Below are 116,013 nucleotides of genomic sequence, written 5' to 3' on the forward strand. Positions count from 1 at the left end.
GTTGCTTAATAATAACACTTAATAAAGCAAAACTAATTGACAACCCTAATGGCCGTGGAGATCAAACCGAAAAGATACAGAGACAAAGCCGTGATATAAATTCACAAAAATCACAAAAGAAACAAAAAGCAAATAAAAAAGCCAACATGTACGGAACTTTGTGTCCTTACTATCTAGTTCCCATGGGAGTCACCCTGGCAGTTAGCAGCTAACCTTATTGTAGTGCGCATGCGCGCTACAATACTAACATTACTAGCCAAGTGAACGATACCTACATGACTGGACGTTGAAACTTAAATTTTCATATAGTTTCTGTACCTTTGCAGTTTCAGAGTGTAGCGGCGTAGCCAACTAAATTCTGAGCCTGTCACGGCGCTCACAAACGCCCTCATTTTGTATATATAGGCACCTACATGACTATACTCCCTGGTGTGGTGTTGTCCGCCCAAAAATTAACACCAAGAACAACTGAAAGTTCTTCCTGAATACTGCAAGCACTCCACGCGCGCTTCAATACGTATTTGCAGGCAAATGCAGTTCTAGTTGTTTACTATATTTATTCCCACTTTATAGATAAAGAGCGAGTTATCTCAACAGAGGTTTCAAGTAATAAAAGATTTGGCGTGAAACTGAGTTTGTATCTTCAATACATTTTACATCTATCTCTTTGTGTTCGCCATGCTCATTAACCTGTCTGTATTCTGTGCGTATTTTTGTCCCTTCTGTTACTTTTAATTGTCATTTAGCATTTGAAGAAGATCCTGCTAGGATCGAAACGTCAGGCCAACTTACTTTTACACATTCTCCTACACAGGCTCTCTATAAGCAGTTTGCTAACAGTTTTATTCTATTTTTATTTATTTTTATTTCAATAAATATTTCTTAAAGATCGAGAACGGGAGAGAATTTCGTGAATGACCACTACACCGCCCACCTCCATATACACTTTACACCATTGCCACAAAACAACAACCAAAAAGCACTGAATTATCTGTCAAATCTGAAGTTTTATTCGTATGGCATGCCGTTTTGGTATAAATGTCAATCTTTTATCTTTTAAATGATTTCAACACGAACATTTACAATTTGCATGTATCATTCATTACTTAACGTTAACGATTACGGTATATGTTCGTAAACTTTTAAGACGATGTGGGACGTAAATGTAAAGATTAGCATAACGAATAATACTAGACTGAAGAGAGTAACCGTTGTATTCAGTTTTAATTAAGCAATAGTGGTTTTGTATAGGCCTACGCGTGAAATAACATAGAACCAATAGGGATATGTACAATACAACATACATGCAGGCACATCGGGACTTTGAAATAAATTGTAATTTAAGAAAAACACAAATTGCCCTCGATTAGCCCAAAAACCAGTAAATGATGCGATGTTATCCATCCATAAAATGCTCCAAAACCATATAAAACATTGATAAAATATATATTTACATTTTTTGGCATAATACCGTTTTTAGAGTCATGTTTGTAACGGCCCGATCTTTAACGGGCTATAACTGCCATGCCACACATTATTTAACAATTGCATGAATCGGTGAAATAACATGGTAATTACCGTTTGATTGCAATAACGCACCTTCGGCACACTAATTTGCATATAGCATATACTGTATTAGTGTTGACTGCATTTATCAAAGGGTTAAACCACTGTAACAATGCGACGTCGATTCTTAACTATTTGCACATGAACTGCTATATATTGTTCATTGTATCGAATACACTGATTATGTAATTAATATATATATGTATACAGATTTTAGCTGATTGTCTAATACCGGTATTTATAACTATATACTCAACTTTAAAATGCAGTGTATTAAATTGGTAAAAGTAGGATTAACGGAAAACCAGGTGTAGGTTATAATCACTTTTCAAAGAACTCCCAATACTGGATTTGACATCACACGTACTAATGATGATGCACATTAAATAAGCCCATCTGTAAGTTCCGTTACATATAAATGGATATAGGCTTTGAGGGTGTATCATACTACACGGTGAACCTCTTCGGTTTATTGGAGGAAGGGGACGTGGTGGGGGTCCAGGTTTATAACTTTCTTAGGGAGGGGGAAGGCAGTTCTGTATTTATTTCAGCGATTGTTGAGCATGGAGAGTATCGATTTATAACGGATATAAACGAACAGACATACACTAAGGCAGGTGGCTACCGTACAGGTAACGTATACGTTAAGGCGTTGCCACGTGGCACTTGTATGCCTATACATGCCTCGGGTTTATAAAATCTAATTGACTGCGAGAATTTATCCGTTGCCCTGACACTTTTGATATTGTGGGAATTAAACTGGCAGTAAACTATTAACCTATTGACATTTAAAGGACTATACATGATAATAATTTCCTTTAATCCACGCACCTGTGAGATAAAGCAGTGTTTGTATAATTCACGGATCAGACACAATAACCTTACAACTTGAGGTCCGTATAACTATATAGTACCATATATATATATACCCATTAATGTGTCTGTATTCTACATTGCGTTCTTCTTATTGTGTATTATACGGATTAATATGATGATTATAGTTTTACTCCCCAACTCTTTTATCCGCACGAACGCCAACTGCTTCCAAATTTGAGATATATTAAAAATAGAAAGAAGACCCTCAAAGCGAGAGAGTAACTTTCCCACGGTCGTGTTACATCATGTATGCCGGTTATGCACACGACTACGTATTCACCTGTACAATTATTATAAAAGAACGCTTGTGTCATTTAGATTATGCCAGATATAACCAGGGAGTTCCATAACAACTCCCTGATATAACACCGATAAAAGAACCTTTATAAAGTCGAATTATATTGAGGGAACGAGTGTCGTCTGCAATTAAATCGCAGTAATAGAAGCGGGAACGAAAATGGACGGTAAAAAGCGGGTGAAGTGATTGCGTAATGTAACGCACGCAGAGCCGTCATTTATTAGTGGAATTTTGTAAGAGAAAGTACCTGAGTGCGGTTGTGTGGGGAAAGAATTGCTTCAGTACATGTTAAATAATAATACATATTTATAATAATACATATATAAGGGTGAAAGGGTTGCGTAAGCCAGAATTTTAGTATCGATATGTTTAAGAAAAAAAGATAAATTTTGAAAATGTTGGTATTGGTTTTTTTTAAAAAATGTTTAATTTGTTTGTAGATATTCACATTTAAATTAGTTAATACTCTGCAACGCTCCTTTAAGGCTCCAAACAGTGACCACGTCGGTTCCTCGGTGTCGGTCTAAATGTTAAGGTTTATCCCTTGTTCATTCATACTTAGTAAAGATTCGTAAATCCTATTGGTCCATTCAGGTCAGCTGACCGTGGTTAATCCTGTGAGTAACGCACGGTAAAATTACGGGGCATCACTTTAATAAATCTTTGGTTATATGTAACCAAAAATGTTTTGTTTTATGATTTCCCCCCACACAAATGGTAGTGTATGAATGAACGGGGTTAATCAACGGTCTAGCGTGCGTTACTCACATGATTAATGCACTCCGGGTGTTAATGCTATCGCTGGATGCACTCGGGCTCCGCCCTCGTGCATCGCTTGCATTATCCCCCGATCGTGCATTAATCCTGTGAGTAACGCACGCTAGACCGTTGTTTAACCCCTTATTTATCAATTCAAATAAAATATACCCAAAATAAAATATACCCAAAATAAAATATACCCAAAATAAAATATACCCCAAACATCTTTTAGCTTCATATAACAGACTTGATTGCAGTCGACACCATTTGTCATTGGTAAATATATGTAATGCCAGTGTTTACGAGTTTGTGTGTGTGTCAGTGGTAATATGTAAGACATTTGAAGGATTTTATTTTGTTGGTAAAATGACATGTATAGGCCCTACATGACATTCACTAAGGAATATCCATAAAACCATCCCACACGCAAAAGGTTGTTAGCTCGCAAACAGAACCCGCCAAATATATCGATGTTCTAAACACAATTTATACAAAACATAAATCTTCATTCGATAAATGGAATATCCTGATTGCAGATATGGCTTCTCTAATCTTTAAAATAACGCTACGATATAACTCCCCCACCCCCTCACACCTAACCCTAGCCCCTAAGGTATGCTTAAATTAGAAACAGGCAGCAGACATAGGGAACCAATAACTTGTTCAAAACTACGCTGTATTGTGCAAATTTGTTCCTTATAGTCAGATAGGCAATATTTAAAAAAAATGGTAGTACTGCGCTGCATGACCCACATATTCGTTTCATTGTGATATTAAATTGTCTAAGTTTTGTAATTGGTAAAGATGATTAAAAATTGTCAACAGTTTTGTTTAAGGAAGTTCTGACCCTGGTTGTTCCCAAACATTGAGGGGTCTTCAATTTATCTATTAAGTGTCCCCGTGATAGAAATGTGATAATGAAATTTGATATCGTGTCATGCCAACTTTCTGACTGCCTAGCAATCTGGGGCCGTTCTGTTCACCTTTCTGGTTCTGTTTACCTTAGGAATAAGGGAATTGTATCAGTCTGCAGTATAATTGCCATCTCCTTCAACTGTATCGCTGTGTAGATCTGCCTAAGTCATATCAATAGCAGGACAACACTGGGGAGTTAGCCCCCTTTCAGTAGAGCGTGTCATGATTCACGATGATTACATAAAGGTGTGAATAACCCTATTGTCGTGATTGTGCCGACTCACAATATAGCCGTATTCGTCCCATGCATCCTGCAAACGAATTACCCCTGGATAATGCATATGTATTACAAACACACACACACATATATATATATATATATATATATATATATATATATATATATATATATATATATATATAGGTATATATATATACAGTGGCGTAGGAAGGTACTTTTGAGTGGGGGGGCTGAAGACTGATGGCCGGCCTGGGGGAGGGGTCTAAGGGGAGGGGGTGTCCCCCTCCCCTTTGGAATTTTTTGGCATTTCCAGGTGGCCTCAGATGCAATGTGGTGCAATGTAGAACACTTCAACACCCACTCCATTTGTAAAAACTTTTGCATTTTCACCTGGCCTTAGATGCAATTTGGGGCTCCAAATGAGATTTTTTTTCTCATTTGGAAATGAAAAAGGGGTTTTCTGACTTGCGGAGCGGGGGGGGGGCGGAATGATACTTCCGCCCCTCCATATTTTTCACTGGGGGGGGGGCTGGCGCCCCTCAGCCCCCCGGTTCCTACGCCCTTATATATATATATATATATATACATACATACATATATACATATATATACATATATATATATATATATATATATATATATATATATGTATATATATATATATATATATAGACATGTCTCTTGGCGTGTGTTAAAAAGTAAGATATATCCACAAGAGAAATAGGAAAAAAAAAATATGCGTTCATTTCAAACTTTATTACTTAGAACGTTAAATCAGCTACAAAATATTTCGAGCGTTATCACAGCTCTTCTTCCGTTGCAGTAATGTAACTGAAGAATATATATATATATATATATATATATATATATATATATATATATATATATATATTTAGGCCCATATATATATATTTATATTTCTGTTTACAGTTGTGTTTACAGTTGTGCATATACTGGGCAAAACCATGTATGCTGTCTGCTAGTATATACCGTATCGTAGGTAACGCGATAATGTTTTGTTTTGAACTGATTCCAAAGTCAAAAGATTTGTATTTAATGTGAAATTGATGATAATTTGAATGATTTTGTTTGGCACACGTACAACAACCCCGGCGCACTCCTCTTTTAAAGAGCTTCGGTCGGATTTGAATACAGCGGTAACCCGCAATGCAGCGTATATATATATGTGATGAATTCTTCACACTGTTTCAACCTTGGCGTATAACGTGAGGGCGGGATATTCAAAAGAAGAACGAAAGGAATGATCGAGTATTGAGTTATCTAAAATGAGGTCTCCAAACGAAAAGGGCTAGTGAAACATGGGACCCTTCTCAAGTTCTCTGACGAAACTCACGAAAGTATAACATGCTGAATGATGTGAACATGATATAGAAGGCCGGAATGAGACTGTTGTACTAAGCTTCCCTGACATAATCGCCGAATTTCGGCAGAAATTTCAAAGCAAACCCTCAACTCAATTTAAGGGTATAAAGTGGTTGCGATAGCCTATGCTGTTATGAGCATTTCCATGCCCTAACTGCAGGGTAATACTTTCATGGTTATAACTGCAAGCCTGTTGGTGCACTCGGCTCCGGAGAAGACTTGGCAAGGGGGAGATCGAAGGAACGTCATCAGCAGGAAATAGTTTTGGAGCAGTGTCAAGATACACAACAGTAATTCGTTTACAAGTCACACGAGCGACTTCCCGTTGACAAGCGCTCTACTTTTTACCAAAGAGATTTTTTTCTTTAGATTTTTTGATGTCTTTGCTCTACGCGAGTTAAAGGTTAACCGGTGGCGACGGGGCAGCACCATGCACGCTACGCGCAGTGGCAGTGGGCTGGTTTATTTGCAGCCTCCCGGCACACGCTCCTAGTTCGTAAATCACTGAATCGCATATCGGTCACTCGTCCCACCGTAGGTGAACTTCAAAGTTATGACAACTGTGTGCCTGTAAACTAAAGCAAACGTGATAGCGGGGACCTTTGAACTTTTTACTCCCCAGGGATCCGAGCACTTGTTCAAAGGAATGTGAACTATAATTTGAATTGTTTTGTATAACGGTCGATATAGGCATGAACGTATATGTACTCCCAACTATAGCGTGTTATATGCACGGCCATTACCAACTGAAATACGAGCATCGACATTTCATGATTTAAAACATGTAAGAGGTAAATTTTTACACAAGACTTCACTTGAGTTATATTATTCATCCTCGAACAGTAAGGAAGATTATAATAGACGCTTATACTTGGTAGCCGTAAGCGTGCCACCTTTAAAAACATATTTGCATATGAATGCACGTGATTTATTGAACAACAATTGTGAGTCAACAAACCTTTTGTTAACTGCACAGCGGCGGGTGGCACAGGGTGAGCTAACAACAGGGATAGGCTAGCTCCTCGTGGTCAGTACAAGAGAATGCAAGAGCAAAGAAAATAGGAAGTTTCGTTTTACTTTGTACACAAAAATCACTGTAATGGTTAACTTGGTAGGGAAACTTAAATAGTTCCAATCATATCATACGAAGCGCTTAAACAATAGAGAGCTGAAGAAAATGGATTCTTCTTAGGCACTCTTTGTTTACTCGCGCAATGATATTATCTCTGCACCCATCCGTGGTAAAGTACTTCTACGGTCTAACCAAACAACAGAATCGTTTTACAATTCAGGTATGTGTAAATCTATAGCAACACAGTCAAGTTGATTCCGAGAGTCGCTTGGTTTTCGTGCCCAGTCTCCTAGGGGGCAGGGGAAGGGGTATGGGTAAAGAGGCAATGAATCCTACGGGCATCAGAGAACTAGCGGAAGGCCCTGGACTGATGGTGGGGTGGGGGTTCAGGTTGAACCGGGTTATTGTGCCGTTAGGGTACGTAGGCGAGTAGTGTGTGATGTAGGGAAGGGGTTACATTGGATACTTTTCCAAGAAAAATTTGGATTTCCAAAAAGAAACCAAAAAGATGAATTTTGTAGATAATACATCTTGAAGTGTATGTAGGTTAACTAATAACTTCTTTATAGCCGGAAGTGAAGACATCACGCGGAAGCGATGGACCGCAGACTAAGGAAGCACGCATAGTAGCAATTGAACTCCTATAATTGCTGCAAATATGTACGTATGAATAGAGTGACCGTGTTGGATATCCGTTACGACAGGTGATTACGTTAGGTGCATAATAGAATCAGGACACACATGTGTGCTGGGTAACAGTTTACCTATTATCGCATGAAATTCGTGAAAGGCCGCACACAAGTGTCACCGGGGACGCCCTACCGGCGTCACTACGCCCCTCATCAATTTCCAACTCAAACAGGATGATGCCTGACGGTAGGAAAGGAAAGTGATTCGCTCAGGGACCAGGTCCCTAGGCATGCGGTAGTTAAGGGGAGTTTATTCCCCCTCAAAGACTTAAGTTCTTTCTTTCTTCAAATTCCCTTACATTTAATTACACGCCTAAATTATGGAAATGTGTACGGATATGTTAAGGTAAAGTGATGGATATTATAGCATAATTTCGCTGTATCTATATATAGTCCCATTACCCATTCAAATTTTCACATAAGCGAGAGACACCCATTCCCTTATACCCTCTCACCCCCAGGACGGACATCGGCCAACATATGTGGAACCCCGAACCCCTGTAGTAAACGGGCCTGCTTGGGACCTATAGTAACATCATTTTGATGGCCCTGTCAATTGCCCACGTGATGTTTCCAGCCTACCAATGAATATGAAGGAATATAGTGAAGATTGAAGAGTTAACGGGTGGAACATCGTACGGTAGCTCCTACACGCCAGGTCTGCTGTACAAATGATTCTATAACAGCAGGGAGCTGTCACTCAAGTTTGCTTTGTAGCACCGCTTGTATGTAAGCAGTGGCGTCCACAGCATTTCAAAGGTGAGGGGCGAGGCGGGGGGGGGGGCAATTCATTCAAACTTTACCCCGACTGACTAAGGTATGAGAGCCTGCAATTTTGTGGTCGAGCCAGAGGCGAATGAAGGAGTTTTATAAAGGAGGGGGACTTGGATTAGGTTCATTGAAGCCCTGACTCCTAATTAAACTAATGAACGTCAAATATTGCATTCTGAGTCATAATTAGATTATAATTTAGGCCTTATAAGTACCGTATAGATCTAAGCGCAAATTCCCTCGGCTGATTAGTGTAGGTGGCTGCTCAACTTTGTGGAATGGATAGGAGGCGAATGCAGGATTATATAACGAATTGGGATTATACTGTAGGGTCATGGAAGTCGAATTCTATGAAAGGGGGGTATTGGGGTACTCTCCCAGAGAAACATAAAAGAAACATTTAAAGGTCAAATGATGTATTCTGTGGCACATTTATATTATAATTAAGCTATATTTAGATATGAGTAGCTCTAAACGCAAGGTACTGCTAATACTGCTAATAATACTTTGTGTGTGACTGAAAGGGGATGGGGGGGGGGGGGGGTTATACCCGTAATAATGATCAAATTCTTCCCCTGCTGAATGCAAAAGCCCCCCGACTGATGGTCGGAGGTGATGGTCGGAGGTGAGGGCCAGCCCCCCCTCCCCCCCAATTGCGCGCGCCACTGATGTACAGCCAATGACATTATACAAGCAGCAATACAAAAATAATGATTTTGTATAAGTTTTAAGCTGCTCTGTAGAGTATAACACTTTTCATGCTTTCGTGTTTAACTTCTTCGACGTTTTAGCTTTCGTTTCGATTTTTTTGTCAGTTTTGAAGCATACCTTATAATATGTGTGTACACATCAAATAACTGACTTAGTCCACCAGCATACATTTATAATATGTGTGTACGCATCAAATAACTGACTTAGTCCACCAGCATACATTTATTATATGTGTGCATGCATCAAATATTTGACTTAGTCCACCAGCATACTTTATAATATGTGTGTACACATCAAATAACTGACTTAATCCACCAGCATACATTTATAATATGTGTGTACACATCAAATAACTGAATTAGTCCACCAGCATACATTTATAATATGTGTACGCATCAAACAACTTATTTAGTCCATCAGCATACATTTATAACATATGTGTACGCATCAAATAACTGACTTAGTCCACCAGCATACATTTATAATATGTGTGTACGCATCAAATAACTGAATTAGTTCACCAGCATACATTTATAATATGTGTGTACGCATCAAATAACTGACTTAGTCCACCAGCATACATTTATAATATGTGTGTACGCATCAAATAACTGACTTAGTCCACCAGCATACATTTATAATATGTGTACGCATCAAACAACTTATTTAGTCCATCAGCATACATTTATAACATATGTGTACGCATGAAATAACTGACTTAGTCAACCAGCATACATTTATTATATGTCTGCACGCATATTTGACTTAGTCCACCAGCATACATTTATAATATGTGTGTACGCATCAAATAACTGACTTAGTCCACCAGCATACATTTGTGTGTAGGCGTCAATATGTGTGTAGGCGTCAAACAACTTACTTAGTCCACCAGCATTCATTTATAATATGTGTGTACGCATTACATAACTGACTTAGTCATGGGCGTCAGCAGGTTTCAGAAAGTGAGGGGGACACTATACCATCTAAGCGGAGCGCCACCATTGGTTGGCGCGTAGCGTACCAGAAAATTTTGGGTACATAAGACCCCCTAGATCGCAGGAGACGGCCTTCCTGAGTCGTTTTTAGTTACATCAGAATTAGATCTGTGAGGAGAAATTTTGTCTCACAAAACTAAATTCCGACAGAAAGTACTGGTAGAAAGATGCCGTTCTGACACCAAGGGAGACGAATTACACAGCGTCCATCTCAAACGAAATATTGAAAAAGTGGCGCCGTCACCTCCGGGATGAGTGGAGTGGTATATATAATACATGCATGTAGGTGCGAGACGTCAGTTGTTATGTGCCCAGGTACTTTAATAATAATAATCAGAAAAAGGCACCGCGCGCATAGCGTGTGTAGCGCCTAGCCGGCACTCAACAATAAAGATCTACCATATCCGGCGAATACATGTAGCCTTAATTACTTCCCCTACACCCCTATTCGTCCGTCCAGTCCAAGGGACTGGAGGTAGTGATATGAACATAGTAACTCATCACCATCTACCTGTATGGCTTACCTAATCCCTTGGAACCCATACAAACAACATGTGTGCAAGATTCAATACACTTTCGAATGGTCTCCCCCCCCCCCCCGAACGAATTAAATGGGCAGATTTAGGATATTGGGAGAATGGGAGATAAATGACGGTGCAAGTGATAGATAGCAGGGGCCCAGGGAGTCCAGATTTCTTGACCTTAAATAGAAAATCGCGCATATGCATGTGATTTTTTTTAATAACTACTCTGAAAAGTGGGTGGGACAAATGATATGATATCCCCTCCACTTTTGAAAGTGGGGGGGACATGTCCCCCCCGTCCCCCACCTGTTGACGCCCATGGACTTAGTCTACCAGCATACATATAATATGTGTGTACGCATCAAATAATTGACTTAGTTTACCAGCATACATTTATAATATGTGTGTAGGCGTCAAATAACTGACTTAGTCCACCAGCATTCAATTATAATATGTGTGTACGCATCAAATAACTGACTTAGTCCACCAGCATACTTTATAATATGTGAGTATGCATCAAATAACTGATTTAGTTTACCAGCATTCATTTATAATATGTGTGTACGCATTACATAACTGACTTAGTCTACCAGCATACTTTATAATATGTGTGTATACGCATCAAATAATTGACTTAGTCCACCAGCATACATTTATAATTTTTGTGTACCCATCAAATAACTGACTTAGTCCACCAACATATACATTTCAATTTCTTCTGTCCTTCCTTTCGGCCAGCAAGGGCGAGGGCGGGCGGTAGCTCAGCTAACGAAACAGGTACACAGGTATACGCAAGCTGTACATGCTATTAATTGTTCGGTTTAGCAACATATATCACTCATAGCCTATATACTGTACGTACATATAGGCCTATATAGAACATTGTAACATATTAGCCTACATCTATATGATACTGATACGGTGGAAGGTATGCTGGAGTAATGCAATGGAATGCCAAAACTCCCAAAAAAGATACAAGATTATGTAGCATCCTGAAGTAATACCATTTTGATTTATTTTTGGTTTTTTATATTAAAACTAACTCGTAAAGTATCATCGTCGTGAGCGAGTACCAAGTACTTTACATCGAGTACAAGTAAAGGATCTTTAGTATTTAAGTCCGATTACAAAATCTCGAGTAGGAGTACTTCGACACCCGAGTACCATTCGACCAGTGCGAGTACAGAGAACTAGCAACAACGTACTCGAGTACCGAGTACACCCGAGTACCCTTCATCGAGCGCGAGTACCGAGTGCTGGCAAAAACGTACTCGAGTACCGAGTACTTCGACACCCGAGTACCCTTCAACCAGTGCGAATACCCAGAACTAGCAAAAACGTACTCGAGTACCGAGTACTTTAACACCCGTGTAGACCCTTCATCGAGCGCGAGTACCGAACACTAGAAAAACGTACTCGAGTACCGACTACATTTCGAGTGCTACATCACTGTCCTTCCAATGGGATACATACTGTTATATAATTAAACGTTAATTGAATGGTGTCATTTCTGCGTTTAACAAGGGCCCACAATGCTGCATGAATGTAAGGCTAGGCCAAAGGAGCCGGATGTGTTGCTGCCCCCTTCCCCAATCAAAAGAAGAAGAAAGAAAGGAATAAAGACATTTCAGAGCAATTCTTCTGAGATTCACATCTGCATGAGAACAAGCTTTATCTGAAAGTGCTGAAACATTCGTGGGCTTCGTCCCTCTTGACGGCCCCTGAACTTCCCTCGTACCTCCAAAAGTAGAGTACCCCAATCAGAAACACCTACCACACCTATGTAGTGACACTTCAAAATAAAGGACAGGGCTTTCATCGTTTCGCATGTAAATTAGTATTCCTTGCTTATTATTCTGATGCATTCTAAGTTCAATCTGTGAGAAGTATTGAACATTTGTAACTATGATATTTTCACATTTCCAAAGTCGTTGCTGTTAAATTACTACTCCATGGACATACGAGGGATGAACCCAAAATGGATAAGATTATGTTTGAAGTAAATATATTGAACCAGACACTGTATTGCACACACAAAAAAACTAACTTTCTTAGTCAATTCGACAGAAAATGTTGCTAGCAGTTACATTTTGTAATGGTTAAGCACACGTTTGTTGATAACGTTTCTTTCTACTATACCTGACTTATCTAATCCTGTTAGTGATTGTGGGACGTATTTTAGCTTCCAGGACAGGTGGTGAATCCTGTTCTTATCTATTACTGGCGGAGGAATACACTGATGTCGTGCGCCTTTGTAAGGATGCCACACGACCCAACCGCTTCACTATATGTAACTACCAAAGGTGTGTAGTACGCATGACCGTACTATACTGCGTACATACCTACGTAGTAATCTTCAACACAAAAGACCTACAGACATCGGATTTCAACGAACTGCTCGACAAGCCGCCTACAATTTCACCAAAATAAAGTCTTCTCTTTTCAGGAATTTGGCAGATCAAGATGATCGATCATCGATGTAATGACTAAGGAATATCAGGATTTAGTTGGATGGTATTTATAAGTTTATGGAGTTCAATATGAGACGTAATTTTGCTGGATACTTGTTGATCTTCTGCGCCTGTTTCGTACCCCTTTCACAAGGTGAGGACCTATATTACCCTTCTGTACTAGTATTATTATAGACTACATGCACCGTGTATACTGTGATAGAAAATAACACTGCTAATGTTATGGTCAAATCGTGGTTAAGAGTGAGGACACTTTACACGCTCTTTTCTTGTGCATTAATTGAAAAAGTATGCTGCACTTCTTTTCAACTATTTGGTCCTCATGTAAACCCGTATGAAGGACTTCTTAATGATAAGTTTTGGAAAGTTTTTCAAGTGTTTAAAGTTGCGTTCAGCGACTCGATCATCATGATAGCATTGATACACGGTGCATGCTGTGGTAATGGAGTAAGCAGTGGCTTGAAGTGTACAGTTACTAAGTGTGTAGGCAGTACAGGATGTTGAAATAGAATTGCAAGTGTGACTAACGGTTAAATTAAAAAACCCATAGTTGCTGTGATGTTCAGCTGTAACACTGCTCTTAAGTGATGGAACCCTGAACAATTTAATGCTAATATGCACTAGCTCAACTCAGTGAGGCCTTATTACTTAAACTTTTTAGAAAGATGCCAAATTCAAGTAGCTGACCTAGGCCTATGGTTTGATCACCATTACCAAACAGTAACTTTGATTGTTAAGCTCAAAGTTAGGCCTAGGCTAGGTGGAACCACCAAATTTGATATTGAATGGTGAAACTAGAGCCATCGTGGATACTTGCCCAGCCATTTGCAGGTAGTTTGACGAATGTACAGAGGAATAAATATTACTTGAACTTGGAACAGAAAAGATTCTGAATCATGTTTTCTTTTGGTATTTAATATCTTAATTGTTTGTTGGTTATTGCATAGTATGTGAGGGTCCACAACAATATTTATGTTGTAAAGGAGTTTCAATGGGTTGGTGGCCCTTTGTAGCTTCTTTTAACTCAGATCAATTTATTTGTGACAAGGAGGCAGAGCCAACCATTACATTAGCAACAATATTCCAGTAGCTATGTAATGATAAATTTATAAATTTAATGTGGGGGGGGTGTGAAATATTTGATGGATCATGGCCAAATGTCGAAAATTTATACAATTGCGAACTGCTGGCCCAGTAGGCGGAAGTATGGTCAGAATTGTTTGGCCATTTATGTAGAAATTGTACTTGTTTGTAGCCATTGATTTATTAATAACTAACATTTATTTATGGCACGGTAAGTTGTACTGTTGGAGATAGGAACTTGGCTGACCAATTAAAAAGTTTATGTGATTATAAACTTACTACACAATATCACCAAAAGAGAAGTGGTTTTAGGGGTAGGTTTGGTTTTTGGGTTGTGTTTCCAATGAAATGGGTAATGAGGCATTTTGAGCAATACTTTGGTTGCATTTAGATACCACTGAATTCAAATTTTATACTCATATCATCATTATTACAATATTTAGTTGATTGTGTCTAGTAGTAGCTCAAATCGTCCAGTATAATGTTAAACAAAATATTCTGTTTAAATGTATTTTATTACTTTGACAAAGTTTAATTAGTTTATGAGAAGATTCAATTTAATTTAATACTAACAAGATCTTCTTAACAGATAATTCTGGGCAGATGTTGATTAAAAATCTGGCCAAATGTTTTGGTAATCTGGTGTGCAGAAGCAGAAGCCAATAACTTTTCATTATATTCTGGTTTTATCTCTAGATGAATCAGATAACAAGTAAAGCCCTACAACTTAAAATCTGTTGTTCTGATCTTTGAAATTGATGAATTGAATATATTGATCCAAATTGTCATTGCTGCAAGGATCACCTTGTGATTCTTAATCTTGAGCAGTTAATTGAGAAGGTAGCATCTATAGATTTTTTGTTAGAACTTTTAAGATTTGTGAATTTACTTCTAAACTCACTCCCCTGTCTGTACAAGCTCAATATGTTGGGATAATTTTGCTGACAATAAACGGTAGCAATATTGAGGTTGTCATCGTCAGGAATTACTATCCATACGTACGGTATGGAGATTAACACGATTGCAGTACACTGAGCCCTCTCCTTCAATTTAGTGTTTAACTCCAATATAACAAGCCTGTGCATTGGGTAGTACAGTAGTAGTAGCTAGTAGTAGTATTTAGATCACTTGCAGGTGTTTTATCACCAGACATGCTCAGTTATTTGATCGGATTCCTACTGAGTTTTAGGTATCCTGGCTAGTATTATGACATTCAAACCTTGCCTGAGTCAAGTTCATTCTCAATGTGTGAAACACATGATAGTAGACCATCTGATAACAGCTGGAACCCTGAAGTGTCCAACTCTTGCACAAAAAAATAAAGGGTTTGCTCTGGCTGACACTGGAGGGGTTTTGGCAGTTATAGTAACCAGGTTCTTCTCAGTACTGAAGCATCATCTGGAAGTAGTTGTGACGTTCCATTAGAGCTAGGAATCACGACTCCACCTCCCAGCATGACCACTACCCCTCACACACCAGTATCTTAACATGTATACAAATCATTTAACTTATTCTGCATTGAAATAAAACTTGTGAAAATCTGAAAAGTCTTGGAAATTGTCTCCAGATTTGGCTAGCTCTGTTCACTTTTTGGACCATTATAATAAGGACTTCCAAAAAGTGTAATATTGGAGTTGAATTTTAAGAAATCTTGAAGAAATGTGTTGAATTTGGTAGTCAGGTTACAATAAATTGATAAAACTAAAACAACCTGTTGCCATGTGTTCAGATCCTCAACTTTGTATTATTTTGAAATTACTTGACTCGTCACAGTGACAAAGTCCTATCCATGTGTTGTCAGTAGTTTTGAATGTCAACAAAAGATTGATCTAAGCCAACCTAAAGTATTCCTCATTGTCTATATATAGTATCCGTGGACTGTTCAGATTATTCAGCTCGAGGTTAATCAAATTTACTGGTGTTTGTTTGAAGTTTGCAAGTCGTGAGACATTCAATGAGCACTATCAGTTTGACCGCTTTAGTTTGATCTCATGTAGAACTGTAGCTTGGAAGTAACCACAAAGCCATTTTTTGAATTGTTTAACTGCCTAGCTTTGAAATTGAATTGTAAACTTAAATTCTTCTTGTTTAGTGTAAATCTAGGTACCACTGAATGTGATTGATGTTAATAGTCTTCATCAATTCCTACTGTACATATGCTATTCTACTAGATGGATATTACAAGATCTTCATTTTAAATTTACTCGTTATGACAAAAATGTTAGGATTCTTAATTAGGCTGATGAAAAAATGTGCTCCTTCTCTATTGTTTGGACTCAAGCAGGGGTTAATTAAAGAAAAATGGTTAATTAACTCCCAATAATAGGCTTGCACACATATAGTGGTCTGCCACAGATATCTTGCAGACTATGTACAGTACTTAGTCATATTGTGGGGTATTAAATGTATACGATTTAATGTACACATTAAACACTTAAAACAGTCTGCGACTGCAAAGTTGATACGGGGTCCTCTAGAGGCCAAAGACCCCATAGTACTGATTACTAAGTCTACTTATAAGTCCTAACTGTTCCTAAATTTGTAAGGTCATCCCATTGGAAATGTAATATTCTCAACAACTCTCTCTGCCCAGAATGGGTCAGTCATGGTCACTCCCATAGGTTTGACCTTTGGTATTGTTCCATGTGTATAGACCACTCACAACAGTACAAATAAACTTCCAAGGCCAGGAACTCATATTGACACCTTGCCTCTTTCTCCAGGGATTATATATGTGTGTGTGTTTGTGTGTGATGTCAGCACCATGATCAATATAAACTGTTCTCTGGGTATTGTTATTCAAGTGTGAGAACCTCCTGTGTCCTCCATTGCATACCTGTACAGTTGTGTCTATGTATAGTGTGGAATAGATACAGTAGCATTGCTGTAACCTGGGGTCAGTCTGGAGGTGACTGGAGTTAACATACAGTACTCTCCACTTAGTACACCATCAATCAGACAATCAGCCCACAGTGCCAAGTCACTGCTGCCCCTATCAATTTTTACCGAATGTTGTAGACTTTTTATAGCAAACCCAACATTTTTTTTGGCCCTTATTTCCCGTACACATTTGTTTTTTGTTCATATTTGCTGAACTAGATACTGTGAGTAGATAGGTGCACTTGTTGTGTAGAAGCAGGTAAATGCTGCCATTTTGTAAATTACCCAAATCACGTTGCACAACTTACACTCCCAAACATGGTTAATTTTCTAGAAATTGTGAAATTTTTACCAAAATCGTTACAATTGTTACAATATACTAGTGTTAAATCTAGTAGAATTGGAAAGGAGGAAAGAAATTGATGGCTAGAATTCTCCTCTCTCACCCCCCTCTAATCCAGAGGTATCTACCCCCCCTCTAATCCATGGGTCACTGACTCCCATCCTAGCCGTAAATGTTTTGCTCTTTTCCATTGTCATAAAGTGTCTAGTCAGTTTTCTGTTATTCATGTACATACATATATAATCAATTGGAATTAGAAGTATTGTACACAACCCTAATTGATTGCTTAAATGAATTAAGACTCTCATTTTTTGACATGATCTGTAATTTGTTTTAATTTAGTAACTTTTTAAAATGTTAGGTATTATTACTGTACTGTAAGTACTGTATCATTTTCAGTTAATGCTCTTGATGTTAAGTCCAGTTTTGTCCCCATAGACCCAATAATACTAAATTAGTGTCAAAGGTCTAAGAGGAACCAATAGCTCACCAACTTATCTCATTGTAGGTGCAAAAAGCCGTGAGAATTGTTAAGACCCACTTCCCCTCCTACCTTATTATGGGTACAGTAGGTTACAAACGGCTACTATAGAGAGAGCTGTGAACTGCCATGTGCATTTTGAATCGGCAAGTGTTCAAGTAAAGAGCTTGTCTGCAGAAGCTCTGAGGATGTTGACTGTGACCTCACAGGCAACATACCAAGTTACAGCTGCTACTGCTTGGGTTCAATTGGAAAACCACCTGTGAATTTAACTAAGATTATTATAATTATGTAGAAAGTGTAGCTCCCATGTTGGAATTATGTGCTCATTTGGAATTCTTGTTGGTAATGACACTAATAACCCTGGGGAAAAATGACAGAGCGCCTTAGAGTTGGAGAGGGTTTGAAACTCTTAAATAGTTTCTGGTACACTGGTGTACTGTGACGTTGTGGGTGGTAAACTGAATGAGGCTTATCAGTGTACAGTAGCTTATATAAAGAGTTGAAGAACAACAGTTTGAGCTGGAAGTCCTATATATAGCCACAGTTAGCTGGAACAGTAACATTTATAATGTCAGGAAACTGACTGGGCAATTTTATATTTTGCAAAAACAGTAAATTTTTACTAAGAAGCTCAACTTGACTTTGAATGTGTTTATCTGATTGTGTTTATTCTTTAGGAATCAGGACTGGTTTTTTTTTAACTGCATCTGACTCTAACCAACTTGGCTATAATCTGTTGGTACCTTATTCAGGTATATATCTGGAAAGATTCCAGAATAACTCAAATGAAAAATCTGTTTCTTTCCATTATCATATTCTCAGAAACAATATGATCAAAGTGCAATAAGTTTAAGTGCCTAGTCAAGTGAATGGTTGAAGTCTATAGTGCCCTAACTAACATTAACCCTGATTTAGCAGTTATTTTTAGGCTACTGCATCAATTAAATTCACTTAATGTGAAACCTGCCCTTGTGTTTTTAAGTGAAATGTTTTTTTTTTTTTTATATAACTGTAAATTCTTTCATATTTGAAATCCAAGTAATCTTTTCATTCATCTAAAGACTCCTTTGTTTTTTGTGAAAACACACACACCTAGGAATAGTTGATGCCTCTTAAAAGTGAACAAATGATTCTGATGTGGGATTTTATTTTCCTTCCAATATCTGTCGAGGGTTTTGTTAGTTGCATTGTAACCCCTCTAGGCCTTTACAGAAATATCAAAAGGAAAACCTCTTACTAGCAAGTGCCAGAATCTTTTACTCAGATAGATGAATTCATTTTTTTTTAATGTCCGTTGTGATATTCTTGAGGGTTTTCCTTTGAAGATTTTCTTTCATTTTTCTGTAGCTTTGTTTAAGCTGCAATTACTGCATTGTGTTCAATTGTGAGTTAACAGAGGAGAAACATTTTGTAGAAAAAGTAAAAGGACAATATGCTGAATCCAATATGAAAGTGAAATCCCCTTTCTTCTGTTTTAGGGAGTCTTTGTGTAATTATCTATGGAAATATCATGTAGAGAATAATTACTTAGCGAGAAATAAAAACCTCAGCATTGAATTACCCGGCCAGCTTAATTTAAGTGCTGCGATTCTATGCGGTTTTATCATAATATATTATAGTTCTTTTCAAATAGAACTGTTAAGGTTACAATAGATACCAATTATTATGGCACTCTACTCTTGGAGACTTTTCATTTCTTTGGTTGAACCACTCAAAAGTAAAGCAGCAAATTATAGGTTCTAAAGAGTTTTGTTTTATAAGTTTAATTCAGTTTCCTGTTTAGGTAGATTTTGACTAATGTTGAAACTTTAAACTCACCTGGGCAGTATCTGCCTCCTCCCCCCGCCCTCCCCTCCCCCTCCCCTCCCTCCCCTCCCCTCTGACTCTCATGCCTGCAGGACTCAATCAGGGTCTACTGGGTACACAGCTGTTGTACTGTACATAATTTAGTTCCCCTGATAGTGCTTACCACCAATTCAGTGGGCATAATAAACAGCACATGTGTTAGTTCATTAGGATGGGTTTTCCCTCGGTGGTGTCTGCCTATATTAACACAGGTTTGTGAAGTTGCCATTGCTGCTTTAAATCCTAACTTTTATACAGTAATTAATTATAAACAAGTAACAGCAATTAGTCACAGCTAATTTACAGCGAGGCTTGGACCAACTATTGAGAAAGTTAAGCTCCTATAATGGAAAGACTATATACTGTACACTGACAGCTCGATAAAAATAGAGGCTACGTACATATTTGTTAATTTAAATACAGTGAAATGTAGGAATGTATGATGACTTGCTAAATCTGAATCAAATAATAACTTTGCAGGTTTTTGTTACGTTTTCATACACAGAGTTTGCAAAGATGTCTGACGTACTTGTGATGCTACTCAGATGTGGCACAAGTGTTTTGAAGTCTTGATAGATTGTGCACATGTACTGTATGTATTTGATTGTGTTGAGTGCAGCAAAAGCAGTTAATTTTGGCCTTTCCATTCTTTCAGCTGACTTTAACTTAATTGCAGAGTGAAATATGTTGTTTTGCTATTAATTAAATTGATTTAATTAGTCTGACATTTAAAATACCAGCTGAAAACCTTGTAAGGCCAACTGCACTATTTGTTACTTTTACTAGTATTTTAATCGATTTTTAAGGGGTGTCAGCCACAAGTGACTAAAGGCTATGGTGACAAACAGATGGCTTGGCTAAACTTGTCACCTAATTTCAAACTTGTTAGTTTGTATACTATTGTGTTGGTGGTGACTTACCCAAACATGCCGTGTTAGGGTTTTTGCTTTGAAAAACATTTGTTGTGAAGTTTCTTAGTATCAAATCTATGAAGAGAAGGTGGGCAAGTGGGGCAATTAGTGTCCTAATTCCATTTTAAACAATACTCTGCTATTAATGGATAACAGGTCATTTCCTTTGTACTATCAGAATTCAACAAAATTAAAGCAACTTTCTCTTTTTATTACCCGCGTTTAAGAAAATTTGTTGATTACCTTAAGAAAAAAAAAACTTTTTCTAAGGGCTGATCTAAATAAGATTCCTGTCGCCACTGCTGTTAGATGGCTTCAAAGTAACAGTTACGTTGTTTCCTTAAATGGTAGACTATATATACTGTATATATACTGTACTAACCTTGTAGTGTTACCTTCAAATGGTATCTAACTATATACTAACTTATGATGGAATAATTAAGTGGTCATATTTTGTTCAGCAGTTTTGAAGCTTCTGATTTTTGTCTCTTATAAAGCACCATAGTTCCTTGTATACAAAACAAATATACATCTTTGCACCTGTATAGCAATCTACCCATTTTACATAGCAATCTACCCATTTTACTTAGCAATTTACCCATTTTACATAGCATTTTACCCATTTTACATAGCAATTTACCCATTTTACATATCATTTTGACCATTTTACATATCATTTTGACCATTTTGCAGTATACTGGAATATATTAGTCACTGTCAATGCAAAATGCATCTTTGAAGTTGACATATACTTTTTAATCTGTTTCTGTGATTGTTTTGCATAAACTTTGCTAATTGTGTTAACCATTTTCTATTCAGCTTAAGTGTACCAAGTCTAGTATTGGATGATGGTGACAACCATAATCCTTCTTGTCACTATGCATTTCCTGTTGTACACTTCCTGTGGTTTGCAGCCTTGCTGTATAGGTATTAAGGCCTAAGCTTTCCCACCCTAATTAAACACAACTGAAATCCACATGTTTATCTCAAATAGCCTCAAGGCTCTGTGCTTTACTCAAAAGGCAAAAATTTAGTATATAAACAAAGTTAAAAGACAAAGTTTACAGGCTTTTTCAGATTTTTTTATGATCATTCCTTGGTGGCAGGTACATCTAGATATTCAAGTGTAAATGTGTTGCAAGTTGGACTTTGTTGGAATCTCCTCTGTAGTACTCCATCTGTAGTACTCACTCTGTAGTACCCCCTATGTAATACCTCCTCTGTAATACCTCCTCTGTAGTACCCCCTCTGTAGTACCCCCTCTGTAGTACTCACTCTGTAGTACTCACTCTGTAGTACTCACTCTGTAGTACTCACTCGGTAGTACCCCCTCTGTAGTCCCCCCTCTGTAGTCCCCCCTCTGTAGTACTCACTCTGTAGTACTCACTCTGTAGTACTCACTCTGTAGTACTTACCCCTGTAGCCAATGAAATGTCCTTTTCTTATCAGTGTAATGTGACTGCTAGCCACAAGGTCTGCATCATGTTATTGACTATTCACCAGGGTAACTGTGGAGGGGATGGGGGGGGTGGGGAGGGCAGCTATTGTATCATCAGAACATATGAGGTACAGTATGATAATACTGAATAATGTAAGAAGAGTTCTTTAGAAGCAGAATAAGATGTTGCTCATTTTTGTGTCCTTTGTTCCCCGCAATGGGAAGCCCCTGTACAGCTGTGTATTTAGTAGAATTATTTGACTGTTGAATCATATGACAGTTCTATGTATAGGGCCATTGGATTTTACCAGCTTTATTATGCTGTGTACTGAATAGGATTTGACCATCAGACCTTTAAAGTAGCTTAAACCAGGGATTGGGCATATGCATTGTAGTTCTATGAAAGAGTCTAAGAGATCGCAAAGAGTTACAAAGGACTTGTTGGTGTACTGTTAAAGTGGTAGGAAACAGTTACAAACAGTCTGTTGGTAGCTGAACAGGCATTATCAGCACACAGTTCAGTACCTTTTTCAGCTTTTCAATTGTTTGTCTACAGGTAGAAATAGTTTGGAATGAAGACTACACCTGTACATTTTTGAATGACTCAAAACTCACCGATTAGTTGTGCATGAGTCTCAGGAACAAGCTAGCAGTGTGTAACAGAGAACTGTAAAATTATAGGAAAATGGGGGGGGGGGGACATTTCATGCATTTAATAATGTAATTAATTAATAAAATAGAAAAGTTGAACGATCAAAGATGTTTTTTGTCCAGAGCAAGATTTAGTAAGTACTACTATGTATAGTATTCACATCACTGGATAAAGATTCCCATTGGAGGTAAGGAGGGGTGGGGGTTGTTATCATCTATGTATATATAGTTTATCTGCAAACTTGTAAATGAGGTGTATGTAACTATACAGTGCAAATATATTACATGGCGTGGTGAATAAATCCACACCAACCATTGCAGCTGTGATGATTCCCAAGTGTGAGAATTATTGAGGCCTACACAGACACCTTCTCTGTCTTCAGATTTCTGCTTAGTTTATACCAGGATGCACATTATTGAGAGTATTCTGTTAGCGGTCATATCCTTGTCAATTTGTCAATCTTTGCTTGTAAGTTGTAACATCTATGCAAAGTGATGGTTGACTTTCTGCTATCTGAGTGCCTCCTGTATGGTGTGCTAGTTTGAGATCAGAAGCCACCGACAGTAGCCACCTGGGAGGAAGCTATCCCTGGGGACTTGACTGATTGCAAAAAATTAACACTGAAAGATTCTAGACTGTGACAGTGAGATGTTTGCTATGTCACAGATCTATGCAATGAATGGTATTTGCATGTTTGATATGATGGGAAGCTTTTAGTGCTATGCTAACAAAGGTCTCATTTGACCAAAGGTCAACTGTTACAGTATTTAATTTTTGTGCCACAAATATTTTCTTCTCGTATGTGAGAAAATGGAAACTCCTGAATTTTGAATTAACTAATCTTCTAAAGGTCCTTTTCCATGATCTCTTTAGATTTGATTCCTGGTTGAAGTTGTTGGCAGTTAACTTCAAATAAAGTCTAAATTTACTTCGTTCCCCACTTACCTGTCTCCCCACAACCTATGCACCGCATTCTACCGTGTCTAGAATGCCCTGGTAATCTTTTAACACTGTACACCCTCACTGGCCCAAATGGCCTTCCTTCATTTTTCTACCCACAAAGTGTCTCAATGTGTTTTTCGGAGTTAGAAAAATTTTCGCGAAATTCGCCCGGATTACCTTGGATTTATACTCTAGAAGTTTCCTATCAGGACTTCTGCACTTCCAAGGATCTTTTCCAGCCTGATAAGTATCCTTTTCTTGTAGGGAAGGGTGTTTTTGGGGGCTGTTTTTAGTGTACACTCTCGCCCATGCGTTCGTTTTTTCTTACGTAACGTTTTTAGGGTAACAGGTAGTAGCTCTGCGAGACTACTTCGTTCGTTGCCTATACCGCCTTGTTTACGCGGATAGGCATATATTTTCGTATGTACATGTTTCAGCTTTTCTTACTTTAAAAGATAATATGTTTTGCTTGTTTCATGTACCTTCGTTACTTCTTACGCCTTTGTGTGGGTTTTCCCCTTGTAGCGTAATTTGTAGCGTTGCCTATACCGCCTTGTTTACGCGGATAGGCATGTTTTTCCGTATGTACATGTGTTTCAGCTTTTCTTACTTAGCATAAGATGTTTTGCTTTCATGTACTTCGTTAATTTTTACGCTTTCAGTGTGGGTTTTCACTTTTGTAGCGTAGTTGTAGCCACGTTCCGATATCTCCTAACTACTCGAGATAGTCGGCTCGTTTCGTTGTTTTTCATGTTAAGACGGGAGTATCCTTGATTTCATATATTGTTGTATATTTTCATGTTTCCTCCAGTTGTTGCTACGTGCGCGCCCTGAGTCTCATGACTTGGGGTGTACCTCGTAGCCTTGTTCCCCCCTCCGCTGGTTCGCGGTTAGGGGGTTCTCTCCCTTATATACATGTCTCGTCCTTTTACAAGTTTTCGATGCATATATGTTTAGTTACGTTGCTTCCATATGTCGGAAGTGTTTCTCCTTGTAACGTATCTTGTAAGCCGCGAACTCCTATCCAATACTAGGCGGTTCGATTACGTTGTTGTTGTTCTTGTTTGAACCTTCATATATTTGTACATATTTTCATGTTCTCCATGGGTTTCGCTACTCGTGCACCTCCTAAGTGTCGGGAGTTTTCACTTGGGGCGTATCTCGTAGCCTTGTTCCTCCCTTCCCGCTCTGTACGCGGATAGAGGGGTTCTCTCCCTTGTTTACATGCTTCGTCCTTTTCCTTCATGTTTTCTGGTTACGTGTTCGCTTCTAAGTGTGGGAAGTTTTTCACTATTGTAGCGTACCTTGTAAGCCGCGAGCCTCTAGCGGGGCGCGTTGTTTTTGTCACGTAACTTTACTCTCTGTTAGCATACTCCCACCCTACTTCCTCCTTATAGTCGTTCCGTTTGATACGTTAGACTATTCGCCGTTAGTCTCTCCTTAACGTGGGTTTCTCAGACATGTCTCGAAGCCACCTTAAATGTGTGAACTGTTCCGAGACCTCTGTCTAGTCTGTTTTGTTTTCACACCAGACAGTGGCAGCACATCGACACCTGGCTAGCAGGCCGGGACAGGTTAGATCTATCACCGAACCCACAGTTCCCCTGGAGGGAATCGGAGGAGAGACAGGAGATGAAGAGGAAGTGAGAGAGTTGGTGGGAGTTGAGATGGAGAGAGGCCAGGAGAGGGCCGGAGAAGAGAGAGAGAGATGGAGATTTGCCACCCAAGGTGCCGGCGCTGTCCGGATGTACCACCAAGGGCTAGGGCAAGGGCAAGGCTCAAGGCCAACCAAAAGCCCATGTGAGAGAGAGAGAGATGCAGATTTTGCCACCCAAGGTGCCGGCGCTGTCCGGATGTACCACCAAGGGCTAGGGCAAGGGCAAGGCTCAAGGCCAACCAAAAGCCCATGACAAAGACGGCCAGAGCGGACAGTCCGTCCGGGTCGCAGAGAGCGGCACCCGTTGTGGTGCGCGCAAAGAGAGGGGCTCCGGAGAGCCAGGGTCCGGCGAGACCTCAGAAGGAGCCCGGAACAGACGTTCCCCTCCGACCCAAGGAAGGCTAGGCTCAAGGCCAATAAAAAGCCCTTTAGAAGTTCCGACCGGAACGGACGGAATGTCCGGGTCGAGGAGAGTGGTACCCGGCGTGGTACGCACACAGAGATAGGCTCCGGGAGCCCGAGTCCGGCGAGAGAGGCCGGAGGAGAGAGAGAGAGAGAGGAGAAAGAGATATTGCCCCCCAAGGTCCCGGCACCGTCCGGATTCTATGACCAAGGGGGAAGGCAAGGGCAAGGCTCAAGGCCAATAAATAGCCCATTTGAAATTCCGACCGGAATGGACAGAATGTCCGGGTCGAGAGGAGTGGTACCCGGCTAGGTACGCACACAGAGATGGGCTCCGAGAGACCACGGGTCCAGCGAGACCTCACAGGGAGTGCGGAACCGAGGTTCCACTCCGGATCCCAGGAGTCGGTCCCGGAGCAGGGAACCGATGAGATCAACAACTGCTGGGCCCCCAGAACGGGGTAGTAAGGGCAAACGCCCAATCCGAAAGGAAAGCCGGCTGGAGCGAGGTTCCCACGGCAAACGGAGATATACTTATCCCCAGCCTCAAAGTTAATCCCGCCTCCAAGAGGGGGAAGAGTCTCTTTCATCAGGGGAGTGTTGCCCCCCGGAACTAGCAGCTTGAGCTGCGACGACAGGTTCGAATCAATTGCGGAAAGACACTGCAATCGCTACACCATTTATCATTACACATCCCGAATGTGTGTTTAATAAGTACCAGCAGAAACCAGGACATGACATAGATTTCCTGTGCATTCATGGGTCATATTCTCCTCGCTAATTATATTTCTCTCTCGTTATAATTCATCGCCATATGTCTAGGTTTGAAACCTTGCTTATGTTTTGTTGTTTAAAACGCTGGTGGAACCCCCTCCAGAGCATGTTAAAAGGCGCAAACTGAAGCGATTCTAGTACAGTCTCGTTACTTAGTACCTTGGCAACCTGCCAAGAAGAGAACGTTCTCGAAGCTTGGCAAAGTGCCAGGAAAACGAAGCCTTCCAAGAGTCTTGGCAAACTGCCAAGACAATATTCCCGCGCTGTGTATTTGTTATGAGAGGAGGGGGGCCAAGCAGTCACCTGGATTGACACGTGTAAGCTCAACGTTTGCTGCAACGAGCTGTCGACTACGTGAGCGATCCCATGGAATAAACCTCTCTCTCTATTTTTTGGGTGAATTTCCAAGACAAACGCGTTAGTAGTAAGTTGGAAAAGGGGTAGGATAAAACCCCAACAAAGGTACAAGCGCTAACGCGCTCCGAGCATACAGTATGCGCTTCGTGAATAATGTTCGATGTTCCCGACATTTTAAGCACAGTTGCATTTCGTAGCACCTGATAGCCTAGTCGTGGCTATGCGTTAGGTGGTTTCAATAGGAAGTTGGATACTTCTACTGTACTACACTACGAAATTGACACGTCTCGACATGGAGAGATTTGAGGAGTAACGGGTACGTTATCATAACATTTATTACGTGTTTATTACGTTAAATGTGGTGTGGTAAAAACGTCGACATAACGTTTCTATGAGATATTAATGTTGTATTAATGTTATATTATTGTCTTAACGTAAATCGTTTTGAAATATGAGCCTGAAAACGTTTTCGGTGACATACCTCTTACACCACTCGTAACGTTGTCATAACAAAACACTACATGCTTAGTAACGCTTTTGTGTTTGCTGAGTAACTCCCCGGGCTCCGTTAAGCAGCCAGGGATTTATGAGGTGGATTTTCTACAAACCCACCCTCTCACCATCTTCACAGCCCCTGTTGGGAGTTTGTTTCTGATGAGTAGGTCTATAGCTCAGTTAGCTCAGGGTTAAAGCCTTTCACTCATAAGGTCCCCGATTCAGGCCACCCCAAGATTAATGTATGTTGTCCAGCTACAGAGTTGTTGACTTTTCATAATCATGGACGTTAAATTTGTATGTAAGAGACTGACTTCAGTCAGCTTGCAGCTTGGTTAAGCCAGTGAGGCTTCTTCTCATGTTCCTACTTGCAGGATGATCCTAAATACGTTCTTAAATACATACATATAATTGTAGGAGTCACATAAACAGTAGCATTGTAGCTTTGTTTAAGATTCTGAAGAAGCAAACTATCCATTCAGTACTCAGTCTCATTTTTTGTAGCAGGGCAGCATTGTTTAAGATTCCGTACTCACTCAGCAGAGTGAGATTCTGTACCTTCAGTACTCATTTTTAGAGAGTACTGTGGTCAAGTGGTGAAGGCAGTGGACTGGTGATCTAAGGCTTGCAGGTTTGAGTCCTGGCCGGATCATTCAGTTGTTTCCTTGGGCAAGGCACTTTTTTGTCAGTGCAGCTTCCCATCCAGAAGATACTTGTCTCTATGCTTGACAGGTTTTCGTTGACCGGAGTAATATTGTTAGGCGCCTCAGGCATCATTATCTTTCAATAGGTCTACGCCTTTTCTTTCCCCAATATTATGATTAATATTTTTTAGCATGGAAAGAACCTCCATTAAACCTCCCTACAGGGTACAGCTTAGCATCATCAGGACATTCCTTTTCTTCAGAGTTTTCTGATTGCAACGGGTTGATAACTGAAGGAGTCATCAACGGTACTGTGGTATTGAATCAGTACTGCGAGTGCGGCTGTCCTGCAAGCACTAACAAGGTCACCAAGCAGGCCGCTGTCCTTGACTTCTTTAGCAGCAGATACACAGGGTTGGGCTCTCTGGAGCCCTCCGGCGCCCAGGTACAGGGCTTTTGACTACCATCCTCTCAGACAACACGACGGTGGTAACATACTGTAGCTACGTCAACAGACATGGTGGCACCAGGTCAGAGAGATATTGCCGTCTGGCAAGGGAGACCCTCACCACAGCTACAGAATCTAGCATGGCCCTACAAGTCTCTCAGATAGCCAGAAAGGAGAATGTGATGGCCGATGCTCTGCCCAGGGGACAGCTCCACCCTGACGAGTGGACCCTTTTGCAACGAACATGAAGTAGGTTTTTCCACATGTTCAGCAGACCTCTGATAGACCTGATTGCGACACAGGGCAACAATGGGCTGCTCATCTTTGTTCAGGCGGCCCACCCGCAGGCCTTCCACATAACGCCAGGTCCCTGTCGCGAAACGGACCGGAAGCTTACATCTTCCCCCTCTTGGCATGGTCAGCCATCATAGTGGCCCCGCTGACCCCGGTTCGGGCAAAAGTTATCCAGCTCCTAGCGGACGAGCCAGCGATCCTGCCGGACAAACCACAGTCGGTTGTCCCATAGACGGGGCGCTGGCTCACCCGGACAGCAAGGGCCTACAATTAGGTGCCTGGAAATTGTCTGGTGTTTCCTTAGACAGAAAGGACTTTGGCCGCCAGAGTGAGAACAACCTTGGTACTTACGTTTTCTGCCTACGGAGATTCGGAGTATGCCGAACGAGACAGACTCTGCCTACCATGGCCTTTCTAACCTTGATCGCCGACTCCTTACCCACTGTTCCAAGAAGGGAGGCAGGGTTTAGACGATCAAAAACTTTCGTTCGGCTGTTGCCGCCTTCCATCAGGGGCTTCCCCTACGGCTCCACGCCAGGCAGCAACGGCTCGCCTTGACTAAGGTGCCTTCAGTCCTACGGTTTGTGGGGTGCTGATAGTTCTCGACCCCTCCTTCTTCGCTAGAACCAGGTTTGGGCTCTCCTACCGGGAGACATCATCATCCCAGAGATCAAGACCTTCTCTTTGATCCCCGAGGACAGACTACAGTATGGTTTCCCATTAGGGCACTGAAGTGGTACCTCAACAGAACACAAGATCTCTTGGGTACTTCGACATCTCTGTTCTTCCTCCTTCGAGTGCCCCACTCAGCAGCCTGGGAGGATACCTTGTCCCGCTGTTTGGTGGAAGCCGTCCGCCCTCTGGCTACAGGTCCAGGCAGATCCACGGCTCACAACAGCAGGGGTTTCACTGCTTCTACAGCCCTGTTCGCAGGTTTTCCAATAGTGGACATCTGCAAGACGACGGCGTGGAAGACTCCAATCGCTTTGTCGCCTGCTACTTATCGGACATATCACAGGCCGATTTGGCTTTGGTCGCTCGATGATACGAGCTCCGGGGGTCCCACCCCTCGGGCCTCCCACCATCGGACAGTGCCACTCGGTGCATAGGTTGTGGGGAGACAGGTAAGTGGGGAACGAAGTAAATATTATAAAACTTACTGGTTTATATATTTACGAGTGACCCACTTACCTGTCTCCATTTCCCGCCACCCTCCCCCGAGGGAGGTGGGACGCAGCCGGACGGGGGAGCGGTCGTTCGACCTGACTCATGACTCCTCGCGTTTCGTCGATAGACATCGCCACCCCCTGGGTCGCCTGCGGCTACTTGTCTATCGGTGGGTGTTGTTTCCTTAGTTCGGTTTACCAGGTTACTCTTTACCATCTAAGGTAGTATGGGCCTCGTCCCCTTGTTCAATTAGGCCTCTGTTAGTGTAGGGGGAGGCACGCCTACGGGGTGACGGAGGGCGGACCCCCACCCCGACTGTTCAGGGTGGGCTCCACCCTCCGCCTGGAGGCGTCAGCAGTCTTTGTTAGCGTTAGATTTTTCCTTCTCGGCGAGCTCGGCGGGTGGCAGGGTTTACCCGCCACCCTCCCCGAGGTCGCGTCAGGGGCCACTTTGTGGGAAAGTGGTCTCAAAATGAAGGAAGGCCATTTGGGCCAGTGAGGGTGTACAGTGTTAAAAGATTACCAGGGCATTCTAGACACGGTAGAATGCGGTGCATAGGTTGTGGGGAGACAGGTAAGTGGGTCACTCGTAAATATATAAACCAGTAAGTTTTATAATTTTTATACAAATTAATCAGGGCTGATAGATTGGCTAGGTGTTGAATTATTGTTTGTTGAAACTACTAACTTTAAATCTCATTGCACATATGTATGCTATGATTGTTCTAACACATTAAGTTTGTACCATTTAGATACCATTTTGCAAAATGGCAAACTACTCCCAAACATTGTTGCTAGCATTTCTGCAATATTTCATAACATTTAGTTAGGTGATACCAGATCAGTTATTGGCCTGGGGAGAGATCTTTTCAAGGTACATGGCAAACACATTCAAGAATCATTAATGTTAGTAACGTTGCAGCAGTTGGGAACTTTTAACTTTGTAATTTTGATATTGTTCTGATCACACCACATGATATTCAGGCATAACTGGATACATTACATGATATATGGCAATATGAATGTTTTAAGGTGATTTTTGCTTTCCTTTCATCACGGATTGAACTTTAATGTCAAATGTAAAACGCATTTTCAGCATAGTACAGTATGCGTGCTGATTGGCTATATACAGCATAGTACAGTATGCGTGCTGATTGGCTATATACAGCATAGTTCAGTATGCGTGCTGATTGGCTATAGCATCATAGTACAGTATGCGTGCTGATTGGCTTATACAGCATAGTACAGTATGCGTGCTGATTGGCTATATACTGTACAGCATAGTACAGTATGCGTGCTGATTGGCTATAAACAGCATAGTTCAGTATGCGTGCTGATTGGCTATAGCATCATAGTACAGTATGCGTGCTGATTGGCTTATACAGCATAGTACAGTATGCGTGCTGATTGGCTATATACTGTACAGCATAGTACAGTATGCGTGCTGATTGGCTATATACAGCATAGTACAGTATGCGTGCTGATTGGCTATATACTGTACAGCATAGTAAAGTATGCTTGCTGATTGGCTATATACAGCATAGTACAGTATGCGTGCTGATTGGCTATATACAGCATAGTACAGTATGCATGCTGATTGGCTATACACAGCATAGTACAGTATGCGTGCTGATTGGCTATATACAGCATAGTACAGTATGCGTGCTGATTGGCTATATACAGCATAGTACAGTATGCGTGCTGATTGGCTATATGCAGCATAGTACAGTATGCGTGCTGATTGGCTATATAGTACAGTATGCGTGCTGATTGGCTATATACAGCATAGTACAGTATGCGTGCTGATTGGCTATTTTCAGCATTGTACAGTATGCGTGCTGATTGGCTATACACAGCATAGTACAGTATGCGTGCTGATTGGCTATACACAGCATAGTACAGTATGCGTGCTGATTGGCTATATACAGCATAGTACAGTATGCGTGCTGATTGGCTATATGCAGCATAGTACAGTATGCGTGCTGATTGGCTATATAGTACAGTATGCGTGCTGATTGGCTATATACAGCATAGTACAGTATGCGTGCTGATTGGCTATTTTCAGCATTGTACAGTATGCGTGCTGATTGGCTATACACAGCATAGTACAGTATGCGTGCTGATTGGCTATACACAGCATAGTACAGTATGCGTGCTGATTGGCTATATACAGCATAGTACAGTATGCGTGCTGATTGGCTATTTTCAGCATTGTACAGTATGCGTGCTGATTGGCTATATAGTACAGTATGCGTGCTGATTGGCTATGTACAGCATAGTACAGTATGCGTGCTGATTGGCTATTTTCAGAATTGTACAGTATGCGTGCTGATTGGCTATACACAGCATAGTACAGTATGCGTGCTGATTGGCTATACACAGCATAGTACAGTATGCGTGCTGATTGGCTATATACAGCATAGTACAGTATGCGTGCTGATTGGCTATTTTTAGCATTGTACAGTATGCGTGCTGATTGGCTATATAGTACAGTATGCGTGCTGATTGGCTATATGCAGCATAGTACAGTATGCGTGCTGATTGGCTATAGCATCATAGTACAGTATGCGTGCTGATTGGCTATATGCAGCATAGTACAGTATGCGTGCTGATTGGCTATATACAGCATAGTACAGTATGCGTGCTGATTGGCTATACACAGCATAGTACAGTATGCGTGCTGATTGGCTATACACAGCATAGTACAGTATGCGTGCTGATTGGCTATATACAGCATAGTACAGTATGCGTGCTGATTGGCTATATACAGCATAGTACAGTATGCGTGCTGATTGGCTATTTTCAGCATTGTACAGTATGCGTGCTGATTGGCTATATAGTACAGTATGCGTGCTGATTGGCTATATGCAGCATAGTACAGTATGGGTGCTGATTGGCTATATAGTACAGTATGCGTGCTGATTGGCTATATGCAGCATAGTACAGTATGCGTGCTGATTGGCTATACACAGCATCGTACAGTATGCATGCTGATTGGCTATATACAGCATAGTACAGTATGCGTGCTGATTGGCTATATAGTACAGTATGCGTGCTGATTGGCTATATGCAGCATAGTACAGTATGCGTGCTGATTGGCTATATAGTACAGTATGCGTGCTGATTGGCTATATGCAGCATAGTACAGTATGCGTGCTGATTGGCTATATAGTACAGTATGCGTGCTGATTGGCTATATGCAGCATAGTAAAGTATGTGTGCTGATTGGCTATATACAGCATCGTACAGTATGCATGCTGATTGGCTATATACTGTACAGCATAGTAAAGTATGCGTGCTGATTGGCTATATACAGCATAGTACAGTATGTGTGCTGATTGGCTATATACAGCATCGTACAGTATGCATGCTGATTGGCTATATACTGTACAGCATAGTAAAGTATGCGTGCTGATTGGCTATATACAGCATAGTACAGTATGTGTGCTGATTGGCTATATACAGCATCGTACAGTATGCATGCTGATTGGCTATATACAGCATAGTACAGTATGCGTGCTGATTGGCTTTGTCTTCTAGCTAGCATAAAGTTGCGACACATTTAGTTGCGTGTTGAATCAGCATATATTACATGTAGCAACCATAGATAAAAGCAAGATGATTTGTGTGTTGATGTAGTTATGCTTATTGCTTGTCAGGAAGGTATTATTGCTGTGAAGGAAGTGGATAAATGTAGAATGCACATGTCTGTCTTAAAACCCATCCTGTTTGAATGAAATTTACAGGTACGGCTTGACCTTAGGTTACTCCGACTGGGATACAAAGAAGCGTGCCGTGATGATTTTTTCATGATCGCTATCGCAACAATATCAAACTTTACCTGAACTTTGTTTTCTTGTTGTTACTTAAACCCAAAGTGTGTGCAGACAAGGCGATTACATCTTGTAACATCTTAGGCTAGATCTTTACTTGTGTACAATTGTCCACACAAATGTCTGGCAATAAATGTTCTGCAAATGTTACGATCTAGCGTTTTGCTTATATATTGGTGTTTCAAGGGACTTAAGAAAGAATGTATATAAACTATATACAGCTTGATGTTACTGAAATCCAGTGAAGACTCCCTTGCTAATATTTGTCACCAGGAAAACTTATGAACACAGAAACATCATCAGGCGGTTATGAAAAATCAATGCAATATTTATATTCCTCGATTGTTTTCAAAGGGCCTAACAGTATATTGGAAGTGTTTGGAACTTTGTTACCATTTTATCATACAATCAAAACTTTTTAAACCCTGGGATGAATTTGATATGAGGTGGTAGCTCACTAGTCTAAGTACAAGCAGAGGGGCTACTTTACATCTTGGTCTTGCTGCAACTATTGTTTTGCGGGCAGAGAAAGTAAATTGTTGTCGTCATAGAGTCTAGGAATGTTAAAAGCAGAGATGATATTAATACACTGTTGTGAAACACGGAATCAATAGGCCAAGAATTCTCTCAGTAATGTTGAAATAGTTTGCAGTGCAGTAGAAATCATCGAAATACAGAGTCTGTATATATGAAAGTAAATCTGTCTAGGTATTCAAGGATGGTTTCCGTTATGTCACATTGAGTCATTTGTGAATTCATATTATATATTGGTAGCATACTACTACTAGAAGTCCTACTGTTCTACTACAAATTTGACATATTTGAGTGATTTAGTCAAGTCTGTGTGCTTGGAAGGAACTATATATCTGTACTACCACTACTACTTCTGGTAGAACTGTTTTAACATGATTGGGTTAGTTTACTTTGACCCGGTGGGAAGGGGAGCTCAAGGACCTCCTTTTCATCCCATGTCAGGGTTCAACACCTCCGGGATAAGTAAGCAATCTTCCACAGTGCTGCTGTTTTCATAATGACAATTGCCCTTTGTGTGGTCTAAACAATGTAAAAATTCTTTCTGTTTAGTCATGGCAGGCTTCAAGACAAATATTTTACAAAGTATGCCAATCCACAGGAGAACTCAAGTGGATTGGAAAAGCAAAAAGAACCTGGTGCAAGTAGAAAGATGGTAGCTAAGCTGATAGGCCACTTGCTTTGTTGTTCAATTGAACAGACACAGGTGTGTGCTGTATGACTGTCATACAGTTATAATACAGCAGTGACAGGAACTGCCAGTCACTGTTACACACGTACAGTACTGTATAGTACTGTACTGTACAGTAATGTACAGTTAAGTACTATACTGTACTGTACAGTACTGTATAGTACAGTAGAAGAACAGTACTGTATAGTTAAGTACTATACTGTAATATACTGTACAGTAATGTATAGTTAAGTACTATACTGTTATGTACTGTACAGTATAGAACTATACAGTACAGTACTGTATAGTACAGTACAATAAAAGAACAGTACTATATACTGTACAGTAATGTACAGTTAAGTACTATACTGTACTGTACAGTACTGTATAGTACAATACAGTAGAAGAACAGTACTGTATAGTTAAGTACTATACTGTAATGTACCACAGTATAGTACTATACAGTACAGTACAGTACTGTATAGTACAGTACAATAAAAGAACAGTACTATATACTGTACAGTAATGTACAGTTAAGTACTATACTGTACTGTACAGTACTGTATAGTACAATACAGTAGAAGAACAGTACTGTATAGTTAAGTACTATACTGTAATGTACAGTACAGTATAGTATAGTATAGTAACGTACTATACTGTACAGTACAGTATAGAACTGTACTGTACAGTAATGTACATTTAAGTACTATACTGTACTGTACAGTACAGTATAGTACTACACAGTACAGTTCAGAGCACTGGGTTCAGCTTCATTGGTAAAATCACAAAATCAAGAAACTTGACTGTCTGTTTATATAGATATATACGTACAGTACTAAGGAGTACCCTTGATCTGTTAACCACTTGGAGTGTTCTATGCATTGTAGGCAGTCAATGGTTACCACACTAACAAAACACTATTTACAATATGTTTGCTCTTCAAGACCATATTTAACCATGCCCAGGTTCAAACTAATGTTCAAGAGGTTTAATAAGGTTTCCATGATTTCTCCATAAATTGATTTTCCGGCCAAAAGTCTATGCAATGATGATGGGATGCGTGTAGAACTGTAGATATTGTTTTTATTTTTGTCTTGGTGATGCCTTAGCTCGTGACTGATAAAGTTACATGGTGGTTTAACTTATTACTCGGATCTGTATCTTAAGTACATTCCAAACCCTGAGTTGAGATGAGTATAGGAACCATTATGGTTGATGACGGTCAAAGGTCATTTTGGATCACCAGAGGTTGGAGTCTGAGAACTTTATGAACATGATAATCTGCCTAGTTAACAAAACCTGATTTGTTGAAAGCCTGAAAACCTTTTAACTTGCACAGAAGTTGTAAATTGTTGAATGGAGAGAGTTAAGTATCGTTGCTTGTAAATCAAACCAAACCAGCAAGCTTGGGGGAACATTTACTTGTGAATTAGAGGATGGGTGTACTTCACACTTAGTATGTATATCCATCCAAATGAGTGCAAGTGTCCAATTGGTTTTTGTTCAAGATAAAGGTCATCAAGGTCAGTACAAGTACTGCCAATGCTATCATGTATATGTGTAAATCACAAAGCTTGGAATAAATCCACACTGTACATATAATATATGTTCACCACATGGCGGTGCATTTTAAGACCTCTATTCCTGGCTGGAGGTCAAAGGTGAGTTGAGGTTATCAGAGGTCAAGTCTGAAAACCTTGTGCGTGCAACTTAAAATGCAAACCGTGAGTGTAAGCATATATATCTTAACTTCAGTTGAGGTCACCTGAGGTCAACAGATCCAAACTTGAAAGTCATGTTGCAATGTTGCATTAGATGTTCTCATATAAAACGTGACAGGAGTCTTGGGCCCCGTCAGTTTTCTGGCTACACAAAATGCACAAAAAATGCTGGGTTGATACAAACCTCCATTACATATGTTTTTGTTCTTTCTTTCCAGGTCAATGTGTTGACCTCCAAACCTGTGACAATGGAGGGACATGTATAGATCATGGAGATGGCGAAGTCAGTTGTATGTAAGTATTATTAAAGCTAGATCTAAACACTGCACGGAGTCTACAGCTGGTGTGGTGCTAAGAGGCATCATTTACCCTGCCTCCTCACCAGCCTGGCTCTGGCAATGTCTAGAGTGACCTGTTAGCATTTTCTATAGATGCTGTGTGCTGGTCAACCACTTCCTTTTGTACCATACTCCTTCTCAGGCTGAGAAGTTGTGTTGAGTTTGTCAGAAGAATTGCGGTTTCAGTAAATTATGCACTATTGTCATACAAAACTGTTCTAAATGTCTGGACAATAAGACCCAACAGATTTTTTTAATGAATTTCATGAGAAATTAGGACTGCACAGAGGTCAGTGTTACTACAACCATGAATCCTTAGAGAGTTATAATCCACTTCTTGGATAACACTGAGTTACAGTACAAGAAAGAAATATCAGAGAAAGAGAGAAACGCAGATGTATTTGTATTTCTTAGTCCATCACCGAAAAATGAATGTCAGTGGTACATTAACCAGATTAGTGTTGGAAGGACATATACAGTTGTAGTTTGGTTCAGATTAACACACCCTGCATGCCCCTGGAAGTGCACTGTTGGGGATCCCAAGGGTGTAAGCTCTGAGGTCAATTACTGAATAGCCATGCACCATAGATTTGAACAGGTTGATATTATCACATTGAGTGTGTTCATTGGCTGGTCCTAATTCAGGCCACATGTGGGGGAGACCAGCACTCACTTGTAACACACTCATACAGGTAGTAGTGGACAGAGTGATGTTATCCACCAGTTTGCCATTTGTGGAGTGTAGGAAGTGAAGGCAACTTTTACTAATCTCTTCAACCATTGGCCAAATCAGAGGCCAATAGGAGTTTGCTTAAGTGTGACATTTTTGCCATCTATTTGATCTTGAATCTGTTTCTGGCATTGTTGCAATAATGCTGCTACTTAGTTTTTAATGAACAATAAGTGCCCCTCCCACTCCCCTCCCCCTCTCCTCCCACTCACCAACTTTCCTTTTTTCTTCCTTTTTGTGGATGGATCGCATTTATTTGCTTTCTAAGCCGGTCCTCCCTACCATAATTGTCTGCTGGTATGTAACTGTTGCAGTAGGTATGTTATAGGATACCTGGTATATGACCCAGCAGCAGCATTACAGCAGTGCTCAGTCTGTTGTCATAAAGAATGGGCTATTAAAATACAAAATTCCATTTTTCCATTCCATGGAGGAGTCTATTTCGAAGGGCGCTGAAAGACTGGCCTCGTGACTGCCAGACGGGGTCGCGACCTCTTGGAGTTCTTTAAAGTTTCCTGTTTCTACCTCTGTACAATTTATTCACAGGAGGTTGAAATGTCTGGAGTACACAACTAAATATTCTGTTGTCAAATTTACATGTACTAGGCATACCGCAGTTTCCATTGCTTTAGTATATAGTTAAAATGTCTTCATTCTGTTGTGACCACTTCATAATATCAGACACAATGCTCAAATTTTTATCTCTGGACTTACAGTACTGTATGTTACATTTTAAAAACTTTTTCCTGATGTTGCCAATATTTGGAAAATCGTTGATTACTTTATGAATCGCTCTTTCTATCTCTCTCTCTCAGATGAAATTCCATGTTGGTGAACTTTGTTCCTTGTTAATCAGTTAAATCTCTGGAATGTTTACAATACTTTTCCCCCCCATCCTATCTAGCCGACACGCACCACACAACTTGTCAGAGCCACGCGAGCTGAAGGGCTTAAAGGAACTTTCACAGTTTTCAAACGTAGGAAAGAATCAGGCTGGCAACTCAGTTGATTGTAGTAGTTTTAACACTTATAGTAGAGAGTAGAGCTTCCTGAGTCAGTTATGATAGTTTATATTAGGATCGGAGTTTATATTAGGATAAAGTATTTGTTGATAAGAACTCAGGAAGTACTTTTCCTTGTAATCACCATTAGAAACTATATACAACAGGGGGTGCCATGTGCTGTGTATATTTATAGCAGTTACAATGTCACTGCTCGGTCACCTGTGCGAAGGAAAAACGTTTCAATTTTGACTTACACTAGGCGTGCAGTATTGCTCAAGCCTGTAGGAATCTCTTTTTTAATCACACATGGAATTAGTTTTACAATATCGTAATGCCCATACACTGCAATCGTATCAGCACAGACTTTAAAACCAAATCAAATGTGAAGAGCAAACATTGGGGACATTTTCAGTTGTTTGTCTCTAGTCGTATTTAATTTGGAAATAATTCTTGACTAATTTACTCCGTTCCTCGCTTATCTGTCTCCTCACAACCTTAGCACCCATTCTAATGTGACCATAATGTCCATGGTAGCCCAAAACCAGTGAGTTTTGGACTTTCTAGCCAGTTAACTGCATTTCTAATTTACCTCAGGATTTTTAATAAATATTGAGAATGTTAGTCCTTGAACTATATCAAAAAAAAAAACAAATTATCAAAAATTCACCACAGGCAGCAAAATTTAAAGGTCTGACACCTGTACCCGATCAATGATTTGATGAAAAGTTTGGTCCTGGTCTTGACATTCCTTTTGAAAAAAATTTGTTTTAAACTTGCTCTTTACTTTCATTGTTGTTGAGCTGTCCGGCTTTGAAAGAACGTTCAGCTTCACAGTCATCGTAACTGGGGAATTTCTGATGTAAAGCTGGTAAATTAATGTATTTCTAGTTTTGTCAAGTTTTGAAAATTCCAGACAGAGTGGGAAATGAACCAAAGTGTGATTCCCAAAACACCAGTTATTCAGAAGCCAGTTGGAAAAGGTGGGAATACCAAAATATTTTATTTGTGCAATTAAACAATATTTACTCAGGAATAACCAACAAACCTGGGCCCATGATTTTCAAATATTTGGATAATTCTAAACAGAATGACCTAGATTCATTTTACCTATTGAAATAATGCCTCTAGTATCCTGGCATGTTTGAAACAGTTGCTGAACTTGAAAGTCAAAACATTACAAGTGAAAGGAACCTATTTGCATATTTTGGTCTTGGGGAAAAAATATGTGTGGAAAAATCTTGTTGAAAAATCCATGGAAAAATTAGACAGAATTGATCAGTTTTGGAACATTAAGTAGTGTGATATAGTGATGAGAACAGGTACCTGGGGGACCAACCAAATAAAGTTACTACCCGGTTCAAACCAGGTTTAAACCGTTCCTGCCCGGTCTGGACATTGACTAACATCTTTTTTCCATTTTTGGTTGCATTCATATTTGAAGTAATGAATGGGAGGAAAAAACTTCATGGGTTGATTAACATTGTTTCTACAGACGTACCAACTCGATCAATATATAGGCCTAGTTGGGTTTTAGGTTGAATGTGTAATGAACAGGTTCCTGGGGGGACCAACTGGAATAAGCAGAGGGGTGGGTACTTAGGTGCAAATTTCTGGATCGTTCCCATCACTAGTATCATGTGTCAAAGGTCAGCCAAAACCCTCTTAAATGTACAAACATTACGTGCCAAGTTCTTTGTCTATGCACTGTAATTGATTTAGCATGCAGTTTGTGGTTTGAATGTTTGCCAGGGGCTCATGGCTTGGAGGAAATAATTATTGAGTTAGCCGATAACCTCATGAGCGTTGTACTCCCACTATTTCCTTAAGTCTTGTTAGGGTTGGTGTACAAGTGAGGATTGAAGGATGTAGTGATGTAGGAATGTCACCAAGTTTAAATGGGTTGTACGGTAACCAGATGTACTGTACAAAGTGAGCATATATACTGTATGTTTCAGGGAGATTGTCTTTAGTTGGGATAGCTGCATGGAGATGGCCACCAGTGTGTCTAACTTTAGGGAAGTAGTTGGTACATGAAGGTGGCTTTTAGTATGTAAAAGAACTAATAGTTGGTACACTAGTACACTGTATACAGTAGGAAAAGTGCCATTAGTTAGTGCACTAGTACACTGTAGGTGGCCAATAGTAGTTAAAGTTCCATTAGTTAGTGCACTAGTACACTGTACACTGTACACTGTAGGTGGCCACTAGTAGGTAAAATATTATCTGGGCTGGTGCATAAGCAGCCATGAAGTGTTTTTTAGTGAAGTAGGTGGTTTCTATGAAGTAAGGTTTAGAATGGAAGTCTATACATATGTGTATGTGGGTTTGCTGATGTTGTGTTGATAATTTGTGGACACTGACTTTCTTTGCTTGTTGCTTCATGAGTATTGATTGTAAGACATGGCTTTATTTGAATAGGGAAAAGAGGTGATGTAAAGAGGCAACATTTCTGTCTTTTAGAAACCACTCATAGTTCAGAATAGTTCAGTGTTTCAAAACTTTTAGACAGACGGTTAGCAGATTTGGTTTTGATGTTGGCGTTTTGAGTTTTTAGGCTTGATATTCCAAATACTGTATATCCTTGGTATCGGTTGTTTGACTGATTGCAGCATACTACAGTTGATAGCATGAGTAAAAAGTACTGATGAATAATGTATGCAGTAGAAGGTGAGATGCTATGTATGTACAGTACTGTATAAGTACCATGTGTAGAAGTACCATGTGTAGCACATTAAAATATTGCTGGTAATGTGATATAGCAGATTTAAAATCCTTTTTTTTCCCCATGGTACTGCTAATGTAACAAATGGATCATACAGGCTGGCTTGTTCTAAGTTCTTTAACTAATTCTGGTAGTTTCCGGGGTGGGGGGGGGGTGGGCGGGGGTGAAGGATGAAGCGATGAGAGGGCAAAGGTGTGGTGAGATGTAGTTGAGGATACACTGAAGTTTTCATCCTTTCAAGTGTTGTACATTTGTTACTGGGTAGTAGTAGTTAGGTTGTGCCTTCACATATACTCAAGGAATTACACAGTCACAAGTTAGAATATAAATAAACGTCTGTATTAATTATACTGCATGTCTCCATATGCTCATCATCCTTCTGGACTTAATTAGCTAGTTATCCTTAATACTACAATTTCAATCAGCTCTGGCATTTCATGTTAAAATGAACAAACCTTGTATTATAATGCAAATGGGCAAATCCACAAGCCACATCAATGCATTGACATATTTGAAAATATATATTTTTTTTAAGTAGTAAGAATTTTTTTGCTGCTTATTTACAGTATCAGTGTGGTTTGGCATTGTGTTATATCATTAATATTATGATTTGGCTATGACTTACAGTATTATATCTCTTTAGCTTTAGCTTCCTTCCCTATTGACATCAATCTTTGTTTTCTTTGCGTGGAAGAAGACGGAGTCATGCTCTCCCACTCAAAACAGAATATCAGAGTTATTTCCTACCAAAGGTTGAAACAAACTGTTTCATAGCTACTCGGCGGTTACACTCACCGTTAACGAAAGCAAAGGGATAGAAGGTTTATAACATCTCCTTGTGAATCAAAATTAAACTGAAGTCTTTAGTTGTACAAAAAAAAAAGTCTTAAAAGATCTGTTTACATTTGAGGAGATACTATTCTGACAAGCCCAGTGGTCTATCTAAATGTTCACCACTAGAATGTGAGGTGCTTCTTTCTTGGAGTCCAATTATTTATTTTTTTTTTGGCCATATTTGGCATTCGGTACTGAGCAGTAGAGTGCGATTGGGTTGCTGTTACCGTATCAAGTTACACATTGTCAACTTGAAGGAGTTATCACCTGTGATAAAATATTTGTACAGAGAGTGAGAGGATGGATTGTGAAAGAGAGGCAAGGAACAGAGAGGCCAAATTTTTCGCAAGTTTGCAACCAAAACAATTACTGTGGTATGAATGCTCATTTTACATGATCAGCATCTCTTAATGCGTGGAGAGAACATACATTCTGTGAGAGGAAAATACATTCAAGTATCAGAGATGTTATCTTTCCATAAAATTAAATAATTGTCTCAACTCATAACATTTTGTGATCAAAACAATGTTTCAAATGTTACCTGATAGTTTCAGAAACAATTCAACAGTAACTTTGAACTTCGAACCATGAGGGCTCAGTCGCTTAGGGCTTGTTGTCGAAAGTTGTGGTACTAAGAAGGCCAAATGTTATCATATTTGAGTGCACACAGCCTATAGCACAAACTTCGTTATATACAGTAGCTCTACATGAGGGAAAGTAACCTTACAATCAGACGCATACTAATGTGTTCAATGAGTACTAAAGATCACAGAAGTCTGTGCTTACAGATGGCAAGAATGTTAACAGACAATTGGTTAGGGACTATTAGCCAATCAAATCACAGGAAATTTGGAAAGCATCATTGACTATGTTAAGCATGAAAATCTTGTACCCGGTTGATTGTTATGATAAATTTGTTGTGAAACATTTGTAATGAACATCTATTGTTGTGAATGTGTGATTGAAAAATACCCATGATGCACTCTTTTGTAAAGCGGTAACAATGTTGATACAAATAACAATCAGAGGTTTATGTAGTAATATATATTCAATATTAAAGGCAATGTAAGAATGAATGAAAATATACATGAATGCATTGTTGAAATAAATGTAAAGCTGATCGTTATTAAAGTAAGATATTTACGTTGTACATGATATGAGTACTTGGAATCAACAACACTAGGCCACCAGACTCTTTTTTAATGACCGGTTTGGAAAGTCGGAGGTTCGGATGAAAATGGTTTGGATAACCCGGGTTTTAACCTTAATTACATACTGTACCATACGCGTGGTTGTTTTTAACAGTTTGGTTTTCTCGTACCTGGTTCTGTTAGTCACACTGGCAACCTTGCCATTACAACCTAGTATTGAGTCCTGGTTGGCCGACATGGACCATTGATCCTCAAACTGTTGGATAAGACCTGCACTACTTGATTTGTATCTATTGTTGGGATATAATGAGTACTTTTGTATGACTGGTTTCACAGCATGGTGTTGTGGTTGAAGCAATGGGGTATTGCTTTCCAAACATGGTCCTTGTTACCATCAAAGTCTTCTCAGAGAATAGTAACCTTCGTACTTTTTGAAGTGAGATGTGAACTTTCTCATCTAGCACAAGCAGGTAACAGTACTGTATGTACACAGACCTCAGCTACAGTATATAGACGGACTCGGCTAGAGTGTACAGACCTCAGCTAGAGTATAGACGGAACTCGGCTAGAGTGTACAGACCTCAGCTAGAGTATCGACAGAACTGGGCTAGAGTGTACAGACCTCAGCTAGAGTATCGACAGAACTCGGTTAGAGTGTACAGACCTCAGCTAGAGTATAGACAGAACTCGGTTAGAGTGTACAGACCTCAGCTAGAGTATAGACAGAACTCGGTTAGAGTGTACAGACCTCAGCTAGAGTATAGACAGAACTCGGTTAGAGTGTACAGACCTCAGCTAGAGTATAGACAGAACTGGGCTAGAGTGTACACAGACCTCAGCTAGAGTATAGACAGAACTCGGCTAGAGTGTACAGACCTCAGCTAGATTATAGAGACAGAACTCGGCTAGAGTGTACAGACCTCAGCTAGATTATAGACAGAACTCGGCTAGAGTGTACAGACCTCAGAGCTCTATAGTATCGACAGAACTCGGCTAGAGTGTACACAGACCTCAGCTAGAGTATAGACAGAACTCGGCTGGAGTGTACACAGACCTCAGCTAGATTATAGACAGAACTCGGCTAGAGTGTACACAGACCTCAGCTAGAGTATAGACAGAACTCGGCTAGAGTGTACACAGACCTCAGCTAGAGTATAGACAGAACTCGGTTAGAGTGTACACAGACCTCAGCTAGATTATAGACAGAACTCGGTTAGAGTGTACACAGACCTCAGCTAGAGTATAGACAGAACTCGGCTAGAGTGTACAGACCTCAGCTAGAGTATAGACAGAACTCGGTTAGAGTGTACACAGACCTCAGCTAGAGTATAGACAGAACTCGGCTAGAGTGTACACAGACCTCAGCTAGAGTATAGACAGAACTCGGCTAGAGTGTACAGACCTCAGCTAGAGTATAGACAGAACTCGGCTAGAGTGTACACAGACCTCAGCTAGAGTATAGACAGAACTCGGCTAGAGTGTACACAGACCTCAGCTAGAGTATAGACAGAACTCGGCTAGAGTGTACACAGACCTCAGCTAGAGTATAGACAGAACTCGGCTAGAGTGTACAGACCTCAGCTACAGTATAGACGAACTGGGCTAGAGTGTACAGACCTCAGCTAGAGTATAGACAGAACTCGGCTAGAGTGTACAGACCTCAGCTAGAGTATAGACAGAACTCGGCTAGAGTGTACACAGACCTCAGCTAGAGTATAGACAGAACTCGGCTAGAGTATACACAGACCTCAGCTAGAGTATAGACAGAACTCGGCTAGAGTATACACAGACCTCAGCTAGAGTATAGACAGAACTCGGCTAGAGTGTACACAGACCTCAGCTAGAGTATAGACAGAACTCGGCTAGAGTGTACACAGACCTCAGCTAGAGTATAGACAGAACTCGTCTAGGTTTGGGATTGTTGTCGGTATTGGTCAAATGTCATTTGGTGATTTCAGCATATAATATGGGTGAAAATCGGAAACACCTCTGTTCACTAGCTGAGATAGCAGCCTTGATGTTTTTGTAGTGTCCTTCATATGTTAACCTTCCTACTATAATGTTATATTGTATTTATATGATACAAACAAATGAGAAATGAATTATGAAATCAAAATAGTGTTTGTTCGTGTTTTTCATGAATGTATAATTTTAGCAGACCAACCTCTTCCAATGAAAGAGATTATTTGAGATCTGCCCATTTGTAAAGACAAACATTGCAGATGTATCCATCTCCCCCCTCCCCCCCCCCCCCCCCCCCCCTGTTTGTGATGTTTCAATCACAGTTGCCCATCGTTTCCTACCAAGTAAGTCATACCACCATCTTCACACCATAAAATCCATTGAGTGACTCATAAGAAGCAGAGTCAGATTTTATCAACATAATTAAGTTGTGTTTTGTATAATTAACTTAAAGTTGGGGTGACTGTGGGAGGATAATGGCTTTAAACCAAGCCGACCAAGATCACAACCCTTTTAATTTGAGGTAATCACCTAAACATTTGCTATAAACAGAGAACAAACAAATCATTTAAGGTCTTTAACTCGTTTCAAATGTAGTTAATGTCATCAAAGGGATTAAGAAGAGGAATGCAGTTTATATTTGTTGCCCAAAACAAAACCAAATAGATTAATGGATGCATGGTACATAGCTACTTGACAAGACTCTTGTCTCTGTTTGCCATCTGCTGTCAGTGTTTTCACATGTAACTGACTTGATTCTAATCTGGAATAAACTAAAACTTGATTTCGTAGTTGTCATTTATTCATCCTTGGTTTCGTAAAGGCTATCCATTGCTGAAACTGCACATCATTGTGCGCCTTGTTATATTCACACGGCTGTTGGCTGTTTCTGCAGTACTCAAGTCGAAGTCCAGTGTATGTCACCACAATGGATTTGAATGCTCCTCACTTAGGTATCAAGTCCAAGTCCAGTGTATGTAGCCACAATGGATTTGAATGCTCTTCCTAGGTACCAAGTCCAAGTCCAGTGTATGTAGCCTCAATGGATTTGAATGCTCCTCACCTAGGTATCAAGTCAAAGTCCAGTGTATGTAGCCACAATGGATTTGAATGCTCCTCACCTAGGTATCAAGTCAAAGTCCAGTGTATGTAGCCACAATGGATTTGAATGCTCCTCACCTAGGTATCAAGTCCAAGTCCAGTGTATGTAGCCTCAATGGATTTGAATGCTCCTCACCTAGGTATCAAGTCCAAGTCCAGTGTATGTAGCCACAATGGATTTGAATGCTCCTCCTAGGTATCAAGTCCAAGGCCAGTGTATGTAGCCTCAATGGATTTGAATGCTCCTCACCTCTAGGTATCAAGTCCAAGTCCACTGTTAAGGGGCCACTGGAAGTTTAATGATGTGTGTTACAAGTAAATAATGGAATATCTGTCAAAATTCAAGCCGTTTATTCCTTACTTTTGATCAGATAATTTCATATATATGCCTATATTTTCTTTCTTTATTTCCAGTGAGGATATGTTCACATTTAATTCCAGTCTGATGTGGAGTTTCATTGTTTTCTAAGGTCATGTGATTTATTGGTTTTTGAGGACACTTTTCTAGTGTTTTATACCAATAAATGACATTGCTTGTATTTACTTAGCAGATAGTTTTCTGCTTATACAGTATGCAGTCTATTTAACAATGCTGTGATCCCAAGTGAACAGGAGAGGTTGTTTTTTTTTTACGAGTATCCTTCACAATGGAACATATTTGGTGATGAGGTTTACAAGGTACTGTACACACACATAAACTATTAAAGTATTGAGTTCGTGTGTCTGCTTTGAGTGGAATCAATAGCCCTATATGCACTTAAGCTGGGTTCTAGTTTTGCCAGCAGTCTAAATGCCCATTTATTTTTGCCATAGGGAGAGGAGGACATGTGACCTGTTGTTGTTATTCTCTTGAATTTTTGTTTTGTTTTTTGTATTCACCCCTCGCCTTTTTGTTTACGGGCGAGTTTCTGCATAAAACGCTGTCACTACTCACGGCCGAGCAGCACGCAACAGGCGGCCTTGAAAGGTGGGAGGTTGTTGGTGTCATAACAATGGATACCAGGAAAGCTAGGCATTTGTGGCCAAATACTCGACGCCACCACATTAGTGCGCAGGCCGTCAGTACGGCAGGTCGATAGGTTCTAATGGAACAGAGGAATAGTTGGAATGATCGATTCTGTTAATGGGAATTCCAACACATGCTGCATTTTTTAAAGAAAACTTGATTTTTGGCAAAGAAGCAGAATCCCTGGATACATGCGAAATTGATCGCTCTCGGACAGAATAGTATCAGTTTGATTGGCTCAGCCAGCTTTAAAAAATGCAATCAATAGGAACTTGTTGTTCGAGCCAAAAAAAAGTTTGTTTGCTAGATCGCATAATTCAGGCAATCACGATCTCTTTTTTTAAATTTTTTATCTCTGTGTTTTGTGAAAGGCTCACCCACCTGTTGAAAGATGATTTGAGTAATTTTGAATTTTTTTATGGTATGGGCGGGGGGGGGGGTGGTGGTGGGGAGGGGAATTTATATATGTGTATGAAATTGAATTTCCTCCAGTTAATCAAAAGATCCTTAAAATTGATGAGTATGATTATGACAAAATGTATGTATTCACTTGTCAATTTTATGCTTAAGCCTCTGAGGCTTTATAATGAAAATTTCAATGCCAAGATAGTAGTACTTCAAGGCTAACGTTAGACACTTACCCATGCCAAGTGCTGGATAATGTATCTCAGAAAATGAACTCTGAAGTTACACTTTAATAATAGTACGTTTAGCTCCCAAAGGAAAAACGACTTAAAGACCAATTCATCAACATGGTACCTCTACCTACACTATCCAATATGTCAAAATGAACATCAGCAAAGCTTTTACAGGCTACAAAAGTAGGTCAGGATGTTAAATACCAGCCTTGACCAAATATGGCATGAGAAACACAAGGGAAACCATATGAGATGTGAGATAACCAACAAACCTTTTCAATTTGGACAATCGTATGAATGAGTATATCACACTGTATCATTCTGGAACTCATAATATACTATAAATTACAAAATTCTCATCCTCAAAACCCTTTCTCATATATTTAAAATTGACAAGGTTAAATTTGAAATTATATTTTTGTTGGAGTTTTTCAGAACAGATGAAAAATAGCTCTGTGTAATTCCTGAACAATTCCTCCCATCCCATATCCTGACACCCCCCACACATAGACCTTCACACAAACAGCACACTATACAAAGAGTGGACCTTTGCAAACAATTGAAGTTACTTCGTTTTTCGCTTACCTGTCTCCCCACAACCTTAGCACCTTCATTCTACCATCCAAAGTGCCAGCATTGTGCCTTTTGTTGTCCGGATTTCCTACAGCGATTTTCGTACAGTAGAATCAGAAGGAATGATGGTAGAATGAGAAGTAAGGAGCCGGTCATAGAGGGCGCTCAGTGTTAAAAGGTTCCCAGTTCATTCTACGCAAGGTAGAACGAAGTGTTAAGGTTGTAAGGAGACAGGTCAGCTCGTCGCTCCTGAACATCCAAAGCAGTAAGTTTTGGGATATCCCATGGAGAAGGGTTAATTAGTCATTGGCAAATCTCAGCTTAGCAACTTGAAGTTGCTCTGAATTCAATAAAGAATACTTTTGTAAAACATGTCCTTCCTCTTCTCTTCAATCTCTTCAGTCTCTCCATGCTCTAATTATTTCCTAGATTTACTTCGCTCCTCGCTTACCTGTCTCCTCACAAGCTTAACTTCTACCGTGCCTAGAATGAACTGGTAACCTTTTAACACTGTGCGCCCTCTATGACCGGACCCCTTCCCCCCCCCCCCGGTCTGTGCCCTTCATTCTCATTCTACTAGTACTTACTTCTAATTTAGTAGTACCGCAGTAAATACCATCGCCACCAACCTTTCTGCATGTTCACTTACCAATTCATGCCTTACCAACAGGAAAATGAGAATTACAAGCAGAATCAGCTACTTATTTTATAGCAGTTATAGTTATAGTTTTGTAATGTTAAAAGGCTGCTCTACATCGCAAAAGAGTCAAATCTGACATCTAATCAGTGGCTCAGAAATCTGCTTAAGCATGTATAATTTGCTGTGAACTTGTGCTATTGTTAAAATTTTTCAAATTGTTTTTATTAACCATGACTTCAGGATACATGCAAGTGTTCAGTTAACCATGGCATTTGGTACTTTGTTGGTACAAGTGGTACACTTTAATTAAGACGACAGTCTTGCGCTTATCAAGCTACTGTAATAAAGCTTATTACGATTTCATTTATTTCAAAATTCTTTCATTGTAAGTTACATTCAAAATAGTGACCAGAAACTCATTGCTAGAGAGACATTTTCTAATGATGCGTTTATCTTCTAGGCCGGTAAATGATCTGATAGACTGCGGCTTGTTCTCGAGTTCTGCACCAATTTGTCAATTTGTCTCAAATGATGTGATTCATGACTGCCAAATTTTACAGTTTGCAGAATGGCAAGCAGTGGAGTGTAATGTATTTTTGGCCTGCCTCCACCTTGCCAGCTGCCTAAGCTTCAAACAGTACATAATGAGAGTTATCATTGTATTTATTGTGTATGCATTGATTTGATAGCAAGGGCCAAAGTGTTAATTATTCAAACAAAAGCATCCAAATTCATATCTTATCACTTTCCAAATAGTTTTAATCTTGAGGAGGATGAAGATATCTGAGCACTGCTCGAAAGATCTCCCTTATCAAAATCAGTTTAAAATATCTTATCAAAATCAGTTTAAAATATTGAAGTTTTGAAAGTAATTTGAAAGCTGCCAGAGGAATGTTCTTCTGGAATCGTCAGATAGGCCTCTTTTAATGTCTGAGATTTTCGACATGAAATTAAACAGTGTAGCATCAGCACAATTTTCAGTTTATAACCATCTGGAGATTATTATAAGTATATATATATATATATATATATATATATATATATATATATAGATATATATATATATATAGATATATATTTATATATATGTTTATATTTTTATAAATATATATGTTTATATTTAAATATAAATTGGATTGTTTCCTATAAACACTTGTGAAATATTGCAACCATTTGCTAAAGAGTAGACACCATGACGTCACATCAAGAGATCTCTCGATGTAGTACTTTGTTCTATATTTGCGTAAGCATGACTCCCACCATAAAGGAACTTTAACCTACATACATACGTACAGTACTCTATGACTTCCTTGGATATGTGTGTTTGCATAATAATCACAAAAAGTTTATGAATGAATGATTTAATCACCAAGTCTGAACACTGCCTTCAGTTCTGGAGTAGTATCACATCGGGGAATAGTTCCAATAATTCAGGGTTTCCTCAACCACCACCTGTATGCAAACAGTTTGATAAGAGGTTACAAAGAAAAGAAAGAGATTATAAATGAAGAAGGAGGAGAAAAAGACGAAGAAGAAATGATGAATCCCTTCAAGCACAGTACATTCCCATTGATCTGATCAGTACACCATCAATATTCACCATCTGTCCAGTTCTGCAGTAGCCTATTGTCCTCCACCGTTCAAGGAAGAATATGACAAGGGGGTTTAATTGACCCACTTCTGATTGGGTTGAATAGGAGCAAGCTCAATTGTCATCAATGAGATTATAGCTTCTTTTCTTTAACTCCAAAGGTTTATCTTTGTTAGATCTGCATCTTGCAGCCAGCCTGAGATATGCATGCTTGCAGTTTAAAACATTTGTCGTAATTAAGTTGACTCCGTAATGGAAAAGTCGTCCAAAGTTAAAATCTTCTTTGGCTTTTCAGGCCGGCTATTATTCTTGCATCGGAATGAAACGTTGAGTCAATGCGAGCGAAAGACATCTATGAAGTTTTGGGGGAAGTCTGTACATAATAATGAAAAACGGACAGATACAATTACGGTCTACTATATATATAGCTATACTAGCACATAGATACTATAACCCCACCAGACTTGTACGGGAAAAAGGGAAAACTATATCGTAGAGACATTAAGTAACATCCCCCTCCCCACCAGACCTTTGTGGGAAAAGGGAAAACAATAGCATAAAGACATTAAGTTATATCCCCCTCCCCACCAGACATGTGTGGGGAAGGGTAAAACAATAACATAAAGACATTAAGTTATGTCCCCCTCACCCACCAGACATGTGTGGGGAAAGGTAAAACAATAACGTAAGGACATTAAGTGACACCCCCTCCCCTACCAGATCTGTATGGGGAATTTGATGCACAGAAAGCCTGAAGGCCAGGACTATATCCTTGATGTTAACTTTTAAGAAAAGAAAAAAACTTAACCAATCTTCATCAGCTCATCCTGTAAACTTCGGATAGTTTTTCAAGGTCTGGGAAATCTTTGATGGACCCACTTTTGTGTCATGACCCATAGTTTGGGAGAATGTTGCCTAACTAGCCAGTAGCGGCAGACTGTATTGCTAACCTAACCCATCTTTTCAACAATTTCAATTGTATACTACCCAATAGTAACTAATATGTACATTGCTGTATAGACAATCATATACCACTCACTAATGGTGGTGTACATTGTCATGTGTTGTCTAGCCAGAAGAGTGTAATAATAAAAATCTTTTAACCTGTATATTCTTCTCTTAAAGTGTGCTCTTTTCCTATGGGGATTGAATACCTTGGAGGTGGGAAAAATTATACCATAAAAATAATTTGCTGGTATTCTGAGGCACTATTGAAGAGGGATTTGGTATTGTCCTGCAAAAAATATGAACAGAATAAAAGGTGTAGGGGTAGCTGAGGGGTTCAAATTGAATAGGCCAAAAAATAGAGAGAAAAGAAAAGAAAAGAAGAGAAAAATGCTTTGAAAGTTATTAATGAAAATTTTAAGCAAAGCTGGTTGCATTGTGTTGCTGGAAAGGTATTTGGTAAATAAGTATTTACCTCTTTGTTCTGGACTCTTTTTTAAAAATCACCCCTTGAGGGTAAATAATTTTAAAGAAGAACAGCCATTACTATACCATACAATGAAATGAATGGCTTGGTCTGTCTGTGGAGTGCAGTCTTGCTCAGTTTGTTGAAGCGTTAAAGTAAGTGTCTATGAAAAGCAGCGAGGGAGACCGTTGATGTGTTCTACTCTTCTATGTATATTGTTATACCTGTAGTCCTGTACCTGGTAGATCATGCTTCATACTAACACATAGGTGGTGCAATAATTGTTAGGTTAGTCTTCCAATCTGTCCATTTGTATACTGTACATAATAATAATAATATATAATAATAATAATAATAATAATAATAATAATTGTATTTGAGTTTTGTGCCTTTCTTGTGTGTACTAGACAGGTTGACATAGTTCACAGATATTTTCCAGTGCTGTAAATGTGAGAACCATATATATAGTCTGCTGACCGATGGCCATGTAAGGCCTATACTGTACATTGCGTATAGTCATGATGACGAAGATGCTCATAATGCTTTCCAGCTGCAGTTTATAGTTCGTTTGAAAGAAAACTTTTCAGAATTAGAAGTTGCAGAAAATCTATTGGGTAATCATATCACTGAGCTGGACTACTGGGGGTGCTTAGTTTCAGCAGGACTGTGGCAGCGATAGGATTGTGACATAAGTTGTAAATACTTTGCAAATTATACTACCGAGAAACGATAACAGCCGAGTGCTACCAGGGAGCATGTCACATGACAAACTTAACTTCCTCATTGAGTGGTTAGAGAGGTTGACACTGCTTTAATAATCACACAAATGGCAGGATGGAACTGTAGCAACTGAGATGATGTTGTAGGCCAGGCTGATGAGTAGTAAAGTACAGTATCAACAGTATGGAGGCGGCTGAGAGAGAAGGTTATACCACATTATAAGTAATTGGAGGTAGAACCTCTTCTTGCCAACTGTATCATGAAATTATATATTATATTATAAGTTATTGGAGGTAGTACCTCTTCTTGCCAACTGTATCGTGATATTATATATCACATTATAAATAATTGGAGGTAGTACCTCTTCTTGCCAACTGTATCGTGATATTATATATTATATTATAAGTTATTGGAGGTAGTACCTCTTCTTGCCAACTGTATCGTGATATTATATATTATATTATAAGTAATTGGAGGTAGTACCTCTTCTTGCCGACTGTATCATGATGTTATATCACATTGTAAGTAATTGGAGGTAGTACCTCTAATTGCCAACTGTATCATGATATTATATATGATAAGTACTTGGAGGTAGTACCTCTTGCCAACTGTATCATGATATTATATATTATAAGTACTTGGAGGTAGTACCTCTTGCCAACTGTATCGTGATATTATATACCACATTATAAGTTATTGGAGGTAGTACCTCTTGCCAACTGTATCATGATATTATATATTACATTATAAGTAATTGGAGGTAGTAACCTCATCTTGCCAACTTTATCATGATATTCATCCATCTTAATCCTCATACTTCTTCTCATCTTATTTTATATTTTAGATGCTTCAAAGAATACATCGGGGAACGATGCCAACACATTGATCCTTGTTTCAGTACCACACCGAAGTGTTTTAATGGAGCAACTTGTCAGGCAACTCTAAGCGTAGATAATGCCCCTTCTTTCATTTGCGTGTGTGCATTAGGTCAGTTCTTAATTCTTTATGTATAATGCATTTAATTGTATGTTAAGTTTAGGTTGATGTTGCATGTACTTAGCCTGTGACAGTGAGTTCAGTATGTGTATATGTGTACTAATATGCTAGTCCTATGGAGTACCATGTAGTCCTAGTCCTGTGGAGTACCATAAGTTAAGTTGATGTTGCATGTAGTTAGCATGTGACAGTGAGTTCAGTATATACGTACTAATATGCTAGTCCTATGGAGTACCATATAGTTAAGTTGATGTTGCATGTAGTTAGCATGTGACAGTGAGTTCAGTATATACGTACTAATATGCTAGTCCTATGGAGTACCATATAGTTAAGTTGATGTTGCATGTAGTTAGCATGTGACAGTGAGTTCAGTATATACATACTAATATGCTAGTCCTATGGAGTACCATAAGTTAAGTTGATGTTGCATGTAGTTAGCATGTGACAGTGAGTTCAGTATCTACATACTAATATGCTAGTCCTATGGAGTACCATAAGTTAAGTTGATGTTGCATGTAGTTAGCATGTGACAGTGAGTTCAGTATGTGTACTAATATGCTAGTCCTATGGAGTACCATATAGTTAAGTTGATGTTGCATGTAGTTAGCATGTGACAGTGAGTTCAGTATATACGTACTAATATGCTAGTCCTATGGAGTACCATAAGTTAAGTTGATGTTGCATGTAGTTAGCATGTGACAGTGAGTTCAGTATATACGTACTAATATGCTAGTCCTATGGAGTACCATAAGTTAAGTTGATGTTGCATGTAGTTAGCATGTGACAGTGAGTTCAGTATATACGTACTAATATGCTAGTCCTATGGAGTACCATAAGTTAAGTTGATGTTGCATGTAGTTAGCGTGTGACAGTGAGTTCAGTATATACATACTAATATGCTAGTCCTATGGAGTACCATATAGTTAAGTTGATGTTGCATGTAGTTAGCGTGTGACAGTGAGTTCAGTATGTGTACTAATATGCTAGTCCTTTGGAGTACCATAAGTTAAGTTGATGTTGCATGTAGTTAACATTTTGCAACGCAATTTGCAATCCAATACCATATAAATTATCCCTAAATGACTACCATTTTGAAAGGGAATTCAAGTGTAAATCCATTGACAAACCATTTGATTTAATACTTGTGTGTCTTTATTTTCTGATCAGGTTACACATCCCTTACATGTTCAGTTGAGGTAGCAAACCATGCATGTAAGCCCGACCCTTGTGAAAACAACGGGAGATGTCACCTGACAACATCACTAGAGGAGTATCGCTGTGACTGTGCCGCTGGGTATACAGGTATGTCATTGGAGCAGAGGGAGGGGGAAGGGAGGGGGAAGGGAGGGGAAGGGAGGGGGAAGGGAGGGGGAAGGGAGGGGGAAGGGAGGGGGAAGGGAGGGGGAAGGGAGGGGGAAGAGAGGGGGAAGGGAGGGGGAATGGAAGGGGAATGGAAGGGGAATGGAGGGGGATATTGTTTGGCACAGGGAGGCATTGACCATTGTTAGGACTGAGATTATCAGTAAAACATTCAGGGCTTAGATGTCCGGTTGGTGAGTGTTTCTAAAACAAATAAATGCACTGACTATTGTGTTTCTGCAGTGGGACTGTTCAGAACGTAAACGTTCCTTGCAGGCAAGATGAGTCTCGAAACTTTCATTGTAAGATCTGAATTGGTCAATCTGTGCTTTTTCGAGGGGTGAGTAGTCCTTGGCGTTCCACATCTGGGCTGAATTTGGTTCTGCGTAGAACACCAAACTGTGCCTTGTGCGGTTTATTACATTCAGTTTGTACTCGGTTGCACAGTTCTTAGTGGACCGATTAGTTGAACCCTCCATCTTGTGCCCTAATTATGGTTCACCTCCTGCACTAAATGATTCTAAATGTCAAGCCATTGTTGTGTAGTACTAGTGATGATTTGACTTGATACACTGGACTGGTTGAATATGGTACAGCTAACCTGGTCAACCTGTCCTTGTGCATCAGATGTTGCGAAAGACTAGTTGAACGAAGTGGTTTGAGTTTGTTAAGCTGTACAAGCATTACACTGCTAACTTTGCTGTACATATTGTTGTTCATTTTGGACAATGACAAAGAGCCATTTCCAGGAATGCTAATGAGAGTACGTGGGCTACAGTTATTATCATATGAAGTGTTAGTTGTCAAGTGTGTATGGGGTCAGTAATTTGTATTTTAGAGCAGTATCATGTGTTGAAGGTCTTCCATGTTTCACCGTGTCCATTATGATGGGTAGTAGTTATATATGGGATGTTGTGGCTGATGATGGGTAGTAGTGATAAATAGGATATTGTGGCTAATGATGGGTAGTACGTGAAAAATGGGATATTGTGGCTAATGATGGGTAGTAGTGATAAATGGGATATTGTGACTGATGATGGGTAGTAGCGATAAATGGGATATTGTGGCTGATGATGGGTAGTAGTGATAAATGGGATATTGTGGCTGATGATGGGTAGTAGTGATAAGTGGGATATTGTGGCTGATGATGGGTAGTAGTGATAAATGGGATATTGTGGCTGATGATGGGTAGTAGTGATAAATGGGATATTGTGGCTGATGATGGGTACTAGTAATAAATGGGATATTGTGTCTGATGACGGGTAGTAGTGATAAACGGGATGTAGTTGCTGATGGGTAGTAGTGAGTGAAGCGAATGAACATTGTTCATCGTTTTGTACTGATGGTTGCTCCTTAAAAGTAGTCTTCAGAAGTCAGAAATATCATCCACAGGGAATGAACACATGGATGAGTGAGATAGTCTTGAAGGGCTCACTCATGGTTTGCTTGGTTTTGTTACAAGCCTCACATCTGTACTCTAAACAGTATTTTGGCGAGCTTCTCTATTCATTGCGGGGAGGGGGTGCCAGGGGGGGGGGTTGAATCTTCTTCACTGTTTCTTCATAGAAGGTACGAAGGGATGATTATGTCAAAGGCTATGAGAAATTTTTTTGTTCTGTTGTTATTTATTGTGGTTATTTTGTAAGCCCTTAATGTTTGGTAAAATTGTAGCTCGTGAATTGCAACCTTGTGCATTAACATTTCTTTCGTGGTTGTTGTCGTCATCGTCATTGCTGTAATTGGGTTGAAGGAAGCACACAAATCATTAAGGGATCCTCTCTCCTTAATTGCAACAGGAAGTTTAAGGACCTGGCTGTATGTTAAAGGTAACTTGCACTTTTCACAAATATGAGCATACTCCCACACAACTGTTGTGACGAACATTGCAAAAAAACACATGTATAAGAATCAGATTGGTACGTGTGTGTGTGCGTGTGTATCTGTGTGTGTGTGCATCAGAAGGATCTCGAAATGGATGACTAATGTTAGTATTTTTTCTCCTGCCAAACAGGATGTCAATAGTAAAATGATATTAAGCCTGCCTGTAGTAAATGCTCGCCCACATTTCCTAGATATCTTTCATTGCAAGTAGTAGTGGTAGTTTCGTGAATATATTGTTTTGGATCAGTACTATTGAGATACTGAGATTTTATTTCTCTAAAGATTGGATGTGTTTAGGTAGTAAAGTCACATGTAACATTTATAAGGTTATTCAGCATGATTTTAAATGTCAAGTCTTCATTTCCGAAGTTGTGATTATAAAGTCCAGTTTGGTTTTGCTTTTTATTTGTTTATATATACGGTTAAATGAGCTACAGTAACCATGCAAAGGGATCCTTTGCAATGAAATGTCGACAACATGGCTCCCCCCCCATTTCTACAGATTGTGCTGTCACACCGTTCCTTCAATGTGCCTATTCTCGGTATCGAAGTTACATGATCACATGTTAGCGCTCACAATCATGCGAACTCGCCATCATGCATACAGACGGGCGGTAACATTGACATGACTAGATTCCACTCATGGTTTGGTTGGACAAAAAAGAAAGAAAGAAAAGAAAATGCCTCTAGCAAACATAAGTGAGGGAGTTTAAAATAATTCTAGTTGGATTTGAAACTTAGAACAGATGGTTCAAAAGATCTCTTCTTTTATCAACAGTAATCAAACAAAATTGCACTGCTAAGCGATCACTTTACAAAACCGTTGTGACCTATATTCGAAGACTGCAGCTCGTCGAGTCTTTCGGATCTATATAGCGCCCTCTGTCGATTTTGGGCGGGGCTGGGGAGCCCCATTGAATCGACTTGATTACTCGCCGATTGAGAAGTAGTCGATGGGTTTTGGTAGAATTGCAGACCAAATGCAAAACAGTGGTTATCAATTGCGGCTGCACATTGCAATAAATGTTTGACCTCTTCTACTCACGCATTGACTTCGGCTCTGTCTCTATTCAATACTGACGTGTATGTGTGTGTGTGTACAAGTTCTGTCAATGGTTTTTTTCATTTCCTCCCTGCTGCTTTTCAAATTAGATATTCAGTTTAACCTTCCCATGATGATGATTATTGTTATTATTATTACTGACCTTAAAGAATAGTACTATTTCATATTTTCATAGACTTGAGGTCGAGTCGCAAGTTTAATATATACATATATATGGCAGTGTCAGGTCCGATTTAACAACGTGCAGAGTCAATCATGAAGACCAAGTCTGGCACTGATATCCTAAATGGATGTATCATCTGCACACAGACCAAATCAATCTTATATTGACAAGGAAAAAAACATATTCCACACTGTTAATTCTCATCTGGTCCCTAACTTAAAGATATTGTTGATTAAAGGCATTGAAGACTCGCCCCAAACCGCGTGCGGCCATCTGAAAAAGTTAACTTTCTGTTGCTTGCAAGTGACGTTTTGTTTGTGTCGCTACAGAATGCAGACAGTAATGACACGTGATACCTTTGTTATCTTTAGCTGGACCTGAGATTTCCATCGCTGTATCGTGTGTACACTGTGCTGTGGATATTGACTGCAGCTATATGTACTGACTGTACACTAGTGTCTAATTACAGAAGGTAGCAAGCATTGTGTGTATTTTCTGGGATCGATGGTGGTTTCTAACACTTCTGCTGTTACACCTCATTTGAAACTAGGTCAGATTACCAGCATTAGATGTTTCTCCTTGCGTGAGTCTTCACACCCTTTAAATGGAACCTATTTTGAGTGGCTAAACCTTTAATCTCTCCAGGGATGTGGAACACAGTGGACGGTCTGTTATGGCATCAGGGTACATGTAAGATTAAAAAAACATCTACTGAGACTACATGATCCTTTTTGTCTTGAAACCTCCTGTTACATTTTGAATGTAAGCTTAGCCACCAATGTACTGTAGCTAGAAATTCATCAAAATGTTTTGAAAATGTGGTTCTGACCTGACGAAACAGAACCATTTGAAGCCACTTTGCTTTAAAAGCAATCAACTTCAGCCACAGGAAACCAGGCGCGTAGCCAGGAATTTGCCGAGGGAGGGGCGAAAGTGTAGATTCGGCATTGCAAACTATCTAAGCGTAGCGCCACCATGGTTGGCGCGTAGCGTACCCCCAAAAATTTGGCTGAAAATGCCTCCAAGATCGCTGGAAATGTCACTTCCCAGGCCTTGTAAGTTGCATCTTAGCATTTTCTCTTTTGAAAATAGTAGTGATATCATAAAAACATTAAAGAAAAGTAAAAAAATATGCTCAAGGGGGGGGGGCGGCTGCCCCCTTCGCCCCCCCTTTGGCTACGCGCTTGCAAGAAACTGGTTTTATTGGAATCTATTAAAAGGTCACTACTGTAGTACTATATGTATCTGTGTCCACTTTTTTACTTCAGAGAATATTTTTAAGGTACAGGGGTGGGCAATTGCATTACTCCTCCCCCCCCCCCCCCCCAGTGGCTTCCAAGATGAACCCAGACCTTATATCCCACCATTCATAATTACCACTGGGGAGATCAACATTTTGTTTGATTTAAGCTTTCACTAAGTGAGTAGGATGCATCAAATGTCAGAGGGATGTAATCCTGGGATAACAGCTTTGTAAGGTATAATGGCTTTTGACTGTCACATTCCCAAAGAGAAATGGAAATGTTATTAGTATTAATTGCCAGCAACTATGGATTGGATCGTCAGAACTGATAGACCACAGGTCGCTGGTAAGATTCTAGTCCAAATGTTTCTTTGCCCTTTTCAAACATAGGTTTGTGTGCATTGAAGGCACACCCACACACTGAATATTTATTTGGCATTGACATTGTGAGAGAGTTAAATATGTGTGGTCCTCTAAAGTAGTAACCTACACCCCACCCTCCCCCCCCCCCTAGTATTTCAAACATAGGTTTGTGTGCATTTAAGGCACCCACACACTGAAGATTTATATGGCATTGACATTGTGAAAGAGATATTATGTATGGTCCATTAAAGTAGTAACCTACACCCCCACCCCCACCCCCACCCCCCCCATCCCAGTATGACTGGGATTATCCATTTCTTGATTGTTTGATATTAATTGGATAATATCTAACCCTAGTTAGCTAAATACATGTTTGCAGTCTATTCGTCTTCTGTTCATACTCATTACTACTTCATTAAGGAATGTATCCGTTTAATGACCTCACCGTATAAGACTGAAAGTTTACATAGTCTCAACGAAAACACAAGGCTCGTCAAATCTGAAAGTAGTTTGACCTTAATTGGTTTCAATGTTTGCAATTTGTATTGTATTGTATCATTGTACCAGGGAGCACAAGGTCTATTCACAGTGATGACTACTAGATAGCAATGACATTGAGCTAACGAATCTCTCAGGTACTTGGCGATTAAAAAGGTCAACCCTGGCAAACCTATTTAGAGGATATTGGTGGTTATAATGTACTACTGTATGTATAGTTTAGAAACTCCAGATTTCTCACCTGGTGGAAAGCATAATGTTCTATGTATATAGTTTAGATTTCACACCTGTGTAGCCTCTGTCTTGTAAGCTTTCCTCTCCCAGGCGCTGCAACATATTATAACCTCATGGTCCTTTGCGCCATTGTCAGCTTCGAGCCATTCCATGGCTTGTGAGGGCAGTATATATCTAGCAGGCCAAGTCAATGTGTATAACATATATATAATGCATTGATATTGAGTGCACTGCACCTCACCTGTAGGAGCCTCCAGAAGATCCACATGTACAGTAGTTGTCTTTCACATGACACAAACCTAAGGTGAAGCTCGACCTTGTCGGTCTGTGTAATATGAGGTCGGTACCCGCTGAGGAGGGCAATGCATTTACGGTTGATGTTGACAATGGTTGGATGCAATACAAGGTCCACAGAGGATTTTGTACGTAGCGTGAGGACTTGCTTATAAATGTTATTGGGTTTAACATTGGGTGCACACTTAAAGACTGCTTACAGTGTAGTAGTGCATACAGATTTTGAAGAAGGCTAAAATTTGTGACTGGTCACATGATACTAACATTTTTTCCTTTTCATATTTAATCTTTTAGGAGTTAATTGCACGGAGATTGATTACTGCAGCGGTGACCCTTGTCAAAACGATGCCACGTGCATATCATTGCAAGATGATTATACATGTAACTGCACCTCAGGTAAGAATTCATCAGCAGTCTTATAGCCTAAACACTTTTTTTTATCATGCCTGTAATTATATGGGTAAGGGAAGTGTAGGGTAAGAATTCATCAGCATTCTTATAGCCTAAACACTTCTTTTATTTTGCCTGTAATTATATGGGTAAGGGAAGTGTAGGGGTGGGGGTCTTATAGCCTAAACACTTCTTTTATTATGCCTGTAATTATATGGGAAAGGGAAGTGTAGGGGTGGGGGTCTTATAGCCTAAACACTTCTTTTATTATGCCTGTAATTATATGGGAAAGGGAAGTGTAGGGGTGGGGGTCTTATAGCCTTAACACTTCTTTCATCTTGCCTGTAATTATATGGGTAAGGGAAGTGTAGGGGTGGGGGGGGTGTGCTGAGTAGGATTATTGGTGGCCTTCCTCCATTGGTAAATTTCGTGCGGAAACTTTCAGTTGTATTGCTACAACAATAACAAATGACATCAGAGCAGAAGGCTAAATTTATGATAAATATATTTTCAATATGAAATAGCATCACAGTGTAGTGACTTGATATGTATGTCAATGTTCAATAATCCCTAAGTTACATGTTAAGGTAAGTGATACTACTCACACACTGAAAATATCTTCAAATGTTAGTCATGAAACTGGTTTGCTTCAGTTTTAATACTATTCAGAGAAGACTGTACAGTAATTAAAGTCACTAATTGTTGCAAGATACTGGGAATAAGACAAAGAACTTAAACAGCAGTACCTTGGCAGTTGCATCGTCTTTCGATTCATGGAATTTATTTGCTTTTTCTCTCTTATTTGTCAGGTTACGAAGGGACTAATTGCGAGAATGACATAGATGAGTGTACAGTAGAGGACACACCTTGCAAACACGAGGGAACCTGCGAAAATGTAGTCGGAACATTCATCTGTCATTGCCCAACGGGATATGTAGGACAACAGTGTGAAACAGTGTATGTTCCCTGCAGTTCGTCACCCTGTGAAAATGGTGGCACTTGCACAATTTTTGGCGACCTGGAAGAGAGATGTACATGTAGCTTAGGTAAGTTCAGCCCGGCAACTTTAGTCTTCACGATCCGACTGAGCATGATCAGAGGTCGATGGACTAACTGGAATATGAAAATGTTGACTCTATGTATACTCTATGAATACTCTGTGTATACTATATGAATACTTTGTGTATATACTCTATGAATTCTCTATGTATACTCTGTGTTATACTCTATATATACTCTATGTATACTCTATGAATACTATGTGTATACTCTATGAATACTCTGTGTATACTCTATGAATACTCTGTGTATACTCTATGAATACTCTGTGTTATACTCTATATATACTCTATGAATACTCTATTTATACTCTGTGTATATTCTATGAATAATCTATGTATACTCTGTATGTATGCATACTCTGTGTTATACTACTCTATGAATACTCTGTGTATACTCTGTGTATACTTTGCATACTCATGTATACTCTGTGTATACTCTGTGCATACTCTGTGTTATACTCTATATATACTCTATGAATACTCTGTGTATACTCTGCATATACTCTGCATACTCATGTATACTCTGTGTATACTCTGTGCATACTCTATATATACTCTATGAATACTCTGTGTATACTCTGTGTATACTCTGCATACTCATGTATACTCTGTGTATACTCTGTGCGTACTCTGTGTTATACTCTATATATACTCTATGTATACTCTATGAATACTATGTGTATACTCTATGAATACTCTGTGTATACTCTATGAATACTCTGTGTTATACTCTATACTCTATGAATACTCTATTTATACTCTGTGTATATTCTATGAATAATCTATGTATACTCTGTATGTATGCATACTCTGTGTTATACTACTCTATGAATACTCTGTGTATACTCTGTGTATACTTTGCATACTCATGTATACTCTGTGTATACTCTGTGCATACTCTGTGTTATACTCTATATATACTCTATGAATACTCTGTGTATACTCTGTGTATACTCTGCATACTCATGTATACTCTGTGTATACTCTGTGCATACTCTATATATACTCTATGAATACTCTGTGTATACTCTGTGTATACTCTGCATACTCATGTATACTCTGTGTATACTCTGTGTTATACTCTATATATACTCTATGAATACTCTGTGTATACTCTGTGTATACTCTGCATACTCATGTATACTCTGTGTATACTCTGTGCATACTCTGTGTTATACTCTGTATATACTCTATGAATACTCTGTGTATACTCTGTGAATACTATATGTATACTCAATGTATACTCTAAATACTCTATGAATAACATATTTAAACTCTATGAATACTCTACGACTATTAAATCTAGGACTTCTGGAAGTTTATAGGCCAGTGGCATAGTAAGTTGAAATGTAATATTTACCTGTATGACAAATGCCACACAAATCCAGACTCAGTTTACAGAATCACAATTAATTGTGATATGTAGTTACTTGTTTAAATATGTTTAAATAATGCACATCTCACCAGCTTCTCTACAAGATATTTGCCTTGATTCTCTTCACAGGTTACACAGGTCAATTCTGCAACATCAATATTGATGACTGCGTGAACAATGTGTGTCAAAACGGAGGAGTTTGTCTTGATGGCGAAAATAGCTACACTTGTGAATGCCCGAGTGAATATGCAGGTAAATAACACTCTTTTGAGCAGACACAACAGTGCCCTGAAAATCATGTGTTTTTGTTCATGTTAGGATAGTGCTCATGTAGGGTGTATTCATGTTAGGATAGTAATCATGCATGGTGTATTCATGTTAGGATAGTAATCATGCAAGGTGTATTCATGTTAGGATAGTGCTCATGTAGGGTGCATTCATGTTAGGATAGTGGTCATGCAGGGTGTATTAATGTTAGGATAGTAATCATGCATGGTGTATTCATGTTAGGATAGTAATCATGCATGGTGTATTCATGTTAGGATAGTAATCATGCATGGTGTATTCGTGTTAGGATAGTAATCATGTAGGGTACATTCTGCATCAACATTGCCACTGTCTGCTGGTACTGTACTAGTTCTGGTACTGTACTACTCAGGTATGAGCTTTTTCTCCCAAATTCGCGGATTTCTGTGACTTCTTTTCAACCTCCGAAATTTAAAACTCTCAATTTCTGTGAATTTCTAACAACAGCGTTACTGTATCATTTGATCTGTCGTTTACATGTTTTTCATTACCGATGCATATCCAACCTGCAGGGGGATAAAACCTATTATCCTAACACACTGTAGCATAAGCAAACTGTAGCCTATACTGCATTTTTTCTCGGGATTTTCATAACATTCCCAACATTATTGCAACAATTTTTTCTTAAGTTTCCTATGATTTTCAATATTTCAGTATCCTTAGAGTAGGGACAACTGAGGAGAAGTGTAGTGCTGTAACCGCTGATTATTATTGCAGATTAAAACAGACCATTGTGTACATTTTATGAACAGTGACTTTATTAGTAATGGGTCGCCATGATTGAATGAATCAAGTAGTGTGAAAACAACAGGCTAGGCATGCAATTATGTGAATAGCATCTGTAGCTTGGTAAGAATGAAACAAAGGTTTTGCAAACTATTTTGGTTACCAGTATTCCCGTGATTGGGATGTATACTACCGGGTTACCAGTATTCCTGTGATTTTGATGTATACTACCGGGTTACTAGTATTCCTGTAATTGATAACATCTGTATACTGCAGTTTGTACATGGAGTTAATCTATTCTTATACAGTCCAAGGTTACATAGGCGAGTTGCTAAAAATATGAAAGTCCCTTAATAGTATATGCAGAGCACCTCCCCCACCCCCCTCCCCCCCCATCCTCGCAAAAAATGAGGAAAGATGAATCAAGGGATATGCTTCAAAGACTTGCAACTGTATGTTATAAGAGAAAGTGACACTAGATTCGTAGGTGAGGGCAACTTAGGAAACAGTTGGTTTTACCTATTGGCATCTTGTACTGAAGTGTTCAAGCTATTTTCACAACTACAGATTTGCTGGTCTTCTGGTAAGAATGGGTGTGATCTGTTGTTGTTTTTTTTGTTTGGTTTTATGCAGGATTTTACTGTGAAGAGGACGTCGACGAGTGTCGCAATCCGCTCAACTGTCGTAACGGGGCCACGTGCGATAACACCATCGGAGGCTTTACATGTGTCTGTTCCCTGGGCTTCACGGGAGTGCACTGTGAAAACAACATCAACGATTGCGAGGAGTCCTCGTGCCAGAATGGAGGGACTTGCACCGACGCCACTGCTGCATTCGTTTGCACGTGCCCCCCATCTTACGAAGGTAAAAACATGAGATATGTCACATCTATTGACACTTTTAAGAAGCATTTGAAAACTTATCTCTTTAAGGCTTGAGTACGGGCATTAATCTTATTCCTTTTTTTTAGTCACATTACTGTGCCCATTTTTATGTATATTTATATTTGTATGTTCTTTATTGTGGTTTATAACCCTGTCTAATATCATTTTTTTACTTTTATTGCTGTTGTTATTACTTTTAGGTTTTCTTGAGCTTGGTAATTTTATATTTCCAGGTATTGGTTCTTTTGTACAGTGCTCTTGAACATGTTTTATATCATGATAACAAGCAATTTAATATTTGGTATATGGTATGGTATTAAAATGGGAGAAGATATCAAATGCATTACACCAGTCTTATTCACAGAGCCAAATAAGCTTGTAAAAATGACAATTGTAAATTGTATGTTTGAGACTAAAGAGGAAATGACTTGTTTAAAGAATGAAAGGATCAGATGTCTTTTTTGGGTGAATCCACAGTTTATGTGGAAGTAGGTCGTTAGGATAATGTGAGGGTAGGAGAGGAGAGGGGGTGTGGGTGGGGGGGGGCGGCGAGGGGAGAGTTAGTAAGAATTCTCAACTCTGAAGCTTTTGGGTTACAGAGTAGACTTACGTTGTAATGTGGCTGTGAACTACGATTGATGGTTCAACACTCTTTAAGATCGCCTAGAAATCTATTAAAAGTGCTTTGATCGAATAAATTTTGCTCAAATATATAGCTGAGATCACATGGGAAAGTAAACATTGAGGAAAGTTTAGACAATGAGGGGATTGTTTGATAGCAGACTAAAAGGAGAATGTGCATTGACTGTATCAGGCCGGCGTTACTCATAATGGTCCAGATCTGTATAAATCCCACAAATAAAGAGTATTTCCCACGCTATTTACCATCCTTAAACAATAGCTTGGTTTGGGGTTTTCAACTCTTTTGTGTTGGCGCTAATTGTTGTAGAATCCATATCGTAATGGCATTGAATGAGGAGAGTTCTGCTTGAGTGCACCGTTTGTGCCTTCAATCTCTGTCAAACAAGGTTCAGTCGTATTCCCATGGAGATGTTTACAACTACCATAGTATAGCGGTGAAGCCTGTATACACTTCCAGCTTTACCATTGTATTGCAGTGTAGCCTGTACACTCTTCCAACTACACCATTGTATTGCAGTGTAGCCTGTACACTCTTCCAACTACACCATTGTATTGCAGTGTAGCCTGTACACCCTTACAACTACACCATAGTATTGCAGTGTAGCCTGTACACCCTTACAACTACACCAGTATAGCAGTGTAGCCTGTACTCTCTTCCAACTATACCGCAGTGTAGCCTGTACACTCTTCCAACTACACCAGTATAGCAGTGTAGCCTGTACACTCTTCCAACTATACCATAGTATTGCAGTGTAGCCTGTACACTCTTCCAACTATACCATAGTATTGCAGTGTAGCCTGTACACTCTTCCAACTATACCATAGTATTGCAGTGTAGCCTGTACTCTCTTCCAACTATACCATAGTATTGCAGTGTAGCCTGTACACTCTTCCAACTATACCATAGTATTGCAGTGTAGCCTGTACACTCTTCCAACTATACCATAGTATTGCAGTGTAGCCTGTACACTCTTCCAACTATACCATAGTATAGCAGTGTAGCCTGTACTCTCTTCCAACTATACCATAGTATTGCAGTGTAGCCTGTACACTCTTCCAACTATACCATAGTATTGCAGTGTAGCCTGTACACTCTTCCAACTATACCATAGTATTGCAGTGTAGACTGTACACTCTTCCAACTACACCAGTATAGCAGTGTAGCCTGTACACTCTTCCAACTATACCATAGTATTGCAGTGTAGACTGCACACTCTTCCAACTATACCATAGTATTGCAGTGTAGCCTGTACACTCTTCCAACTATACCATAGTATTGCAGTGTAGCCTGTACACTCTTCCAACTATACCATAGTATTGCAGTGTAGCCTGTACTCTCTTCCAACTATACCATAGTATTGCAGTGTAGCCTGTACACTCTTCCAACTATACCATAGTATTGCAGTGTAGCCTGTACACTCTTCCAACTATACCATAGTATTGCAGTGTAGCCTGTACTCTCTTCCAACTATACCATAGTATTGCAGTGTAGCCTGTACACTCTTCCAACTATACCATAGTATTGCAGTGTAGCCTGTACACTCTTCCAACTATACCATAGTATTGCAGTGTAGACTGTACACTCTTCCAACTACACCAGTATAGCAGTGTAGCCTGTACACTCTTCCAACTATACCATAGTATTGCAGTGTAGACTGCACACTCTTCCAACTATACCATAGTATTGCAGTGTAGCCTGTACACTCTTCCAACTATACCATAGTATTGCAGTGTAGCCTGTACACTCTTCCAACTATACCATAGTATTGCAGTGTAGCCTGTACTCTCTTCCAACTATACCATAGTATTGCAGTGTAGCCTGTACACTCTTCCAACTATACCATAGTATTGCAGTGTAGCCTGTACACTCTTCCAACTATACCATAGTATTGCAGTGTAGCCTGTACACTCTTCCAACTATACCATTGTATTGCAGTGTAGCCTGTACACTCTTCCAACTATACCATAGTATTGCAGTGTAGCCTGTACACTCTTCCAACTATACCATAGTATTGCAGTGTAGCCTGTACACTCTTCCAACTATACCATAGTATTGCAGTGTAGCCTGTACACTCTTCCAACTATACCATAGTATTGCAGTGTAGCCTGTACACTCTTCCAACTATACCATAGTATTGCAGTGTAGCCTGTACACTCTTCCAACTATACCATAGTATAGCAGTGTAGCCTGTACACTCTTCCAACTATACCATATACTGCAGTGTAGACTGCACACTCTTCCAACTATACCATAGTATTGCAGTGTAGCCTGTACACTCTTCCAACTATACCATAGTATTGCAGTGTAGCCTGTACACTCTTCCAACTATACCATAGTATTGCAGTGTAGCCTGTACACTCTTCCAACTATACCATAGTATTGCAGTGTAGCCTGTACACTCTTCCAACTATACCATAGTATAGCAGTGTAGCCTGTACACTCTTCCAACTACACCAGTATAGCAGTGTAGCCTGTACACTCTTCCAACTATACCATAGTATTGCAGTGTAGCCTGTACACTCTTCCAACTATACCATAGTATTGCAGTGTAGCCTGTACACTCTTCCAACTATACCATAGTATTGCAGTGTAGCCTGTACTCTCTTCCAACTATACCATAGTATTGCAGTGTAGCCTGTACACTCTTCCAACTATACCATAGTATTGCAGTGTAGCCTGTACACTCTTCCAACTATACCATAGTATTGCAGTGTAGCCTGTACTCTCTTCCAACTATACCATAGTATTGCAGTGTAGCCTGTACACTCTTCCAACTATACCATAGTATTGCAGTGTAGCCTGTACACTCTTCCAACTATACCATAGTATTGCAGTGTAGCCTGTACACTCTTCCAACTATACCATAGTATTGCAGTGTAGACTGCACACTCTTCCAACTATACCATAGTATTGCAGTGTAGCCTGTACACTCTTCCAACTATACCATATTATTGTAGTGTAGCCTGTACACACTTTCAGCTTTACCATAGTATTGTAGTGTAGACTGCACACTCTTCCAAAGTAAAATTGATTCTTACTCTTATTGATCTAGCTCCACATATTCAATCTCATGATTCATATTGCTGACTGACTGTCATTTTAGTCTATGACAGTCAGCATTATTCTTTAGGTTTTCCACTCTTTACAAAACCCAAATTTTCTGGTTAGATAAGTTCTTAAGAAACCCCACAAAGGAAGTTGGGATGGGTGGGGATTGGGGGCAGGGGATTTTGAGTTTGTATTGATTAGGTGAGGCTGGGGAAAGTGTTGGTCATAGGCAAGTATCAGGACTTAATTATTCATTATTTACAGGTTATGGATTCTTGCCAGGGTCAGGTGGTGACATTGCCACCCTGTGAAATGAAATGCCAGAGTGTTGTGCCCTATCCATTATCCCTATGCATTATCCCTATCCATTATCCCTATCCATCATCCCTATCCATTATCCCTATCCATTATCCCTATCCATCATCCCTATCCATTATCCCTATCCATTATCCCTATCCATCATCCCTATCCATTATCCCTATCCATTATCCCTATCCATTATCCCTATCCATTATCCCTATCCATTATCCCTATCCATTATCCCTATCCATTATCCCTATCCATTATCCCTATCCATTATCCCTATCCATCATCCCTATCCATTATCCCTATCCGTTATCCCTATCCGTCATCCCTATCCATTATCCCTATCCATTATCCCTATCCATTATCCCAATCCATCATCCCTATCCATCATCCCTATCCATCATCCCTATCCATTATCCCTATCCACCCTGAAAGGATCCACCCTGAAAGTATCCACCCTGCAAATACCTATACAATTTGCTTTATTTAAGTACATCCAGCAGCTGCATATCAATGATACAAGGATACTTGAGCCTGAATGTGTTCATTTTGCTATTTCTGACACAGGTGATTACTGTCAACGTCTTAGTGCTTGTGAGAGTAACCCTTGCCACGAGCAGGCCACTTGTGACACAGATCCGGCCACTGGGGATGCTATTTGTAGATGTGCAAAGGGCTATACAGGTTCAGACTGCTCTCAAGACGTCGATGAATGCGAATATGGTAAGATTCAAAACCTTACATTAATAAAATCAACTTCACTGTTTGTGGGATTTTTGAGTAAGGGTGAAGCCAAATCACTTCTTCTTCTTCCTGTTTAACGAATACATTTACACGCTTGGACATGGCTAGCTTTAAGTCAACGGGCCAAGGAATGATTTTCTGGCTGTTGTGCTTGTAATGCAACATTGGCTAATGTGAGTCTCCCCATGTTATGTGTAATCGATCAACAAAGCTCCCATGATTGTTGCCCTGTTTGTAAGTGTAATACATCAACATGGCCACCCATGAGTGTCACCCTGTTGTTCTTAAAAGATGGACATTGCTACTGTACCTATTAGTCCCAGCCTGTTGTACCTGATAGATCAACATGGTCACTTGTAACACATTATGTAACATGTGTGTGTTGCACAGCTACCCATTAGTCCCAGCCTGTTGTACCTGATAGATCAACATGGTTACTTGTAACACATTATGTAACGTGTGTGTTGCACAGCTACCCATTAGTCCCAGCCTGTTGTACCTGTTAGATCAACATGGTTACTTGTAACACATTATGTAACATGTGTGTGTTGCACAGCTACCCATTAGTCCCAGCCTGTTGTACCTGATAGATCAACATGGTTACTTGTAACACATTATGTAACATGTGTGTGTTGCACAGCTACCCATTAGTCCCAGCCTGTTGTACCTGATAGATCAACATGGTTACTTGTAACACATTATGTAACATGTGTGTGTTGCACAGCTACCCATTAGTCTCATCCTGTTGTACCTGATAGATCAACATGGTTACTTGCAACACATTATGTAACATGTGTGTGTTGCACAGCTACCCATTAGTCCCAGCCTGTTGTACCTGATAGATCAACATGGTTACTTGTAACACATTATGTAACATGTGTGTGTTGCACAGCTACCCATTAGTCCCAGCCTGTTGTACCTGATAGATCAACATGGTTACTTGTAACACATTATGTAACATGTGTGTGTTGCACAGCTACCCATTAGTCTCATCCTGTTGTACCTGATAGATCAACATGGTTACTTGCAACACATTATGTAACATGTGTGTGTTGCACAGCTACCCATTAGTCCCAGCCTGTTGTACCTGATAGATCAACATGGTTACTTGTAACACATTATGTAACATGTGTGTGTTGCACAGCTACCCATTAGTCCCAGCCTGTTGTACCTGATAGATCAACATGGTTACTTGTAACACATTATGTAACATGTGTGTGTTGCACAGCTACCCATTAGTCCCAGCCTGTTGTACCTGATAGATCAACATGGTTACTTGTAACACATTATGTAACATGTGTGTGTTGCACAGCTACCCATTAGTCCCAGCCTGTTGTACCTGATAGATCAACATGGTTACTTGTAACACATTATGTAACATGTGTGTGTTGCACAGCTACCCATTAGTCCCAGCCTGTTGTACCTGATAGATCAACATGGTTACTTGTAACACATTATCAGGCATGAGACTTCCACGGAAACGCGGATTTCCGATCTTTTGTTTTTTCATTTTCGCGTTTTTTCCCGTAATTCGCGTTTTTTATTATTTTTTTTGATTTAATTTTGTTTTTTTTTGTTTTTTGTTTTTTGCCGAACATGCTGTACTGTGAAGGGAAGGAACACCGAATTTGACCAGTGGTGGAATCAAGTAGCACAAAGCAAGCAAAAAAGCCTTTTTTTGGTTCAAAAAAGCTAATGGATAAATTATACAAGCAGAAATTCCACACTTTTTTGGCGAGTTACGTGATGTGATAGATTCCATCTTGAGTCCACCATTTTGCATCTAAGCCCTCCTTACCTGACAAAAAAATTCTAAAGGGGAGGGGGACACCCCCTCCCCTTAAACCACTCCCACAGGACGGCGATCGATAAATTTCAGATTTTTTTTCCCTGGCTCAGTCTCATCCCTGCATTATGTAACATGTGTGTGTTGCACAGCTACTCATTAGTCCCAGCCTGTTGTAACTGATAGATCAACATGGTTACTTGTAACACATTATGTAACATTTGTGTGTTGCACAGCTACCTCTTAGTCTCATCCTGTTGTTGTGTGTGTGTCATCAATGATCATGACTATCCTAGTGTCGTCCGATTTGTTAAAGTCACATTAGTAAGATGGCTACCCATGGTTCTCTCTTTTCAGCACCCTGCGAATTTGGCAATTGTACCAACACAGAGGGATCATACTTTTGCGAGTGTGAACAAGGCTTCACCGGGGATTTTTGCGAGACTGACATCAACGAGTGCACCTCTAATCCCTGCCTCAACGACGGCACATGTTTAGACGATGTACAGAGGTTCAGATGTGTCTGTATAAATGGTATGTCTGTCCATCAGGACATTGTTATTGAATTTGGTATCCCATATTAGTTCAACGCTTGTTAACGTGTCTCAAGAAAACTCGCCCGCAGTTGGACTGAGAGATGTTGGTGTTTGATCAAGGCTTCACAATGTGTTTGTCATGGTTTGAATACTAAAGTCAGACTAGAAAGCTTGCATGTTAGGCTTGAACTAATCAGAAGGAAACTTAATAACAGACTTGATTTAGTTTGACTTGACTTGAATGACTTTGAAATACCATTTGAAGGTTCGGGATTCCTCTAACAGAAAAGTCCCCATTTTGGTTCTGATGCTTGGTATCCATCAGGAACCTATGCAGTCAAGTTGGCGTAGGTTTAAGGCTAAAAACACTGTCAACATGTTACCTTAAGAAGTGCAGCTTGTTTGATATGTAGATTCCCTTGGCTGATACCGGCCGGAATCCTTTGGCAATTGGTGGAGATCACCAGTCAGTCTAGGTCAATAGAAGTAACAAATCTGAAAACTTTGTCAACATGATGACTGCCAAAGAATTGCTTGGTTGAACTCCGTACTTGCGTTCCTGATCACCTGACGGCAGTGATGGCCGATGCTTGAAGATCTTGTTCTTCGTTTAATGTTCTTCTGCAGACCGTGGGGAGGAGTCACTAAGCCTGTTGGCTTTCTGGTTTCATCCATTTATTCTTTTTACCTTTTGCTGAAAGTGTTCACTCTGCCGCCGAACATGTTGACGTTTCCTGATTTCTTTCATCTCCAGGCTTCACTGGCGAAACTTGTAATGTGAACATCGAAGAGTGCTCATCACACCCCTGTCAAAACGGTGGAGTTTGTTCTGACCGCGTGAACGGTTATATGTGTACATGCCAGAATGGCTGGGCGGGACCTAACTGTGAAGTAGACATTAACGAGTGTGCAAGCAATCCCTGCAGAAACGAAGCTACCTGCCAAAACTTAGAAGATGAGTACAATTGTGTGTGTCCTGGAGGTAAGAATTGTGAACATCTCATCATTTAAGTCTAAAGGTTTTAACTGTGAGTCCTTGCGAGGAAAATCTGTGACACTACGGTGGCACCTGCCACAGAACTGTTAGAACTTAACTGGGAAATAACAAACTTTGATTTTCATTAACAGGTTTCACCGGTTTTAACTGTGAGTCAGCTATCAATCCTTGCGAGGAGAATCCGTGCCGTTACGGTGGCACCTGCCGCACCACTGATGATGGTTTCGTCTGTGAATGTGAGCCTGGATTCACTGGCATGGAATGTGAAACGAACATCAATGAATGTGACTCCAATCCATGTGAGAATGAAGGCATGTGTTTGGACTCTGACAATGGCTTTGAATGCAAATGTCCAGAAGGAACAAGTGGTAAGCCTTTTTATCATAGAAGGTTTTCTGGAAAGGAATTCCTGTACCATTTGACATGATTACTCAATAACAGTGCAGCTCATATGGCCTAGCTGCTCAAAGTTTATTTCAAATAATTTGATTGAAGATTTTGCGGTAATTTTCAAGTTTGCTTTTTTTTGGTATTGTATCAATGTCTAAAATGGATAAGAAATTTTGTGTTTCTTGTCAATAATTTTAAATTTATTTTGAGTCCTATTTGGAAGTAGAAAAAAGCGTTGGTATTGTCTCGTTGTCCATGGGTTATTAAGTGAACAATTGTTTAGTACATTTTGCACCAACTTAGATTACTCTTTGTTGTGGGAGCCAGAGGTATCCTGTGTTTCGTCAGTTTCCAATACTGAAGCTATGACGGTAGGCATTTCATTGGACCGTTGTTCATGTTATGTAAACACAGTATGCTTATGTATGGACAATAGAACGTCCAGCTTTGACTTGATTATCCAATTTGTTTGCCATACCGCCTGTGCGACGACCCTGTGGTCCCAAATGTGTAACTTACGATGTAATCCCAGATGTTTCTGTCAATTACCGATCGTCTCTGTTACAGGGAAACGCTGCCAAATCAACTCTAACGAGTGCATCAGTAATCCCTGTGCCAATGGTGCGGAATGCGTGGACGAGATTAACCGTTACAGCTGCAATTGTCTACTTGGTTATGAAGGGGTGGACTGTGAGAGAGAAATCGACGAGTGCATGAGCGACCCTTGCCAAAATGGTGGCACCTGCCAGGATTCATTGGGCTCCTTCACTTGCCGTTGCGTCCAGGGCTTCTCTGGGGAACTCTGCCTTGCTGGTGTCAATGAGTGTGAGAGCTTTCCCTGCATCAATGGTGGCAGCTGCACAGACTCGGAAAGTTCCTTTGTTTGTACCTGCCCTCTTGGGTAAGACAATTTTATACTCGTTAGCCTAGAACTTAAATTTCCTAGTAGGGCTTTGACCTCACTCTCCTATAAACTTGCCTTCCAAAATCAACAAAAAACTGTACAAGTAATGAAGAAACAAGTTGCAAATGTCACTGGCAAAAAAGGTAATTCCCCATATTGTATGTTTGGTATACAACAGAAGTTGATTCTCCATATTGTATGTATGTATTGTATGCACATTACCAGAAGTTGATTCTCCATATTGTATGTATGGTATGTACATTCAGAGCCTTATCTGTCAGTTTGGTTTTGTATTTTCAGATATTCCGGCACAAACTGTGAGGAGGATATTAATGAGTGCATATCTAATCCGTGCAAGCATGGTGCCACCTGTACACATGGTATAGACGAATACTATTGTAACTGCCAGCCTGGTTACAGTGGCACCAATTGTGAAGTCAACATTGATGACTGTGCAGGCCAGCCATGTCAGCATGGCGGTCAGTGTGTGGACGGAATGAACTCCTTCATCTGTCATTGCATACCACCATACTCTGGCATCACCTGCCAACAAGAACTCAGGCCTTGTTTGAACCATGCCTGTCAGAATGGAGCCACCTGCCAGCCCACACCGTCTTATCACAACTACACCTGTAGCTGTTTAAATGGATTCAAAGGTAAATACATATATCACCAAGATAATACATATATCACCAAGGTACAACATATATCACCTAGGTAAAATACATATTTCACCAAGGTAAAATATATATCACCAAGGCAAAACATATCACCAAGGTAAACATATATATCACCAAGATAATACATATATCACCAAGGTACAACATATATCACCTAGGTAAAATACATATTTCACCAAGGTAAAATATATATCACCAAGGTAAAACATATCACCAAGGTAAAATACATATATCACCAAGGGAAAGACATATGTCACCAAGGTAAATACATATATCATCAAGGTAAAATACATATATCACCAAGGTAAATACATATATCACCAAGGTAAAACATATATATCACTAAGGTAATACATATATCACCAAGGTAAAACATATATCATCAAGGTAAAACATATATCACCCAGGTAAAACTTATATCACCAAGGTAAATACATATATCACCAAGGTAAAATACATATATCACCAAGGTAAATACATATATCACTAAGGTAAAACATATATCACCAAGGTAAAATACATATATCACCAAGGTAAATACATATACCACCAAGATAAAACTTATATCACCAAGGTTATACATCTATCACCAAGGTAAATACATATATCACCAAGGTAAAACATATATCACCAAGGTAATAAATATTTCACCAAGGTAAAACATATATCACCAAGCTAAGTTGCTTTGTTGAAACACTTAAATTGATCATATCTACCTTACATTGCATAATATTTTGCAAAATAACTGTGCTGGTAAACAGTATTATTCTTTTTTCATTTTGTTTCAAAGGTGTCCGCTGTGAAGTTAATCGTAATGAGTGTGAGGTGTTAACTTGCAGGAATGATGGTGAATGTAAAGACACTTTTGGAGGATTTGAGTGCCATTGTACCCCAGGCTATGAAGGAGACACCTGCCAGAACAACACTAACGACTGCGACCCAGGTATCTTACATATTAACCGGCCATCGCCATAACTATAATTATGTACAGCAGCAGCAATGTCAGAGAAATGACTTGGGAATTATAGACAGGTCTCTCTCAAGTTTGTGATCGACTGTTGACTCTCCATATTCCTAAGTTGAAGTTCCATCGAGGTCCCCTTCCTGTGTGACTCAGGATTGAACCTAGGGTTTGTGGTGACACCCTGGTAACACTGTTGGCAAGTACCAGGGCTTCTCACTGACACCCACCCATAGCATTCTGTAAATAACAGAGAGGTGAATAATTGGCATCGAATAAATCAATATATATATATATGAGAGGAAAACATTGATGCATGAAATTGGTTATAATTTGGTTTTTAAAAACTCACCCAAGAGATATGCATATGGGCTACTTGACAAGATGTAGTCATGGGACAAATGTAAAACTACAGCAAAGTTAAGGGGATGTTAGGTGGATCCATACAGTTTGAGTTTGTTGGATTAGGCCAAGGTGGCTGTGTCTGTTAGCCATATACCTTTACCTTTTCCCTGAAAGTTTATTCGTTTGATATGCCACGCAGTCTGCCCAGGGTGATTATGTACGTAAAATATATTGTGTATTGTACTAAAACCAATACTTGAGTCAGAACAGAGTGCTTGCAAGACATTCAGATGAGAGGCAACCCAAACAGTTACTTCTTATACTCTTAAGTCCCTATTCTGCTATTCTCCATGTATCAAACCTAATACTTAAATATGAAACTTCCTAATACTGCCTTTTTTTGGTTTATCGTTGTGTGCAAATGTATGAAATATCTCTTCATAAAACTATCAATCCTGACTTTACCCATGTTGTATTGTTGAAATGATATGATTGTTATGTAAATTCAGTCCAGATGTGACTTAAAAGCTCCTCCTGTCTGGTTCACAGATCCGTGCCTGAATCGTGGGACTTGCATCGACCGCACGGCTGGATATGAGTGTGCTTGTTTGGCAGGCTTCACTGGCGATGACTGTGAAATTGATATTGATGAGTGTGCCAGCAACCCTTGTCAGGGGCAGGCTACCTGTCAAGATTACGTCAACAGTTTTAGTTGTCAGTGTCCTCTCGGTTACAGTGGAATATTTTGTCAATCTAATGACAATGACTGCAGTGCAAGGTGAGCGTCATACATGTCTCCCTTTCCTCTTATGGGTGGGTGGCATGTAATCCATTTGACTATGTAATCCTGTTCCCTCACATCAGTGGCATGTAATCCATCTGACTTTGTATTCCTGTCCCTTTACATCGGTGGCATTTAATCCTATTGACTATGTATTCCTGTTCCGTCACATCAGTGGCATTTAATCCTATTGACTATGTATTCCTGTTCCTTAAGAGTGGTGGCATGTAATCCTATTGACTATGTATTCCTGTTCCCTCACATTGGTGGCATTGAATCCTATTGACATTGTATTCCTGTTCCTTAAGAGTGGTGGCATTTAATCCTATTGACTATGTATTCCTGTTCCTTTACATTGATGGCATTTAATCCTATTGACATTGTATTCCTGTTCCTTTACAGTGGTGGCATTTAATCCTATTGACTATGTATTCCTGTTCCTTAACATTGATGGCATTTAATCCTATTGACTATGTATTCCTGTTCCTTTACATCGATGGCATTTAATCCTATTGACTATGTATTCCTGTCCCTTTACATCGGTGGCATTTAATCCTATTGACTATGTATTCCTGTCCCTTTACATCGGTGGCATTTAATCCTATGGACTATGTATTCCTGTTCCTTTACATCGGTGGCATTTAATCCTATGGACTATGTAGTCCTGTCCCTTTACATCGGTGGCATTTAATCCTATGGACTATGTATTCCTGTTCCTTTACATCGGTGGCATTTAATCCTATGGACTATGTATTCCTGTTCCTTTACATCGGTGGCATTTAATCCTATGGACTATGTATTCCTGTTCCTTTACATCAGTGGCACTTAATCCTATTGACTATGTATTCCTGTTCCTTTACATCGGTGGCATTTAATCCTATGGACTATGTATTCCTGTTCCTTTACATCGGTGGCATTTAATCCTATGGACTATGTAGTCCTGTCCCTTTACATCGGTAGCATTTAAGCCTTGTGCCTGCCTATGTATTCCTGACCAATCTCAATTGGAATGAAATGTTTAAAACGGTCCACTGGCATAGTTTTCTTTTCTATGTATATTCAATTCTTGTACATCGTTGGTATTTAGATGTATTCATTATGTCTATCCTGTTCCTTTGTATTGGCTGCTTCCAATACATATTTACTTTCTGTTACTAGGATTAAGGGACAAGAATGAATCCATTAATTTTGAAGAGTATACTCTTGTTTTTCTATCCACACAGTTCATGCTTGCATGGTGGTACGTGTGTGGATGGAGTGAATTCTTTCACCTGTTCCTGCGAGTCTGGTTACACCGGACCTAACTGTGAGGTGGAAGTAAACGAATGCGAGTCCAGTCCGTGCCAGAACGGAGGAACCTGCAAAGATATGGCACTAGCTTTCCAGTGTGTCTGTCCTCAAGGTTATCAAGGCCCGACTTGCAATGTAAGATTTTGCACCCTGGAATTACACTAATAAATGCCTATCTGTTGGGTTAACAAACTGCAATTCAAGGAGTACTTCAAGAGTTTAAGACTTTGTGTGGTAATGCTAGCATGGGAAATTGACCACAAACAGCAAAATGGGAGGGATTGGTAGGGGTTTTGGGGTGAGTGGAGGGGGGTGGGGCATCCTGACTTAGTATGGTGAAGGAAAGAGGTTTTGAGATTCCAGTGTCAATAACACTGTTAGGTCAGTAGGGCATCTAGGTCTGATCATAACTGTCTGCCTAAAACATCCATTTTTAGTTTGGTTCTCATATTTGTATCATATTTCTTGTTTGCCTAGTCTGTGGTCAGGTGGTGCGAGGTCGAGGGACTCAACCCATGTGAAAATGGAACTTGCCGTCAGGAGGCACATCTATTTGCCTGTGAATGCAACGAAAACTGGGCTGGAGAACTCTGCGATGTACCAAAGCAGAGCTGCCTCAGTACTGCTAGGGAGAAAGGTAGGCCATTGTATCTATCCCATCACTGAATTAGGCAAAACAGGACAATGCATCAAACCCAGTAAACACAGCAGTAGTTCTGTGTGTTTTACTGGTAGCAGCAAATTCATGAATCTATAGGAAAGTCTTGTGTAACATTTACTGTGTAATGTCTACTACAAGTAGCAGTGAACTCATGAATATTGATAGGAAAGTCTTGTGTAACATTTACTGTGTAATGTCTACTACAAGTAGCAGTGAACTCATGAATATTGATAGGCAAGTCTTGTGTAACATTTACTGTGTAATGTCTACTACAAGTAGCAGTGAACTCATGAATATTGATAGGAAAGTCTTGTGTAACATTTACTGTGTAATGTCTACTACAAGTAGCAGTGAACTCATGAATATTGATAGGAAAGTCTTGTGTAACATTTACTGTGTAATGTCTACTACAAGTAGCAGTAAACTCATGAATATTCATAGGAAAGTCTTGTGTAACATTTACTGTGTAATGTCTACTACCAGTAGCAGTGAACTCATGAATATTGATAGGACAGTCTTGTGCAACATTAACTGTGTAAAGTCTACCAGTAGCATTGAATTCATTAAACCATAGATCAACAGTGACGATTTCGCACAAGACTCCTATCAATATTTATTGAAGTTTGCACCACTACCAGTAGATATCAATGCCAGGGTTGTCACCAGACCATTTTTAGAGCCGGGTAATTTGTGACAGTGATCCGCGGGGTTAATTACAGTTAAGCTGCGTTTTGCACTGAATCGCGCTAATCTTTACCAAGTTACAGTATTAGCGGTACTGTATGCTAATTTGTGCCGGGCGGTAAGGCTGAAATTGACCTTGAGTACCGGGCGGAAATTTTGAGAGCTGGGTAGCACCGCCCGGCGCCGCCCGGCGTGGTGACAACCCTGATCACTGCCTCATATATGCAAAAAGATCAGTAACAATACCTTTATTTCTTCAGATATTGACATTTCTGAGATATGTAATGGCCATGGGACGTGCTTTGACACAGAAGATGCACACAATTGCCGATGTTCTAATGGTTACCACGGCTCTTACTGCCAGTTTGACATTGATGAATGTGCATCACAGCCTTGTCGTAATGGTGAGTTGTCTCATGGTCATCTTTATCCCATCAAAATCATTGTCCTTTTGTTTAAGTCTTTAACGTTCTGAAGTTGCAATGCAGAGTCATTTGTAGTCCAACTAAATCGCACAAGAATTGGTGGTAATATTTTGCAAATGAAATATTGAAATAGCACATTTGAAGTGTAGGTCACCTTATTCTTATCAAATACCAACTCTTTCATTTGTTTATAGCTAATATCATTACTCTTGATGTGATTTGTGTGGACTGAAAGCTTCATATAGCGTTGACTCTCCCTTAAAATGAGTTACCTTTGCGTTACTAATGTAACATAAAGCTTGAAGAACTGGATTCAAGGTTTGGAGGAGTCAAAAATTGCATTCGTTTGTTAACACAAAATATTAATATGATGATTAAAATCACTGAAAAACAGAAACACTCCTATCCTGCTAACCGCTCTAATCATATTCCCTTGTCTCATAAGACATTGATGACGGCCAGAACACCTCCTTTGGCAGACTTTATGTGCTCTGTTGCAAAATATTGAACATGTCTTGTTAACAACGACTCCTCTTTTGATGAAATATTTTGACCATATTTTTCAGGTGGCACTTGCCACGATGAAGTCGGACGTTACCTCTGTAGCTGCATAAACGGTTTCGATGGCGCCAACTGTGAGAACAACATCAATGACTGCGAGTCCAACCCATGCCAGAATGGAGGCAACTGCTTTGACCAGATCAACGGCTACCGGTGCTCCTGCCCTGTCGGTACCTATGGTAAGCCTCTCCAACTATTTGTGTAATTAAATGGAAAATCTTGGTGATTAATTCCAGCCTATGAGTAAATGCAGTTTCCTACCTCTCAAGTTGGTGATTTAATTACAAAGGTTATGTCGTTCGTCTGAGCTCGTTTCACTAATAGTTTTACAGATCGGAACCCACTTGTTTTGCTATGAAAGATACAGAGAGGCACTCCTGCCCCTGTTATGTCTCGCTCAGTAAAATGATTGATATTTTGTTATCATAATTTTACATAATTTGTGTGTTTTACTGCCTTTTTTTATCCTTCAAACTTGTTTGTGAACAATAAAGTCTTTGTTTTGTATTGCTTACTTGCATTATGTCAGTTTACCACTCAAAAGTTGATTAAGAGTTGTGTTGTATTTATTGACCAGCTTCCTAAAGGTCATCTGACCTTTTGACCCTGATCTGACCCTGATCTGACCTTTTGCTCTTGATTAATTGTGTTTGTACTCCTGTGTTATCATTACATGTTTGTTTGACTGATTGACTTGTGTTTCGTCTCTAGGTCCAAACTGCCAGCACAATGCAAACAATTGTGACAGTACTCTTTGTTTGAACGGTGGCAGCTGCATAGATATGGTTGGCTCATTCCGCTGTGAATGTCCACCGGGATTCGAAGGCAACATGTGTGAGGGCGACGTGAATGAATGCCACAACGGACCCTGCTTTGAGCCGGGGATCGTCAAGTGCCTTCAGGGGAACAATAATTATACCTGCGTGTGCCGCTCTGGTTACACTGGTAAGTGGCAGGATTGCATATACACACACACAAAGCATTGTGAAATGGTCCATCTCACATCATAAATGTGAGACATTCTGTATTCTGAGTTAACATGTAGAGTACTTATACATGAAAAGTGGGTTAACATGTAGACTACTTATACATGAAGAGTGGTTACCTCACAAGTCCTGCTATTAGAAGAGCTCACTTGACATCATTTTCCATTCCAGTGATAGAAATGTATATGAAGAATTGATAGCTCAGTGGAGGCATCACAGTATGTTATGTTGAAAGCTCAGTGGAGGCATCACAGTATGTTATGTCGAAAGCTCAGTGGAGGCATCACAGTATGTTACGTTTGAAGTTCAGTGGAGACATCACAGTTATGTTACGTTGAAAGCTCAGTGGAGGCATCACAGTATGTTACGATGAAAGCTCAGTGGAGGCATCACAGTATGTTATGTTGAAAGCTCAGTGGAGGCATCACAGTATGTTATGTCGAAAGCTCAGTGGAGGCATCACAGTTATGTTACGTTGAAAGCTCAGTGGAGGCATCACAGTATGTTACGTTGGAAGATCAGTGGAGGCATCACAGTATGTTACGTTGGAAGATCAGTGGAGGCATCACAGTATGTTACGTTGGAAGATCAGTGGAGGCATCACAATATGTTAAGTTGAAAGCTCAGTGGAGGCATCACAATATGTTAAGTTGAAAGCTCAGTGGGGCATCACAGTATGTTATGTTGAAAGCTCAGTGGAGGCATCACAGTATGTTATGTTGAAAGCTCAGTGGAGGCATCACAGTATGTTACGTTGAAAGCTCAGTGGAGGCATCACAGTTATGTTACATTGAAAGTTCAGTGTAGGCATCACAATATGTTATAGTATGTTATGTTGCTGGTAGGATAGGCTGCAATGCAAGAGCACTTTACACTCAGTAAGGCCATCAAGTTCTTTAGTGTAATTACCTTTCTTTTTATGGATCCATTTGTACTCTTTGTTCTTATTAACAGGTTTACATTGTGACCATGTTACAACTGCTGCCTGTAGTTCATCCCCTTGCCAGAATGGCGGAATTTGCCAAACAGCTGGAGACAGTTTCTCATGCAAATGTGCAGTGGTAAGATTATAAGTTCTCATGTCTAATTATTGTTCAAACTTGTAGCTGCTATAGACCATCTTGGTAATCAGAAGGCCACCGACCTTCTCATGGACTGGAATGTGTTTAGCACAAATAATCAACTTTCCTCAGCTGAAATTTGTTTAAGTTGTCAGTTGTGATGAACAGTTATACAATGAAAACCCTAACCTTTTATTCTGCATACTGCTCCTGAAATGTCTAAATAAGGATGTTAACAATGTGTAAAAGTAAGAGGGCCGGATGTTTCGATCCTAGCAGGATCTTATTCAGAGGCTGAATGATGTTAACAATGTATGTTATCAATGAGAAATTAGACTTTATACCAACCATACCATTGCAGTGTAATGTAGTGTGTGTAATGTAGTGTGTGTAATGTAGTGTGTAGTGTAATGTTGTTTAGTGTAATGCAGTGTGATGTAGTGTGTGTAATGTTGTTTAGTGTAATGCAGAGTAATGTAGTGTGTGTAATGTTGTTTAGTGTAATGCAGTGTGATGTAGTGTGTGTAATGTTGTTTAGTGTAATGCAGAGTAATGTAGTGTGTGTAGCACAGTGTGATGTAGTGTGTGTAACATAGTTAATGTAATGTAGCGTAATGTAGTATGTGTAGTGTAACATAGTTAATGTAATGCAGAGTAATGTAGTGTGTGTAGTACAGTGTGATGAAGTGTGTGTAACATAGTTTAGTGTAATGCAGAGTAATGTAGTGTGTGTAGTGTAACATAGTTAATGTAACGCAGAGTAATGTAGTGTGTGTAGTGTAACATAGTTAATGTAATGCAGAGTAATGTAGTGTGTGTAGCACAGTGTGATGTAGTGTGTGTAACATAGTTAATGTAATGTAGTGTGTGTAGTGTAACATAGTAAATGTAATGCAGAGTAATGTAGTGTGTGTAGTGTAACATAGTAAATGTAATGCAGAGTAATGTAGTGTGTGTAGTACAGTGTGTAACATAGTTAATGTAATGTAAAGTAATGTAGTGTGTGTAGTGTAACATAGTTAATGTAATGCAGAGTAATGTAGTATGTGTAGTGTAACATAGTTAATGTAATGCAGAGTAATGTAGTGTGTGTAGTGTAACATAGTAAATGTAATGCAGAGTAATGTAGTGTGTGTAGTACAGTGTGTAACATAGTTAATGTAATGTAAAGTAATGTAGTGTGTGTAGTGTAACATAGTTAATGTAATGCAGAGTAATGTAGTATGTGTAGTGTAACATAGTAAATGTAATGCAGAGTAATGTAGTGTGTGTAGCACAGTGTGATGTAGTGTGTGTAACATAGTTAATGTAGTGTGTGTAGTGTAACATAGTAAATGTAATGCAGAGTAATGTAGTGTGTGTAGTGTAACATAGTAAATGTAATGCAGAGTAATGTAGTGTGTGTAGTACAGTGTGATGAAGTGTGTGTAACATAGTTAATGTAATGCAGAGTAATGTAGTGTGTGTAGCACAGTGTGATGTAGTGTGTGTAACATAGTTAATGTAATGCAGAGTAATGTAGTGTGTAGTGTAACATAGTTAATGTAATGTAGAGTAATGTAGTGTGTAGTGTAACATAGTTAATGTAATGCAGAGTAATGTAGTATGTGTAGTGTACCATAGTGTGTGTAATGTTGTTTAGTGTAATGCAGTGTGATGTAGTGTGTGTAATGTTGTTTAGTGTAATGCAGAGTAATGTAGTGTGTGTAGCACAGTGTGATGTAGTGTGTGTAACATAGTTAATGTAATGTAGCGTAATGTAGTATGTGTAGTGTAACATAGTAAATGTAATGCAGAGTAATGTAGTGTGTGTTGCACAGTGTGATGTAGTGTGTGTAACATAGTTAATGTAGTGTGTGTAGTGTAACATAGTAAATGTAATGCAGAGTAATGTAGTGTGTGTAGTGTAACATAGTAAATGTAATGCAGAGTAATGTAGTGTGTGTAGCACAGTGTGATGTAGTGTGTGTAACATAGTAAATGTAATGCAGAGTAATGTAGTGTGTGTAGCACAGTGTGATGTAGTGTGTGTAACATAGTTAATGTAATGCAGAGTAATGTAGTGTGTAGTGTAACATAGTTAATGTAATGTAGAGTAATGTAGTGTGTAGTGTAACATAGTTAATGTAATGCAGAGTAATGTAGTATGTGTAGTGTAACATAGTTAATGTAATGCAGAGTAATGTAGTGTGTGTAGTGTAACATAGTAAATTTAATGCAGAGTAATGTAGTGTGTGTAGTACAGTGTGATGAAGTGTGTATAACATAGTTAATGTAATGCAGAGTAATGTAGTGTGTGTAGTGTAACATAGTTAATGTAATGCAGAGTAATGTAGTGTGTGTAGTGTAACATAGTAAATGTAATGCAGAGTAATGTAGTGTGTGTAGTACAGTGTGATGAAGTGTGTGTAACATAGTTTAGTGTAATGCAGAGTAATGTAGTGTGTGTAGTACAGTGTGATGAAGTGTGTGTAACATAGTTTAGTGTAATGCAGAGTAATGTAGTGTGTGTAGTGTAACATAGTTAATGTAATGCAGAGTAATGTAGTGTGTGTAGTGTAACATAGTAAATGTAATGCAGAGTAATGTAGTGTGTGTAGTACAGTGTGATGTTGTGTGTGAAACATAGTTTAGTGTAATGCAGAGTTATGTAGTGTATGTCATGTTATCCAATGACTACCCAGCAAACACAAAACGTTATCATAACATTTTTAAAAGAGCCTCTAAAATATGTTTTTATAATGTTAAATGTGGTGCTATAAAAACGTCGGCATAACGTTTTTATGAGATATTAATGTTATATTCATGTTATATTCATGTTTTAACGAAAAAATGTTTTGAAATAATAGCCTGAAAATGTTTTCGTGACATATTTATTACACCACAAATAACGTTATCAAAACAAAAGACGAAACGTTTTAAAAACGTTTTTGTGTTTGCTGGGTATCCAGTCAGCCCTATCAAAAGATTGATGCTCACACAAACTTGTTTGTTACACTTGTCATCTCAAATATGGAAATATTTAGAACAAATAAAGTAACCACAGCTGATTGTAACCTTGGTAACGCTGTTTTCTCAGGTTTCCTTGTATTCAATATTTAACATGTGAGGTGGAAAAGGTAAAAGAAAAAGTAATGAAAACTACATTGTTTCTGTTTCTATGGCAACCTTTTTAACTGTACATACTGAAACCATAGCAACCTTTTTTCTAGTCATGAAAGAAGGAAATGATGATAACAAATGATAATATGAAGATAGTGAAAATGCAATATGCATATAATGCATATAAAATTTCCTTTTGTATTTGCATGTGTTTGATTTCCCTTTGAAAAGCAATCTTGCATAATTTTGGTTTTATTTGCATTTTCTGTTTTTTTTCCAGGGATTTGAAGGTGATCGTTGTGAAAGCTGTTCATGCATGAATGGTGGTTATTGTCTGGAGAACCAGTGCCATTGCCCTGATGGGTTTACTGGACCAAGGTGTGAGACTGTGTCCACTTCTACCAAACCACCTGGTGGAGTAGTTACCCAAGTGAAAGTGACATGCAAACCAGAATGTGATAACCGGAGGAAAGGAGACCACTGCATGGTAATAGCCTCAGTTATTTATATTGCTTTTTACTTTCTTTGTTATGTGCAGCCAGAGTACTTGCTACATAGGTACAGAAATATAACAACCAGGTCTGTTACGCTCAAGTATTATTTGAAGGATGAATTGTTTACCAACAATACATCAAATATGAGTGCAACTATTGGAGACGTGCACGTTTATAATATGTTAGATATCTGGATTGTTCCTTCATTGCCAAGCTGATGTCGATATTGTGTTAGCTTTGTATAAAAGAAGTCATGTGAGTCATACATTAAGTATGACACCAGCTGCTTTATGGGGAATTCCATATATTGACTGGGATAATATTTACAAGGATAAATGTAATATATGTTGTGTTAGCTTTGTATAAAAGAAGTCATTTTGAGTCTTACATATATTAGTCGAAGAAGAAGTAGACCAGCTGCTTTAAGGAGCATACTATATTTTGACTGGATAATATACAAGGGATAATATATGCCCGCAGACAAGTGCAATGTATGTTGTGTTAGCTTTGTATAAAAGAAGTCATGTTGAGTCATACATTTATCAGCAGAAGAAGAAGTAGACTAGCTGCTTTAAGGGGATATTATATATTGACTGGATAATATACAAGGGATAATATATGAATGTAATGCAATTAATATGAGTATTCTGTTCTTCTTGTCTAGATTGGTTGTAATACTACAGAGTGTAGCTGGGACCACCACAACTGTGTATATGAGGAAAACAAAGAGGAGTTTTGTCCAGATCCATGTTCTAACCTAGAACACAGCGGTCAATGTCAAGATTGTAGTAAAGAAGCTTGTGCTGCAAACAGTCAAAGTTGCCCTGGTGACATACATTGCAAGTAAGTTTAACCTTGTGCAAAGTCACTTCAGTCCACAAGGTTTCTTTTCCAAGATTTTTCGTGATAACTGCATTTTATTTTGCCTACATTTTCATGTTTCTTAGCGTTTCGCCCTTCTTGCTGTTGCTTGTATCGCATGGCTTGAAAGAACAGTAAGAGAGAAACTGAGAGAGCAAAATTCACCTCAGTGAGAAAACGTGAGGGAGCAAACTTCACGTCAGTGAGTGAACACGAGTGGGAGCACAATTCACGTCATTGAGTGAACGCGAGAGAGCAAATTTCACATCAGTAAAAGAACATTCGAGAGAGCAAAATTTCCATTCATGATTGGATAGTCAGCTTTTTCAACAAATGTGGCTTTTTGTGGCATTTCAGGTTAGGAGTGTGCGCCCACGCGAAGACTTACTCTCCATAATATTCACCTTTTAGATTTCAAACATTCATTATCCAGTAAGGGCTTTAATATTGTTGCTTAATATTGGTTCCAACCCAACTTTATCCCACTTCCGTCTAACATTTTTGTTCTAATGTCCACTTTCTAAGTCATTTGCATTAGTTTGTGCTTGGCAGCCTTTGGTAGGCCTACTAGGTAGAGTATTGCCATGAAATTGGTTTTATTTTCTTACTTCTACTTAATTGAAGTTTTGATCTTCCTTGTATTCATTGTACAGGAATGACTCTTTCTGCATTAATCACTACAATGACGGTCTGTGTGACAGTGTCTGTAATAACGTCGCCTGTCGTAACGACGGCACAGACTGCAGCCCACCACAGTTTGTCGGTGTCATCATCATCTTTGTACTCATGCCCCCCGAGGAGCTCAAAGAGCCGGAGATCTCCAAGGAGTTCCTGCGGTTTGTTTCCGATTTGCTCCGCACCGTGGTAGTGTTTGTAAAGGAAGATGGTGTTGACAAAATCCTGACTTGGGATGGAGTGGGCGAGGCGTTATCCTTCCGAAAGAAGAGGGCATCGTCCAGCGGCGGGTAAGAACACTGTCATCATCTTATCTTACTTTGATTGGCAAGGACAGAGAATGTGGTGTAACGGGGGGGGGGGGGACCAGTGGGGGTGGATTTATGAGGTGTTATTGATTTAGTAGGATAGAAAATGGCTGTTGTAACATCAGTTGATAAAAATATATCTTCGCACTCATAATTCTTGAAATAAGATGGACATAAGTAAGAAGTCTTCAGGATTAAGGAGATCAAAGCATCTACAGTAGGAGATTTGATTTTTCTCATAGTAAATCAGTCTAACAACAATTTCTGCAAAATGGATTTAAATCCCAGTGGGGATGCCCTTTTTGTCTTAATTGAATTATGTTGAAATCTACCTAAATCACCCAATGTTCTACATTTCCTGCTCGCAAATATCCCTAGCAACATGTTCTTGTTCGTGAAGGAGATGTTCTCTTTGTTCATGGAATTCTCCTCTCTGTTAGCTGTACAGTAAATGCTAAGCCCCTCCCCCATCCCCCTTCATGCATATTCATCAGTTTTGTCACCCTATTCCACAGGTCTGCTGCATATTTGAAGATTGACAACAGCAACTGCGAAGAGTTTGGCTACTACTGCTACAATGATCCCGAGAATGCAGTAGACATTATCAATGGCTTGCAGAAAGGCGGGAACATACCTGACAACAAATTTGGCATTGAGAGTAAGTTTTCATCCTCTTTAGAGTACATGATCTCATCAAAAGAACCATAGGATTGGTTGCCAGTTCATCAGATTTACCAAGTAGTTAATGCTATCACAATTAATGCAGCTATTAATATAAATCCCTCTGGATTTGTGATCCTCACCAGCATTTATTTTGTAAATTTAAAAAAAAAAATGTGTTTTTGCTTTTAATATTTTTAACTTTTGTTTTACAGCTCTCTCCATTAATCATTTGCAAGAGTAAATTGGCAATTTCCCAAACATTTTGACTTTCTCATTGATCTTGACTATTTCAATCAATCAGATATTCGGTATTGTTGTGGGATGTTGGTTTGATGTCCCGTAGGTAATTTTGCCAAGTCGATGCTTGCAATTTATTAGAATGTTTCGTCCATCCCAAATGTAAGACTTGGTCGAATCCATACCTCTTGTCTCTCTCTCTCTGCATCAGATTCATCAACACCCGATTCCACCACGGGGCCTCCCAATCTGACGTATGTGATTGCTGCCTGTGGTGTGATAGCAATGCTGCTGTTGGGGCTCTTCATAGGTTCTAAGCGCACCATACGTACAAAGTGCACATACATCCCAGAAAACCCAAATGATCCATCGCGAACGAGTAAGAGAAATGGCCCGTATGGGATTGAAGATGCCCCACCCCTACAGTGTGACGGCCATATAGGAGGAGCAGATTGGGAGAGCCAAACCAGTCTCGATACCATTCCACCAGACCGAAAGAAGTTTAAGGTATTGACTGTCTTCATGGAAATGGTCTCTGAATTGCTTGCTTTTATGAAGATAAGAAAATGGAAGGAAATTTTTTCTTTTGCAATTATTGGTAGTTTTGATTTCATTGTTGATGGTCCCTTGCTCATATTTTGTTTTCAAGTTTGGTTTTGTTGCAGCCGATATTTGTGATACGCGGTTGATAAGCTTGATGTCGTGGTAGTATGTGGTTAAATAGCTGGCTGTCATATTTGTATGCGGTTAAATAGCTGGCTGTCGTACTAGTATGTGGTTAAATAGCTGGCTGTTGTACTAGTATGTAGTTATAATAGCTGACTGTCGTACTAGTATGTGGTTAATAGCTGGCTGTCATACTAGTATGTAGTTATAATAGCTGGCTGTCGTACTAGTATGTAGTTATAATAGCTGGCTATTGTACTATATAGCTGCCTGTCATACTTGTATATAGTTATCATAGCTTGCTGTCATACTTGATTGTGGTTATAATAGCTTGCTGTCATACTAGTATGTAGTTATAATAGCTGGCTATTGTACTATATAGCTGCCTGTCATACTTGTATATAGTTATCATAGCTTGCTGTCATACTAGATTTTGGTTAAAATAGCTGGCTGCCATACTAGTATGTAGTTATAATAGCTGGCTATTGTACTATATAGCTGCCTATCATACTTGTATATAGTTATCATAGCTTGCTGTCATACTAGATTGTGGTTATAATAGCTGGCTGCCATACTAGTATGTAGTTATAATAGCTGCCTATTGTACTATATAGCTGCCTGTCATACTTGTATATAGTTATCATAGCTTGCTGTCATACTAGATTTTGGTTAAAATAGCTGGCTGCCATACTAGTATGTAGTTATAATAGCTGGCTATTGTACTATATAGCTGCCTATCATACTTGTATATAGTTATCATAGCTTGCTGTCGTACTAGATTTTGGTTAAAATAGCTGGCTGCCATACTAGTATGTAGTTATAATAGCTTGCTGAACTTTCCAGTAACTAAGATTTGTGTTTGATTATTATCGTTTGTTTTTTTACCAAAGAACGCAAGAGGGGCAGCTGTTGCCGTTGAGGATGGTATCAGAGCCAAACCTTGGACGACCGGGTTAGGTGCCCAGCCAGGTACCCCCCTTACACCCCCCGAGACAGAACATGACCGAAGAATGTATTTGGGCATTGATGCAGATTTACATTCAGGTTGGTAATACCTGAATATGCCTCTGGGGACTTGTCTAATGTTCCATGACGTGTTGATATATGCAGGGGTAGTGGGGGGGGTCACTGCCTTGAGATATGTATTACCATATGCCTCTGGGGACTTGTCTAATGTTCCATGACGTGTTGATGGATGCAGGGGTAGGGGGGGGGTCACTGCCTTGAGATATGTATTACCATATGCCTCTGGGGACTTGTCTAATGTTCCATGACTTGTTGATGGATGCACAGGTAGCGTGGGGGGGGGGGGTTGTGTGGGTAGCGTGGTCACGGTAGTAGACCTTGTGGTTGTTTAATACTGAATCTTGAGTGAGATTCTGCTAGCTTCTTAATCTACTGTATTGAATGTATGAATAGCTGGAATAATGTGATACCTAGTTGTGGGTGTCATTTTACAGCTAACTTGTTAACAGCTAACTTGTTAACAGCTAACTTGTTAACAGCTAACTTGTTAACAGCTAACTTGTTAACAGCTAACTTGTTAACAGCTAACTTGTTAATAGCAGCTATCTTGTTCATCATCATGTTTCTTTAGTTGTACTTTTGGTGTGTGTATCGCCAGCAATTAATTCAACTTTGTGATGTTCTTTTATGTTTCTGTTGCACACAGAACCAACTTTACTGACTCCTTAGTGGGCAAATTGAGTAATTCTATAAGTGGAGGGCTACTCAGTAATCAAGCATATTCTGTGTCCAAACCAGGCCTGTGTTTTGCAATGTTACTTGAAGTTAAATAAGGCTAACAATGTTTGACTGCCTTAACAGTTGACTTTCTCAATAATGACCGCCTGTATGTGTCCCCCTGTCCTTCAGAATCGTCCTCTGACAGCGAAGGTACGGTACTCCATGAAATAGTCTGGAAGTGTAAGAAGCGGTACCTGACTCAGGAGAGCGCAGTCATGGAGATTGAGAAACACTTCAGACAGAAGGTGGATGTCAATGCCAGATGTCACTCAGGTGACACAGCCCTGCACTTAGCAGCTATGCATAACTTACCAAAGATCTGCACTAAACTGCTGGAGAAAGCAGATGTGAATGCAGAGGATGACACGGGCAGGACACCTCTCCACAAGGCCATCGAGACTGAATCACATGAAGCATTTACGGTACGAGGCCCCCTCACCCCCATTACCCCCTCCCCCCAATCAGTCAGTGGTTACCCCCCTCACAGTCTGGTTAAGCCAAATGTAATCAGTTCAAAAACTTATAAAATATTCCTCCTCTTTTCCTTGGTTCAATATGGTTATACCTTCAATATGGTTAGTATAGTTATTTTCATATAGGGAAGATGTTGTGCCACAACAGAGCGCATGAAGAAGAGGCATGAAGGCACAACAGAGGCATGTAGGCCAGATGTGAATGCCTCTTGTGCTGGCGAACATAAAAAGTTACTGTAAGAACATGTGATTTACGAATGAACATCCATCCAGCATCTCTGATAGATCCTGTTGTTACTTTAACGCAGCGGTTTTCATAGCTTCCTCTTTTGTTTGTATCTGTAGACTTTGATCCAGCAGAGACATACCTGTGTGGATAAGAAAACTCACAAGGGTATTACTCCAATGATCTGTGCTGTGAGGTTATCAGACATACCGATGCTGAGAGCCCTACTGGACGCCAAGGCAGACACCGAGAGCACAGATGCCAAAGGTACGTCCACTGAAGAAAAAAAGGAAATGAAATAAAAGGAAAAGAAATTAAAGGAAAGGAAAGGGAGTGTACTATTGGCTGAAGTCGCTTGCTTAGCAAACTTGATGAACGTCTTCTGAATTCCTTAGGCCAAGACCACATCCTGAAAGCAATTTGTATCACGACTATATGAATCTTTCAACTTCTGTGATACCTTGTCAAATTTAAAAAACTTTTGGCTACTCTTGGGCAGCTCTATGCTACTCTGTGCACTGGATGAGTAACTGAGTTTTGATCGACATTTGGTGGATACTTGATCGACTGGAATGCTTATAAATCTATCTTGTTTTCTCTCTTTCAGGGAAGACAGCTCTCCATTGGGCTGCTGCTGTCAATAACTTTGAGGCCGTCAAGATGCTCATAGAGAAAGGTGCAAATAAAGATGCCAAAGATTACAGAGTAAGTGCCTCTACCCTCCTACACTCACACACCCTCCCTCTCCCCCTTTACACACTTTCCCTCTCCCTGTACACACACCCTATCTCCCTCACCCCTACAGACAACCGCCCTCACCCCTACACAGAACCTCCCTCTCCCCTACATGCAAGCTCCCTCACCTCTACACACAACCTCCCTCACCCCTACACAGAACCTCCCTCTCCCCTACATGCAAGCTCCTTCACCCCTACACACAACCTCCCTCACCCCTTCACATAACCTCCTACCCCTACCCACACTTTCTCTCTGCCCCTAAGCACACCCTCCCTCTCCCCCTACACACCCTCCCTCACCCCTACACACAACCTCTCTCTCCCCTACATGCAAGCTCCCTCACCCCTACACACAACCTCCTTTACCTCTACACACAACCTCCCTCGCCCCTACACATAACCTCCCTCACCCCTACAGACACCCTCTCTCTTCCCAACTCTCCAGCTTTGCAGGATGTAATAGTTTGTTTGGCTTTGTGATTTTGTTTAATGTCACTTGCTGCCCTCTAAGATGTTTCATTGTCGCTTTCGTAACATGAGTTAATGGCCGGTTTGTGTGGACTGTCTGTAACAAATTGCCTTGTGCTTTTTCACATAGGATCAAACACCCTTGTTCCATGGAGCATCTGAGGGTAGCTGCGAGTCGATTCAACACCTCCTCCAACACGGAGCAAACCCGAGCATCCTCAATGACATGCAGGAGAGTCCGTTAGATGCGGCTATGCAGAGGCACTTTGAGGACATTGTGAACCTTTTCAATCAGATGGCTCAACATCCGGCAGCCAACGGTACCATGAACCACATGCACGACCCTTACCGAAAGAAACCAAAGAAAACCAAAGCTGCTAGTAAAATGGATCCTATGAACGGCCATGACATGATCAACGGCCAACACCAGAAGCAGAGGAAGAAACGTAAAAAGCGAGCTGAAGTAGCGGAGGACGCACTGAACACGCTGTCTCCTCCAAACTCACTAGATTCACCGCAGAGTGTCAATCACACACCGCCACCATTATATGCGACTCAGAGGATGGTGGGGCCAAACTTTGAACAGGGGATGTTTGTAGCCAATGCACACATGATACCGTTAGAGTACAGTGATAGGCATGCAATGGGGCCAGGCATACAGCATAGCCCATGTAGGGAAGCATTAGAGTGTGAAAGCCCCGAGGGGCATATGAACATTGGCCAAATGGGATGCTATGGGAGCAGTAGGCCACAACATATGGGGCCAGGTGAGAGGAGGGTACTTTATACAGACTCAGCCATGCCCCAGATGATGCAGCAAGCGTCAAATACTCAACCCTTAGTGCTGAGCCCTAGTAGAAGCGACTGTGAGTACAGAACTCATAGAAGCCCTAATAGAGGGCAGGCTCCACAGCCACCATCTTACCAACAGTCTCCCGCTTCTATGCAGCCAAGTACACCCCACTGTGAGGTTCCCAGAGCTCAGGCTAACTCACCAGTGGGAGGAGGCGAGATGCAGCAGATACAGAACAATCATATGTATGTGGGTAGTCCAGGGCAAACTCAACTGTTGCATTATCCCACACCTCCTTCTAACCATAGCATGGGGGCACCTATGAGCACTGGTAACAGCCCCATGCAACAGCAAACTCAGCAAGGATATCCTGAAATATTGACACCATCTCCGGAAGCAGTGGATCGCTGGTCGTCATCACCTCATAAGTCACCCATAGCAGCAGACTGGTCCGTGCCTGATGGTATCTCCAGCTCTCCTGCCAGGGGTGAGTGCCCAGCAGTAGATATGGCTAACCTACCAACCAACCATTACCATCATCAATACACACAGAAGACAGCTTACCTATGAGAAAGTTTAAAGAAGTCAACGTTTCACATGTCGATAGAGGTCGGATGGTTTCAGCAGTGTTGACAGCTGATGGTGTTCTTGACAGCTGTGTGTGTGTTTGTGTGTGCGGTGTCAATCTTATACAATAGTGTCGTCAAGTACAGTCAGATTTCACTACACTTGGCATGCCACACAACATGCCACACAGATTGCCACACAACCAGCAATTAATGCCAAGGAGTGTGGCAGTGTTAAACGAGGAAGCGATTCGGGAAATGTGAAGTGAAACAAAAGTTGTGAGATGGGTCAGTGATAGTGCTCCCCGAGTTAGAGGCTGGAAGTAGTACTTGTTAGTGGAACGGAGATAGTTACGGCGTTCCACAGACTTAACTGAGTCTGAGAGAAGTGGGGATGGAAAGTGTTGAAGTGCCTTTAAAGTGCCTTAAAAGAAGATAAAGAGAAAGGAAAGTTTACACAAATAACAGTAAATTATAGGATCTTTATGATTACAAATGAATATTCACGAACTACTGCATATGTGGCAAATGATTAAGGTCACATGACATCAGATTTCTGGAAGTGGAAACCTGGGAGCTGGGTTGGGGGGGGTGGGGGTTGTTTGATATACACTATTCTCTGTAAAATGCAGGTACAACAATAAAGTTCACAGGTCTTGCCCTGAATTTATAAGTCAGGTCTAGCTTTCAGTAATAATTGGTTTGAAGGGTTCTATCTCAAAGTGATTGACACAAGAGGATTAATATAAGTGTTGAATTGTTTCTTTGAGTAAACTTTGGTGGTTGTTTAAGGGGGTATCGGTGCTGGACCACAGAAGGGGGTATTAGTGCTGGACCAAAGAAGGGGGGTATCAGTGCTGGACCACAGGGCCAAACATTTCCAAAGCTACCTTCTTGTTGTTAGATTTGCTGAAATGTTTAGAGGAAGTATTAGGTACAACCAACATTAATGTTATAGTTTTACCAGAGTCGATAACCATTAGGCATAACCTTTAAAAGTAATATGGTACATCACATGTGTGGCTATATTGTCTTTCCTGCAGTTAACAATTACCTTGTTAGGAGGAGGCATTTTAAATATTTGAATGGCTTGACACAAATGTTTTCAGGTGTCAAATCCAGCTGAAAGTTTCAGTTTATACATTAATATTGCTGGCAATATGGATGACCACAGAGCAGAATGGCACGGTTTAATTTGGGTCGGGTAGATCCTTGTGGGTTCTACGATATGATAGGGATACTACTGTACTATGATAGGTTTATTATAACGTATATCTGCTCTTGATTGGCTGATTTTTATTCCTTTGTTTTTTTTTTAACACTGAATGTAAGTATCATGTAGATAACATTATCAATCACTGCCAAATGGTTTTAACACTTTTAGCCTTTGTTGCAAAATTTTCATGTGATTTATAGACGGTGGTTAGGGAAACGTACTTTAAAGGAAAATGTATATTTTTTTCTTTACAAATTTGAAATAAACACAGCATAAAATTAGGACCAAACTTGGTTTTTTTTCGTGGCCATACCACCAGTTTTGTTGAGTAAGGCAAAATAAAATAGAGCCAATGTTAGTATGCAGGCCATAGGATTAGATTTGTGTGTTATTGTTAGGGGTGACCAGAGGGTAGGGTAGGGGGGGCCAGTAGGAGGGAGGGTAGGGTGGGTGGTTATTCATGGATTATTTATGGCAACTCAAACAACTCTTTTATTACGAGTGCTAGCCTGCTGCATGTATAGTATTTATTTTGTCTTTTGTTCCTGGGCTTTGAAGAAACAAAAGTGTCATAAAAGTGGAAGAAGATTGTAAATAAAACAACAGGCCTCATTTATCATAAACTTTGCAGATTTCACAATGGAAGGAGATTGTAGCCATTTTAATTTTTATTATCTTTGATGATGTTATTTTCCGAAGGTGCACTTGCAGTTGGCTATTTTTTATTATTATCAGACAGTTTACTGCACGAAAAGAAAGATCGTGGGTCGTGAAGTCCTTACTTATTAAAAGTGAATATTTATCAAATATTCAATTGTCAGACAGTCTTGCTATAAAAGCTTTGCAAATTTGAACAAAGATAGCCCCAAGAACATTGTTCTCTTAAAATGATTGTTAGACATCATTATATTTTTTTCTGCTTTGTTTTAGTAGATATTTTGTTAATCATTCTTCCTAAAGACACTCTAGGATGTGGTTGTTTCAAACAGTATTGTTTTCTATTGTCAAGGTTCAGTTTTGCCTGAATCATTTTACATGCCAAGTTTGTTTGTATAGTTTCTTGTTAAGATTTTTGTTTTTACTTCTTTTTATATGCTTGTAAAAAGATACATAGGTAATGTTATTAAATATTAGACTTATCATATATTTGCCTTCTTACTTTGAGTTTTGGTTTTTGGTTTCGATGATAAACCGCTGCAGGCATTCATGCAGACAGAGAATGTGTGTATGTGTGTATGCGTGTACCTGTTAGACCTGTCAAACGGGGATAATCGTATGGATACACACCTTCCAACTGGGGATACACCCCAAAATGGGGGATATCCCCATTTGTCAAATCCCCATTTTCTATGTGCAAAACCATCCACAACATCGCAGAAGTGCCTCCTTTAATTTGCTAAATGATTAAAAAATTTCACCATTTTCATACTTCAAATCCGCATGTCTGGTGTGTTTGTTTAACAAAGATACAGTAGGTGTCTCAGCTCTGATTACTATAGCGCCCTCAGCATTATACACACGGATGACGCATGTCCCCAGTTAACAGGTTAAGAGACATACACACATTTTTCCCGGTTGACTACTACAGCAGCAAACACACTAAGATAAGCTGTGCCAGGACTAACAAGCTATATTTAGTGTACTGTAGGCTACTTTTTTTTTCTATTAGGATATAGTCTAAAGCAAGTTATTAATTCTACTTCCCCATTACACTTCACTACGGAATTACCTGAGATTATAATTGAAGATTAGCTTCAGTGTGTTTGGATTTGGAGAGAGCAGACGTATTTTGCGGCTCTCTCTCCTTTGCATGGTTTAACGTTGAGGGAGGGTTTTGTTAACAAAACCGTCGCGCTTGAACTATGTGCTTCAGAAATAACTTAGTGTTGTGCCACCTTTTGTCTTGCTGTCATCGAGCTTAATAAATCTGGAGATACTATCACACAGTAAATACGCGCGTACCATGCATGGAGGGTCATGTGATGTGTTCTAGGGTGGTACTAAATATATTACTCTCCCCATTACGCATGATGATTTTACCCAACTAGTACGTAAATGTGTTTGCGTGCATAGAGCAGCAGCAAACATTTCGAAAAGACTTTTAACGTTGAGGGTGACTTTTAACTGCAATATTCCAGATCCTAAACCAAACTTGTTTCCAGAAAAACTAAACACGCCCTTTGATGAAGATGACATTAAACAAGCAGTCTCATCCTTAAAAAATAATAAAACCCCAGGTTGTGATAAGGTCACAGCCGAACATCTCAAATATGCCCCATGCACACACAAACACATAGCAAATATCTTAAATAGTATAGCCGAATCGGGAGATTTCCCGATGGAAATTAAACAAGGAATCATAACTCCTATCCAAAAACCAGGAAAGACTAAAGGTCCACCAGAAAACTTAAGACCAGTCATTTTATTATCAACACTGAGGAAAATTCTTGCGGTTTGTGTGGCCAGGAGGATTCGTCCGTCAATTGATGAGCATATCCTCCCCATTACCCAAACTGCCTACACTTCAGGACGTTGCACAGCTGAACTTGTCTTCGCTTTTAAAGTGCTAGCAGAAAAAGCTATAGCATCCATAGGTTACACTATAAATCTATTGATGCTAGATATGAGCAAGGCGTTCGACACAATTCAAAGAGGATCTTTGCTAACTGACCTAGAACAGGTTCTTGACAACGACGAACTTCACCTGATATCACTACTAATCGATAACGTCTCCTACACCGTCAAAATAAAGGGCTAACTCGGACTTCCTTTTTAACACTAACATTGGTTCACCACAAGGAGATAGTGCAAGTGCACTATTATAACTTATCTAGCCAACTCTTTGAAATCAGATGATAATGATATCGATGCAGTTATCCTGCCATCTCAGTTAGTTGATCATGATTGCAGCACTACCACCACTCATTCTTTTTTCACAGTAGACCTCACCAACAATACGCTGATGATATCTCTTGGGCATCAACTGGTCAGCATCAGGCGCGGCGGAACGGAAAAATTATTGGGGGGGGGGAGCTAATGTGTGGATACTATCTAAGCGGAGCGCCACCATCGGTTGGCGCAGAGCGTACAAGAAAATTTTGGGTTTTTTCAAACCCCCAGATGGCCGGAAACGGCACTTCCCGAGTGTTTTATGCTGCGAATACCTAGCCCTAAAATATGGGTCTCAAGCCTGCAATTTCTCAGATTGCACGTTAAAGTCTGTAAAAACATTGTAATTTGTATATTCAATGGTGTTTTAAGAGAGTTGCTATTACTCGTAGTACTCGCAAAGGCGTTTTTGAGTGTAGTAAGGGCAGTGGCGGAGCTAGGGGTATTGGTCAGGGGGGGGGGCCAGAATGGTCTATAGGGGCGCTTTCGACACTATCTAAGCGGAGCGTCACCACAGGATGGCGCGGAGCTTACAGAAAATTTTTGAGTAAAGATACTCCCTAGATTGCAAGAAATGACCCTTTCCGGGCCTTGCTAATTTGCAGATAAACGGAGAATAAATAGGTGTCGTCGCCATTTTGTCGGAAAATTACACCAACAGAATATGACAAATGTCAATAGGTATATGAGAGCGCAATAAAATAGTCAATAATCGCGAATAAGTAAAAAGTAGTGAAAAGGTGAAAAGGGCGCCAGCAGTCCATTTGAGTCCGTCAGGGGGGGGGGGGGGGCATCCGCCCCTGACTGTATATATGGACGCTCCGCCACTAAGTAAGGGCATGTTGGAGAACTGGCTGAAATGAGGCAAGTCATTGGCCTAAGACGAAATTGTGTTACGCTTACCGGTACTCACACTCACTGCTTCCACTTTTCACGGGGCGTGAAGACGCGGTTGGGGTGACAATGTGGTCTATAGCTAGGGGACGGGCCGAGGATCCCCCAGCAATTACTAAAATTATTACACCTATATAGTATACGTGTGCATCGGACAGATCGACAAGTATGCATTGAAAAATGGGCAGATGCACGTTTCGGAGCCTTGGTAAATATTGGGGGGCTCATCATGCATTTGCCCCCTCAACTTTTTCATTGGGGGGGGGGGGGCTGAGCCCCCCCCAAGCCCCCCCCGGTTCCGCCGCCACTGGTCAGCATATACTGCAAGATATCGAAAAACGAGTTTCTGACAAACTGGCAGGAAGGAATCTGAAAATCAATTGCACAAAAACTGAGAAATTTTCAATCACAAGAAAAGGAAATGAAAGTTTGAAGAAGTGTAAATATGTTGGAAGCTTGCTGGGGACCGAAGAAGACATTAACCGAAGAATTGGTATAACCAACGGTGCTTTCAACACACTGTCAAGCATTTTCAAAAGCAAAAACATAAGCCGGAACATTAAGCTTAGGATTTTTGAGACTTTATTAAAGAGTATTTTTGTGTACAATTGCGAACTGTGGGGCACAACGAAGGATCTTGATCGCAAAATTGACACTTTTTAAAAGGAGACTACTTCGAAATATTCTCAACATTAGATGGACCAGTAGCGTAGCCAGGATTTTTTCAGTTGGGGGGGCGCTGGGGGGGCTTGACCATTTCCTGGGAGGGCGTCTTGTTACTATCTAAGCGGAGCGCCACCATGAGTTGGCGCGCATCGTACAGAATTTTTTTTAGCTAAAAGGGCCTCTTAGATCGTTGGAAATGACACTTCCCATGCCTTGAAAGCTGCTCTAAAGTTTTCTCAATATCCTTTATTTTGAGATCCCATGTCTTGATATGGTCATCAAATAGTTTAGTGAAAAAAGAAAGAAAAAACAGTCTGGTAAGTTACTTTGAAATACCATGACATATCTTTTGTGAGTTTGACACCAGCATTGACATTTTTCGACAAATCTGCAAATTGCGCGTGGAAAATAAGGAAAGATTGACTGGGCTTTCAGGCAAGTAACATACTGAAATGACCGAACTACATGTAAAACTGATATCAAAGATTGCGTCTGAAATATTATTAGGGTGATAGACTGATTGGCCGGTAGTTCTCAGCGATAGTATTGTCTTGCAATTTTTTTTTTAGCGGTTTTAAGAGTATCAGGGCACGTCCCAGAAACCCCGATTGAGAGAAACCTGTATGATGTCAGCATTTTTTTACCTTTTTAACATCTTCTTTAGCATTCCAGTACCTGGAAACCACCTTTCTATAAGGGTATATTATAGCTCACTAGCACTGGGTACATGATCCTGGTTGGCTGTTTGTATTAGTATTTATTCAGGCGCGTATAGAGAGGGATTTTCGAAGGGAGGGGCGAACCTGTATATAGGCAAATTATCAGACCCGTAGATTCGGCAGTGGAACCTATCTTAGCGTAGCGCCACCATGAGTTGGCGCGAAGCGCACCAGAAAATTTTGGTCGAAAATGTCTCCCAGATCGCTTGAAATGGCACTTCCCAGGCATTGCAAGTTGCATCTAAGCATTTTCTATTTTGAAATTACTAGCGATATCATAAAAACGAACAAACAATTATGCTCAAAGGGGGGGGGGGGGGGGAGCGTTCCCTCCCTTCGCTCCCCTGGCTACGCGCCTGTATTTATTAGAGCAGGAATTATATAATTCGACGGTCGTTAACTTGCGTTTACAGTACAGTGCGACTACTGTCGATGTTTTCTCGGCCTATGCGGTATGTCACGTCAGGTTTTTTTCAGCAACTATAGCCTGCTGCCGGTCCGCGGTCGAAAGGTCGTTCATGAGTGGTCATCATGGAGATTCGAGACCACTCAGACCAATGATATTTTTCGCACATGTAATTTTTTGTCGACACCCAAAATCCCAGTGGGGCGACTGGGGGGCAACAAGCTTTCATGGGGGGTGGGGCTGCCGCCCCCTCGCCCCCCGTAGTTACGCCACTGAGATGGACCATTAATAAATGGTTATCAATTGACGAGTTCTTCAACTAAACCAACCAAGCACCTTGGTCATCCATAGTCGCACATAGATTATTGAGATTTTTCGGTCATGTAGCAAGACTCCAGGAGGACGCTCCAGCAAAGGTTGCTTTAAGAGAAGCACTGAGACATACTGCTAAACCAGTAGGAAGGCCCGTGACTACCTTGCTTGGAAAAATAAAGTCGCAATTTAAGGACATTAATATTAACAATTTCGAGGAAGCAATAAATCTTGTGCAAGATCGTGATACGTGGCGGAGGCTTATGTTTTTGCTTTTGAAAATGGTTGACAGTTATTCTCGAACTACTACAGAGAAATATCAGTTTGGTACCACCCTGGAACACATCACATGACCCTCCATGCATGGTACTCGCGCCCAATTGAATCCTCCAGATTTATTATACTCGTTGTTACTCGTAAACAAGCTAGTGTTCAATTACGTAACAAAAATCCGCACAGCATTTAAACCAGGGATTTGTTATGGAACAATGCTGTCGGGTTATCTTCCGTTCTTCCTATTCAGTCGGTGACAATATCTTCCATTTCTTGTCATTTGCAAACGAAGCCTCTAGCACGTAAGTTGGTCTGGCTCTGGTGTTGTTGCGAGTACTTGATGGTTGCTGTAAGATACATGGCTTAATAATACTAGCCTAACCTACAAGCTAGTACAAGCTTGTTGTAGGCTTACGTTACACTTACAAAGTTACAGGCGGCACACATGTTGCATTAGCAGTATTTTGCTGGCTCTATGCTTGTTTAACTTTAAGCTTTGCAGTAGCAGTATTTTGCTGTCTATCTGCGTTCTGCTTAACTTTATATTAGACGTAGTTGCTATTTACGTTATAATTACCAAACTTGACATTTTGCTTTGGGGTATATTTGATAATTGTGATACCACAGTAGGCTAGTATTTACAACAATTCATTTAAAGCTGGTACAACTTAACTTAAGTACAATTTACCCAATTGGCATTTTGCTTTGGGTATAATTTTTAACTGTGATGGAATAAGAGTCCAGGCAGGACCTGACTTACCTTCTCCTTCGGGAGAAGGAAGTTCTGGTACACAAATCGTTCAAAGCCATGTAAAAGATATATGCTTGCTCAAATGCAGGCACAGATTAAATTGTTGTGCCAGAAAGTTATTCCTGGCAATGGAGAAAAAGCTAAACATGAGGTAGCTACCTCTGCTGAAAATAAACCTCTTTCTGAGGCTAGTTCTTTACCCCCTCACAATCAGGAGGGGATATCTTTGGACTATGATGATGAGCTTCAAGACTTATCGAACTCACCAGATGATACTGCTTCTGAGAATGATGATGTCTTCTTGAAAGTTCTTCAGAACTTGAAAAAGCAAACTGTACAAATCTCTACGGAGGAACAAACTGCTTTTAGTAATATTGTTTCTAGCCTAGATTTGGGCAATAAAGTTGGTACTGCGGTACAGGAAAAGGTTGCAAATTTGGTAAAAAATATTTGTTCCAAAAAATTGGCACCACAAAAACTGAAAGAAAAGATGGAAAAATATCAACATCCAAGCAATATGGAACTATTGCAGACATCTCAGGTCAACAAACTGATCTGGGACAATATTCAGCTGCAAGCTAGAACCAAAGATCTGAGATTACAAAAGATACAGTCAGGGAACGTTAATGCTATGATTGCTCTGACTTATCTAATTAATGATGTGTTGACTGGCAAAGCTGGTCAGGATAAGGAGAATGTCCTGTTGAAGTTGACAGATACCTTTGGCCTTCCTTGGTTCATCTAACATAGACTGGAACCATTTTCGGCAGGATCTTTTCAAGCCGGAACTTAAGGCAGAGTATAAAAATCTTTGTTCAAACTCAGTGCCTATGTCTACTCTGTTATTTGCGGATGACATATCGCAGCAAGTGCGTGACATTACCGATGCAAATAGAATGAGCAAGCGTTGCTTAACTCCCACTAGGGGGAGAGCTAGAGGTGGAGGTTTTAGAGGTAAAATTATCGTGGCCCATACAGAGGAGGCAACCGTTTTTAGGCCAGCTTAACAGGCAGTACACAAATCAACTGCCGAGAAATCCTCAGAAAAGCCTGAAGAATTAACAAGAGGTATAGGTATGTGTCAATATTGTTAGTGTACATTCTTTTGCTACTTTTTGCTCAGTATTGTACGTATATTGTTGGGTACAGTATTTGAAATGCTGAGGTCTCCAGATACCTCAGTATTGTAAGTATATTGTCGAGTACAGTTATTGAAAGGTTTAGGTCTCCGTATATTCATCATTAGTATGGACACCTGAGTGAGACAATAAAAGAAAACAGATTCGTTCTCTCGGAGAACAGGTGAGTTCATTGTGCGCATAGGTTTTCTTGTTTCTACTCGTAACCTGGCTTGGGTCTCTAGTTACCTTGGTAAAGATTCCCAGGCTAGCAACGCTACCACTGGGACCTGGCATTGCTTCTGGAGGGCAGAAGGAACTGGACTTTTGAATCACTAGTATGGACACCAGAGTGACAACAACAAAAAATAATCGGATTTGTTCTTTTGGAGAACAGGCGAGTACATTCAAAAAATACTTGTGCGCATAGGTTTTCTTGTTTCTGGAGAGCTCAGTATTGTACGTATATTGTTGGGTACAGTATTTGAAATGCTGAGGTCTCCAGATACCTCAGTATTGTAAGTATATTGTTGAGTTCAGTAGTTGAAAGGTTTAGGTCTCCGTATATATCATTAGTATGGACACCAGAGTGTGACAATGAAACAAAACAGATTTGTTCTTTCAGAGAACAGGTGAGTTCATTGAAATAATACTTGTGCGCATAGGTTTTCTTGTTTCTACTTGTAACCTGGCTTGGGTCTCTAGTTACCTTGGTAACGATTCCCAGGCTAGGAAAGCTACCACTGGGACCTGGCATTGCTACTGGAGGGCAGAAGGAACTGGACTTTTGAATCACTAGTATGGACACCAGAGTTACAACAACAAAAATAATCGGATTTGTTCTTTTGGAGAACTGGCGAGTACATTCAAAAAATACTTGTGCGCATAGGTTTTCTTGTTTCTGGAGAGCTCAGTATTGTACGTATATTGTTAGGTACAGTATTTGAAATGCTGAGGTCTCCAGATACCTCAGTATTGTAAGTATATTGTCGAGTTCAGTAGTTGAAAGGTTTAGGTCTCCGTATATATATCATTAGTATGGACACCAGAGTGTGACAATAAAACAAAACAGATTTGTTCTTTCGGAGAACAGGTGAGTTCATTGACATAATATTTGTGCGCATAGGTTTTCTTGTTTCTACTCGTAACCTGGCTTGGGTCTCTAGTTACCTTGGTAACGATTCCCAGGCTAGCAACGCTACCACTGGGACCTGGCTTTGCTTCTGGAGGGCGAAGGAACTGGACTTTTGAATCACTAGTGTGGACACCAGAGTGACAACAACAAAAAATAATCGGATTTGTTCGTTTTGAGAACAGGCGAGTACATTCAAAAAATACTTGTGCGCATAGGTTTTCTTGTTTCTGGAGAGCTCAGTATTGTACGTATATTGTTGGGTACAGTATTTGAAATGCTGAGGTCTCCAGATACCTCAGTATTGTAAGTATATTGTCGAGTACAGTTATTGAGAGGTTTAGGTCTCTGTATATATCATTAGTATGGACACCAGAGTGTGACAATAAAACAAAACAGATTTGTTCTTTCTGAGAACAGGTGAGTTCATTGAAATAATACTTGTGCGCATAGGTTTTCTTGTTTCTGGAGAGCTCAGTATTGTACGTATATTGTTAGGTACAGTATTCGAAATGCTGAGGTCTCCAGATACCTCAGTATTGTAAGTATATTGTCTAGTTCAGTAGTTGAAAGGTTTAGGTCTCCGTATATATCATTAGTATGGACACCAGAGTGTGACAATAAAACAAAACAGATTTGTTCTTTCTGAGAACAGGTGAGCTCATTGAAATAATACTTGTGCGCATAGGTTTTCTTGTTTCTGGAGAGCTCAGTATTGTACGTATATTGTTAGGTACAGTATTCGAAATGCTGAGGTCTCCAGATACCTCAGTATTGTAAGTATATTGTCGAGTTCAGTAGTTGAAAGGTTTAGGTCTCCGTATATATCATTAGTATGGACACCAGAGTGTGACAATAAAACAAAACAGATTTGTTCTTTCTGAGAACAGGTGAGTTCATTGAAATAATACTTGTGCGCATAGGTTTTCTTGTTTCTGGAGAGCTCAGTATTGTACGTATATTGTTAGGTACAGTATTCGAAATGCTGAGGTCTCCAGATACCTCAGTATTGTAAGTATATTGTCTAGTTCAGTAGTTGAAAGGTTTAGGTCTCCGTATATATCATTAGTATGGACACCAGAGTGAGACAATTAAACAAAACAGATTTGTTGTTTCGGAGAACAGGTGAGTTCATTGAAATAATACTTGTGCGCATAGGTTTTCTTGTTTCTACTCGTAACCTGGCTTGGGTCTCTAGTTACCTTGGTAACGATTCCCAGGCTAGCAACGCTACCACTGGGACCTGGCATTGCTTTGCTTCTGGAGGGCGAAGGAACTGGACTTCTGAATCACTAGTGTAGACACCAAAGTGATAAAAAAAAATAGTCGGATTTGTTCGTTTTGAGAACTGGCGAGTACATTCAAAAAATACTTGTGCGCATAGGTTTTCTTGTTTCTGGAGAGCTCAGTATTGTACGTATATTGTTGGGGACAGTATTTGAAATGTTGAGGTCTCCAGATACCTCAGTATTGTAAGTATGTTGTCGAGTACAGTTATTGAAAGGTTTAGGTCTCCGTACATTCATCATTAGTATGGACACCAGAGTGAGACAATAAAACAAAACAGATTTGTTCTTTCGGAGAACAGGTGAGTTCATTGAAATAATACTTGTGCGCATAGGTTTTCTTGTTTCTACTCGTAACCTGGCTTGGGTCTCTAGTTACCTTGGTAACGATTCCCAGGCTAGCAACGCTACCATTGGGACCTGGCATTGCTTCTGGAGGGCGAAGGAACTGGACTTTTGAATCACTAGTGTGGACACCAGAGTGACAACAACAAAAAATAATCGGATTTGTTCGTTTTGAGAACAGGCGAGTACATTCAAAAAATACTTGTGCGCATAGGTTTTCTTGTTTCTGGAGAGCTCAGTATTGTACGTATATTGTTAGGTACAGTATTTGAAATGCTGAGGTCTCCAGATACCTCAGTATTGTAAGTATATTGTCGAGTACAGTTATTGAGAGGTTTAGGTCTCTGTATATATCATTAGTATGGACACCAGAGTGAGACAATTAAACAAAACAGATTTGTTGTTTCGGAGAACAGGTGAGTTCATTGAAATAATACTTGTGCGCATAGGTTTTCTTGTTTCTACTCGTAACCTGGCTTGGGTCTCTAGTTACCTTGGTAACGATTCCCAGGCTAGCAACGCTACCACTGGGACCTGGCATTGCTTCTCGAGGGCGAAGGAACTGGACTTTTGAATCACTAGTGTGGAGACCGGAGTGATAAAAAAAAAATAATCGGATTTGTTCGTTTTGAGAACTGGCGAGTACATTCAAAAAATACTTGTGCGCATCGGTTTTCTTGTTTCTGGAGAGCTCAGTATTGTACGTATATTGTTAGGTACAGTATTTGAAATGCTGAGGTCTCCAGATACCTCAGTATTGTAAGTATATTGTCGAGTACAGTTATTGAGAGGTTTAGGTCTCTGTATATATCATTAGTATGGACACCAGAGTGAGACAATTAAACAAAACAGATTTGTTCTTTCGGAGAACAGGTGAGTTCATTGAAATAATACTTGTGCGCATAGGTTTTCTTGTTTCTACTCGTAACCTGGCTTGGGTCTCTAGTTACCTTGGTAACGATTCCCAGGCTAGCAACGCTACCACTGGGACCTGGCATTGCTTCTGGAGGGCAGAAGGAACTGGACTTTTGAATCACTAGTATGGACACCAGAGTTACAAGAACAAAAATAATCGGATTTGTTCTTTTGGAGAACTGGCGAGTACATTCAAAAAATACTTGTGCGCATAGGTTTTCTTGTTTCTGGAGAGCTCAGTATTGTACGTATATTGTTAGGTACAGTATTTGAAATGCTGAGGTCTCCAGATACCTCAGTATTGTAAGTATATTGTCGAGTTCAGTAGTTGAAAGGTTTAGGTCTCCGTATATATCATTAGTATGGACACCAGAGTGAGACAATAAAACAAAACAGATTTGTTCTTTCGGAGAACAGGTGAGTTCATTGAAATAATACTTGTGCGCATAGGTTTTCTTGTTTCTACTCGTAACCTGGCTTGGGTCTCTAGTTACCTTGGTAACGATTCCCAGGCTAGCAACGCTACCACTGGGACCTGGCATTGCTTCTCGAGGGCGAAGGAACTGGACTTTTGAATCACTAGTGTGGAGACCGGAGTGATAAAAAAAAAATAATCGGATTTGTTCGTTTTGAGAACTGGCGAGTACATTCAAAAAATACTTGTGCGCATCGGTTTTCTTGTTTCTGGAGAGCTCAGTATTGTACGTATATTGTTAGGTACAGTATTTGAAATGCTGAGGTCTCCAGATACCTCAGTATTGTAAGTATATTGTCGAGTACAGTTATTGAGAGGTTTAGGTCTCTGTATATATCATTAGTATGGACACCAGAGTGAGACAATTAAACAAAACAGATTTGTTCTTTCGGAGAACAGGTGAGTTCATTGAAATAATACTTGTGCGCATAGGTTTTCTTGTTTCTACTCGTAACCTGGCTTGGGTCTCTAGTTACCTTGGTAACGATTCCCAGGCTAGCAACGCTACCACTGGGACCTGGCATTGCTTCTGGAGGGCAGAAGGAACTGGACTTTTGAATCACTAGTATGGACACCAGAGTTACAAGAACAAAAATAATCAGATTTGTTCTTTTGGAGAACTGGCGAGTACATTCAAAAAATACTTGTGCGCATAGGTTTTCTTGTTTCTGGAGAGCTCAGTATTGTACGTATATTGTTAGGTACAGTATTTGAAATGCTGAGGTCTCCAGATACCTCAGTATTTTAAGTATATTGTCGAGTTCAGTAGTTGAAAGGTTTAGGTCTCCGTATATATCATTAGTATGGACACCAGAGTGAGACAATTAAACAAAACAGATTTGTTCTTTCGGAGAACAGGTGAGTTCATTGAAATAATACTTGTGCGCATAGGTTTTCTTGTTTCTACTCGTAACCTGGCTTGGGTCTCTAGTTACCTTGGTAACGATTCCCAGGCTAGCAACGCTACCACTGGGACCTGGCATTGCTTCTGGAGGGCGAAGGAACTGGACTTTTGAATCACTAGTATGGACACCAGAGTTACAACAAAAAAAATAATCGGATTTGTTCTTTTAAAGAACTGGCGAGTACATTCAAAAAATACTTGTGCGCATAGGTTTTCTTGTTTCTGGAGAGCTCAGTATTGTACGTATATTGTTAGGTACAGTATTTGAAATGCTGAGGTCTCCAGATACCTCAGTATTGTAAGTATATTGTCGAGTTCAGTAGTTGAAAGGTTTAGGTCTCCGTATATATCATTAGTATGGACACCAGAGTGTGACATTAAAACAAAACAGATTTGTTCTTTTGGAGAACAGGTGAGTTCATTGAAATAATACTTGTGCGCATAGGTTTTCTTGTTTCTACTCGTAACCTGGCTTGGGTCTCTAGTTACCTTGGTAACGATTCCCAGGCTAGCAACGCTACCATTGGGACCTGGCATTGCTTCTGGAGGGCGAAGGAACTGGACTTTTGAATCACTAGTGTGGACACCAGAGTGACAACAACAAAAAATAATCGGATTTGTTCCTTTTGAGAACAGGCGAGTACATTCAAAAAATACTTGTGCGCATAGGTTTTCTTGTTTCTGGAGAGCTCAGTATTGTACGTATATTGTTGGGTTCAGTATTTGAAATGCTGAGGTCTCCAGATACCTCAGTATTGTAAGTATATTGTCGAGTTCAGTAGTTGAAAGGTTTAGGTCTCCGTACATTCATCATTAGTATGGACACCAGAGTGAGACAATAAAACAAAACAGATTTGTTCTTTCGGAGAACAGGTGAGTTCATTGAAATAATACTTGTGCGCATAGGTTTTCTTGTTTCTACTCGTAACCTGGCTTGGGGTCTCTAGTTACCTTGGTAACGATTCCCAGGCTAGCAACGCTACCACTGGGACCTGGCATTGCTTCTGGAGGGTGAAGGAACTGGACTTTTGAATCACTAGTGTGGACACCAGAGTGACAACAACAAAAAATAATCGGATTTGTTCGTTTTGAGAACAGGCGAGTACATTCAAAAAATACTTGTGCGCATAGGTTTTCTTGTTTCTGGAGAGCTCAGTATTGTACGTATATTGTTGGGTACAGTATTTGAAATGCTGAGGTCTCCAGATACCTCAGTATTGTAAGTATATTGTCGAGTTCAGTAGTTGAAAGGTTTAGGTCTCCGTATATATCATTAGTATGGACACCAGAGTGTGACAATAAAACAAAACAGATTTGTTCTTTCGGAGAACAGGTGAGTTCATTGAAATAATACTTGTGCGCATAGGTTTTCTTGTTTCTACTCGTAACCTGGCTTGGGTCTCTAGTTACCTTGGTAACGATTCCCAGGCTAGCAACGCTACCATTGGGACCTGGCATTGCTTCTGGAGGGCGAAGGAACTGGACTTTTGAATCACTAGTGTGGACACCAGAGTGACAACAACAAAAAATAATCGGATTTGTTCGTTTTGAGAACAGGCGAGTACATTCAAAAAATACTTGTGCGCATAGGTTTTCTTGTTTCTGGAGAGCTCAGTATTGTACGTATATTGTTAGGTACAGTATTTGAAATGCTGAGGTCTCCAGATACCTCAGTATTTTAAGTATATTGTCGAGTTCAGTAGTTGAAAGGTTTAGGTCTCCGTATATATCATTAGTATGGACACCAGAGTGTGACAATAAAACAAAACAGATTTGTTCTTTCGGAGAACAGGTGAGTTCATTGAAATAATACTTGTGCGCATAGGTTTTCTTGTTTCTACTCGTAACCTGGCTTGGGTCTCTAGTTACCTTGGTAACGATTCCCAGGCTAGCAACGCTACCATTGGGACCTGGCATTGCTTCTGGAGGGCGAAGGAACTGGACTTTTGAATCACTAGTGTGGACACCAGAGTGACAACAACAAAAAATAATCGGATTTGTTCGTTTTGAGAACAGGCGAGTACATTCAAAAAATACTTGTGCGCATAGGTTTTCTTGTTTCTGGAGAGCTCAGTATTGTACGTATATTGTTGGGTTCAGTATTTGAAATGCTGAGGTCTCCAGATACCTCAGTATTGTAAGTATATTGTCGAGTTCAGTAGTTGAAAGGTTTAGGTCTCCGTACATTCATCATTAGTATGGACACCAGAGTGAGACAATAAAACAAAACAGATTTGTTCTTTCGGAGAACAGGTGAGTTCATTGAAATAATACTTGTGCGCATAGGTTTTCTTGTTTCTACTCGTAACCTGGCTTGGGGTCTCTAGTTACCTTGGTAACGATTCCCAGGCTAGCAACGCTACCACTGGGACCTGGCTTTGCTTCTGGAGGGCGAAGGAACTGGACTTTTGAATCACTAGTGTGGACACCAGAGTGACAACAACAAAAAATAATCGGATTTGTTCGTTTTGAGAACAGGCGAGTACATTCAAAAAATACTTGTGCGCATAGGTTTTCTTGTTTCTGGAGAGCTCAGTATTGTACGTATATTGTTGGGTACAGTATTTGAAATGCTGAGGTCTCCAGATACCTCAGTATTGTAAGTATATTGTCGAGTACAGTTATTGAGAGGTTTAGGTCTCTGTATATATCATTAGTATGGACACCAGAGTGAGACAATTAAACAAAACAGATTTGTTCTTTCGGAGAACAGGTGAGTTCATTGAAGTAATACTTGTGCGCATAGGTTTTCTTGTTTCTACTCGTAACCTGGCTTGGGTCTCTAGTTACCTTGGTAACGATTCCCAGGCTAGCAACGCTACCACTGGGACCTGGCATTGCTTCTGGAGGGCAGAAGGAACTGGACTTTTGAATCACTAGTATGGACACCAGAGTTACAACAACAAAAATAATCGGATTTGTTCTTTTGGAGAACTGGCGAGTACATTCAAAAAATACTTGTGCGCATAGGTTTTCTTGTTTCTGGAGAGCTCAGTATTGTACGTATATTGTTAGGTACAGTATTTGAAATGCTGAGGTCTCCAGATACCTCAGTATTTTAAGTATATTGTCGAGTTCAGTAGTTGAAAGCTTTAGGTCTCCGTATATATTATTAGTATGGACACCAGAGTGTGACATTAAAACAAAACAGATTTGTTCTTTTGGAGAACAGGTGAGTTCATTGAAATAATACTTGTGCGCATAGGTTTTCTTGTTTCTACTCGTAACCTGGCTTGGGTCTCTAGTTACCTTGGTAACGATTCCCAGGCTAGCAACGCTACCATTGGGACCTGGCATTGCTTCTGGAGGGCGAAGGAACTGGACTTTTGAATCACTAGTGTGGACACCAGAGTGACAACAACAAAAAATAATCGGATTTGTTCGTTTTGAGAACAGGCGAGTACATTCAAAAAATACTTGTGCGCATAGGTTTTCTTGTTTCTGGAGAGCTCAGTATTGTACGTATATTGTTGGGTACAGTATTTGAAATGCTGAGGTCTCCAGATACCTCAGTATTGTAAGTATATTGTCGAGTTCAGTAGTTGAAAGGTTTAGGTCTCCGTATATATCATTAGTATGGACACCAGAGTGTGACAATAAAACAAAACAGATTTGTTCTTTCGGAGAACAGGTGAGTTCATTGAAATAATACTTGTGCGCATAGGTTTTCTTGTTTCTACTCGTAACCTGGCTTGGGTCTCTAGTTACCTTGGTAACGATTCCCAGGCTAGCAACGCTACCATTGGGACCTGGCATTGCTTCTGGAGGGCGAAGGAACTGGACTTTTGAATCACTAGTGTGGACACCAGAGTGACAACAACAAAAAATAATCGGATTTGTTCGTTTTGAGAACAGGCGAGTACATTCAAAAAATACTTGTGCGCATAGGTTTTCTTGTTTCTGGAGAGCTCAGTATTGTACGTATATTGTTAGGTACAGTATTTGAAATGCTGAGGTCTCCAGATACCTCAGTATTTTAAGTATATTGTCGAGTTCAGTAGTTGAAAGGTTTAGGTCTCCGTATATATCATTAGTATGGACACCAGAGTGTGACAATAAAACAAAACAGATTTGTTCTTTCGGAGAACAGGTGAGTTCATTGAAATAATACTTGTGCGCATAGGTTTTCTTGTTTCTACTCGTAACCTGGCTTGGGTCTCTAGTTACCTTGGTAACGATTCCCAGGCTAGCAACGCTACCATTGGGACCTGGCATTGCTTCTGGAGGGCGAAGGAACTGGACTTTTGAATCACTAGTGTGGACACCAGAGTGACAACAACAAAAAATAATCGGATTTGTTCGTTTTGAGAACAGGCGAGTACATTCAAAAAATACTTGTGCGCATAGGTTTTCTTGTTTCTGGAGAGCTCAGTATTGTACGTATATTGTTGGGTTCAGTATTTGAAATGCTGAGGTCTCCAGATACCTCAGTATTGTAAGTATATTGTCGAGTTCAGTAGTTGAAAGGTTTAGGTCTCCGTACATTCATCATTAGTATGGACACCAGAGTGAGACAAAACAAAACAGATTTGTTCTTTCGGAGAACAGGTGAGTTCATTGAAATAATACTTGTGCGCATAGGTTTTCTTGTTTCTACTCGTAACCTGGCTTGGGGTCTCTAGTTACCTTGGTAACGATTCCCAGGCTAGCAACGCTACCACTGGGACCTGGCTTTGCTTCTGGAGGGCGAAGGAACTGGACTTTTGAATCACTAGTGTGGACACCAGAGTGACAACAACAAAAAATAATCGGATTTGTTCGTTTTGAGAACAGGCGAGTACATTCAAAAAATACTTGTGCGCATAGGTTTTCTTGTTTCTGGAGAGCTCAGTATTGTACGTATATTGTTGGGTACAGTATTTGAAATGCTGAGGTCTCCAGATACCTCAGTATTGTAAGTATATTGTCGAGTACAGTTATTGAGAGGTTTAGGTCTCTGTATATATCATTAGTATGGACACCAGAGTGAGACAATTAAACAAAACAGATTTGTTCTTTCGGAGAACAGGTGAGTTCATTGAAATAATACTTGTGCGCATAGGTTTTCTTGTTTCTACTCGTAACCTGGCTTGGGTCTCTAGTTACCTTGGTAACGATTCCCAGGCTAGCAACGCTACCACTGGGACCTGGCATTGCTTCTGGAGGGCGAAGGAACTGGACTTTTGAATCACTAGTATGGACACCAGAGTTACAACAACAAAAATAATCGGATTTGTTCTTTTGGAGAACTGGCGAGTACATTCAAAAAATACTTGTGCGCATAGGTTTTCTTGTTTCTGGAGAGCTCAGTATTGTACGTATATTGTTAGGTACAGTATTTGAAATGCTGAGGTCTCCAGATACCTCAGTATTTTAAGTATATTGTCGAGTTCAGTAGTTGAAAGGTTTAGGTCTCCGTATATATCATTAGTATGGACACCAGAGTGTGACATTAAAACAAAACAGATTTGTTCTTTTGGAGAACAGGTGAGTTCATTGAAATAATACTTGTGCGCATAGGTTTTCTTGTTTCTACTCGTAACCTGGCTTGGGTCTCTAGTTACCTTGGTAACGATTCCCAGGCTAGCAACGCTACCGTTGGGACCTGGCATTGCTTCTGGAGGGCGAAGGAACTGGACTTTTGAATCACTAGTGTGGACACCAGAGTGACAACAACAAAAAATAATCGGATTTGTTCGTTTTGAGAACAGGCGAGTACATTCAAAAAATACTTGTGCGCATAGGTTTTCTTGTTTCTGGAGAGCTCAGTATTGTACGTATATTGTTAGGTACAGTATTTGAAATGCTGAGGTCTCCAGATACCTCAGTAT

General features: G+C 39.9%; 1 protein-coding gene across 1 annotated transcript; it reads left to right on the plus strand.

The window, feature by feature from the left end:
- Window positions 1-13,116: 13,116 nt before the first annotated feature.
- Window positions 13,117-98,262, plus strand: LOC139963341 (uncharacterized). The gene is made up of 32 exons (XM_071963986.1): window positions 13,117-13,404; window positions 37,060-37,135; window positions 54,107-54,249; window positions 55,426-55,560; window positions 61,651-61,752; window positions 62,556-62,792; window positions 64,312-64,434; window positions 65,848-66,078; window positions 70,663-70,818; window positions 72,983-73,159; window positions 73,916-74,143; window positions 74,290-74,526; window positions 75,116-75,449; window positions 75,753-76,108; window positions 76,923-77,075; window positions 77,988-78,216; window positions 79,443-79,644; window positions 79,987-80,146; window positions 81,115-81,258; window positions 81,846-82,019; window positions 82,552-82,785; window positions 83,781-83,887; window positions 87,270-87,476; window positions 88,148-88,326; window positions 88,998-89,309; window positions 89,843-89,985; window positions 90,439-90,734; window positions 91,784-91,937; window positions 92,769-93,061; window positions 93,458-93,605; window positions 93,946-94,043; window positions 94,674-98,262. Exons 1-32 carry the CDS (start codon window positions 13,329-13,331, stop codon window positions 95,904-95,906), a joined length of 7,077 nt encoding a protein of 2,358 aa, XP_071820087.1. The 5' UTR covers window positions 13,117-13,328; the 3' UTR covers window positions 95,907-98,262.
- The last annotated feature ends 17,751 nt before the right edge of the window (window positions 98,263-116,013 follow it).

This window comes from Apostichopus japonicus, chromosome 22 (assembly GCF_037975245.1).
Source record: "Apostichopus japonicus isolate 1M-3 chromosome 22, ASM3797524v1, whole genome shotgun sequence".
NCBI lineage: Eukaryota > Metazoa > Echinodermata > Holothuroidea > Aspidochirotida > Stichopodidae > Apostichopus > Apostichopus japonicus.

Bases quoted from the DNA above. Each gene is read 5' to 3' on its own strand.
- LOC139963341 (XM_071963986.1), top strand. From the start codon at position 13,329: ATGGAGTTCAATATGAGACGTAATTTTGCTGGATACTTGTTGATCTTC. The intron at 74,144-74,289 runs GTAAGAATTGTG...TTTCATTAACAG, and splicing joins CAATTGTGTGTGTCCTGGAG to GTTTCACCGGTTTTAACTGT. The intron at 93,606-93,945 runs GTACGTCCACTG...TCTCTCTTTCAG, and splicing joins CGAGAGCACAGATGCCAAAG to GGAAGACAGCTCTCCATTGG.